Raw genomic sequence first — 144,179 nt, forward strand, 5'->3', positions numbered from 1 at the left:
AAATTATGTCCTCACATCCAAAAATACCAGTCCTGCCAATGGCAATGGTTTACTTTCTTGTTATTAGCCTTGTTACTGTGCACTAACATTTTATGATAGACTCGGCATAATTATGTGACGTTGTGTAATGGCATAATTTTGCAAATTTTGCACAATCCAAATTTACCAGTCAATGATGTCACTGTCCATGTCATGAATGATGTAATATTTGAGGTCGTAAGCAGTGCATTGCAGGGGCGCAAGTTATAGTTAGCTCAGGTCACTATGACAGTTGAATTTCACTGGTTTTGTATGAGTGAACTATTACAACCCTTAACCTTTGGTTTTGTTAGTGACTTTTAAAGTTTTTTTCATTCTATTTCCTAATTATAATGTCCCTGGAAGCTTTGTTTTTTTCAGTACATTTCTAAGTATTTTTATTGTTGTTTCCCAGTAACCTTTGTTTTTTTAAGTGAATTTCTAAGGTTTTTAAAATTGTATTTTCTAACTCTAACCTGCAACCTTTGACAATGAGTGTGTGAGTGAGGTCATAAGTATCCCAGTAGTTGTGTGAGGGAGCGTGTGAGTGTCTCAATGGGTGTCTGAATAGCTGTGTGAGTGTCTGTATGGGTCTGGAGGAATGTCTGACAAAATATCGAAAACAAAAATATCGATATACAAAAATATCAGAACAAAAATATCGAAGTCAAAAATATAGGAATCCTATCCCTAACAAGGTAAGTACAAAAATATCGAAAATAAAATATAGAATGACAAAAATATCGTATTTTTTGTCAAATATCGTTTTTTTAAAATATAATAAAAATGTAATATTAACAAAATAATACTTATAAATGTAATAAACATATTTAAAAATGTACTATAATATTTAAAATTAATACATAATGTAATACAAATTAATGTTATTAAATATATAATACATAATATATTTTTCATTAATAATAACTCTAAATTAATTATTGTCATAACTTAAAAACAAATAAAAATTTAATAAATTACTAATACATTTATTTACATAAAATATTCACATAAATAACAATTAATAACAACATAATACTAATAAAAAAACTAAATACATTTTAGATAGAGTATGAATAAAAATTACTATTCCCACTCCAGAGAGTGCGACAGTAGGGAAAGTGTTGGATAGCGTAGCAGTAACAATTACTATTCCCACTCCAGAGAGTGCAACAGTAGGGAAAGTGTTGGATAGCGTAGGGGTAACTATTACTATTTCTACTCCAGAGAGTGCAACAGTAGGGAAAGTTTTGGATAGCGTAGGGGTAAAAATTACTATTCCCACTCCAGAGAGTGCAACAGTAGGGAAAGTGTTGGATAGCGTAGGATTAAAAATTACTATTCCAACTCCAGAGACTGCAACAGTAGGGAAAGTGTTGGATAGCGTCAGGGTAACAATTACTATTCCAACTCCAGAGAGTGCAACAGTAGGGAAAGTGTTGGATAGCGTAGGATTAAAAATTACTATTCCAACTCCAGAGAGTGCAACAGTAGGGAAAGTGTTGGATAGCGTCAGGGTAACAATTACTATTCCAACTCCGGAGAGTGCAACAGTAGGGAAAGTGTTGGATAGCGTAGGATTAAAAATTACTATTCCAACTCCAGAGAGTGCAACAGTAGGGAAACTGTAGGATAGCGTCAGGGTAACAATTACTATTCCAACTCCAGAGAGTGCAACAGTAGGGACAGTGTTGGATACCGTAGGGGTAACAATTACTATTCCAACTCCAGAGAGTGCAACAGTAGGGAAAGTGTTGGATAGCGTAGGGGTAAAAATTACTATTCCAACTCCAGAGAATGCAACAGTAGGGAAAGTGTTGGATAGCGTAGGGGTAACAATTACTATTCCAACTCCAGAGAGTGCAACAGTAGGGAAAGTGTTGGATAGCGTAGGATTAAAAATTACTATTCTAACTCCAGAGAGTGCAACAGTAGGGAAAGTGTTGGATAGCGTAGGGGTAACAATTACTATAACAAACATAAAGAGTCGGAAGGTCTGTTAAACGACGTAGCTGAGTCTATGAGGTCCTAATGAAGTGACCCTTTTGGATTGCACTGAACCAGGCCAAGTGGTCACACGACACGAATATGAGTTGGATATCCTATCAGCCCACCCATATGGCGGAGCCTCGTCATGTAGGACGTCTACCCAGGGTGGTGAGTCCAAGCCCAGATGAATTGGCCAGACAACACACACTACTGGTTCATCTTGTGAAAGTGTCCGTGCCACAGAGTGGTGCTGAAAAAGTGCAGTGCAAGACAGGGAATAAAGAATAAGAGATCTAAAATGGCGGTCGTGGCAAAGAAAAATGTTTTTATTAAAGATATTCACCAGGACGCCAGATTAAAAAGAAGTGTCGAACAGTGTGAAAGAATCACTGTGATGCTTTGCTGTTTTATAAATTAGGCCAACATGTTTCTGCCGAAGGTGAAACTACACCGGCATTCTTCAGGGCCAACTACAAAAAGATGTTGCTACTGCAAAGGTACACTCAGATAATTTATACAAAGTGAAACAAAAGAAGGACAGACCAAAATGTAGTTAAAGACCTATCCAACATACTGGTGTGGTCATCTAGACCATCCTACCATATCCTCCAGATCAGAAGTTGATAGAGGAAGTAATCCTAAAAATGAAAACACAAAAAAGACAACAAATGTTGTACATTATACAGTCATGAAGGACTATTCACGATATCAGGACCAACATATGAACTCAGCTAGGCAAGTCCCTATTAGGACAGCCATATATTATAAAGGTTTCATATTAAAGTAAACCATCAGTCATTGCTAAACATTAATTTCAAACAGGATATAAAAGGACTTACCCAGCAATATGTGGGAGTCGAGCCTCACCTCACCCGGCAACGGCTCGGAGATTGAGGCCCCGCTCTGTGCACAGAACATAGAAATAGAACATGTCAACCTGAGTTGACTCAGAAATCTGTAGTCAGTGTTAGGTTGTTCAGTCTGTGCATAAAAACTGGTTGTGTATCTGTCCTACCGAACGCTTTCCCATAGAAGACAAGGAAAGGACTGGCTGATGGACAAAACTAGTGTCTAGTCGCTGGCTAGCACAGTCACCCTTGAATGAGCACCTGTATATATCTAGTGCCTATTCTGTGGTTCTACAGTCAGATGTATACTCCCAGCATGAGCCAAGGAATAGATGTGAAAAGTATGGCTCAGGGTTGACTATTTCAGAATAATGGGTCTAAGTTTAACAAACCCCTGCCCTGTGCTCATATGGGAGAGTACCTAAAGTAAGGTGAGCCTGGACCTAACCCCCTAATCTGTTGGTGTAAAAGGAGTTAAAAAGAGCTCAAGGATAAAGTTATAGCTCCAAATAGCGTCTGCCTGAAAGGAAAATAACCTACAGATGAGCTAAGCATGAAAAGGGGGGCCACAGCAGGAACACAGGCATGAGCGCTGCGCATCATGATCCAGCTACTCACCTCTCCGTCGATACCCCTAGGCAGACACCAAAGCCGAAGGGGAGGCAACGAGGAGAGGTGAGGCTCATATATTTATACCCCATATAATTGGCTGACCGGCTGCAGCTGTGTTCCTATCGCCGCTGCCGGTGTTACGACGACAATCCCTATGCGCATGCGCGGTACGGTGACACTGCACAGCGCTGTGAGCACAATACCGGGCATGCGCGATGAAGTATCTCCAGCTGCTGACTGCGAGCGCCGGAGAAGGAACAGCGCATGCGCTACAGAAAAACGGAGTAAACTCGAGAACGACTCGGAATCCCCGTGAATACGCGCATGCCCAGTTATGCTTAGCCAGTACCGGTTGTCAAGAGAAACCAATACACAAGCGGAGGGCATAGCAATACTTTGCTAAAATAACCCTGCCACTAAGCACCTATCTAACGAGGGGTTACCAGACGGCGGCCACATGGATGACACGGTGAATTCCTATGTGTTCTAGTCCCTGAAATGAAACAATGCATCCTGGGGGCCAGTGAATATCAGCATGCTATGCCTATACTGGCAATAATATAGATTGCTATAGACCATAGTTAATTAGTAAACTATGTAAATATGGAGACACTGGGTGTTAAGTGTATGAAATACCAGGATCATCATCCAAATATTGCGGAAGGGATCCAAGTCGCGGTAGATGTGATCACAGTGAGGCAAGAGGGTGCTGACATCAAACAATGATCATTGGCTATGTACTAGGGCGAATTTACCAGGGACATAAAGGATGGCGCCAACAGCGTCTGACCTAATGCCGTTGTCATGTTGGAAGTGGGGTTGTCAATTTACCGACTTGTGCTACACTATATCTAGTAAGTGTAGAGGGTCTGCATAATGAAAAGTATAAGTAAAGCCAACTAATGGTGTTTGACATACTGGAAGTGAGATTGGCCAATTTCCGACGTAGGCTACACTATATCTACTTGATGCAATGGGTCTGTATCATGTGAAGTATGGGTTAAGCCACTGGTAGTGTATTGAGTTATCAATAGGAGATGGCGTCCCGAAAGGTCACAACTGGTCAGATGGACACCCAGGGTATATTATCATTCAGACCTGAGAAGTCAGTTTTCAATTTGAAAATCCAGCGTTGTTCCTTAATGAAAAGGAACCTTGAGATGTCTGTGATATGCGGTGGGATGAATGGTTGATCCAAAACAACCCACCTAAGGTCTTCAGCTTTATGCTTTTTAATCAAGAAATGGTTTGTTAGACAGGTGGATTGTTTGTTGCACCGTATTGTGCTCTTATGCTCGCTGATACGGGACTTCACTTTCCTAGTGGTATGTCCAATATAAGCCAGACCACACGGGCATGTGATCTTATAGATCACTCTCTCCGAGTTGCAGTTGGTATGGTTCAACAACTTCCATGGTCTAGCAGTTCCGATGTCGACGGAGAGTGTCTTGCTGGTCTGGGGGCATGCCGCACAGTTACCACAGGGGTGGTGCCCTTGAACCGGAGTGGTATTCCAAATGGTGTCAAGGGTGGTGGTGGTGTCCTTCCTTTGTGTCCGTGGTCTTGTATAGACCAGTGTATCCCTGATGCTAGATCCACGTTTGAACGCAAACAGGGGCCTGGGTATCTGACCAGTTGTGACCTTTCGGGACGCCATCTCCTATTGATAACTCAATACACTACCAGTGGCTTCACCCATACTTCACATGATACAGACCCATTGCATCAAGTAGATATAGTGTAGCCTACGTCGGAAATTGGCCAATCTCACTTCCAGTATGTCAAACACCATTAGTTGGCTTTACTTATACTTTTCATTATGCAGACCCTCTACACTTACTAGATATAGTGTAGCACAAGTCGGTAAATTGACAACCCCACTTCCAACATGACAACGGCATTAGGTCAGACGCTGTTGGCGCCATCCTTTATGTCCCTGGTAAATTCACCCTAGTATATAGCCAATGATCATTGTTTGATGTCAGCACCCTCTTGCCTCACTGTGATCACATCTACCGCGCCTTGGATCCCTTCCGCAATATTTGGATGATGATCCTGGTATTTCATACACTTAACACCCAGTGTCTCCATATTTACATAGTTTACTAATTAACTATGGTCTATAGCAATCTATATTATTGCCAGTATAGGCATAGCATGCTGATGTTCACTGGCCCCCAGGATGCATTGTTTCATTTCAGGGACTAGAACACATAGGAATTCACCGTGTCATCCATGTGGCCGCCGTCTGGTAACCCCTCGTTAGATAGGTGCTTAGTGGCAGGGTTATTTTAGCAAAGTATCGCTATGCCCTCCGCTTGTGTATTGGTTTCTCTTGACAACCGGTACTGGCTAAGCATAACTGGGCATGCGCGTATTCACGGGGATTCCGAGTCGTTCTCGAGTTTACTCCGTTTTTCTTTAGCGCATGCGCTGTTCCTTCTCCGGCGCACGCAGTCAGCAGCTGGAGATACTTCATCGCGCATGCCCGGTATTGTGCTCACAGCGCTGTGCAGTGTCACCGTACCGCGCATGCGCATAGGGATTGTCGTCGTAACACCGGCAGCGGAGATAGGAACACAGCTGCAGCCGGTCAGCCAATTATATGGGGTATAAATATATGAGCCTCACCTCTCCTCGTTGCCTCCCCTTCGGCTTTGGTGTCTGCCTAGGGGTACCGACGGAGAGGTGAGTAGCTGGATCATGATGCGCAGCGCTCATGCCTGTGTTCCTGCTGTGGCCCCCCTTTTCATGCTTAGCTCATCTGTAGGTTATTTTCCTTTCAGGCAGACGCTATTTGGAGCTATAACTTTATCCTTGAGCTCTTTTTAACTCCTTTTACACCAACAGATTAGGGGGTTAGGTCCAGGCTCACCTTACTTTAGGTACTCTCCCATATGAGCACAGGACAGGGGTTTGTTAAACTTAGACCCATTATTCTGAAATAGTCAACCCTGAGCCATACTTTTCACATCTATTCCTTGGCTCATGCTGGGAGTATACATCTGACTGTAGAACCACAGAATAGGCACTAGATATATACAGGTGCTCATTCAAGGGTGACTGTGCTAGCCAGCGACTAGACACTAGTTTTGTCCATCAGCCAGTCCTTTCCTTGTCTTCTATGGGAAAGCGTTCGGTAGGACAGATACACAACCAGTTTTTATGCACAGACTGAACAACCTAACACTGACTACAGATTTCTGAGTCAACTCAGGTTGACATGTTCTATTTCTATGTTCTGTGCACAGAGCGGGGCCTCAATCTCCGAGCCGTTGCCGGGTGAGGTGAGGCTCGACTCCCACATATTGCTGGGTAAGTCCTTTTATATCCTGTTTGAAATTAATGTTTAGCAATGACTGATGGTTTACTTTAATATGAAACCTTTATAATATATGGCTGTCCTAATAGGGACTTGCCTAGCTGAGTTCATATGTTGGTCCTGATATCGTGAATAGTCCTTCATGACTGTATAATGTACAACATTTGTTGTCTTTTTTGTGTTTTCATTTTTAGGATTACTTCCTCTATCAACTTCTGATCTGGAGGATATGGTAGGATGGTCTAGATGACCACACCAGTATGTTGGATAGGTCTTTAACTACATTTTGGTCTGTCCTTCTTTTGTTTCACTTTGTATAAATTATCTGAGTGTACCTTTGCAGTAGCAACATCTTTTTGTAGTTGGCCCTGAAGAATGCCGGTGTAGTTTCACCTTCGGCAGAAACATGTTGGCCTAATTTATAAAACAGCAAAGCATCACAGTGATTCTTTCACACTGTTCGACACTTCTTTTTAATCTGGCGTCCTGGTGAATATCTTTAATAAAAACATTTTTCTTTGCCACGACCGCCATTTTAGATCACTTATTCTTTATTCCCTGTCTTGCACTGCACTTTTTCAGCACCACTCTGTGGCACGGACACTTTCACAAGATGAACCAGTAGTGTGTGTTGTCTGGCCAATTCATCTGGGCTTGGACTCACCACCCTGGGTAGACGTCCTACATGACGAGGCTCGGCGATATGGGTGGGCTGATAGGATATCCAACTCATATTCGTGTCGTGTGACCACTTGGCCTGGTTCAGTGCAATCCAAAAGGGTCACTTCATTAGGACCTCATAGACTCAGCTACGTCGTTTAACAGACCTTCCGACTCTTTATGTTTGTTGTAGTTTGACTTAGGGGTATAGAGTTTGGTAGGTCTATAAATATAGTCCCCTTGACCCTCCTTAACCTTTGTTTTCCAGTAACAATTACTATTCCAACTCCAGAGAGTGCAACAGTAGGGAAAGTGTTGGATAGCATAGGGGTTTAAATTACATACTTATAAATTACATCTATCAATTAATTAATTATTTAAAATTAATAACCAATTAATTAAATTTATTTACCAATTAATAAAAATAAATGTATGCTTCCTACTAATTAATTATTAATTCTACATAATGAAATTACTTCCCACCCTTTTCCCCTATAAACCCATAACCCGCTACAGAACATATTTATCAATTAATTAAAAATAATTACCAAAATAATTAAATATAATTACCAATTATTTTTTAATTAATGTATGATTCCTACTAATTAATAATTATTTAAACATTATTACATTACTTCCAACCCTATTCCCCTATAAACCCATAACCCGCTACAGAACATATTTATCAATTAAATAATTAAAAATTAATTCTCAATTAATTAATTAATAATTCCTACTAATTAATAATTAATTTAACATAATTAAATTACTTCCCACCCTATTCCCCTATAAACCCATAACCCGCTACAGAACATATTTATCAATTAATCAATTAATTAAAATAATTAAAAATTAATTCTCAATTAATTAATTAATAATTCCTACTAATTAATAATTAATTTAACATAATTAAATTACTTCCCACCCTATTCCCCTATAAACCCACAACCCGCTACAGTACTAAAAGACAATATTTAATTAAATTACATTAGAAATAAATAATAAAACATAATAAATACAATATAATATACACAAATTATTTTTTAAAAATCGCTATTAGTAACATCGAAATTATTTATTTCGATATTATTGACATCGATATTTAAAACTTTGATATTACTAATATCATACTAATATCGATATTAAGACTGTCGATATTACTTACCTTCTATATTATGTCCCCTCGATATTTAAACTTCGATATAATTGTACATCGAAATTTAAAACTCGATATTTTGTCTGTGTACCGCTCAGACTATTTCACAAACTCATTAGAAAAACACACTGACACTTAGACACTTCAAAAGTGGCGAATCTGAACAATTCTTCTAAAGAATTATTCTCTAGCTAAACTCACTATCTTCTCTTGAATGTGTCACCTTCCATAAACGGCTGCAATAAGATTGCATCAATTTTTCTTCAAAAGCTACAATCTATGACACCTTTCCTATGGAAGCTCGAAACTATAGGGACTTAGTAACTCCAATGGCTGAACTGACTGCAGAGAATGGCCTTTCTAAATTTACTGCTCCCTCTTTGAAAGATCTAAAAGGAATTTCTATGGTAATCAGATGAGGGTCTCTTTGAGACCCAGCATCATCAGAAATATTTTAGCAAGGGAATGATGTTATACTCCTGCACCTACAACAGCTTATCTTGATGCCATTCTAGTCAGGCGAGGTTCCGCAAAAACGGAAGCATGTAGTTGTGCTCCCCCATGAAAAAACCTACAGCTGATCCCATGCTCTGAGATAATCCCAGACCCATCTCATTCCTTCAGTTTTTTGGTGAAAATAACGAAATATATCTTGAAAAGCCAATTAATCAGCTTTATTAATGCCAACATCCTGCTACATCCATCGCAATCTAGCTTCAGGGATCCCTTTTTCACTGAGTTTGCACTTTTACTTGCCACTGAAACTCTGAAGCGGTATGCAGACGGAGGGCAGACTGCTGCCCTGATACTGCTAGATCTAAGTGCAGCCTTCGACACCATATCCCATGACCTACTTCTTCAGAGGCTCATGGGATGAGGTGTTGGAGAAACTGAGCTGCGTTGAATGACCTAACTTCTCCAATCTCATAGCTTCAAGTTGCCCAAAGACTGTTGATGTCAGACTGCATTTCTTTGACTCAAGAGATACCTCAGAGCTCAATTTTGAGACCAACATTATTTAATCTTTACATCTGCCTTGAAGCGGAGATAGTGGAAAGGCACAATGTAAAAATTGTGCCATATAAGGACGGCACGCAGCCTACTGTCACACTCTCTCAGGACGAGGATGCTGCTGCAGCCCAGTTTTCACTATACCTGGAAGAGCTAGCCTCCTGAATGAGTAACAGCTGTCCTAAACTGAACGGTAACAAAATGGAGGTACTGATAGTTTGCAAATCTCCCTCCTTTTCTACATTGGCTTGGTGGCCGGATGTCTGGGTCAAACTTCATCCAGAAATCCAAAACCAAAAACCTGGGTATATGGTTCGACCCCAAACTGACATTTGAGAATCAAATAAATAGCATACCCGGTAAAATGCTTCCAATCTTGACATTTAAGAAACAAATAAATAGTGTACCCGGTAAAATGCTTGAAATCCTGAGGAAGACCCTGGGCCTGCTTCCAATAGCGGCCAGAAAAACCAGTGTGCATGCAAATAGATTACTGCAATGTCATATACCTAGGGGCTATAAAGGGAAGCCTGAAGAGGATACAAAAGGTGGCCACCCGCTTAGTTCTGATTCTCCCCAGTAGGATGTTGATCTCGAATTCCTTAGTTTCAGTCCACTGGCTCCCAGTGGAAAAGAGAATAACTTACAAGGCTATGTATAATTGTAATTGTCAAAGGGTTCCGAATACTTAGGTTCTATGGTAAAACCTTACATACCTTCATGGAATGTAAGATCTGCCAGGGCCAACCTAGTGAAGGTACCCCGAGTGCAGAGGGTCAGGTTAGGGGCCTGTTCCTTCAGCCATCTGGCTGCTAAGACATGGAATTCCCTACCGATGCATCTGAGATTGGAACCAGTGGGAATGATCTTTTGTAAAGGACTTAAAGCTGTTAAGGTCAGCTGTAACTATCTAGCAGCGGGCTCTTTAGGTCAGCTGTATCTGTCTAGCAGCTAATCCTCCCTCCTTCCCTCTTCTTTCAATTAGGTTAGATGGCAGCACGCGGACACATCATTTGGGAGTAACCATGGGGCAGATGTATCAAGATTCCGATTTGCGAAATCTAAATATCGATTTTTTGCGAATCGCTATTTAGAATTCGCAAAATGGAATGTATGTACAAAATAGCAATTTTTTAGCGATTCCTTAATATTCTTTATTTGCGAATTCGCAAATAAGGAATAATTTCCAATGCATTCCTATGGGCCAGGAGGCCCATAGGAATGATAGTGCAATAATTCTCAAATTGCGAATTCGCAATTTGCTAATCGCAATTTGAGCATTATTGCAAGGGTGCAGGGGTGTCTCAAAGACACCCTGCTGCACCCCTGAAATTTACATGTGTGAGCATGTGGCGCACATACATGCCCTATGGGCATGTATGTGCCTCACATGCCACCCTTACAAATGCCAAATAGGGCATTTTTGAAAGAAATCGCAAGTTACCACAAACTACAAGTTAGTGGTAATTTGCGATTTCTTAACCCAAATTCGCAAATTGAAATTGCTACATACATAGCATTTAAGGAAACGCAAAAATTGCGATTTCTTAAATGCTATGGCAAAATAAGGAATTGCAACTTTTTGCGATTCCTTAAATTGAGATTTTTTCATACATTCCAAATCATGCTAAAAGGCCGTTTGCGAGTCGCAAAAGCCTTAATACATTTGGCCCCATGTGCTTTATAAAATGCTATATTGTTATTTAGTATTATGAATTCACCTTCCCCTCGGTTGGCTGTTCAGTTGATAGCTGGTGTGTTTGCACAATCCATTTTAGTGCAATTTGTTGTAAAACAATGTTTGGGCAGTTGTTAATTGGTGTCTTTCTTTTGTGGGGTTGGGGCCTCCCTCTGCTTATAGATTGCTGTTCAATTTAGAGATAGAAATGCACTTCCTCATCCTGGTTCAACCCTCTTGGGGCAACTGTGCGCAATGACAAATTGTGGCATGACCCTCTTTGTCTCAGTATTCTTTCTCTGTCACCTTCCCACTAAGATTTAGTCACCTGATTGATGGCATAGTACTTCAATTGTTCTCAGTCATTTTATTGGTCCTGTTCCACGTGCTTTGCTACTGCATTACTTCGACCTTTGTTGACCGTGGCTATTATTTGTTAAAAAATTCTTCTTTGGATTCACAAACTGTGCCCCCTATGTTGGCAATTTGGGCTCGACTGTCCCATTGAGGCACAGGGTCAAGACTGATTTGCATATGGCTGGGTTCAAACTAGAATGGCATGGTGAGAAAAAAGACGATGGATTTAGGCCCAGATCTCTGTACTGGGGTGAATGTATGGCATTGTTCTGCTTTCTGTCCATCAACTGTTGTTTTTACATTTGTCACCTCTATGTTTTTTAAGCCACATGGGCATTGAAGGACATAGATGGTGGATTTACTTTTGAAAGTAATGTGTTGTAGAATTTTGCAATGTTGCCCACTGCCGGTGATGAATTCTTATTTGTTTATCATAATTGTACATGCTTTGCAGTGTGAGCCCTTCAAGAACCTTGTTTTTGTCATTCACTGCTTAATTTTGATGCTAAAGTGACTGTGCACCAATTTGTCCCTCAAATTGCACACTCTTCGGAATGTTATTTCTGAATGATCACCAATTAAACTGTTGATGGTGGGATCCAATTTTAACAGTCCCCAATGTTTCTTCATGATTTTGCTTACTGAGTTGGATTCTGCCAAGAATGTGGGTATGAATCTGATTGGCTTTGTGTCCAAATTCTGACTTTTTTCCATAGTGTTGTGATTGTTTTATTGAGCTCATCTTGTCAAGTTATATGTTAATGATTTTCTCTGGATATTTCCTCACTTTACTTCATTTTTGTACTTTCAAGCTATGCTTTTTCAAGCTCTCTTTGCTGTCAGCAGATTCTCTTTCTATGAGAGTAGGATCTGCTTACTATGGTTACCCCCACTGGTGTTTCACTGTTTTCGACTTTAGTCTGGCTGGGGCCCTGCTATCCAGGACTCCAGCCTCGCTGCTTTCTCCCTAAAATGATTGTATGTACTTTAGGTATACTCCAGTTTGGTTACTGGGGTATCCTTGTGAGTCCCTAGTATATGGTACCTTAGGTACCAAGGGCATAGGTACCCCAGAGGCCTACCAGGGGCTGCAGCATGTATTATGCCACAACTGGAAGCCTTCCAAAATGACACCACACGACTGCTACTGCAGCCTGGGTAAGGTGGTGCATGCACCCCTTACTAAGATATAGGTTACCTATATCTACCTTTAATCACTGACACATACAAACCTATCAGTCACTCCTATGGCAGGCCTTATCAATCCTGAAGGCAGAGTGGTGGGTTTTGTGTGAGAGGGTGCCCATGCAAGAGCAGGACCCCTCTGCAGCTTTGGGAATCTATTCTCTGAGGCTGTTCTGCAGCCAGACCATATACTCTTAAGTGCATTATAACCTTGTGGTAAATGCTACCTTTGGAATGGCTGCATGTAAACATGTCGTGTTTGGTGTCATACACCAGTCCTGGCAGGGGGTAGAATTCTACCCTTCTAGAGGGAGAGACATGTACACACTGGTCTGCCCGGTAATAGTTAAATGAGCCCCAGCATCACAAAATGGATGTTGCAGCCACAGACATTCATCTGACTTCCTGCTGCTGGATGAAACTCCGGCGGAGGCCTGGACACAAGGTTTCCTGTCACAGGGAGGTGTAACCACCTCCCAGACAGGCTTTAGTGTATTGGGGCTGGGTGGAGGCACTCTAAAAGTGCCAGAAAGTCTGCACAGGGGGCACATTTGGTGTCCCTGTGCATAGTCCAGTTCAAACCTGTAGCAGGGACACTATGCCCCTGCTCTGGTGCGAAACTTGATAAACGAAATGGGTGTAACCAGCCCTCTTTACAAACCCTCCCGTAGGTGGGTCCCCAGAGTATGTCTAACCCTTTTCTTAGTATACGTAAGCTACCCGTGGCAACAGGACTTTAGATTACACCTGGACGAAACTCTGAAACTGAATCCTGGAACTTCGACGCTATACTAAAGACTAGAGGATGGAAGAATCTCCCTTGGGTTCAAGGAGTTACTTTCCTGTTCAGGCACCAACAAAGCATTTGCCGGTCTGCATCTCTGAAGCTCCCGCTGGACTCCGAAGTACTTGCAGCCCAGGAAGAGGATTTCCAGACTTTTCGAAGGCCAACCCGAGTCCCCAGCAAAGCTGAGACCCGCAGCCCTCACGAGTGATGTGGAACTGGAACACTGGACACCGTACACATTTGCTAAGTGTATTGACTTCCCGATCTTTCCTGAAGTTGTGCTTTGGGTTACTTGTAGCCCAAGCCCCTATCATCATCTGCACTGAAGATTGTGAGCCCACACTCCACGAGTGTTCCGTGAGCCCACTTCTTGCATTTTCACTCGAGGCTCCTTCGCGATTCCTGGCCCATTGACTGGTGGGTGCCCTCGAAGGCCATTCTGATTTTCCTTGAGCCTCACTGGTTGCTCCAGATGCGCCCTGACTCTCCACCGAGTGGGGAGTGCCTCAGACCTTGCTTGTCTGCACTGAAGCCTATCTCTGCTTTCTGCGTGGGTTGCTGTTGCCACAGCTTGTTGGGTCAATCCGGGCACCGACACCGCAGCACTCGACATCCTTCGTGGGACAGCTCAAATCCAGCTCCTGGTTGTCATCGACATCTCCGGGACTATGTGGCTGAAGAGTCAAGTTTCACCTTCTTCACATGAAATCACCTGACATCGGTGGGCATCCACCTATCGTCCTCCTGGTCACTGGCAAGTGGCCCAGACTCTGTCCCCTCTGCTTTCAGCTTCTTCACATCTCCGATCTAGGCCTGGATCACTCTGGACACTTTCCACTTGGACGCCAGCAGCACTCTGCAGCAGATCGCCATTGAAAACGACGACGAAACCTGACACAAATAGACACCTATGCACCCACTTCCCTGGGTGAAATAAATAGAGTACTCCGGTGCTCCCGTCGGTGTTCACTCTAGAACCTCCTAGTTCTAAAGGGGTTTTCTCCAAGTCCTCTTCTAAGTGTCCTTTATCTTTGAATTTCCAACCAAGACTTTCCCCATAGAAGTTAAGGGTGATTCGTGGCTGTGTTTAGACACTGCATGTGTCCCCCGTGGGTCCCCTGTGTCACTACCTTGGGTGGTTCCTGGAGGCCCCAGCGGTTCTAAAGGCCCTAGGCCTTGTATCTATGCAAGTCTTGGTTCCTATACCACTTTATTGATATATGGTTTGGTACGCCCCTGGGGCTCAACGTATATTGTGATAATTTTACTGTGTGCTATTAGGTTTACTGAATGTACTTTTGCCTCTAGTCTCATGAAGGGACTAGAGGTATGTGTTTAGAATAAATACATATATTTTATATGTATACCTGTTGTGGTTCTCCTTTCATTTGGTTATTCACGAGATTATAAAACAAACTGCTTTACATTCCTCCAAGACTTAGCCTGAAGGCTGCTCTCCACAGTTACCGCTAGGATAGCTTTCTATAAAGGTTGTCTTTAACCTACCATCAAAAATGGGTCATTTGGACTGGTGCAAGGTGCCCACTAGAATAGTGAACAGCATATGTCAGGCCAACTTCTCACACTCTTGATCCTCAAGAGCTTCCCATCAGGGTTACCCCATTTGAGGCAGGGTTGGTGAAAACTTTCTGTGTGTGGCAACACATTTACTGCTGTGACTTTTCAGTACAATGGTGTGTTGACTAGGTCTTCACAAATGTAGATTTCTATGTCTGGGAATGTGACTTGAGTATTAATATTTTTGTATGTGAACCTGAGAATTACAGTATTATTATTAAGTATGTTGAAGTAGTTTTCAAACCCCCTCATCGTACCATCCATATGGGGAAAAAATTATCACTAAACCGTAGCCACTTTACAACTTTGCTCACATGTGAATACTTTTCTGAAGCCCATGCAATCTTCTGCTCCCACCAGCCCATGCATATATTGCCAAAACTTGGTGAAAATGAAAAATCTACTGCAGTCCCCCTGATTTGGCAATACAGTTGTTTGTTGAAAAGAAATATATTTTTTCTGTACACATTTGTATCATTTTGAGTAGCATGATTTTTGTTCAAAATACTAGATATAACTTTTTGGGGAAAAAGTGCTCATAATCATTTATCCCCTTGTCATGTTCAATTCTTGTTTTTCAGTAAAATGGCATCCATAGTGGTTATTTTACATGAATCAAGCCAGAGGAAATCTTGAAGGTGTTGGAGAAGGTCCCCCGTGTCACACAAATGTGCACTTAATCTTTGACCAGTGGTGCCAAAAAGTGATCAACATGATTGGATATGGGCTTCAATAAGGATCACTTAGCAGAAATCCTTAAGGATTTTCAGCAAAAAGTATATTGTTGGGATAATGGGGTGCTCACCTAGTATAAATATCAACTCATCTAAATCAATTAGATTTTATTCCACCCATTTTGCCTGTTGATGTTTCAACTAGTCTTTATGTGGTTGAATAGGTTTTGAGGCTAATTTCCGAGATGTTTTTATCGAGAGTTGACGGTTGCTTCTTTGATGTAATCTTTTTTGCTTAAAATAATAATGTTTCCCCTCTTAGTTTGCAGGTTTAATTTCAATAATCTCATGTTGTAATTTTGACCATGCCTCTCTTTCATCTTTGTGAAGTTAGCCTTGTAAGTATTTTTCTGCAGTTTATAGAGATCATGGATGACAATTTCATGCCATTGACTCACTGCGTTCCCTGATGGAAGGGTAGGATAAAAGAAACATTAGGGTTGTTTTCCGGATCACTGAAATAATATCGAGGGACAAAATATCGACTTGCCAAAATATCGTGGACAAAATATCGACAGTCAAAATATCGAGTTTGTATCTACAAACAGGTAAGTACAAAAATATCGAGTACAAAATATCGTTAACAAAAATATAGATGTAAAAAATATCGACTTTATTAAAAACAGTGTTAAATTAAATTAATATTAAATTTTAATTACTAAAATATACTTAAAACGACTTAAATTAAATTATAATAATTAAATAATAAATGAAAATAATAAAAATAATTTTTTACAATCTTATTTGTTGACCCTGAACCCTAAAAATACCCCTTTACCCAAAAACCCAAAACTGACCCTGAACCCTAAAAATACCCCTTTACCCAAAAACCCAAAACTGACCCTGAACCCTAAAAATACCCCTTTACCCAAAAACTGTAAACTGACCCTGAACCCTAAAAATGCCCCTTTACCCAAAAACTGAAAACTGACCCTGAACCCTAAAAATACCCCTTTACCCAAAAACTGAAAACTGACCCTGAACCCTAAAAATACCCCTTTACCCATGAACTGAAAACTGACCCTGAACCCTAAAAATACCCCTTTACCCATGAACTGAAAACTGACCCTGAACCCTAAAAATACCCCTTTACCCATGAACTGAAAACTGACCCTGAACCCTAAAAATACCCCTTTACCCATGAACTGAAAACTGACCCTGAACCCTAAAAATGCTCCTTTACCCAAAATTTATCAATATTATTTAATTACCAATTAATTATTAATTAACAATAACAATAAAGTAAATATATTAGAACATTAGCTGTAATTATTTTAATAATTAATATTATTTTTTCCAAATTAATTACTTAAAAATAACACAAAATTATATACATTAAAAATGTACTCTAATTAATGTAATTAACTAATTACAATTAATTAATTAACAATTATTTACTAATACGAAATATGTTCAAAATTGTATTAATTAATTAACTAATTAATATTAATTAATTATCAATTAATTATTAATTAAAAATATTAACAAACATATATTAATTAATTAATTATTATTAAATTACTTCCCACCCTATTCCCCTATAAACCCACAACCCGCTACAGAATTACATTACGCAATTATTATAAAAACAAAATTCATGTAATAAAATATTTTATAACATTAATACACACTATTCACACATATTATTACATAAAAATACACTATAAAATATTATATATTATTAAAAAATCGATATTTTTGCTATCTATATTTTATACAGTCGATATTACTTCACTTACCTGAAAAACGATATTTTTGTAGTCGATATTATGTCCAGTCGATATTTTGTCCAGTCTATATTTAAAACTCGATATTATGTCCAGTCGATATTTTGGAGTCGATATTTTGTCTCTATACCTTGTTTTCCCAGTGAGTCCTGCTCCACATGGTACTATGCCATCCTCATTAGGAGTATCCTCTTCATTAGTTGTGTCACGTAAATTGATAACAGTGATCAGAGTCACTCTGTTCTCTACTGTCAAATCAGAACTTGGCTGTTCCTTGGTGATTGTTTCAGTCATTCGATTCTTTGCTTCAGTGGAGGTTTTGGCCTTATTGATTTTCTTTATGCAGGGAGGGCTACCATAGAGACAGCGGTGACCAAGGGTGAATGGGTTGACCATTTTTCTATACTATATTCTACACCCTGTCCTGAACCAAGTAGTAGCGACTTGACGGGGGACAGGGTAGGACCCCAGACTGTAAATCCCCATTCGCACCTCCAATAGGATCTAAAAGAAATTGAGGAGGCAATTGAAACAAGCAAGAGCGGTAAGGCCCCAGGGCCAGATGGCATTCCTGTGGACCTTTTTAAATATTACATAGCTTTCTGGGGACCCATTTTAACACAAGTCATTAACGCGTGCATTTAGAACAGCCTTATCCCCACTTGGAGTGAATCGATATTGGTTCCGATTTTCAAAAAGGGTGATAGGCACAATCCAGCGTGCTATAGGCCCATCTCGCTTTTAGACTCCACGGTTAAAATAAACGGAAGAGTACTCCTTTCTAGACAGCAGGACTGGGCAGAGGACCATTCTATCATCAGTAATATACAATATTGGTTCCGGAAGGGCCTGGGTACTATAGATCAGTGCCTAAATTTAGAAATAACTATTGTTAAATATACTAAGGCCAAAAGGGGCACTCTTTACTTGGCCTTTGTGGATTTGTCTGCGGCCTTCGACTGCATCATCCACAATAAACTCTGTCCGATTCTGGAGAGGAGGGGAATGGAACCATCCCTAATTTCCTTAATGAGACAGTTTTATATTGGGGCCAGGGCCAGGGTTCGATTTGGCACAGGGGGTGGGTGCACTGATTCCTTTACCGTCGGAAGCGGAGTAAGGCAGGGTTGTGTCCTGGCACCCTTTCTTTTCACCTTGTGTATTAACAACTTAGATTTAGTGCGAGCGATGACTGCCAGGACATTCTGGCGGTAGGGAAACGCTCCCTCTGCTTATGTATGCGGATGACACGGTGCTTATGGCCCGCACCCGAATAGTCTTCAGAAGGTATTATCCAGTTTTGCGAAGTTTATGTCCAACCTGGGTCTCACAGTTAATATCTCCAAAACATTTATTTTAAAATGTGGCCCGGAGAGCAAAAAGTGTCGACCGTTCTTCTTGGAGAACAATCGTCTAGATTGCAGTAACACTTTCTCATACTTGGGGGTCTGATTTGATCGCACTGGCATGTGGACACAGGCTGTTAACCTAAGAAGATTGTTATTCTCAAAGGCACCGGCAGCTCTGGCTAATTTTAGCAGGAAATTGGGCATACACCCCCCTCAGATTTACTTCAAATCTATAAAGCTAAATGCGTCGCATTAGCGACCCATGGAGAGTGTATCTGGGGACATGCAGATGTAATATCTTTGCAGAGGGCCGAAAATAGATTTCTTAGATACCCGCTTGCTGTCCCGGTTAGCATCTCTACTTTTAATTGCCACTCGGAATTAGGCATACCTTACTTAGTAGATATGATTGGCATTTAACCAATCCTCCTCTGGTATCACATTTGGACTTCAGAGTAGACCATTTTAAATCGTCAAATGATCAGTGGCTGTTGACGGTTAGACGGGGTATCACATATTGGTTGGCACAAGTGAGTCAAGGAATTTCTGTGTAAATTAGGCCATCGGGAATATTTTGATAACCCCGTTACCTTGACTAAAGTAAATTGGAATGCTTTTAAATTTAGTTGTTTGCAATACCTTGAACATATTAGATTAAATAAAGAGATCTTAAAAATCTCAGTCCTTGCCCACCAAAACACTTTGACTACTTTTAAGATGCAGCCGTATTTAACTTTTGTAGCCTTTGACTTTGAAAGACTTTTACTAACACGCTTTAGGATGGGCATTGTCCATAGGTCACTAATGGCAGCTATCCAATTGCCCATGGAATGATTTGTCAGCACAATCCACCATGCATGTTTCATTCTTTTGCAAATTTTATACAGTCCAGAGGAAAAGGTGGATACTTCCGGTGCCTAGAACACTAGTTCTGAGATAATGCAGTCCTGCAGTCTTAGCCATGGAATCCCTTGGGGAAGAACTTGTAATTGTATCTGCGAAGTTGTTTATACAGTCTGTTTTCAACTGTAGAAAGACTATCCTGATGTGAGAATTTGCATTGTATAACTTATTCCATAATCTTGTGGTCTCTCACTTATCCTTGTAACATGCAATTTTACTGTTTTTTATGTGCTTTTATGATTATTTTATAATCAAATAAAGCTTGATTGATTGATTGATTTTCTTTATGTATTTATACAGTCAGTACTAGTTTGGCTAATATCCATATGTGCTTAATTTACAGCAGAGTGAGTAGATACCCTAACACATGCCAGTTTCTATATTGCGCTTCTGTTACAATTTACTGTTTACATGATTACTCGTCTAAATTGCTTTATTGTTTTGGTTTTTAATCCAGGGTTACTTTTAAATGATTTATTTTTGTCTGATTAATGCCTGGGAAAATTTGAGGACCCACAAAATTAAAGTACATATATTCCAGACAACAATAACATGGAACACTAGAAACTGTGAGAGCAAAAATGCACATAATTTCTGGGTGATTATTGTTTTTGTTTTCTTCAAGAAACTGGATTAGCCAAACGAATATTCAAAACCCTATAGTTAAACAAGAATAATCTTTTTTTTTTAAATTATTTACCACACTAAAACTGTCTAATCTGTAGTTTTTCTGTTGTTTTTATTACACATTTCCATATTAAAAGAAAACATTTTGCAAGTTAACTGTTCCTGTGCAGGCCACAGTTAATACAAAATTGGGCATGGGGTATGTACAAACCTTATTTTGCGAGTCACAGTTTTTTGCAACTCGCAAAATAGGGTTTTGCAACTCCCTATTAGGAAGAGGCGTTCCCTTCCCTTCATTACCAACCTCTTCAAGGGGGTAATAATGGGTAAGCAAAAGATATGGTGTCCCCAGGGGACCACTTTCCCTTTGCAAACACAGGGGAAAATATTTTTAAGGGCAGGCAGTGGTCCCAGGGTAGAAGCTGTGCTGGGCCACTTTCTTTTATCTATTCCTGTATCTGAGCATAATCAACTGTAACCTCATAAGGTCCTGTTCTACTATTCAAGATTGCACCACAGATTTTATTTGTTGCCAGAAAACATCAGTATACCATGAGTGGAGGAGTTATCTTTTTTAAATAACCCGAACCTTATGTTTATTTCTAACTATAGTTAGTGGATATTACCTGTGGTGAGAAACTGAGCTACTCCTGGGAGGTTGAGTGTAGATTGGATGTTGAAAATGGGGAAAAGAAAATTACCTTGTGCCAAGTTAGATAAACAGTATAGCAATCATAAAGATGTGAAAATGACCTGTTAAATTACCTTCCGGGGGCAGTGGGTGCTATGGAAAAACAAATCTTCAAATAAGAGGAGTCATTAAGCGTAGATAATAGGGATTAACCAAGAAAAAATACAATGTATACCCAGTAAAGGTTCTTTAGAGAAACGCCAACCTGAAATCCGAAGTACAGGGGAGAGTAGAAATGGTTGCATCCAAGTTGTAATTGACGATATTGATGATGTTTCAGTCAGTCACCAAGATATTGACACTTTTCCTCCCACAAAAAGACTGTGTAACTCAAAGTTTCCAAAGAACTCTGACACCGATCAGGAAGAAACCCACCAGGCTCCTCTTTCGAATGGCCCGTCTAAAAATATTCTGATTAAACAAAAGGGGAAAAAGAGCAGCTTCCAGAAACAAAAGGGAAAAGACAGCACTGCACGCTCAAAAAATAAAAGTAGCGCACAACCCTTAACAGATAGGAAAAAAATGGAAAATTTACTTATAGAGCTAACAAGCTATGTTAAACTCCATATAGGTAGCTTGGAAGCCAGACTAGACCAAATAGATATAGGCCTAGAGAAGTTCATTGAAAACCAGAACCCTATAATACTGAACAAGAGCACTTGCAGATTGGGTATTCCCAATAGCTCAGCCACCATAACTAGTTACCAAAGTCCAAACTCAATTAACAAACCCTCAGGAATGGTCAGAAATCCATCTGACAGGGGTAGGGCACAAAAGAACACCACTGTAGGCATACCTAGCAGCACTACATGAAGCAGGAGAGGTACGCACGCTAGGGAATAGAGCATCAGAGAGACAACACAGGGGTAGTCTAGCATATGAAATGCAAACTAGACTATCCTCAATTACACCTAGCTCCCACGAAAGTTCACGACAGGTACATAACCTTGATCTTCCCCCGGCAGCAACTCCCTCTATAGTGATCCTGGCAAACGATCCAGCTCTTAAGTAAGGAGAACTTGAAACATGGATCGCACTGAGAAATAAGTCTATTCACTGCCTGGGGAACAGAGTAGGATTGACTATGGAAATGTTTAGGGCCTTTAAGATGGTAGGGCGTATACCCTGGGTAGGAAAAAGTCAAAAAACCTTTAGAGGGGATTGTGTTGTCATCTCCCTTTGTTTACCATCTCTGGTTAGGGAAGTGTTGAATAGAGTAGGGGAAAAGAACATCACTGTAACAGGCGTAAATGTCCTTCCTTTGGGTTTCTTTTACCGACCAAGTTGGACCAATAGGCAGAATGAAAGTCAACCTAGAGCTATCTTCTCAAATGAACCATAACATGGAGGTTTCAAATAGATTAGAACCCCTCCAATCATTAGATGAGAATTATTGACCACCTGCTAAGAGAGAACAGATGTTTGATCCAAGGGTAAATGATAACTTAGAGAATTATGAGGACCGCAGGATTAACATAAAAAAAGGTTCAAATTCAAGCAGGATAGAGTATACGGATATAAAGGAAGGAGATGCTGGGCCGGGGACTAGAATCAATGTTCCATTAGAGTCAAGCCAGCCCAGTGTCACTAGTCGCGATGAGCGCATGGGGCCTGAACTGGCTTGTCAGATTGAAACTGCTATAGAAACAATAACCCGAACAAACTAATTACCCAGAAGGCTATTAGTGTGCTTTTTTGGAACTTGACTGGCCTCCGAAGCAAAGAAAATACCTTAGCCTGGTTTGCTTTTATTGATAGATTAGAAATCTTGTGTTTCCAGGAGACGTGGTTGGTGGAGGAAACTCACATTGAAGGATATAAGGCATCTCACATGCCAGCATTTCACTCAAAACATGGTCGACACAAGGGTGGCTTTGCCTCTATATTTCAAACCTACTGGAGGTGCAGAAAATTTCCCAGACAAAATCTACAAATGTGGACCCTAATTGCATTTTAACTGTGATAAACTTTTATAACAATATAAAGAAGGGCCAGTTGGGGGATATCTTAAGACAGTTTAGCGACGATATTGTCAAATTAAGAATTCCAAATGATACAGACATGATTACTATTTTGGGTGGAGATTTTAATATCAATCTAACCACTTTCCACCTTCATTTTATACCATGACCCTTTACTGAGCTCTCACCAAATGGTAAGAGGCTTCAGCATCCCCCTGGGAATGGCTGCGACCCTTTATTACTGAGATTAAGGTCCAGAGATTATGCGTAATAAGTAACACGGCTCCACTGTAAGATGGCCGCCACGTTCCCTAGGGAAACGCGTGCATGCTCCGTTCCGCTTAGTCACACTACCACGTGACCGTGGGTTTTGTATATTTCAAGCAAGCCGCCGGACCGCTCACTACCACCGGGTCCGGCTGCGAGGGGTAGGTGTCCAAAGGAGCAACAGCACGATTAACTAAGTAAGTGAAACGAATGGAATAGGATACGGCCCTGCCCTAACTTACCCGAGGACTCAGCCTCCCAGCTAAATGCTAACGCGAACAAATAACATGTATCGAGGGCCGAGTTAGATAAGGCACCCCACCCTGTCACACCAAGTTGAATGTCTCTACATTGTCTGTAGTTACCGGGGACTAAGAGTGTTACCCCAGACCAACGCTGTAACACAAGCGGACATACCGCTAGGTATTTTTAACTCTGCCTCATCTATTACGACAATTCTGTACAGGCTGGATAGACCGGGCACTAAGAGGGCAACCCCAAATATAATGCTGAATAACTAGGGGACATACCGCAAGGTGCCTTCAACTCTGCCGCATCTGTTAGAGCTTCTCTACATAGTCTGTAGATACCGGGCACTTTAAGGGCTGCACGTAGCTTGAACGCTGAACTACGAGCGGATATAACACAAGGTGGCTCAAACTAAAATAACATGAGCTGAGACTGGAGCAACCACGAGCAATATCCACCATGCTCGGGCCCTGGTTACCCTGTTTTTCGAACCCACCCAGCCCGCGCATGACAACTGTGTAAAGCCACACTCTCTTGAGCCAGATACCATATTCTGCCACTTCACAATAGCAACAGAGCCAATAGCAACAGCGCCAGTAACTGTTAATTAACTCCTGGGGAGCACTGCAGCCACGGCCGGGTTAAATGTATCCACATCCCAGTTTAATGATAAATGGGCTAATGAAGCAGGGCCCCAAAACCCCTGGGCCTGAACTGATTATAGGCTCCCAATAAATTTAAAAGGGCGTTTGGATACCATGCCAGCATTGTAATTTTAACCCATTACCTATGCTTCACACCACCAGCCACATACCCTTACATTATGACTTCCTCCAGTGAACCGCCAGACACTTGAAGGTTCTACGTGCCATACAACCCATCGGACACTGTTGTGGTCTGTATACATAACCTAATAGGTGAGATCAATGCCACACCACCTCGAATTGTTTACGCTGTGCATATGTGTATTGTATTGTTTTTAACAATGTAACCAACAAGGTTTTTTACAGTTTGTTTTTGATTGCCCTCATGAGCATGCCCACGGAAATGCTCACTAAGGATTTGCACAAACATCTATTTTAGTTACAGTTTATTTCACATGCTAGCAGCACCTGATCTAGCATGGCACAAGGAATGTACATTTTTTGCCCTAAGGTTTTATCTGTTCCTGTTGTGATTTGCTCCTTTTCTCCCAATCCAGGTAGATGCAGGCCAACAGAGACAACACGCAGGAAACACTCTTTTTCCTGTGAGCTACACACTTTTGAATGTTAGTCTGAATACAAGACATACATCACACTGACGCAGACAGTATAAACATCATAGATACACTTTCTACTGATAGGTCCTAATGAATCGCTAGCAATTAGCCTTAAAGAGAGAATCATGTCGACTGACCGAAACACACACTAAGCCGCGACTTGTAATCTGGAAGCATAATATTCCAACCAGTACCGGATAGTTTTCATTTTTATTAGAGCAGGGGACCGCCAGAATAAAGTCATTCCTAGTACTCCGAGCTTTATTTTAACCCACACCATCACGTCTACGTGCCTCAGGCCCCCACACCCGCACTTCATCTAAACAGCATTGGATAGAAGATCTCTGCCAAAGAGCCCCTCTTTGAGGTGTTGCCCGTTGGGCATTGCACCCCCGACCCAACGTGGGGCAAGCCCAGATGATGAAGCATGACACCTGAAAGGGTGTGTGAGGGCACTATATCCAACATAATGGATGCCCAACTGTAGGATCTCTTGGAACCCTACAACATCCTGCACTCCATAGGGACACGTACATTTCGCTAACTATAGGAACAGCCCAGCATACTTTTGGTAAATACTGTATTGAAGTTGCTATTATAGCAACTGACAGAGAAAGGTTATGACTGACATATCTCTCTCAAACGTACCTGGACAGAATGTATGTTATGCATGTAACAAACATGATAGAGAATATGGAGCTATTTTACTCATCTGTTGAATTTTATTTGCACCATTTCTTCCGAAATAAATGCACACAAAACCCCCCACTTTTATTTTTAAGGATTTTATGAAGACAGTTTTACTGTAGAGTAGATATAGATTTTGATTTGAAAATGTATTGAGCGTGCGAATGCCCGTGGGCGTCTTGGCGCTAGGTCGATGTAAAAAGGACTGCCGGAGATGTAGTGATCTAACTAAGAGGTCAAAAGTCAAGCCAAGCAAAGCCATAGAACTATTACAGCTGATATGAAAAAATTATTAGCAAATATACATGAAAACAGTTTAAAAGCAGGCAACTTATTACAATGCAAAAATTATCTTTGTATCTACTCCTAGCTCATAAAAGTATTACAATATAACGTTTTGTATTCTCTGCAGGGTTTAGTATTTATACATTTATTGTGACATACCTAAACATCATTTCTATTTTTTGGGATCCAAACTATGTCAGCAGGACAAGACTAGATTGTGTCTCTACGACCACATATTTTTATCGGCAGAGGAGTTTGTACAAGTACATTGAGAACTACTCTTTTGTCCTTATCTTAGATTACTTCAATGCAAATTTCTGATAAAGGTATCCACTTGATGCCTGATAAAAGTTGATAAGAAAGGCTTCAGAATAATACGCTTGCAGATTCACTTTCTTCAAAATTACCCTTAATGTAAAATAAATTACATAAAATGTCAAAATAGTTAATATATTACTATATATAAATCATATTTTTATATGATCATAAACATAAATCCACATGAACTAATCAGCAATCACAAAGTAATAGTGACCTTTAATTCCTCCAAGGGTCACGATGAACAGGTAAAGAAAATGATGGGAACCTTTCCTAATAAGGCATAAATAGAAAACCACATTTCAGTAGGTTGTGCTCTGTTTGAAGAATGTTGGGATTTGGTGTGGTGCATGTGTGAATTGTTTTGATGTCATGCATTGTGTCTAGAGTGGTACTCCTGCCCTATTATCTGTCAATGCACTTATGTGTGCAATGGGATGAAGCGCAGTAAGGGGACAGAATGCTTGTGTATATATTATTGTTCAGCCAGGTTTTTAAGGTGTGAGCTGTAAGTGTGATTTAAGTGTGAAACGTTTTGGTATTGCATATGATGAATAGCGCATTCACTTTCTTGTTTCATTGTACTTATGCCTGAAATTAAAAAAGAAGTGGTGTGAAATAATAGTGCAAGTTGCACAGAATCAGTTCTGGGTCTTGGGATGGAATAATCTTGAATCATTTTATGTTCATATTCTCCTTCTTTGGAGGTCGGTTGAATCCTCCACTATTTTATGAGAACAGCCATTACTTAACCCTGCTGAATTCCAAGGGGCTGATTACAAGTTTGATGGTGCTGTGACTGATCCGCCCCACCAAGGCACCACCAAACCCGGGTGAGATCTGCCCGCCAGCCTAATAAATGTTATGGTCATTGGAAGGCGATTCCTTTGGCGTTCCCTCAGCGACACCTAAATAGGCACCGCAATGCGAACGTCAAAAACAGTTTCAGTACGGCATGGACTCAAATGTCCATGCTGTGCTAGAACGTTTGAGCATGCACACAGTGTGAATCCACGGGCAGTGAGGCACAAGGGGGCTCTGTAGGCCCCCTTTGCTCGCTCTCCAACAAGGTTATCATGGAGGAAGAACCACCATGTAAACCCTGGCAGAGAGGTACCTTGTAATATGCTTGGCAGGACTACGTCGATCCCACCAAGCATATGGATTCCTCTGGACCGCTGTGCGACCGCTAGGGAATGGTGGTTCCCTGGTGGAGTTGACAGTTCCTGGCCAGCACGACCACTGGGGTCATAATGTGGCCATCGTAAGATCGCTACTGCAGCTCCATCATGAGTCTGGTAGTTAGAGGGCCACCAGACTCGTAATTAGGCCCTAAGTATCTTGAATAATTCTTTGCCAAGAAGTAATTCCATCATTTTGTTGCTTGCCTGGTGCATGTCTCCTTGGATGAGAAAATGTACTGAGGTGTCTGTTTCTGGAAGAAGGATCTGTAAGTATATTTGGAACTTTGCATGGATGAATCATGAGCTCTTGCGGTAGGTAACTCTTTGAGAAAAAAAATGTGCCTTGAAGAGAGTGTGTAGGTAATTAGGTAACTAGTTGAGGGGGTTGAAACCCCACACAAAGAACAACCATAAATCTTGTCAGGGTGCAACACAATCAAACTCCAAATTAACCTGTGCTTAACCCTATGGGTAGCTTGGCACAAAAGCAGTCAGGCTAACTTAGAGGCAATGTGTAAAGAATGTATGCAGCAAACAAACAGTAATAAAGTGAAAAGACAAAAAACCCTAATCCAATTTAGGAAAAATAAAGTAAAAGGAACAACTTATTTGACAGCAAAACAAGAAAAATCCAATCAGTGGAACCAGAGATATGCAATTTTAAAGGTTTGGTGAAAATCAAGAACTAAAAAGCAAAAAGTGACAACCGCATCTTTCTGCCCATGGTAGACCAGGCAAAAGTCACATCTTCAGAGTGACCGCTTTCAAGCATTGAAAAAAATGGTTTTGTCAGGGTTTTCAATCACTTAGGGCAAGTAGCAACTGCTTACTCATAACACACATCAATGATTTGCAAAAGAAGAATAAATATATAACACACACCAAAATTAGAATTCAATATTGTATTCAGACAAGGTCAGATAATCATGGCTGTTGCAATTTACAATTTCAATTGAAATATTAAATGTGACTTTGGTGAAAAAATTACATGTAGTGATTGGTGATAAAGACAGTACACTATATACAGAAACAATTGTGAGCAACTAAGAGTTTTGATGATTCTATTCCATGAGCATAGACTTGCGTAGACTTGAAAGCAGCATCATGTCCTAGCAGCAAGATTTTATTGACAATCAATTTTTGTGTCATAAATAAAGTTACAGATGGTTAAGAGGTTATTGTTCATTGATTGTGTGGTGATGACAAGACTGCTCAGTAAGGTAGAGTTGGGGGTTAGTGGAAAGGAACCATTGATCTTGAAAAGTAAGATGGAGAAGACAAATAAGAGTTGTGTTAGAGATGGAAGATTTATCTCTTGGACTCAGGAAGTGACTAAGGGCCATATTATCAAGAAAGTGCGATACATTATCGCTGCTTTTATCGGCAGGAAACTGCCGCTAAAGCAGGGATAATGGGCTTGATAATATGCCCTTGTGAATTCCCATCGAAGCCTAGGTTAACATCAGAAACATGGGCTTCTATGGGAATTCACAAGGGCATATTATCAAGCCCATTATCGCCTCTTTAGCAGCAGTTTCCTACAGGTAAAAGTGGCAATAATGTATCGCCCTTTCTTGATAATATGGCCCTAAGTGCTTTGACAGTGTTGCAGTTGCTAGGAGGCAGAGTGAATGAGGTGTGAATTTGGTTATTGGGAAAATGTAGGCCAGTGTTATTAAAGGTGTAGAAGGAATACAGCTTCAGTGTTGAGACAAAGAGAAGTTAGGGAAGAAGTTCAAGCAATGTAGTGGAGTAATGGAGCAGTTAGTACAAACAGGAAGGTTCCCAGTGAGGTATGGAAAGGGAGGACATGGTAGAATCAAATGAATAGGTTCTTTGTGGCAGAGAGAGGTTGATGGAGGGAGAAGGGCCTAAGGGAGGAACGATTTTTCTAAAGGGGCCTGTTGGTCCAGTAATCAATTCCTAACAATGAGCTAGGAAAGTGTGGCCATTGCGAGTGAAAGGTGGAAGATACACTTTACAAAAGAGGGTACTTACGAGTCTGAGGGTGTGTTTAACTTATCAAAACTAGGATCATAGACTCACAATAATAACTTTGAGTCAATAAAGAGATATGAGCTTCTCTTGAGTACTAAGGTCTTTTAACCCCACACAGTCTATAGCATTTTTCACTCTGGTACGTATGATAACTTCCTTATATATGTCAATGTATTGATCATAATAAATGACATGCAATGAACAGAAAAGAAACAAACAAACCGAACAGTCTATGATGTGCATTAGAATTCCAAAAGAAGCTGCTTAAATTCCCCCATTCTCATGGAAATTAAGTGCCATGTACATAATAACAGTGATACTCATGAATCCAAAGCCATTACCACTGCTTTGCACAGGAGTATATGTGACTATCCTTCTCCAAATCAAATCCATTTTGTTATTAACATGGATAAACACCTGCAAGGCAATCAAAGGGATATCATACAACCTTAATGTTGTTTTTGGCTGCTCTCCTCCCCATTAAATGTTCCTTTGTGTTCAAATCTGGCCTTATCAGTATGATGTAGCACTTTGGAAAAAATATGCACCAAAGCATGACTAGAGTGGAGGACTGAATAGCAAAAACCTCCATGGCTACCATGTACTTCCCTTTTGTGCTCAGATAGGCTGGAATGAATGAGACCCATACGCTGAGGAAGGCAAGCATGCTGAAGGTGATGAACTGTGCCTCATTGAAGCTGTCAGGCAGTGTTCTTGCAAGAAAGGCCACAATGAAACTGATGAATGCCAATACAAAAAGGTATCCCAGCATGCTCCATAAAGCAAAAGAAGATCCCTCATTACATTCAATGATTATCTTTCCAGGCTCTGAGTGGAAGTTGTAATCTGAGAAAGGCGGGGACAGAATTAACCAGCAGACACATAGAAGAACCTGGATCAGAGTGCAAACACTGATGGCCATGTAGGACAATTTGTGTCCCGACAATTTTCTTAGGTTACTGTTGGGATTAATGGCGCTGAAGGCAACAACCACTGTGATAGTTTTGGCTAAGATGCAAGAGATGCAAAGAGCAAAAGTGATTCCAAAGTTTGCCTGGCGAAATAAGCATTTCTCTGAAGTGGGATAACCAATGAAAAACAATGAGGACAGGAAGCAAAGTGAGAGGGACAAGAGCAAAAGATAGCTGAGGAAGACATTGTTTGCTTTAATGATGGGAGTGTTTCTGTGCTGGATAAAAAGTCCAAAGACGCTTATAGGTACCACTGAGAAAAAAGTGCCGGTGAGCATCAATGTGCTCCCCAATGAGTCGTTGTGAGATAAGAACTCTACAGTCTTTGGGATGCAGTGATTTTTGTTCCAATTAGGCCAAAGATCCAATGGACACCTGATGCATTCAGTGGAATCTGAAACAATAAATAAACCAGGCTATTTAGGAAACTTATTGACAACTGTTATGCAAATGTTAAAGACTAAAGCACTTTGACATTTTTCATTTTTATTACTTAACCTGTTTGATTGGAAATTTCCCCTGCTGAACACGGGACACACTGGAAACAGCAGACAGGTTCTCCAGGCCTTGTAACTTTCCGAAAACCAGGAAAGCAGCTGGAACTGCAGATAGATTCAGGAACCTGAACACAGTAAGCAGAATATTGAATAAATATATTACTTTAGAAAGACTAGAGAGGCAAAAACATTTTTTACATCATGTTTTTTTATAAATGAGGCAACAGCTTTAATGTGGGTATTGAGGATCTCAGAGATTAATATATATATATATATATATATATATATATATATATATATATATATATATATATATATATATATATATATATATATATATATATATATATATATATATACGCTTTTTGTATAAAACCAGAATTTTATAAGTATAGTATTCCAACAAGAACTGAGAAGCCATTCAGACAATATATCATAAACCAACCTCCCTTTGCCAACTCAAGATAAACTTGGAATATTACCCTTGACCCTTTTGCACCAACTTAGCTCTACCCATTGTCTAAAGCTAAGGGGAGACAATCTAACTCAATGCTTGGTGGTCCAGCTTTTCACAATTAAAGCTCACAAAAGAGATCTTGCTGGCTTCAGGTAACTGCACCTGAATGTTTCCTCCAGCCCAAAGGATGGCACTTGTGTTGATGTTTAGGATCGTTCCGGATGGTGCCTCAGAGTCATAACTTCCCACCTTCGCATAGGAGATGGTGCCTGCAGCATTCCTTTGCCAGTTCACAACAGCGTACTGAGCATGGGGGTTGCCATTCTTGTCAAATTTCAATTTGCCACCAGCTTTTGTCCAAACCTGTACATTCTTTATGTAGTGGAAAACCTGCACCAGAGAAGGAATACAATGGAAGATCATAGTTACACATCCAAGAGTGTCTTCAGGTTTTAATGTTTTGAGATAGTGAAGAAAGTGTCACAATTCTTTTCTGTTTTGCTCATAGGATCTAGAACAACAATCCTACTAGGATGGCTTTAAACCTCCTGAAATTCCCCCAACAAATAAAGGCCAATCTTCTCAGTCAATTACCCCTCTACACATTATGGATCATGGATCACCTGTATCTTCTTATCAATCATGAATTGCAGGGAACCAATCTGTTGTCCGCTGCTTACTTACTTTGCAATAGAGTTGCATTCTTTATTTTACCATCTCACTACATATGTGCTATTGGGTATGATTTAAGTTGCAAGAAGGAGGGATCCGTCATGTATTACATTACAACCATCTTCAATGTAGCTATTTAGAGACGCTTTCCTCAAATATAAATCCGCTGCACAAGTCAAAAGTAGAATTAAAAATCTGCACACATCTACTGTGATAAAAGATATATTTCATTACTTGAAATACATTTAAAGTCAGTCCTTTGTTTTAGAAAAACAAAACAAATACTGTTCCTAATTCCATTCCCTACTCTGGCTTAGTTTTTGATGGCCAAGCAGACAAAGGTCCCACCGTCAGGGTCGAAGCTGCAATTGGTGCAGCAGATGCATTGCCACCAAAGTCCAGAGCCTTAATGGGTCCATTGAATCCAGATAATTTGTGTATCTACTACCATAACACTAGTCCAAGGGACCATTTCCCTTGCTTGCATCAGGGCCCATGGTCAGGGTTGGATTGGGAAGGTGGGCGTTCGGGAAGTGCCTAAGGCTCACTGCCCGAGACCAGGTTTGGGCCATTTTATTCATCCTGAGTCGCAGCAGCCCTTCCACATCCTAGCGCAGACTGTTTATTGGCTCATTGTCATTCGGTCTGCTTTCCCATTGCTCATACAAACCTACAATGGCCCAGCCCCAGCAAGCACAGCATGTGCCGCACATCCTCTTGCCCAGGCTTGAGGCATGACAGGGAGGCTTTGCCTCAGGAGAAGTTGCTTTTGAGCAGAAAAGTTCATGTTCACCTCACAAGGGGAAGTGGTGGTTGGCATTGAGGGCATTCTGATTTTGTCCAAGGAGGAATGCAAGGGGCAGTGCTGCAGAAGCTTATCACGTGACAGACTGGTATGAAGACATTCTCTATAAAAGGGTTTTCATGTTATTGTAAAATGAGGGTGAGCAGAAGCAAAGGGTCGTAGTGTGCCCCTTGCTGCTGCTCGCAGTCTCGATCTGCCGTTTTGCCTGCCTCCCTTGCTGGTACTGTTGCCACTGCCTCACTGTATAGTACCCCTGCCGTATCAAGTTTTTTGTTGTAAATTTGTTGTAATTTTGTTGTATTTTGTGCATTTACCGTTTTTGCCTGTCTAGCCCCACTCCCCGCTTCCCGCCTCCGTTCTCGAGGCCATGCCCCCTTTCCTCCGTGTCCTCCCCGCTCCCGCCTTCCACCTGCTCCTCCCTCCCACTTAGCCTTAAATGGCGATCGCACGAACGCGCAGCAGTCACGCGCAGCGGACGTGCCGATTGTGCGCCGAAGACGCGCCAAAGGCAAGCCCGTTCGCGCCCGTCCGCGCCTGGACCATGCCCAGCACCAGAACCTCTGGTCCCCCTAGACGCCTGCTCACACGACGGACCTACGACGCCACCACCCTCAACGCACTCAACGCCGGCCGAACCCCCGCCTGCTACCGAGCCACCCCAAAACGCACCCACGGACCCTTCACCTGCCAAGCCTGCAAATTCACCTGCCTCCGGACCTGCACCGCACCCGCCAAGCCGAGCACCCGCAGCAACCACCTGAAGTGCATCCTGCTCAACACCCGCTCCGTCCACAGACACCCCGTCCAACTCTGGAACCTGCTCGACACCATCCTGTCCAGCAGAGAGCAGCAGAGTAGCAGAGAAGCAGTTCCTGAAGCGAGCAGAACGCCAGAAACGCCAGCCGCACACTCGGCAGCAGCGAGAAGAACCCTCGCTCAGTGTACCATCAAGATCCCTCCCGGCCCCCACCGGCCCCCCCGTAACCCGGTAAAGGCTCCCGGTGCTCAGCAAGATGGGAGGTTAGGAACGAGTGCAGGATTGAACTGACGCTTCGTCCGCGTCCACGCATGCACCCCTGACCGTTCTGCCGGGCCGTTTTGCAGCCGTTTGCTACCGAGGCCGAGGCCGTAGAAAAACACTGAGAGGGGAAGTGGAAACTTGGCCCCCGAGCGCTGAAGGGGGAGCGCTGAAAGGGAGAGCCGCACCAGGAGCCGGCACCCTGCGCCCAGGCTCTCGCAGCTCACTGAGCACTGAGCAAGTGACAGGGAACCTCCACCTCGCGAACCTGGGGGCTCGGGACACCCGGAGAAACCTCAGGCAGTTGGCCTGGCCTCCGGCTCACAGCAAGCGGCAAGCGGCAAGCGCCAGGCAGTGAAGAAGCAGGCACGAGTTCGAGGCAGTCTGCGTTTAGCAGCCAGCAGCCCAGCATGGTATACCTGCCCTGCGTCGTACCACAGCTCTCCTTCTCTGGCAGAGAATCTCGAGCCACGTAAAGCAAGAGGCGTGTAAACCGAGACAGACAGCAATCCAGGCAGCAACCAGCAACAGAGCCAGCGCGAGCGTGAGTAGCAGAGCAGCAGAGAGCCAGAGAAGGGGACCGACCGGGAATTTCAACGAAGCAGAGTAGCTGAGCACCATCTGCTATCTGCCATTTAAAGCAGCAGCCAACATCAAGTGCAGAGCCGACACAACTTATCTGCCCGCGAACAAAGGCGGGTGGCTGAGAGTACAACTTGGATTTGGAGTTCCAGGGAATTTTTGGGAATCATCCGGGGGACCAACCTGACGACCACTGGCAGCGGCGAGCGAGCGCGACCACGGTGGAGAGAGTGAGTACGAAATAACTTTTTCCTTTACCTCCATCCTCACTCTCCTCCCGCACCCCACCACACTCCCCCCTTAAAAGCGCCTACCAGACAGCGAGCGCGAGAGAAGCCAGCAAAGAACAGTGAGTGCGGGCGAGGTGACAACAGCAGGAGGTTGGAAGCTGAGGCTCCCAGCGGCAGGCACCTGTAATAGTCTCCTCTGCCCCACCTCCCCTAGGCTGAATATGTGAAGCATTGCAATCGGCTGCTGGTGAAGCCAATAGACCACAGTGAACATCCCTCACAACACCACGCAAACAGCCCACCAATAACAAGCGTCTCAGACCAGCAGGAAAGAAGCCCGAGAAGCCTGTAACGCTGCAACTCACGCAAAACAGCTGCAGCGCCAACGGGCACCAGAACACCGGTCCATAGCAGCAGAAACAGAAGCACCGCAGTCTCGGCGCCAAAGACACGGAGACACAGAGAGACAGAGTGACTTCCTGCGCCCCCGGAAGGAACCCACGGGATTACCATGAGGTCGGGCAGGGAACGGAAACCTCCAACAAAGCAACCAGCCAAAAGAAAAAGAAACAACACAACTACGAGCTCAGCATCACCGGAAAAAAATAAGCGAGCTACCAACAGTAAAAAAGAAAAAGACAAAACAACAAGGAACGAATTCAATACTACCATAAACGACGGTCCGCAAACTGGCTGCCAACAATCCGATAAGGACAATAACTACAGCCCAATCCAACTTCCAGAACAACCCAGAAGTAACAAAAGGAAAAACACTCACCAACTACTCATTGTAGCGGGTCAGCAAACTGAGACAAAACACAATTTTCAGCCGAAAATCTACACAAAATTTGCCTTCCTAAAAAATCCAGGGAATGTCATCTTCTCCTCGAATGACTCCATAACAGGCCTCCAATCCCCACTACAACCCGCCAAGGCAAATAACGCCTTTCCACAATCTACGAGCTACTCAGAAGCAGATATTCACAACGCTCCAACCCAAAGGGAACGAATGAACTACGCAGGAGGTGAAGCAGGAGAAGCAGGCACAGGGGACAATGGGGTAATAGAAACCAGAAGGCAGGAGTCTCTAGAAGGCACCACCAGCCAAGCCCCCCTACCAGAGGAACCAATTAAGGGAACTAGTGATGGACGTTATGTGCAAACAATCCAAATAAGTCCCTCACTAAAGGAGGATACATCATGGAAACACCTGTCAGAGCTGCCAGGGCCCTCGGGGCCGGATAGCAACAAAAAACACCTATCTCCAAATAATTCCTCCCCTCACACACACACCAAGGGGCGGCAGAAGTACTAACAACTCAAGAATCAGTACCTCCACTAGCACCCATCACCCATACAGCACAAATAACTCAAAACCACACTGCGGCCCCCGACACACCGGGACCAAAACCTGACCCTGCAAACCCGCCTCCACACACAGTAAGAGGGGACCAAAACTCCCCAGATAGGGACATGTATTTTCTGGTATCTCAAGAATGGAGCGAGTTAGTGGCAACATACAACGTCACAGGACCCACCAATGGTAACAGCGAAGAAAACTCCCATCTCCCAACAGAGGGGACCAGAGATCCCCCCAACCTCTTCTGGGCAACCCTACTCAATACAGCACAGCTAACCTCAACGGCACTTCAGTATCAATCAGATAAACTCGATCTACAATTGTCAGTCCTGCAAAGCTTAGCAGAGGCCACTATGGGGATCGACAGAAAACTAGCTGACCTTAACGGACTAATAAAAAGAGGACAGGAGTCAGCTAACCTTATTCAAATTGAAAGAACTAACTGCATCTGCTCCCCAATCATAGACAAACTATCATCACTACCAACGATGTTGGGAAACCTTCTGGATGACATAAAAACAAATATCACAAAGCCCCCCTCAATAATCGAAAGGCATGACAAGTCAGCAACAAAACCAACTTCAGCGAAATCCCCATCACCAACGAGATGGCCCCATAACACTCACCTCAAAGGGGCAACAGCAAACAGCAAAGAACCACACAAAATAAAAACAATCATGCAGTGGTGCCTGCCCCCACCCATAACAAGCTCACCTGAAAAACCGCCCCGGAACACCTTCAAAAGAGGACAAGTTGAAGAACTGGAAATCCCACCTAACGCACGGGCCCGACGTAAGCAAAAAAGAAAGGGCCGGAACAAGAAAACAACAGAATTGAAAAGTATAGAAGAGCACAGCCAACTCACCACACCGAGGGACAAGGAGCAGCCAGGTGACAGCAAGCACCACAAGGAACCTATAAATCTCCCATTACCACCCATAATTTCATTACAAACAAAGACACCAACAAAAGTAGGAATAGGATCCTTCGCGCTTCTAAAAGAGGCCCCCAGCCCCTACTTAGAACAGAACCCTGTCGGCCAATCACTTAAACCAACAACCGGATACCCACCAGGACAGGAACAAAAAGAGCAACGGGCCTATCAAGCGGTAACAACACAAACAACCCCGGGAGCAAGCAGACTGCCCGGAGAGGACCCCAACCCTACCCAAACCAAAGCTACATCAAATAACTCCTCAGAAAAATGCACCTGTAGCAAACATGAGACCGGCACCAGTGATACAACACAGAACTGCCGATCAATAAGTGCCGACATCTCGTTAAACAGCCAGATAAAGGAGGAACCGGAGGTTGTGACATTGAATAGCAGAACAACAACAGCGTACATTCATAAACCACACGGTAACACCCAAACCGAGCAACAAAAGCACCAGCAAACATCTCCCCTGGGGGAAAACGACTCGGACACAATTTTATTCATTCCAGAATTCATCTCCAGAGGAAGAGTGGACACTCTAAACAGGGGCAATGTTTTAAAGCTCATTAATTCAATCGAGAAACTAAAAAACATAAAAACCACCGATCTGCTAACACTCGAATTTCAACCAACCCCCAACCCACAAGGAAATGAAACAACAAAGACCACATGGTCATCAAGGGAGGTAGGAAACCTAATTATGGAAGAATCTCCCATTTTTTCACAGTGGGGAATTAGACTCGAAGCAGAAAAAAAGCCACCCTACCCCACTCTGCTCCTTGAAGAAAGGAATCAAGAACTCACCCAACCGGTCAAATCAATACTAAAAGGAGCGCTTAGTCATTCACCAGGGTTTGACAAATATTCGCTGCTATCTCACAAGCCCTTCACTTAGCAAACAACATCACGCAGTCTTAAAATCACACGTACTATACCTGGAGGTGACTCCAACTGACAAAAAGTGCCACCCTTAGCACATGACCCAACGGCCACCCTCACTAAAATCAAAATATGCAGTTTGAACATAAATGGTCTCTCAACCAAACTGGATGATCCAGACACACAAAATTACTTAAACAGTTTTGACCTGATCCTACTTCAGGAAACATGGGAACCAAATGACATCCCTTTACAAGGCTATACAACCCTGACCCATCCGGCAACCAGAGGCTCCCATTATGGCCGATGCTCAGGAGGACTCGCAATACTCTCCTCAATACCTACCATCGGTGCAACGGAAACAAAAAGAGCAAACATCACCCCACCAAACGGAATACAGTGTATATCATTTGCAGTTAAAAACGAACAGGTCACTCAACAGCTACACGTCATAAACACATACATCCATCCGAAGCACAAAAAATCAGGGTCAAGGGAACTCATCAAAGAACTGACAAGGCTCATGGCCGAGGGGGACATGGAAAACGTAATTGTGGCAGGAGATTTTAACCTTAACCTCTTCAGAGAAAAAACCACGGACGATATGACAAAGGAAATGGATACCATCTGGAAAATCCCAAGCCAATCTCTCCCCCCCCAAAATAGATACACCAAAACCGCAACCCAGTTTGTACAAGATCTCGAGCAATTAAACCTGAGAGTGCTCAACGGACGACTCACTGAGGACATTCCTCCAGCACCGACTTATTTCTCATCAAGCACCTTTTCACACCTCGACTTCATGCTCGTATCTCTCCCACTGTACGAGAAGATAAGCTCGTTCAAGATAGGATACAGCACCCAAAGCGACCACCTGCCGTTAGAATCCACTCTTGAATTGACCAGCATGAATAAAGCAGTCCCAAGAAGATATTTTGCAACAGAACACACCATCAACTACAGAAGAATAAGATGTAAACCCACCGAGCCAGAGAAACTCCTAAATAGCGCTAAAATAATCTTACATCAGACATTCAGCTCAAACAATAAACCCCTCGACGCCTGGGCTCGATTCATCACGGAAATAGGAGTCAAACACGCAACAGAGATAAAAACCCAAAAAGGCAAAAACATTGCCAGGATCACATACGGCAAAATAACAACTGCAGAGACAAAAAACATAAAGAAAGAAATAAAAAAGACCCTCAAAGAACTCCGAAAACATCCTAACATCGAGGGCACCCAAAAGCACCTCCGCAACCTTAAAGCACTGCTAAAAAGAAGAATTGGGAAAGAAAAAGGCAACTAAATGAGGACCTTTGGGCAAAAATCCTCCACAACTCCAAACAGAAGAATAGCTCCGGCTTCTGGAAGATCATTCACAGTCTACAACAACCAGGCCACAAAGGCATTGACTCTAACATCTCCGAATCTGACTGGGCCACTCATCTATCAGCTCACTTTAACACAGCGGACCCAGCAGTGATCAAGCCATCAGGGGGAGAGAGGTCAGACGCAGGGTATCAGAGCCTCGACAAACCGGGCACATTCCCCCACAAAGAGAACCAAGCCGGCAGGTCTAAACCAATCGAGGACCAAAACCCAGTCGTGGCTAGAGGTCATTCACGCATACTGGGCCCTACCGCGCACCGAGAAGAAATATTACCCCAGGTCAACCAAGATAGGTTAAGGAAACTAATCCTGAAAGGCAAACTCGAGGGGGCCCCCGGTCCCAATGGGATACCGCCAATCCTATACAAGCAAGACCCAGCCTTCTGGTGCAATACTCTGACACCAGTATTTCAAGCAATAAGAGGAACGGCCAGCATACCAACATCCTGGAGAGGCTCAATAATTAGCCCAATCTACAAAAAGGGAGCCAGGAACGACCCAAGTAGTTATCGTCTTATTGCCCTCATCGATACAGAGGCCAAATACTATGCAGGCCTCATTTTGGAGGAATTAACATCTTGGGCAACAGGAAAAAACATCATCGCAGCAACTCAAACTGGATTCCGCAGCGGCCAGGGCACCTCAACCAACATCATGGCGCTAACCCTTCTGTCCGACGCTGCAAAAACCTCTAAATGGGCACTCTTCACGTGCTTCATAGACTACAGTGCCGCGTTCGACCATGTGGATCGGCAAAAACTCTGGCGGAAGTTGGACAGATAGGGAATTCCAGGCCCACTTTTACAACAGCTGATAATGCTATATACCGACACCTGGGTCAGGATCAAGTTAGGTTCTGGCACGCATCTTTCGAGACAAATCAAGACCAGTAAAGGCCTGAAACAGGGCTGCGTCCTAGCCCCCACGATGTTTAACCTTGTTCTCGCAGACCTCCCCGACGACCTAGAGACAGTCAAATCCCACGCCCCAAGACTAGACAACATCACGCTTTCAAATCTTCTATATGCTGACGACCTAGTCCTCATCAGTCGGTCCCCTATCGGTCTTCAACATCTCCTCAATAAAACCAATGCATTTTCAAAAACCAACTCATTAACTATCAACTTAAACAAAACAAAAGTAATGACAATAAACTACCATAAAAAACGGAAACCTGCATGGTTCCTGAACGGACAGAGGTTAGACCAGGTAACCTCCTACAAATACCTAGGAGTCATAATAGACGGCAATGGCTCCTTCAAACAACAACTAGATGCCATTCGCCGAAAGGGTACGACATTCCACCTATCGATAAGACCCTTGCAGAAAGTACACCCAGACCGGACCCTGGGCCCTCTCCTACAGGTAATAAAAGCTCGCTTACAGCCCATGCTCACCTACGGCAGCGAGGCCATGAGAGGGAAAGACGCAACAACATTAGACAATACCATCAGTCGAGCATACAGGGCAATACTCCATCTCCCCAACAACTCATCACCAGCACAAATTCGGCTAGAATTCGGCCTGCAGAAACAAGCGGTCGAGAGAAGAGGCGCATACCTAAAAAGCTGGCGGAAAATCAGAGATGCGGACCAAGGGTCCTTAAACGCCCATCTATGGACGGAACTATCGATTAGAGACAACTCACCTGCAAGGACCTACTTAATGGACTCACTGAAGGTCTTAGGACTCACAGACTTATGGGAGTCGGCAACTTACCCTCGTACCTTCAAAAAAGTGGTGTCAAAAGTCACCAAGATGGTTTCATTAATCGAGGACAAAGCCACCCTAGCTAAGAGAGCGCACGGCTGGGCGGTGCTGAAAGGTTACAGCGCTCTAAAACCACAAGACTACCTAATGATGGGTCTCACACAAAAGACAAAAAAGAAGTTTCTTACAATGCGCATGGGCAGAATTCCTATAGCTCCGCACCTGGCACCATGGGCAAGGGAAAACCCCGCAAATCAATGCCGTCTCTGTCTTTCTGCGAAAGAGGACCTTATACATATAATCTGCATTTGCACAAAATTCCTGGACATAAGGCGCTCACTGCTACGAACACTATGGAACCAGAAAGGCATAACGAGCTGCAGGCAGGCCGTGATGCTCTGTTTTAACCCTGATGAAACTCAGCTAAACTGCAGAATAACAAAATACTTTGAGATAGTGGCCAAAAGACTAAACGAAAAAAACAGAGGGCCTTCTCTAGCAGAAGTCAAATAACAACAAAACAAACACCCCTGGCTACCACGGTCATTGAAGTGGAAGCAGTAAGGACACGAAAACTCCACAGACTCATATACAACAATAGCTGAGACTTTTTACATCTGAACTACTGCACTTTATTAGTTTTAATGAAGACACCGACTTTTTTTAAAATTTGTACATTTTATAATTGTGAGTTTTTATTAACTGTACAATAAACAAACCTTTAAACCTGCTCGACACCACATCACCAGACGTCGCCTTCCTCACAGAAACCTGGATGAACGCCTCCTCAGCGCCCGCTATCGCCATCGCCATCCCGGACGGATACAAGATCACCCGGAGGGACCGCGTCAACCAGACTGGAGGAGGCATCGCCATCGTACACAAGAACACCATCCGCATCACGACCGACTCCAACGACACCTTCCCCGCCGCCGAGCACCTCCACTTCCAGATACACACCGACCCAAAGGCAACCCTCGGAGGCACCCTCGTCTACAGACCGCGGGCCACGCACACAATTCAGCGAAGATATCACGGACTTCATCAGCCCGCACGCCCTCCCCTCCGCGGACTACATCCTCCTAGGGGACCTCAACTTCCACCTGGAGAACAACAAGGACCGCAACACCGCCGCCCTGCTGGACAACCTCGCAAATCTCGGACTCAAGCAACTGGTCAACACCCCCACTCACTACGCAGGCCACACGCTCGATCCCGTCTTCTCATCCAGCAAGCACATTACCTTCAGCCACTCCACCGGACTTCACTGGACCACCACAGCTGTGTTCACTTCAGCTTCAGAAGAACAACGACCCACCACCACCCGCAACAGGTTCCTCACAGGAGCCAGAGCAAGATCACCGCCGAGCAGCTCACCACCTCCCCCAGCCAGAACCCACCCGCCAGCACAACGGACCCCAACGAAGCCGCCCGCAACCTCACACAGTGGCTGACCGCCTGTGCAGATAACCTCGCGCCACTGAAGAACCCTCCCAGCAGACCCAGAAGCAAGAAAGCCACCTGGTTCACCGACGAACTCAAGGACTCCAAGAAGAACTGCCGCACCCTCGAGAAAGCCTGGCTCCTCGACCAGACCACAGACAACATGACCACCCTCAAACAAGCCACCCGCAAGCACCACCAGCTCATCTGCACCACGAAGAAGAAAACACTGAAGGAACGACTGGACAACAATGCCCACGACAGCAAGGAACTCTTCAGCATCGTCAAGGAGTTCTCCAACCCCAGCACCAGCAACAACGACATCACTCCTTCACAAGACCTCTGCGACTCTCTCGCCTCTTTCTTCGACCGCAAGATCGCCGACATCCACAACAGCTTCGGCGCACCATCCACGCACCCTACCATCGAACTAATGCCCCCCACTGCCACCCTCCGCACATGGACCAAGGTGACCACCGAAGACACAGCCCGCACGATGAACACTATCCACTCCGGATCTTCAACCGACCCCTGCCCCCACCACGTCTTCAACAAGGCCGACTCCATCATAGCACCCCAACTCTGGGACATCATCAACATCTCCTTCAACACCGCCACCTTCCCGGAGAGCTGGAAGCACGCCGAGCTCAGCGCCCTACTGAAGAAACCAACAGCGGACCCCACCGACCTCAAGAACTTTCGCCCCATCTCGCTCCTCCCTTTTCCTGCCAAAGTCATCGAGAAGACCGTTAACAGACAGCTTGCCGCCTTCCTCGAGACAAATGGATCCCTTGACCCCTCGCAGTCTGGTTTCCGAGCCAACCACAGCACCGAGACCGCCCTCATCGCAGCCACCGACGACATCAGAACCCTGCTTGACAATGGGGAAACAGCGGCCCTCATATTCCTGGACCTCTCCGCAGCGTTCGACACTGTCTGCCACCGCACCCTAGTCCAACGCCTCAGCAACACAGGTGTCCAACAGAAGGCACTGGAATGGATCATCTCGTTCCTCGCCGGAAGAACACTGAGAGTCCGCCTCCCCCGTTTCGATCCGAGGCCACCGAAGTCATCTGCGGCATACCGCAAGGATCATCACTCAGCCCCACTCTCTTCAACGTCTACATGAGACCCCTTGCAGCCATCGCACGCCAACACAACCTCAACATTATCTCCTACGCCAACGACACCCTCCCTCACTAGAGACCCCGCCACCGCCAGAACTAGCCTACATGAAGGGATGAAAGACGTCGCCGAGTGGATGAAGAACAGCCGCCTGAAACTGAACTCAGACAAGATGGAAGTCCTCATCCTGGGACCATCGCCCTCCGCCTGTGATGACTCCTGGTGGCCCCCGGCCCTAGGCAGCACACCCAAGCCAACAGACCACGCACGCAACCTGGGCTTCATCCTGGACTCCTCCCTCTCGATGACCAGACAAGTCCACGCCGTCTCCTCATCATGCTTCAACACCCTACGCATGCTCCGCAAGATCTTCCGATGGATCCCGACCGAAACCAGGAAGACGGTCACCCAGGCACTAGTCACAAGCCGACTGGACTACGAAAACACCCTCTACGCCGGAACCACAGCCAAGCTACAGAAAAGACTCCAACGCATCCAGAACGCCTCCGCCCGACTCATCCTGGACATCCCCCGACGCAGCCACATCTCCGGCCACCTGAGGGACCTGCACTGGCTCCCCGTCAGCAAGAGAATCACGTTCAGACTCCTCACCCACGCACATAAGTCCCTCCACGACCTGGGCCCCAAGTACCTCAACGACCGCTTGACCTTCTACACGCCCACTCGCCAGCTACGTTCGACAAGCCTCGCCCTCACCGCCGTACTACGCATCCGAAGAGCCACCGCTGGAGGAAGATCCTTCTCCTACCTGGCGGCCAAGACATGGAACTCCTTCCCCACCCACCTTCGGCTGACCCAGAACCATCTCGCCTTCAGGAGACAACTCAAGACCTGGCTGTTCGAGCAATAGCAGACCCCCCTTCCCCCAAGCGCCTTGAGACCCTCCGGGTGAGTAGTGCGCTATACAAATGCTATGATTGATTGATTGATGGACCTAAAGATGAGCCTTAGCAGACTAGTGGATAAAATGCAGTGGAATTATAGAGTATACATTCCTATCCAATGTCACTAGCCCTGCAGGGTATAAATACTTTATTTGCCACAATGTTCTCACAAAATGTGCCCCATGATACTAACCAAGTAATTCTTAATGAAAGGCTGCAATCCACAAGGTTGGGACACTTTTTTAGGAGGTGGCCCGAGCCTATTTTTATTCCCAATCCTACTCTGCCAAAGGCATCCTTGCTAAACTACTTCCCACCATAAGAAACCGAGGCCACCTCAAATTGACATGGGGAAAAAATTAGTGTGTCAGAACAGAAGATGTACAGATTTATAGTGGATACACCACACACTGAATGGACCCATAAGTCTTAAGAAGTAAAACACATTGATTAATCAACATACAAGAAAGGTATTTTATACAGTGAGTATGCCTGGCAACAGAACGCAGTGTGGATTATATTAAAAAGTATGTAAGATTAGCACGACGATTTGACAAACAAGTGAAAATGTGAGTGAGTTGTAGTAAAACGAGCAATACCGAAACAGAACAAGCATAACCAAGGAAACACAGCAGTAAACAAGGTGCACAACTAGACGATGCTTCACGTGTCTACTGTTAGATTTTATAATATGAATGGATTAACACAATACATTTTTTCTTTCTTGTGTTTGCTTTTTTTAATTTGTAGTCTTTTTCTAATTGCATTATTCTTTATATTAAGGTATAAATAATCAGCAAGATATAAATTGAAGGGGCTCTGGAAATTAGGGAATTCAATTAAGTACAAAGATCACACCCTCTTCAAAGGAATTCATATTTCCTCAGATATAATTGCAGAAGTGGTGAGATGTTCAGTTTGATAAAGAATAAGAACAACATGCTCCTACCACTATGGCAGGCAAAATAAAATCACAAGGTTTCTAAGGGAGCTGGATGAAAAAAGAATACATATCAATGTTTGGTGGCTGTGGGACCTGGCCCTTTCTGCAGTGTCACCTCCAAACGTTTTGCCTTGAACCCTCCTAATTGTGCTGAATTTGGACTTGGACTTGGACTTGGGACTTTACTGCTGCTAACCAGTACTAAAGTGCTTGTTCCATTTTGACCTGGTGTTAGATTTGGGGGACTCTAGTTGGCAGAGGTAGGTACGTTTGACCAAATGCGTCATGTCAGGGTAAGGGGGTACACTCCTAAAATAACCCCTGCTCACCCCCTTCGTAGCTTGGCACGAGCAGGCAGACTTATCACAGAGGCAGTGTGTGAAGCATTTGTGAACACATACAGTAACCCAGCGACAACACTACAGATGGACACCAGACAAGTTGTAGTATATAAATAAGTATTTTTATATGGACAACACAAGACCACAAACAACAAAAATCCACAGTACTTTACTTTAAAAATTGTGGAAATAGCTTAGTTCTCTTTAGATGTAAAAAGCAACACTTTAAGTTCAATGTACCTTTGGAAGCGTAACGCTATATAATGAAAGTGTTGCAGGGAAGGTGATGAGTTGGTTCCTTACACGCAAGAACGGTGATGCGTCGGTTCCCTACTGCTGTGTAGGGGACGGTGATGCATTGGTTCTTCTCGGTGTGGGGAGGTGATGGGTCGGTTTCTTACTGCGCTTCCGTGGCGATGCGATGAAGATCCTGTGCAATGAAACTAAATGGCGTCTTCTGTTTACATGACTCCTTCTTTCCTTTCACAGTGTAGGTCAGGAACATCCGACGCACCAGAGTTGGAGACAGTATTGTGGAGGGAAGGCACAGCCCTTTTCAGATCCCAGGTGCAACTCCTCCCACCCATCTACATGCAGATAGCTCAATTCAGCCCTGTGCTGACTCACTCTGTCTCCTGGAATCCCCCACCCCCTGTCACTCAAACTCCAGACATTGAATACACAACCTAGCAGATGCAGGCTTGTATAGTTAGGCAAGAAAATACCTACTTTCTAAAAGTGGTATTTTCAAACACAGAATGTTAAAACAAACTTCCCTAAAAGATATATTTTATCATTCTGAGTTCAGGCATACTAAACTCGAATTTCTACCAAGTTCCCTGAGTCAGTTAGGATTATAAGATGTTATAATCAAACTGCCCATACTGGCGTATGGGCAAAAGGTAGCCTTGCAATAGTGAAAAACAAAAATGGCTGTAATTCACTATTAGGACAGGCCACACACATCAGGGCCTGTCCTACCTTTTACCTACAATGCACCCTGCCCTTGGACCTACCATAGGGGTGATTAATATGCAGAAAAGGGAAGGTGTAGGGACTGGCAAGTGTGTGCACTTGCCCAGTCGGCATGGCATTACCAGACTGCACACAGTTTCTGCAATGGCAGACCTGAGACACATTTTACAGGCTGCTTCTGTGGGTGGCACAACCAGTGCTGCAAGCCCACCAGCAACATTTGGTTTACAAGACCTGGGCACACGTAGTGCACTGTACTATGGTCTGACAAGTAAACTAAATCAGCCAATCATTGAGTCACTAATCCATACATCAATTTTACCATGGGGAGCACTTGCACTGTGGCACTAGACAGCAGTGGCACAGTGCCCAAAGTGTCTATAACCAGCAAAAACACATGAGGCAACAGCAAAAAATAGAAGGGAGACCCAGGCCAATGGTGCCAGGCCTAATACGTGAAAATAAAACTTTGCCAGGATTACACCTTCCTTTTTAACACATATCTCATCCCTAGGGTAGGCCCTGAACAGCCTAGAGGACAGGGTGCAGTGTATTTGCAAAAGTTGAACATGCACCTTTAAGTTTTATGTGGCCTGGTATTGAAAAACTGCATTTGATTTGTACTACCGCAAGGCCTACCAGTCCCATATGATAACAATGGGTTACCTTTTTACATTTAAATAGTGATAACGTTCAATCAGGAGCAGGGGAGCAGGTAGACTGGTTGATTTTGCTGTCTAAAGAATTGTAATTGAAGCCCTCTTTAATGGAAAAGTCCGATTTTTAATTACAATTCTGAAAATGCTACTTTTAGAAAGTTGCAAAAACAACAGATGATGGACAGAATGCAGAACAATATCATACATTCACCCCAGTACAGAGATCTGGGACTAAATCCATCGTTGTTTTGCTCACTATGCCATTCCAGTTTGAACCCAGCCATATGCAAATCAGTCTTGCCCCTGTGCCTCATGGGAACAGTCCAGCCTGAACTGCTTAGCTAGGTCCTCCCTGGACTGGAAACAAGCATCCTAGGACCGGTTTCGGGGTTTCACCCCTCTTCAACCAGGATAGCTTGATTCCAGTGGCTTGGAGAGCACGGACCCACGTCTGGGCATACCCGTATCACTCGGGGTGACAAATGCAAAAACAATGGTTGATGGACAGAATGCAGAACAATGTCATACATTCACCCCAGTACAGATATCTGGGCCTAAATCCATCGTTTTTTTGCTCACCATGCCATATCAGTTTGAACCCAGCCATATGCAAATCAGTCTTGACCCTGTGCCTCATGGGAAAAGTCCAGCCCGAACTGCCAAGCCAGGTCCACCCTGGACTGGAAATGGCTGGTTAGTCAGAAACCGGTCCCAGGATGCTTGTTTGCAGTCCAGGGAAAACATGGCTTGGTAATTCGAGCTGGACTGTTCCCATGAGGCACAGGGCCAGACTGATTTGCATATGGCCATGTATGAACTGGAGTGGCGGAGAGAGCTAAAGAATGATGATGGATTAAACCCAGATCAGTTGACTGGGGGTGAGTGCTTGCAATGTTTAACACTCCGTCCATCATCCCCTTAGGTATTACTTTTAGAAAGTTGGCATTTTCTTGTCCCAACTCTTCAGTGCCTGAAGCCTGTTTCTGGGCACATGACTAGATGTAGCTGGCAGATTGTATTTGTGTAGTGCTCCCAGACAGTGAGAAAAAGGGAAGCCAGGTGTTGGTAGCATGGGCCACTTTAACATAATTAGGGGGAGCAGCTGTCAACTATCACAAAGGCTCTGCCTGAGCAATCTCCGGTGAGTTTGTCAATAGTCTTTTGTGTCCCCAGTCAATCTGAGGCCAGAGCAAGGAGGATGGGAAGCCTGGCACCTCAGTTGGGTTGAATCCTCTAGAAACATTACCTACTTCAGGGTGGGCACCAAGTATATATAATACACCTTGGACCCCAACTCTTCAGTATACATCTGTACCTGTGGGTGATTCAGAAGAAGGACTGCTGTGCTGCTAGATGTCACTCTGCTGCCCTGCTGCCCTTCTTCCCTCCTGCCTGAGTGAGAGCGACTGGACCTGCATCTTGGACCCATGCCCACCATAGTGACTCCAAGGGCTCGGTGGCTGGCCTCCTGATAAGAGCCTCAATGACATAAGAGGCTCCAATAACCTTAAACCCAGCATCTGGGCTCTGCTAGCTGTGAGTTTAACCCTCCAAACGGGTGACACCCTAGTCATTGACCCTTGGATGTTGACCTGAACGTGCTCTGCCATCTCACCTGTGACCCCAGCAGAACCTACACAGAGCAACACATCGCCTCACAAGACACAGCACTGGAACAGCTGTGCAATACATCTCAGCACGGGACTTCAGAGCCCAACCTTGAAACTCATCCGAACTGCTGTTGCGTGATGCATCTCAATGCAAGGTCCTAGCATAGTCCACCATTTCACTGGAACCACTGCAGCATGATGCATCTCTATACAAGGACCTCATATCTCCTACCGCACGTCCTTCATGCAAAGACATCTCATAGCTTCCCGGATCTTCCACTGCGTGATGCATTTCCACGCAAGGACCTCACATCACCTCTGCTGTGCAACGCATCCTTGACATAGGACCCCATATCACTCCACAACAAGCCTTTAAGGTACTTTGTTCAGCGAGCCTAACTGTGTTCCTGCAGCCAGTCTGTTTTCCATCGTGGTCGGCCTGATATTCTGACTTCATCCTGATCTAGTGTGACCAAATAAGCACAATTGATGCTTTGTAGTTGTTGTGATATTTTTACTTAACTCTTTAAAATTGCATATCCCTGAGTCTACAGATTGAATTTTTGGAGTTTGGTCTTACATTATTTATTATATTTTACTCTATGTTTCTATATTGATGTGGGATTTTCCTTGTGCTGTGTTTAACGTTATTACTGTGCACATTGATGCACAAATACTTTACACATCAGCTCCAAGTCTTTGTCACGCAACAAGAGGGTTGAGGACAAGTTCATTTGTAATTTACATGTGACTTCACCCTGACAAGGAATGTGGTTGCTGCTTGAGTAGGGATCCAGTGATCAAACAGTGATATTGTCTTACTAAAAAGTAATCTGAGACCAAATTGGAGTAATTTTAATTTCTCCGTTGTTTTCCTTTTTCTAAATTTGTGTTCCCTACCTCTTTGTCCTATATACCCAAGTATACAACAAATTGATCGTGAAATGCTTGAATTTGTCTCAGCTATTGGTAATTACTCGAGCAGTATTATAATCCAATTATTATTTTACACATCAAGCAACCACAGTCTGAACCCAGCCAAATGCAACGCAGTCCTGACCCAGCTCCAATAATGACAGTCCAGACTGAACTGCAAAACGAGGTCGTACATAAACCAAACCACACATAACCCAAGACCGCTTACACCCTAATTAGGACTCTTCGGTTGGGTATAGATTGGTTCCAGTGGTGCAGTGTGCACAAGACCCATGGCTGGGCATACCCGTTCAAATTAGGGGGGTCACACTGCATTATACAAAAAAGGTGATGGATTGAATGCTTGAATTGTAAGTACTCAGGGCAAAATCCCAGTCCATCATTATTTTGTACACAGAGCTTCCCCAGTTTGGTCTCAGCCATACGCAAATCATTCTTCACCCTGTTCCAATAGGAACAGTCCAGAACAAACTGCCAGGCCAGGTCCTCCCCGAACCAGAAAACAAGCAACTCAAGACTGGTTTTGCCTTGATTAGGGCTCATCAGTTGGGAATACCAGTCACAAAAATTGCACTGGACCCACAACTGGGCATACATTTTTTTTCGCTGACCGCTTTTTAAGGCAGGCTAAGATGACGAAAACATAGGACAGATTTCTATACTATTCTGTTTAGCTTCTTTTGTGGGTTTTGACTGTAGAGTTGATGTATTTCAATATGAGTTAATTGATGCCTGAAACTAGCTTAGAAAGATACCTTTTTTCCTGCCTGAAATTCCTAAAGGCTACTTTACATGAACTTTCCAATGGTCACTCAGCCTGGAGACCCTGAATGAGATATGAAAACTGCTCACTGAACAGAGGGCTTGGCGTGGGAGGCATTTTTGTTCATTTAGCAGGACACTTGGGCTGTTCCAAGGAAATTAATTCATAGGGAGGTGTCAGATCACACCAGAATAGGCCTCTTCATTTGTCCCCCTAGTCAGGCAGCTACCAATCCCAGTGGGAGGGTAGCTGGCCAAGATCTAGTTTAGAGTGGCCACAGAGGAGGGTCTGCTCTTTATCCTGGCCACATCTCTGGTTGGGCAGACAGGTTCTGCGCATGGAGAAAAGTGTTTCATATCTTTGGATTTTAGGAGTGAGGTGAGGTGAACTGTGGGTTTGTGTGCAGTAGAGCACGCAGAAACTGCTGCCCGAGTGAAAACACTTTTCCATAAGGAACCTCTGTCCCATTGGTTAGAAAGGGTGAGGAGTCACCCTTACCCACACTCTAGTGTCAGGCATAAATGTGGCATCTCACTGGCACCCTCTTCAGAACATATTAAAGACCCTATGATGATCCGAAGATTAAATAACCTGCGGGTTACAACCTGAGTAACCCTGAAGACCTGGACTGTCACCCTCTTTTACCTGGGGCAAAAAAATAGCTTGAAGTGTCATAAATCTCACCCACTATTCAAGCTATAGAGACAGCTACAAGAGACCTTTGCCTGCAAATGCAAGTTGAGTAGTTTCCACTGGACCTACACTGGATGGTGCAGTTGGCCACTGCAGGAGTGAGTCCTGACTTCCAGGTTTCTGAGGTCCTGGAAATCTTGGCTATGTCAGCGTGGACTTCTCCTACCAATCCTGAAACCCTGGAACTTAAAAACCGTTCTAAATTCAAGACCTTTGGAGGGCTAAGAAAAACGTGCCAAGATGACCTTCCAAGGTGCCTTGTTGCTTGGCAGATTCGCCCACTCTAACCTTCTTCACAGCACCAAATCTGATTTAGCACGACTCCACAGTGAAATTATGTGCTGTTGTGGTGCCTCTTTGGCTACAGACTGCAACCAGACCCCAATAAAGGATTCTGCGTTCTGAAAAAGTTACTAAGTATGACCATAAAAATCTTGACTGGGTGAGACACCAAAAGTATGCCTGACTAGATTTATTCCTGGATAAAAAATGTAAAATTCTGCCTCTCACAGCTTTCCATCCAAAAGCCACTAGGTTCACTGGGACCATGTCCAACAGCTTTTCGCTTTGTGGTGCACCTTCAGATACAGACTGCTGCCTTGCCTCCCTGAAGATTTTGGGATTCCATTTTTAAGACGGCCAGATTCATCAAGCTTAATTGCGCTCACAAAGGGCCATATTCTGAGAATCTGGCCCTTTGCGAGTGCAATTTTTGCATTTGGGATTCATCATCCCAAATGCAAAATTCGATATTAAAACATTCGCACATTTGCGAGGAATTGCATTTAAGGAATCTCTATTTGAGATTCCTTAAATGCAATTCATGAACCATTTTAAAATTGCGAAATCGCAATTTTGGGCCGCTATTTACCGTGCGGTCAAACCTCGTGGTAAATAGCGAAAACTTAGAAAAATGCATTTAAATGCATTTTTCTAAGTTGCATGTTACACACACACATGTCCTTTGGACATGTGTGTGCGCAACACCAATGTAGATTACATTTCAGGGGTGCTACAGGGTGTTCTTTGGACACCCCTGGCACCCTTGAAATCGCTTCCTTATTTGCGATTAGCTAATTGCTAATCGCAAATAAGGAATGAATGGGGAGTTATTACTTATTTGCGATTAGCAATTAGCTAATTGCAAATAAGGAATCAGTGGGAATCGCAAATTCAATTGCGATTCCTAGATGAATCCCATTTTACGAGTCCTTAATTGCGAATCCTTAAAATTCGCTATTAAGGACTCGCAATTCTTTACCTTGATGAATCTGGCCGTAAGTTCCAAGAGAAAATTTCATCCGGGTCGAACCTTTTTCGTGTATCTGACCCGTGCTCTATCTTGGTTTCCTCAAATTCCATCTGGGTCATGGTATACCATGACCAGTTGACCGCAATTGGTGTTCAACACTTTTGCTCTATTTTCATTTAAAAATTCATATAGCTGGTTCCTCTTAATGGGTTTTTGATGTTTTCGTGTAATTTTATTTATTAAAGCGTTCTCTTTCTTTCAAATTTGGTTTGGAATGTTTATTGTTTTTTGTTTTGACTTTTTTACTGTTTTGGTACGGCATACATGCTTAACACATTCCCATATATTAAGGCTGTCTGAACTTTTTTTTGTTGAGCCCAGGTTAATTTACTGACTTTGAGCATTCACCACGACAAGAAATGTAATTGTTACTCAAAGTGGCTAGTCACTCTCCTTGAAAAATTACACAATTTCTGATGGTATAATTTCTCACACATCTCTCATTACTTGAGCTCTCCCTACTACATTCACTTTGATTTCTATCTCAAACAATTATTACAAAATACTTAATTCAAATATATACAAGGGTTTACACTTCAAATCTTCCAGTTGTACCCATTCCTTTCATCCTGTCTCAAACTGTGCTCAACCTCTCCATCCGCTCTTATGCCACTTCTTCCTCTGTGTTCCTCTGCAATTGTCAGTTGGTTCTCTTAATGCTCCTAAACCACACCACAATCTTCAAATACATTACTGATTAGTCTCACATTATTTATTACTTAATGTCTTATAGTTTACCCAGAAAGCACACATTTTTTCATGAACCATTTTCCCTTTCTACATTAGACTTCTGTGTTCCAAAGAATTCTATCCCAAACGGAAATTTGTGAATTTATGCCTTTCATTTTTTAATTATGTATAGAATGTTATTGACATAGCGGTTCAATTATACTACATTAATCCCCGGGTGGATAACTGCCCACCATAATTAGCTATGCCCATCTGCCTCGCTGAGATCTCCCTGCACTGAATACAGAGCAATGTGCTGATATATTTTTTGGACCTCTTTCTCTTTTGTTTCACTGGTACAAAATCTCTTAGCTGGAGTTTTCTTATGTAAAACAAAAAATCTGTGGCTCTGATGTTCAAAGATATTCTTCCCTGGCTATTTGACAATTGTTTATTTTCAACAACTTGCATGATAGTCCAAGGTAGGAAACGCTGGTGCTGGGTGTCCCATCCTAAACAAGGGGGAAGAGCATTCACTATGATCTAGCAGCCCACTGGTGGACAGGCTTCCAGGTCAAAGGTTTCCAATGCCTGTAGGAACCCTCCACTTCCCCATATCTAAATCCCGTGGGGTAGCCGCAGGTTGGGTGATGGACCTTTCATTATTATTTGAAAATATGTCCACCTGTTGCCAGGCTCCAAAGAAGACCCATTATTTTGCAAATGATGAATACATTAAACATTAAATTAAAATATGTTTCTAAGGAAGAATGAGATTAAAAGGCATTGATTCTAAAAATAAGGCAATTTGGCTTCCCATCTCAGGGTAGTGAGGAGGGCTCAAAGAGAGTGGGTTGCTAAATAAAGCTCACACCCCTTTCTTAGAGTGAATTCAAATATAGGGCCAGATGCATCAAGCATCCATTTTGCGATTCCTTATTAGCGAAAATTAAGGAATCGCTAATAAGGAATAGCAAAATGGAATGCATCAAGCAATCACAAAAAAAAAGTCGCGATTCCTTAATTGCTACTCGCAAATTGCGAGTCGCAATTAATGAATACCTCCCCATTCATTCCTATGGGCCTAGAGGCCCATAGGAATGAATGGGAAGACAATCTCAATTTGCGAATCGCAATTAGCGATTCGCAAATTGAGATTGCGAGTTCAAAGGTGCAGGGGTGTCCAAAGGACACCCTGTTACACCCCTGAATGTGATCTGTGCACATATGTTGCGCACACACATGCCCTTAGGGCATGTGTGTGCGCAACATGAAACTTTGAAAAATGCACAAAAGTGCATTTTTCAAAGTTTTTGCAAATTACCATGAAGTTGTACTTCATGGTAATTTGCGTGCCCTATTAGCGAATTCGCTATTTTTGATACTTTCATGCATTGCATTTAAGGAATCTCAATTAGACATTCCTTAAATACAAACAATCGCATTTTAGCGAATTCTCTATTTGCGATTTTTGCATTTGGGATTATGCATCCCAAATGCAAAAATTGCACTCGCAAAGGGCCAGATTCTGAGAATCTGGCCCTTTTGCGAGCGCATTTCGCTTGATGCATCTGGCCCATAGTATTTAACCTTGCACACACTTTGTCAGACAAGCCAAATAGCGACTTCGGGCTGATTTAGAGTTTGGTGGACCCAGAATCACAAATGAGGCAGATATCTTGCCCACCTTGTTACAAATGCATTACATCCTAATGCAGTTGTAGACAAGTGGGCAGGATATCCGTTATACAAATAATACAATACATTGTGTGCAGTAATAATGTGTAGTGTGGTGTATAACAAGTCAAAGTGTAGTGAACAATAACATCAATGTAAAATGGTACAGTAAGAGATACATTCATGAGCAAATAAATATTCTTCTATGTTCTTACTTGCCAAGGTTTCAAATTACTTAAATCTGCACAGGTCCCTCGAATGAAAGGACTGGTATCTTTTTCACAGGATATTAAATTTTGTAAAGCTGTGGCGATGGCATAAACCGCCATGTAGGTATTGTATGTAATCCCCTGGTGGGAGGCATTGTAATATTTAGGCAGGTTGCTCAGATTCTCATCCCCTGTGCATAGATTCTTGGAGCTAGCCCTGGAACCCAAGTGATCTTGCTTGTCGGGCCATTCACAGGCAAACGCGTCTTCCCAAAACTCATGAATGAAAATGTCATCTTGATACTTTGAAGGGTGGACACTTCTGAGATAAAGGTCAAATCCTGGCATTGCACCACCATGGATGGAAAACCCAATAGTGCCCGTGACTATTTCTGAGTACTTTTCTACAGACAAGAGGGCAGATGTGGACCAGGCCTCACTGGCTATCAACACCTTTCCCTTCACATTCTGTCTCACCATCTCATCCAAAATGATGGCCAGATCTGCATCAGGACAAAAGACAACAATGGCTGTTGCAGTTGAAGAAGTGATCACCTGTGTGATGTGAAAGGCATTTCTATCAGTTTGTCCCAGGATAATGTTCTCAGAGAAAGCAATACAAACACCAGCTGTCATGAGTTCTTGCTTCACGATTTGAATGCCCTGTTGACCGTAATCACTGTCATCAGCCAGGAGGCCCACCCAGGTCCACCCAAAATGCAGTACCAACTGGGCGAGCCCAAGAGACTGGAAGTCATCGCTGGGGATGGTCCGGAAAAAGGAAGGGAACTGGTTCCGGTCACTCAAGAGTGGATTTGTTGAGAAATAACTGATCTGTGGCATAAATTAAGGAAGATGTATGTCAAAAGATTGCATTTAGTCCACAAAAACAAAATCAAAAAGGCAGATTATTGGGACAAAATGTATTTTATAAATCTTAGTTCCTATTCTGTAGTGGCATGCAAACTACAATAGGTATCTACTCAACATGATTCATATTGACAATGAGTCAACATGCCTTTTCAAGAAGAAAAGTGAAATAATTGAACATTATTTTTAATTATCCATCCATCCATCTTTGTGCAGTTATAAATCACTCCAAAGGATAAAATACTTTTTTTGCATCAATTTGCAATTAAGCAATCAGCAAATAAGTGTCGGTAGTTGTTCACATAAACTTGTATTTGGTGATATTGGAACAGGGATGCATTACATTTCGAGATGTATCTGAATGTCGTTCATGTGATGTGCAATACCTATGACAAAACCTACAATTATGGACAGTATGGATATTATGCAATCATTAAATAAATCTGGAAACCTGGGTGGCTCTTGAGTGATATTACACTGAATGCTGTTACGTGAAGATTAGTCTTTTTTTTCTGTTATTATTGTTCCCTTTTACATACAAGTCACTTGAATAATTCCATGGCTAATACTGATCTGTTTGCCGGGGTGGAAAATTGCCAGTAAAGACCATGTTCCACTTGATGAAATGCTACATTTGTCACGCCACCAAGACAGTATGTTCCTCACAAAAATGGCCGCTAAGTGGCGAGAATTCTATTGCCCTATTAGCAAGCTGTCTCTAACAGCAGTAGCGACAGCTTTTAGGTGATACCGAGCGGTTTGGGGCCCGCTTTGCATGTTAGCGATATTTATCGCTAATGACATGCAAAGTGGGCGTACCCATACTGTTAGCGACTGAAAACAGCTAAGCGCGAATATCTCCAAATACTACCACCTGCCCAGACCAGTTCTTAGCCATGTTATCCAATGGGAGGTGGATAACATGGCTAAGAGCATTTTGTCGCTAATGCGTGAATATCGCTGTATTCTCAGCGATATTCACGCATTTCACCGCTATCGCTGGAATATTTATCGCTTTGGAGATAAACGTTGCTAATAGCACGTTATCTCAGCGATAAATTCCGGCGATGTTCAGCGATAAAAAAATCGGTGCTAAGCCTATTTAGCGATAAATATCGCTACTTGTTGGTAATATGCCCCCAAGAGTGCTGCAAGTTAAGCAAAAGAAAAGTCAGTTTTCTTCCTTTGCAAAGTTTATTAGGGATTCTTTGGTGAAACCGAGTCCAGGATAAACAATTATGCAGAACTGTCCCCTTATGAATTTACATCTTGTAATGTTTACGTTTTCGGTTTGCGCATCATGTGTGATAGATGGATAACATCATACTTTGTTGCCTGCACAGTAAAAGAGGACCCATTAATACAGAACAGTTTCAAATGGGCACAGTCTGGTATGCTGTGAAATAGCAGCAATCAGATAAACAAACTCTACTCCAACAGGAATTTATAAATAAATTGTCATGGGAATGATAAAGCTGGAATGTGCCCTATGCTCTCATCAGAAGTGTAAGAAAGTGGGAGAATTTTTTTGAGGGGGTGAGAACCTACCTCAAATGATAATGTCAATCCTTGTCAGGGTAAATCACAAAAGTCACTAAATAAATCTGTGCTTAACCACTTAGTAACTTGGCACACAAGCAGTGAGGTTTAACTTAGAGGCAATGTGTAAAGTACCTAGGCAGCACACAAACAGCATTAAAGTGAAAACGCAACTCAAGAAAAAAACAAAACGAGTTTAGGAAAATAGAGTAAATTCCTATAAATAATTTGATACTAAAATGACAAAAATACAATCAGTAGAATGCAAGTTATGATTTTTTAAAGTTTTTAGTACAAACAAGCACCTAAATTATCAAAGTGTCATCCCCGGATATCCAGTCGCAGAAAATGGAGCCAAAATCGAAAAATATGGCTGACCACGATAAAGTGAGTTTCAGACACAAGAAGTGGATTGGGCCAGGTCAGCTCTTCCTTCGGACTTCGGAGAAATTTAGCAAAAAGTATTATGAAATGATAAAGTTCAGTGGGGCAAGGTTGCAGTCGGTGTCTGCAGTGAAGTGTCTTAGTCGGGGAGCCTTGGGTCGAAGCCTCAGTGAAGATTTACATGTTTGGACTCTCTATTTCTATATCTCTATTTTGGAAGTCAAAAATCTCCAGCGGGGCGAGGCAGGAGGCTGTAGCCGACGACAACTCCAGGGGCTTGTATACCCCTTTGGCGAAGGAAGGCAGAAAAGGATTTGCTGCTGCAGAAAAATACATAGTTTGAGCAGCAGTGGCTGACCAGTGATGCACTTTGGGTGGATATATGAGCAGGTTGGTCCCAGTCTCCTCCTGATTCTCAGAGCGGGTTTTAGCCCTAAATTGTCAATTCTGGATTTTGGCAATGTGGGCACCTTTAGCATGATAAATAAGGGTCCAGGGCTGCTGAGACAACACTTGGGGGATAAGGACTCAGGCAGTTTGGGTCCAGGTGTGGATTTCGTATGGTGGGATTGTTTTGTATCTCTGAACAGGAAGCCAGCAAACTAGACATTGAAGTCACTTTGGTATTTCTGGGGTCAGGTAAAAATGCAGAGCTCAACAGCAGGGCTGGTCCTTGAGTTTTCAAGGCAGGACCCAGGAAGCAAAGCAGGACTTCCAGGTACTGCAAAGCAGTTGTGCAGAGTGCACAGAAAGTCATAGCAGCAGGTAGTCCTCTGAGAATTCTTCTGAAGGTCCAGGAGTGAACTGAAGAGTGGGTCTGAGGGTTTTATGTTTATACCATGTTTAGTGTCTTCCCCAGCCTGGGTACTCACCAATGACTATGTCATATATGGAGCTTAGTATAACACATCTTTATTCATCTGTGTGTAACTGCAAACTCAACACTCTAAACCTGAAGAGACTTCCCTCCACTCTAAAGCTTACATCATAGTTCTGCGGAGCCCATCAGGTTCCACAAGGGTTACGTCATTGCTAACTATAAAGACACTACAACTTCCGATCTCTAAAATATTTTTTAAATTTCGTTTACAAAGATATATACAATGATAGCTCTTTATTGAGTCTTTGTGGCTTTCTAGTCACACGTCCTGATTGTGTCATCGGAAACTGGGAACAGCTAGTAGAAGTGTCCCTGATCTGCATTGACGATGTAGGAGCAACAGCAGTCAAGGGGTTTTCAATTGTCCTCTCAGACACAGTCTCTGTATTGACATCAATGCCTGACGAGCGATGAGCCACATGTTGGAAATGTGAGAAATGTTGCAAAATGGAGTTCCCAGGACATTAGGCACTCAGCATGTGCCCTTTGCTGGTCACAACATGAAGAGTCTCAGCATCAAACGGAGCATCGGATTTTCTTTTTCTAGACTGACGGACAAGCACTGTATCAACTCTAGCAAAAATAACGTCTTTTGCATGTCAGCGCTTGTCTGCATAGGCCTTCATTTTCCTTTTACAAACCCAGTTTTTTGCAAAGAACTCTTTCTCAATACTTGATCTTCTGGTGGCCCATTGAGGTAACTTGTTCATCATAGCTCTCCTGAACATCAAAGTTTCAGTGCTTTTACCTGTGCTTGGGTGAGGGGTTGAATGGTAGCTCAAAGAGTAGAATTCAAGACAATTTTACGGTCAATTTTTCCAATGTAGCATGCTAAACAGTTTTCGTAAGAGTACTTATTAAACGTTCAACAAGGCCATTGGCCTCTGGCCAAAAAGGTGAGCTCTTCTGATGCTTCAAATTAAGATGACTGAGAAAGTCTCTGAATTCTCAACTGTTAGAAGGTGGGCCGTTGTCAGATTTTAAGATGGCATAAACACCCTATGCCTTCTAATCTCTCAATGACTGTTTCTTGAGTGATAGACAGTAGTTCTTCTATCAATGGAAAGTGAGAGTATTCATCAACAATCACCATCAGGTGATGTTCATTGTCAAGAGGACCGAAGAAGTCAAAAGCAATTATTTATCATACATGCTTTGACAACTCTGACATGCTTAGGATGTGTTGAGTCATTTTTGATGAAAGGCAGTTGCATAGATGGCAGGCCATCAATTCTCTTTCAACTTGCTCATCGAGAAGAGGAAACCAGACTTGGTCTTGGAGAGCTTGTGTTGTGGCAACGATTCCATGATGTTCTTTATGGGCCACTTCAATCATATTCTGACACAGACTTTCCAGAATAACAATTTGCAAACCTCTCACGATAATGCCTTCCAGAGTAATGGACAGTGTGTCTTTGACATTTTTAAACTCATGAGAAGTAATCAGTAGGGTTTTGATGTTTCCCTGCATAGTACACAATTGTGTAGTTGCATTGTAATCTTAGACGCCAAAGTTCAATAAGGGGAGGAATTTTTGCCTCTAGATTGCCAAAGATGGTCAACAATGCTATATGGTCTTTCACAACTGGGAAAGTCTTTCCATATCAGGATACATGGAAATGTTCACAAGCCCAAACCAGTGCTAAACTTTCTTTCTCAGGTTGCGTATTCAGTTTGGGACAAATTTCTGCATACAGATGCCACAATATGTCTTTGAGCATTTCAGAGTCCACTGTGCTGTGCAAGGATTGCGTCTACCCCGACGGGACTGGCGCCAACACCAACCTCAGTATGAATCTTTGGATCAAAATATGCCATTTCAGTTGCATTCTCCGTAGCTTGTTTGATTTTCTTGAAGCTTTGCTTTCAGTCATGTGATAAATGAATGAAACATCCTTTTTTTACAAATCTTCTAAAGGCACACTTACAGTGGCAAAGTCTTGTATATATCTTTAACAGCAGCTGGCCATGCCAAGGAATGCATGTAACACGGACAGATATTATCAATCAATCAATCAGGTGTTTGTTAAGTGGGCCTACTCACCCATAAGGGTCTCAAGGCGCTGGGGGGAGGGGGGTTGCAGGTTCCTGTCCATCAAGGAGGGGGTCTGTCGAAGAGCCAGGTTTTGAGGTTTCTTGTGAAGATGGGGAGTGATGTTGTCTGTCTGAGGTGGAGCAGCAGGGTGTTCCAGGCTCGGGCTGCGAGGAAGGAGAAGGTGCAGCCTCCCGATCTGGTGCGGGGGACCACAGAGTAGGAGAGCTGGGCAGATCGTAGGGTCCTCTGGGCTGCGTGGAAGTTGAGTTGGCTGTTCAGGTATGCTGGTCCAGTGTCATGGAGGGCCTTGTGGGCGTGGGTGAGCATCTTGAAGGTGACTTTAGCTTCAATGGGGCGTCAGTGGAGTGTGCGCAGGTGCTGGGTGATGTTGCAGTGTCTTGGTCAGCCAAGAACCAGTCTTTCGGCGGCGTTCTGGATGTTCTGTAGCTTGCGGGTGAGGTTTTTGTTTATTTCGGCGTAGAGTGCGTTGCCGTAATCGAGTCTGCTGGTGACCAGGACGTGAGTGACGGTCTTTCTGTGTTCAAGGGGGATCCATTTGAAGGTCTTATGGAGGAGGTGGAGGGTGTGGAAGAAGGAGGACGAGACAGAGTTGATCTGGCGGTCCATTTTGAGCTCGGAGTCCAGGATGATTCACAGGTTGCGTGCGTGGTCTGTGGGTGTGGGCGGGCTTCCGAGGATGGGGGACCCCCAGGTGTCGTTCCATGCAAGGGGGTTTGGGCCCATGATGAGTACTTCAGTTTTGATGGTGTTTAGTAGGCAGCTGTTTTTCATCCATTTGGCAATGGCTTCCATGCCTTCTCCAAAATTGTGTCTGGCAGTATTGGGTTCGTTGGATATGGAGAGGATGAGTTGGGTGTCGTCTGGTATGACACAATGTTGAGGTTCTGACGATGGGGGCAAGTGGAGCCATGTAGATGTTGAAGAGTGTAGGGCTGAAGGAGGACCCCTAGGGGACTCCGCGGGTGGTAGGTGCAGGGTCGGAGAGGAAAGGGGGAAGTCTAACCTGCTGCGTTCTGCCGGAGAGGAAGGAGCAGATCCAGTTGAGGGCCTTGTCTGGATCCCTGAGCCGTGAAGTCTGCGTATTAGGGTGCGGTGACATACTGTGTCGAACACCGGTGAGAGGCCAAGGAGGATGAAGACTGCTATTTCTCTTTTGTCCAGTAGGGAGAGTATGTCCTCTGTTGCAGCAAGGAGGGTGGTTTTCCTAATGTGGATTTTTCTGAAGCCGGATTGGGAGGAGTCGAGGATGTTGTGCTCTTCGATGAATGTGGCGAGTTGGCTGTAATGGCTTTCTCAATGACTTTCACTGGGAATGGGAGCAGGGAGATGGGTCTGTAGTTTTTGAGGTCGGTGGGGTCCGCCGAGGGTTTCTTCAGGACAGGGGTTGACCTTGGCATGTTTCCAGTCACCGGGGAACATGGCAGTTGCCAGGGAGTGGTTTATGGTGTGGCAAAGCATGGGTGCGATTGTGTCCGCGGCTCTGTTGAAAATGTGGTGAGGGCAGGGATCCGTGGGGGCACCGGAGTGGATTGACTTCATTGTCTTCATTGTGTCTTCGGTGGTGAGGGTTGTCCAGTTGGCGATCGCTGGCTTCAGGGTGTCGGGGTGGTTGATGAGGGTTCAGTGTGTTGGTTGTCTTCGTTGAAGTTGTCATAGATGCTCATAGGGGTCGATTAGTATGGTGGACGGACAAAGTCCGTCCACCATCCTGTCGTAGCATGGGACTGTACTCCCTAATGGCAGAGGTTCTGTGCACCGAATTAGGATGCACCTGCCACAGTGGCGGGTGCATCCCGCATTTTTAACATTGCGGCGGGCGGTGCTGAAAGCACCATCCGCCGCAATGCTGAAAATGCATGTTGTGCGTTTCAAAGCATAACATGACAGGCACCGCGCGGTGCCTGCTATGTTGTACTTTAAAACACAGGGGGGTGGTACCCCCCCCCCTTGTTCACCCCCCACTCCCCTTCACCCTGGGGGCCCGCAACGGGCCCCCAGAGCAAAGACCGTATGCCTTTCTGTGGCAGCATTGCTGCCACAGAAATGCATTCCCCAAAGCCCATCCTAATATGGCTGGCGGTGTCTGATAGACACCACCACCATATCAGACCTTTTTCGCCACGGTCGGAAAGCGACCCCCCAGCCATCCTAATGTGGCAATGGGGGGTCTTTTCAGGGAGGATGGCGGACTGATTGCCACCGCCAACTTGGCGGGGGCAATCCGTTTGCCATCATAATCGACCCCTTGATTTTGTGGTTGATAAAGGTGCTGAGTTTCTCACAGGGGTCTTGTGAGTGGGGGATGTCGGTGGATTCGCTGGTGGGTTTCGGAGAACTCCTTGTTGATGTTGAAAAAGAGTTCTTTGCTGGTCTGTGCGTGAGTGGAGATTCTGTCTTCAATAATTTTTCTGATGAGTTGGTGGTGGGCCTTGGTAGCGGCTCTGAAGTTGTTGTAGGCTTCTGTGGATTTGGTGTTCCTTCAGGCCTTTTCGAGGTGGTGGCAAGTGTGTCTGGACTCTCGAAGTTCGGTGGTAAACCATCTGACTTTCTTGGCGTTGGTGTTGTTGTTTTTCTTGAGGGGGGCTATGGTGTTGGCGCTGTCGGAGATCTATCTGTGCAGGGTTTGGGCTGCAGTGTTGGGGTCGTCATTTTCCGTGATGGTTGGGGTGGAGTTGCTGAGTGATAAGGTTACAGTGGCTGGTCGTCAGTGATTCTGGTCCAGTTTCTTCATGGGAGCCGGTGCAGGTGTCTGTGGGTGGTGGGTGTTCTGAGGGTGAAGTGGACGCATCAATTGTCAGTCCATGGAATTCGGTGGAGTGGCTGAAGGTGATGGAGTTACCTGTGTGGGTTCGGTCACGATCTTGCGGAGTCCAATGTTGTGGAGATTGTCCAGGAGGGATGTGGTGCTGGGGTCAAGTTGGTTGTCGAGGTGGAAGTTGAGGTCTCACTTTAGGGTGTAGTTGGTGGATGCAACGGCATGCGGGGAGATGATGTCTGTGATGGAGTTTGCAAAAAGTCTGTGGGATCCAGGGGGTCGGTAGATGAGGGTTCCTTGGAGGGTGGGGGTTGGGCTGGCCAGTATCTTGAAGTGAAGGTGTTCCATCAGGTCTGTGGGCTCGTCAGGGAGTGTGCTCAGGCGGGGGTTGGATTTGTGGACGATGGTGATTCCTCCTCCGGGGTAGGTGGGGTGGTCCTTCCTGGAGATCTTATATCCTTGGGGAATGGTTATGGCGATGTCCGGTCCCGAGGTGGTGTTGGTCCATGTTTCGGTGATATTATGGGGGATTGGCAGTCGACAATGCTTGTGCTTTAGCTGGATCAGGTATCCATAATTTTAATTTGGTCTCATTGAACTCACATTTCTCAGCATTAAAATTTAAACCTGCATCAGCGAACAAACTACACACTTGTGTGAGAGTGTTATTGTGTTCCTTCTGTGTAGCTCCAAAAACCAATATGTCATCAATATAATTGAATGCATTCTTGAGAGGCTGTATGGTAGTTCGAATGAGACCTTGAAATAAATCTGCGCTGATGACACAACGAAACCTAGTCCTTTAAAACGGAACAGACCAGTATGAGTAGAAAAGGTTGTAATGTACTTGACATTCAAACTGATGATATATTTTATTCAAATAAAGGCTAAACAAGACCTTCACACCATTTAATTGTGTAATCATGACAGCCGTGTGCAGAACCTGAAGGTCTTTCTCTTACAATTGCCTTGTTTGCTTGAAACATATCCACACAGATTTGTACTGCCCCTTCACTGTCCTTTTTGGGTACTACCACTATGGGAGAAACCCATGGCATTGGACCAGAGGAATACTCAATTATATCCTGCTTGAGTAAGGATTCTAGTTCTTTTTCAACAGCTTCTGTAAATTGAATACAATTTGTCTCTGTCTTTCAGCAATAGGTATGATGTCATCATTAATGTGTAATTGTACTTTCATAGTCTTGAGTTTTCCCAATCCATGAAACAACAAAGGCCACTGACTTACTGTTGGACCTGGGGTTACCAGTCCACATAGGGTAGCTTAGCACAGAGTAGGAAGGTCTATTCTCAAAGGCAAATTCGTGTTATGCTTGCATCACATTCCTCACAGTAACCCAGCGCCCATCCACAGAAAAATGACACTACACCAGTTTAGAAAAATACGGATTACTTTTATAAAATATCTTTGTTATCTTGTTCCGTGAGTCATATTTTGGTTACACACATTAGGCACCTCCCCCTTCGATTTCCTGCACCAATAAAGATTCAGCAATACATTGTTCCGTAGACTCAGTGGATTCAACAATTACACTTATTACTTCAAATTTTGTTTCTTGGTTGTTTAGGGAAGGTTCAATAGGAAAAACATTTTACATTAAATCTGGTTAGCGAAATCATGCATTAGAACAGTTTGGAAACCACTTTTTATACTTGTTTAGTTAAATTGCATTAGGAGCTTGCTCAGCAGGGGCCAGAGTCATTCCCTCCTGTTAAGATAAGAGCAGGCAGGAATTTCAGTCAGTATCATATATTGGTTTAGATGTCTCGCCATGCACTGGCCCCCTGTTTTACTTTACTGACCAGCGACAGCTCTAGGTCTGGTAGATCTCCGGTTTCAGATTAATTGTCTTGCCAGATAGGGCTCCCCTGGCCAACACAACAGTTTTAATAGGGTTCATATGGGTGACTAACCACTAGGACCTGTGGCGTCGGCTTCCGAATTCAAGTCCCTCACCAGCCCCCAGATCCCTGCTTACTTGTGGCCAAGGGCACCTATGTTCCGGTTCAGCCGTCTCTGGTGGCTGAAAAAGATCAGACCTCACCGTCAGCTCCTTCTGTTCAGCGTCGTCTCCCTCGCAGGCCAGGCCGCTCTACATCATAGCCTGCACTGAGGGGAGGACGCGATTGCTGAGCGGTGCCGCTGGAATCACCTCGTTGTGGCTCCTCACCAGAGCGCTTTCGTCGTTTCCTTGTCAGGCCGCACAACTGGGCCTGTACGGGGGAACAGTGTCTTCAGTGCGGTGCCGCCCCTTCCCTCTGGCAGCCGGCAGGCCCTCCTCTGGACCCACTTGTGAGCGGCTGATTCCCCGATGCCACTCCACCCCCTGTCATTTATGATTAACCCTCCACGGGGCCTGCGCGGGGGAACAGTGTCCCCACAGTTTCTCTCCGCCGTCTACTCCGACTTTGCCTCAGAGCAGTTAGCGGCTCCCGGGGCACCTCCGTCACCGGCTCTTCCCTTCCCCTTCCTTAGTTGAGAGCCTCAGCAACCTCCTGGGTTACCGCCAGAATCGAGGCCATGAGACAGGAGGTCCTCACCACAGCGGCCACAACATCAATCGATATGTCTCTGGGGGGGAAGACAACCTCCCGGCAGCGCTTCACGGCACAGGTGAGTGGGGTAGGTGGCACAAGAGTAGGTTGGTTATGAGATGGGGAAGGGTGTAAAGTTCCCTCAGTCCTGTCCCTACCCTTCTGTAGATTTTTAGAGTTCTTGGGCAGTTTCCTTCCACCGGATAGCGGGGCAGAACTTTCCACTCAGCTCAACCCCCCAGCAGTCTCACAGGTTCACCCCAGTGCCAGGGGTCATTTCCTCCTGACTCGTGAGGACCCTATGACCAGGGACATCAGGGGCGTAATTAAGCAGGGCCAGGTTTCCCGGTAGGGGGGCGGTGAAAGCAGTAAGGAAGCAACCCTTGAATAGCAGTCAACCCTCTGAGTGTACTAACCCCCTAGCGCCACAGCCTGCACTCCAGCTAGCTACCCTGCCACCCAAAATGGCCACCCTAGTTCTGTCCTTATATACCTCTAGGCCCAGGTCACTAGAATGGGCCAGAAGGTTCTAGATCCCTCTCACTAGTCTATGGGCCAGTCCCTGAGGTAAAAATTTGGCAGTTACAAGCCTCCATTTTGTGTCTCTCCACTCTTCCATTTTAAAGGAGCACCTGTGCCTCAGGTTGTTGTAGGGATAAGGAGGCACCTAAAACCCTAAAGACAACACCAAAAACTTTAGTGGACACAAAAATAAAAGAAGGTTAGGAGGCAAAAAAAGGACAAAATAAATAAATAAATAGGAGGGGCCACCCAAAGTGCTGACAGGTCTAGCACGCATCCCCCCCAGCTGAAAGTGGGGAGAGCTACCCAACCCCTTGGGAGTTCTCATTACTAAGGCGGAAATACCTAGAGGGACCGTCTGAATTGGCGTGGTCCACTCCAGGCCGATGTTCCACCCGGAAGTCCATTCCCTGAGGGAGATGGACCATCTCAACAACTTGGAATTCTCTCCCTTCATCTGCATCAGCCAACGAAGGGGGCGGTGGTCAGTCTGTACAAGGAAGTACGAGCCAAACAGGTATGGCCACAGCTTCTTCAGAGCCCATACCACCGCAAAGGCTTCCCGCTCAATCGCACTCCACCTCTGTTCCCGGGGAAGGAGCCTCCTGGACAAGAAGACAACAGGTTGGTCCAGACCCTCTTCATTGAGTTGCGATAGCACTGCCCCAATGCCATGCTCTGATGCATCCGTTTGGACAATGAATTCCTTAGAAAAATCAGGGGCCCTTAGGACTGGAGCTGCGCACATTGCTTGCTTCAAGGTGTCAAAGGCTCGTTGACAGGCTTCTGTCCAGACTACCCGTCGGGGTTGTTTCTTGGATGTGAGTTCAGTTAGAGGTGTCACAATTATGCCGTACCCCTTCACAAAGCGACGGTAGTATCCTGTGAGGCCCAGGAAAGCTCGGACCTCGGTTTGGGTCTTGGTGGGCTCCCAGGCCATGATAGCTTCAATCTTAGCCTGGAGGGGCTGCACCGTTCCCCTCCCCACCAAGTGGCCTTGGAACACCACTGACCCCTGCTCAATCTGGCATTTGCTGGCCTTGATTGTCAAGCCAGCCTGTTTCAGGGCTTGGAGAACAGCCTGTAAGTGATACAAGTGGTCCTCCCAGCTGCTGCTGAAGACGGCAATGTCATCTAGATAAGCAGCAGAGAAGGCCTCCATCCCGGAGAGGAGCTCGTTCATCAGCCGCTGAAAAGTGGCAGGAGAGTTCTTGAGCCCAAAGGGCATCACACAGAACTGGCAGTGGCCCTCAGGCGTGGAGAAGGCTAAACTTTCCTTTGCTCTATCTATAAGGGAGATCTGTCAGTACCCTGATGGGAGGTCAAAAGTAGTCAGATATTGGGCAGCTCCAAGCCGGTCAATGAGCTCATACGCCCTAGGGATTGGATGAGCATCTGTCTTAGTCACTGAATTCAGTTCCCAGTAATTCACACAGAACCTGAGGTCTGGACTGGTGCCCGGCGGGGCAGCTTTTGGTACACGAACCACCGGACTGGACCAGGGGCTACTTAAAGGTTCAATCACTCCTAGCTCCAGCATCTTAGTGACTTCACTGTGAATGCTGGCCTTCACCTTATCTGACAGCCGGTAGGTATTAGACTTCACAGGTGGGCTGTCTCCTGTGTCCACATCATGGGTACACAGGTGGGTCCTTCCCGGGATAAGGGAGAACAGCGAGGAATATTGCTCCAGGACTTGGCGGCAGTCCCTCCGCTGTTCAGGAGTTAGGGATGGTGAGAGAATCACTCCCTCCACAGACTCATTCTTTTCTTGAGACGAAAATAGATCAGCGAGAGGCTCACTTTCATCTTCCTCTGGTCTATCATGTTAACCTATGGGACTGGTAGGCCTCACAGTATTGAAAGGAATATAGTTTTTCACTACCAGGACATGTAAAACATAAAACTACCTGTCCACCCTTTAAGTGCAATGCACCCTGCCCCATGGGCTTCCTGAGTCCTACCTTAGTGGTTATAATATGCAATGAAAGGGTTTCGACAAACCAAAAGCAAGTTATTTATTGATTGATTCCAATAAAAAGGGAGTTTAAGCTTGGGAATGGGGTTTATATTGCCAAGTTGAATTGGCAGTTTAAAACTGTATTCAGTGCCTCAGGCCCACTAGTACCATTAATTTACAGGTCCTGGATACATGGTAATACCACACTCCTATTCAGGTTTAGGCCAATTAACCCATGTTTAAGGAGGAGGGAACAAGCACTTTAGTACTGGTTAGCAGTGATAAAGTGCACACAGTCGTGAGGCCAACAAAAACGATTTTCCCAAAAAGTGGAAGGCCAAAGGGAAAAAGATTTGGTGGCTATCCTGCAGAGAAGACCAAGTCCAATAGTATGTATCTATGTTTTGTGACTGGAATGCAATCACAAAAAAAATAATGGCTTTACTGACTTCCTAGGTGGGGGGGGGAGTTACACACTAATACAATGGAAGGAGATCCCCATTACCCCTTCCCCTTTGAGGATGAAAATGCTTTAAATTAAAAACTTTCTTTGGGCGTAGGCCGTGGTCCAGTCATCAAAAAAATTCATTAAAACTTTTTTTGTGAATGCAGCCTCGTTTCCTTTAAGGGAGAATGGGCTGCATTTAAATAAAATAAAATACTTCATATGAATGCAATCACAGACATGGTGATCTGCTGACCTTCCAATCAAAGTGAGTTGCAATTTACAACGTACCTCATGAATATTTGTTTGGTAGGTCATATTGTGACCCGCTACGATTTGGAATTTGGTGGTGACCTATTACTACATAGGTGGGTTAACAACATTTTTATCCATTTGCAAAAACTTGGTGCACAATTTGTCACCACGTTTTGTGAATGGAAATTTTGCACATCAGGTAATTAGTTGCCAGATTATTCGAGACCTGTAGTATCTATTGACATAATTAAAATAAATGAGGGAGATATGAATCAAAATGAATCAAACTCTGTCCATGTGGAAGTCAGCAGAGACCGTCTCATTAAGTCAAACTGCAGCCCAACAGTTTGAAGGCTGGGGTATAATGCTTTCAAAGCCCGTGAGGCAATGCTACCTCTTACCCTTGTTATGACAGCACAATAATAAATCTCGCAACATAGTATAACACAAGTCTATTCTGTATTATAAAATGCAAGAGGTGACTCAAGAGACTTCCTACCCTTATTTAGGCATCTTGTTTGACTATAGGATATCTTGGAGGCAGGCAATACAATCAAGAAAACTATCATTCCTGAGGACAACTACAGTTATGGTCTCTTTTGCTCAGAAACTCGGAAAGAGGGTCCCCCCAGAAATGCTAAAAATTTATCAAGCTAAATGTGTAAGTGTTGCCATATACGGGGCGGGTGTCTGAGGTAATACAAATGTTGAAGAGATACAAAAGATTGAGAACAGCTTTTTACGTTATTCGTTAGCAGTTCCCCAAAGCTCTTCAACTACTGGTTGCCACTTGGAATTAGGTATAGAGTTTATAACTGACATTATTAAAATTCAGCCAATCCTTTTGCGGCACCGTCTCTGGACTAGCGAGCATACTGACCTGTTGCGACAATTAATAAATGATTGCCTCCTTTTAACTTCAATGTGCAAAATCAGGTGGCTAACATATGTGAGGAACTTTCTAAAAGATCTGGACCTAGTGAGCCTCTTTGACCACCCAAACACCATCTCAAAAATTGGGAGGAAAGAACTAAGACAGCTATGCCTATCCCATCTAGGGCAGCTGCAACTTTTGGGTAAAGTCAGTAAAAGCTCTGTACAGCATATTCTGTCGATTCAGCTTACTTCGTCAATTCAACCTTATTTATCGTATAGTTTGAATATGCATGAGAAATTTCTTTTGACTCGCTTTAGGTTTAACATCTACCATCGTCTTCTTACCTTTCCAATTCAGAATGACTGGTCAAGAAGTCTCTCCCTATGCCCCTGTGACGACGTGTCTTCTCAATCCCCTATCCATGTACTCCTTTTCTGTAAATACTATGATTATCCTCATAGGAAGTGGATTGTACCTATTTTAAAAACAATGGGATTGCGTCGCTGTCGTCCAGCATTTTTATCCTTACAATTACTAGAAAATGAACAGTACGCAAAGTCTGTGGCTTGTTTTTTGAAGGCTTGTCTCAGGTATTGTGCCAATTTAGAATAAAATAAATTGTACCCACTTGTTTTAACCAGCTCTCCCGTAATTGTTCTAGAGAAAATTTTATCAGATCTGTAATTTTAAGTGTTGCACTTTACTCACGCAATTCTTTGTTTTATTCCATCTTCCTTGTTTCTCTTTGTAAATGATGAATTTCTCTTTTTAAATTGTATGGATCGATTGTATCGCTTAAACAGTTTTTACTATGCACTTTTATGGTTTCCTAAACACAATGGAATCCGAATAAAGGAATTTTGACTTGACTTTGACTTTACTCAAGAGGTATCGAGACAGAATTTAAAATACAAAGACATACCCAGGCTGATTATGTCGGGCCACGGTCAGCTGCACCATGGGAATGACTCGATAACAACAGAAACCAAAGGCCCCAGTTTTTACTACATTTCTTACCATGGAACATTGCAGGAGCAAAGCATGAACTCCAGCATAATACACTGCCAGACAACTGGAAAAACTATGATTTGATCATCCTTCAAGAAACATGGCTTATTACCCCAGTTCAAGTGGTAGCCTGCACCCTACACCACGTAAAAGCAATTAGATTTCAGCCACATGGGAGGCCAAAAAGTGGCCTTGCCGTTTATATCTCCACAGCATTAAAAATGACGACGGTTCAAATGCCTGCCACGACAGCTGATATGCTGCTGATTAACATCAACTGGGGGCACAGTAAAGGAGTAAATACAATCATTCTCATAAACATTTATGCACATCCAAGGAGTGAGGTGAAAAATTTCCTATTCCACAAACTGATCACTCTAATAATGGACATGAGGTTTGAGAACCCATCCTGGGACATAATAGTAACCGGGGACTTCAACTCTAACCTAATATATCTATACCAGAAGAAGCAGTCTCGGCCGGCATGGTTCACAGGTAGCGGGGGTGCTGAGGAAGTGGGGGTCACCCGGGGGATTAAATAATAATAATAAATATATATAAAACATACTTTTCCCGGGTCCCTCCTGTTAAATGCTGGGTCTGCTCTTGCTTTCCTGCCTCGCGGGAACAGGAAAATGACATATTTTCACCCCTTCCCTAAGCCAATCACAATACTGCATTGACAGTGTTGCGATTGGTAGGGATGGCGCCCAGCCAGGTGCTTATAGGGAGGCCATTTTCTCCATGTAGGCTGCATGCATCCTACATGGAGAAAAGGGAGAGTGTGCATGACTGGTTTGGCCGGCCCCAGAGGGCTGAACAAACAGTCAGGGCCCACAGCATTGGGCTAGACACTCCTCCCCTTCCCTTCAGCAGTCCTGCACACCCGCCCGCCCTCAACCAAACCCTTCTGCTTTCTCGCAGTGCAAGAAGCAGAAACATAAATTGTTCTTTCTAATAGCATGGAATGACAATCCTCCGCCAACAAGGAGGAACCGCCCCTGAGAAGATGACCAACCTAACCACCAAAAATGGGCAGTGCAATCCCAAGCACCCCCAACCCTTAAACAATATGATTCAAGAGGACAGAAACTAGTGACAGATCTAGAATATCTCGGAATGAGAGTAATAAATGGCAGAACCAAACAGGATGGACCTCTGAACTTCACATATTATGAGGTGAAGGCACTTTGCATAATAGATTATACAATACTCACCTTACCATTGCTCATCCTAGTAATGGAATTTTCCATTAAATATACCACTAAAAGTGATCATTCATATCAGCATTTTTAACTAATCACCTCTCCTCCAAGGTATGCGATATCCCCTCCAGAGGCAGGGCAAATATCAACAGCCAATTTGAAGTGAATAAGATGGTCGAGCAACACCCTCACTGGAATAGCCATCAAAGAAAAGGAACTGAGAACAAAAAACGATATCATAGTGGGTTCTCAAGTAGCTGTCCGGATAACCTTTCTAACTAACCTGCTAAATCGGGCACCTATAATAAACTATTCCACAAGATAACGGCACATGCAGCCTAAAAGCCTGGGAAAAAAAGCTTGGATTTTAAGGAAAGAACTAAGAGGCACAATCAGAATCACAAGGGTCGAAAAACCTCAAGAAGCAGTACAAAAAGGAAATCTGGGAGGGCATGAAAAAGCAAACAGAACATTTCTGGTCCAAACTCCATTTTAATTCAAACCACTCAAATGCGAGAGCCTTTTGGGAGCAGGTAAATGGCCTCACAAGATCATCAAAAATAAATAATGCTGCCTGTGTCACAGAGTCATCCTGGATACTCTACTTAACATACACCTTTATGAAAGTCAAACATAGAAGGGACAAAGACACAAGAACCCTAAAACATCCATCAAAAATGAAGGATAACACTACAACATTCTCAATTACAAGGAGGCCAAGCACCAACACTATACGTTAGTTAAGACAGCGAAAGAGCCACAATATACCCTAAAAACCACAACTAATATAACACAAATTGATCCAATACTACACACAGATGTTAATGGTCCCAAAGTAATAAGATCAGGTCGAATGGACAATGCGCAAGGTCCAAATAGAATACCCCAGGTGATATTTAAAATGGACCCGGACTTCTGGGCATCCCCGTTGTCTAGTTTATACAACAAAGTGAGCAGTATTGGCAAACTTCCAGAGAGCTGGAGAGGCTATATAATTAATACTGCATACAAAGGGGGGGGGGGACTGGACAGAACCAGCAAACTATAGAATGATTGCTTTAATAGATTCAGAAGCAAAGAACTACGCCTCATTTGTTCTTAGAGACCTTGTAGACTGGTCAGACAACTACAACATAATCCCTATTAACCAGACCAGATTTTGCGGGGGCTCTGGTACAATCCCAAACATCATAGCTTTAGGATTAAAGGCAGACAAGGCTGCCCAACAGCAGAAAAATCTATACCTAAGCTTCATAGACTTCAAGGCGGAATTTGACCGAGTCAACGGAGGACTCTTCTGGAACAAACTAAGGCAGTGGGGCCTCCCAGGACCAATCCTCCGAGCCATAATGCAGCTCTACACAAATATGTGGATGCAAGTTAAAGTAGCACACAGCACAATACTCAAGCGGAAAATACATACTGAAGCTGGTCTAAAACAAGGTTACATATTAGCTCCTCACTTATTTAACCTTTTTATGGCTGATCCCTCGCCAAAGTGTGAGAAGGTAAACTCGCATCCACCACATCTAGGTCCATTATGACTTACGGACCTATCATATGCAGATGATATAGTACTGTTAAGCCACACAAGAGTAGGTCTTCAAAGAGAGATAAATGAAATGGAACATTTCGCCGAGGATGACTTATTCAAAATTAATACAGCAAAAACAAAAGTTAGGACAACAAGCCACCGTCCCCAAATGCAACAATTGTTTAAAATAGGTAACACGAACCTGGAGGCAATAACAAATGACAAATACCTCAGCCTACACATAGACAGTCAATTTAACTTTTAAACACATAATGATAATCTAATTAAGAAAGGAAACAGGTTGATATATGCCTTTTTGCACTATAGCACAGAGTTTAAATGGTCCATTGTTGACACCAGTATTAGCTGTTATTAAAGAAAAAACTCTTGCCGACCCTGGCCTACGCGAGTACAATTCATTATGGTAAAGATGCAGTAATCCTTGAAAGACTTCAAACAAAGACATAAAAAATCAGTATTTGGTTCACCACAGAACTCCTCTCCAGCACAGGTCCACCTGGCATTTGGTCTGATGCAGTAGCATCTAGCCAGAAGGTATGCAACAATAACATTGGCTAACCCGTCAGAATCTACTCAACACCGCTTTCTGGAATGCACAGGAAGATGATCCTCGATCAGTCTACCACAAGTACTTGCAGTCATCAATAAAGCCAACAAATGTGGCAGATCTTTGGCAAGAGAATCTACTGTACTCGACATTTCGACAAACACTGAAAAAAGTGGCAAAGAGGAATTCGCTAATCGAAGATAAAATCACATTTGGCAGGCGCTCCCATGCATGAATGGTATTCCAATCATACTCAGTACTACAACCTGCAGTATAACATACTCCCGATATTGAAAAAGAAAGCTATTAGCAATTCATCTTGGACCACTACCGTCTAATGCTTATCAACCAGACTCGAAGTATAATGGACCCGTGTCTTGTGCCCTATATGGTGCAGCAAAGCAGGACTTCATTTACTTGGTCTGCATATGTCCAGTTTTAAAACTAAATCAACTTTTATTGTTAAAAATGTTTTTTAATGCAAGAAGCATTCGTACCTGCAGAGCTGCTATACTAAAATACCAAACGATCAGCAGCTTAACTTCAACTGGTAAATCTTTTACTTTTGTATGAGAAACTAAATTGAGCAACATCTTGCCCCTCGCCAATACGTTGTGAAGAGCACAACAGCACTTACGGTTAAAAAAAATTGTTAGTTGCATCTGTTCGAACATTTTCTCTTTCTCCGGCAAATGTACTGTTAGTGACAATAAGCTTTTAATATGTGTATCATAAATGACATAATATGCCCAGTTTTAATATTATATAATGTTATGGTTTTAATTAATTTAAACAATAAATGATAAAGGCAAAGGACTCACCATTGACATAATTCATTTGTTGAGCCATTGGGTTTAAACAACTCACTAAATGCCTCTTGTACCTAGGTATCAATCAGTGGTGTCCAACTTTAGTTTACGAGTATGTGATACACAGCAGATCTCTGTAATAACTTCCAATGATGTAAATTATCCCTGTTTAGTCTCACTGTTTGTAAATGTGACCTGTGTGGATATTCTGAAAATGTGGACTAGATCCATCACTTGTGGCTCAATGCTGGGCATCCTTGGAATCAATGAGTACTGAGAGGTTAAATGGCAGTCTTCTTGGTATATTTGGGACTCTTTCTGCCTAAAATTACACACCATATAGTGAGATAATGCACAGCTGGGGACTCCATTTTCAATTCAATAGTTCTTTATTCGGTATTTAAAAAATACCATAAAAGTACATATTAGACAGTTAAAATCCATAAAATACAATTCATATGCCAATAATTAAAAACAATTGACCAAAAATGCTTTCAACACCGCCCTCTTGAGATTCCTCAGCCTTACAGAGACCTTAATAAACTTCATAATGCAAAACAGACTATGAGGATCATTGGCCTGGGGACTCATTTCCACTAACTTATACCCACCTTTAGAGTAACTTGCAGACTTTTTGGGAATTCACAAAAAAAAACATGAGTAGTAAGAGAAAGCTGTGACTATCACCACGAGTAGCTCTGGGATTTGTTTGTGTAAATAAATCTGTGCACATGTGTCACCTATGCATGATTGTACGTGCTAACTCTTTTTATTTTTGGTTTTGCTGTTCACATACTGAGATGGCATTTTGCCCACAAAAATGCACAACCAGCCCCTTGAATAAATTTGCTCAGACCTGATATTGCATTCCCGGGTTGATTACTCATTGCACAAGCATGGTGTAATATTATAATTTACAAGTGCAAATTCATATGTGGCAATTTCCATTGTGTGATAGTAAAACGCATATTCCCAGATAATCTCTTTCATACCTGTATAGTTCTATCTATGCCAAAGCAGCTAAAACAAAGCTTATATCTGTCTAAGGCTCGTACACACATACCTAAAAGAAAGCAGTAAAGCTCCTGGTGAATGCAACTAAACCCGCTTACTGGCTGAAAAATGATTTATTCACTTGTTACTACGGGGTGAGATTAAATTGATACCCTACAGTTAATTCAATTTTAGAACAAAATAAGTCATATTTGAGCAACAATTGCCATTTTTGTTTGCTTTTAATAACATAGTTGGTAGCTCCCTTTTCTCAAATCTGTAGCGATAGCCAGAGTTACTATATACTATTTTAAGAACTGACCTATGTATTAAAATTCTGAACCATCATAGAGTAGAATCTGACCTACCTCATGAATGTTAATTAGGTAGGTTTCAAATAGTGACTTACTAGGGAGGCCATCAGAGGATCAGAGGGCCACTGGGGTAAGCAGACCACCTTCTCTATGATTGCTTTTTAATGAAGCATTTTTTTAATGCAGTCCGAAAAGGAAACAGGTCTCCATTTAAAAAGTAAAGTTTACCTATTTTTTGTGTAAGCATTGGCAGCAGTTCTCTGGACCTCTGCCTACTCTTCAACAAAGATTTTTTTACATTCACAAATGGCAAAAGGACCATTTTGCAAATGCATTACCACTTTCTTGAAGAAACTGGTGTGGGAGCACACTGCTTCACCTCCCAGCAGAGTCGCCCCTATGCATCATGGAAGATGCAGTTCAGTTCGCCAAGCGAGTACACTCGGAAATTCTCTTGAGTGTTTCACCAGGTGGGTGCAGATTAGTGCTGGCCATCTCTGAGATGCTTGGCGATCTGAACTGCATCTACCATGATGCCTAGGGGCGACTCTGCTGGGAGGTGAAGCAGTGTGCTTCCACACCAGTCGCTTTCTTGAAGATGTTGATAAAATATCAATGATTTCTGAGCAGATAAAAAAGTATTGATACTGAGGAAACGTACAGCATTCCCCTGTTTGATCCTGAATCAGGTTCGTTATGAGATCCGACTTAAGGAGTCAGAAAAAAAAATGTACTTCTAAAATTTGATTAGTACATATGAAAAATTGTACAAATGGTTGCAAACTCAGAATTGGAGAGTCTGTAAACATTAAAATGCTTAGTACATCTGGCCCAATGCTATTTATAAACAGTAAACAGCGGAAATTGAAGCACAGGATTTTTTTCTGCTGGTATGTACCCGTTTTGCCTTTAATCAGGTGCGCTACTTCCCTTTGCTGTTCATAACCTAGGTGTGCAAAATTAACTTTCTAGTGCTTTTAATACATGGATATTTTGCTTTTCACAAGTCTTCCATCTGATGCAAGTGTGACTTTCATTTTTAAAGAGACCAGTTTGTAAACACCCACTAACCTTATCATGTTCTGTAGCTGTCTCTCACACAGGTACAACATTGCTCAGTTGAACTCGCTCAACAATCACTTTCTCATGTGCTCCTGGCTCCTCACTCCATTGATGTACAAGACTCCCTGACACTCTTTGATCAGGAATAAACATGGGAGAATTTTGCGAATTCGCGATCTGTGAATTTGCGGATTTGCGAATTCGCGATCCGCAAAATTCGCGAATTTTGCGAATTTTTGGGGTTTTTTGTGTTCGCGGGGTTTTTTGCGTGTTCGTGGGGTTTTTTGCGTGTTCGCTGGGCTTTTTGCGTCTTCGCGAGCCGCTTGCATAGCGAAGTTACCCATGCAGTCGTTTATGGGAGAGGGAGAGAGTGATAGATAGATAGATAGATAGAGAGAGAAAGAGAGGGAAAGAGAGAGGGAGAGAGAGAACGAGAGAAAGAAAGAGAGGCCGGATCTCTGAAGGGCCAGATTCCTGAGTTGCCCCTACAGAACATACAGCTTTTTATTTTTAGCAAAATGCATATGAACATTGTGCTGTAAAGGTCTCTTTTAGTTTAACCTCTCCTGACAACTCAAAATGGGTGTATTTGCCATCCTCTCCCTTCTTCCTGTTTTTTATATCTGTAAGTGCTTCCTGAGGAGGTTTAATTCCTTGGACAGGTGCCTCGTTGCCTACTTGTAACTATTCTCTGACCCTGCTTCAAGGGTCAGAGCAGGGTCAGAGAATAGTTGCAAGTAGGCAACGAGGCGCCAGGAAGCAATTAGCAGCAGGTGTCCAAGTTGAAGTTAATTTGTTTGTAACCCTTTTGTAAAAGGTTACAAAGAAATTAGGTTCAACTTTTGCACCTGCTGCTGTAACCCTTGCTTGGCTGAAAATTCGTCCCCGCTGATTCGCGGATTTTACCGCGATTTCTCGAGATTCGCGGATCGCGAAATCGCTGAAAATCCGCAAATTCGCCCGCGAAACAGATTTTACGCCCTCCCTTATTCAGGAATAGGCATGTGTTGCAGATGCCAGAAAGAACAGATACACTTGTGAGTAAAATTGATGGAATCTCATCTTGACCAATAGGTGAGACATACCAGCAATCCATAAATCCTAAAATGGTGGATGTTCAGGCCTAAATTTACTGAGAATTTGTGTCTGGGTTGCATCACTTTTTGGTACTGCACCTATGCAAAATCTATTTTGGGATTTACAAGGGCATGCAAAGTCCAATTTGCATGGCTTTGTATGGCTTGGAAAACAAAATGTTTGCATTATCCTGCATTAGTGTAGCATTAGATGGGTGGATCATCAGGGTTCCCATACATCCTCCCATGTATTTTAATGGAAACCAATATTTACAAAGACTTGTAGATATGGGTTTGTGCCAAAATAGTGCAACTACCAATGGCTGGGGTAATAGGGAGAAATGTCTTTCTTTTTTTTCTCTACATATGTTCCAAATTCTGCAGCACACATGCAAAGAGGAATTATCTCCAACTTTTAGTTTTTGAGCAGGAAGATGTTCCTTCCTGTACAAAAACGATGCTGACCACAATGAATACACCCTTGCAACATGACACAAGGGTGTCTGCATTGGTGTTGGCAGCCAAAAGTCCACCAGCAGCAGAACTGTGCCATATCTTTGTAAATATTCAAAGTTCTGCTATCTCCTTTGCATTTAAAGCAGTGACATAACTTCCCTTGATACGGTAATTTGAGTGAAATCTTAGTAAATCCTGGCCGTTGTGTGTGTCTACACTAAGCTTTGAAATAACTGGTAGTATGATTCAGAGGTTTCTACAAGTATTTACATTTTATTGAAAGATAAGTTTTTATTAGTAACAGTGGTCAGTATTTTAGTAGACTCACCTGGGGGATCCTGTAGAGCCCCAGCATTTGTGCCATGACCATTGAGCGCGTGGACCCAGAGTCACCCACAACACCCACGAGCGTTGGTTTCTCCTTGCACCGGTAGTTTGCAACGGTCTCCTCTTGCCCTGTCAGCATCCACATTGTTCCCTCGAGCACCCTCTGCAGTGCCCTGCAGGAGTCATAAATCCAGAATCCCAGGGTGATGTTGGGCAGCAGGTTAGGATTTTTGTTGATCTCCTCGATGGCAAAGGTCATGCCTTGTAGCCACTGATAATCCAGGGATCCAAACCTAAGGAACTCAAAAGGTCAAACATTTAAAGAAGAGGATTAAATACAAAATTTGAACAAATAAGCAAAAGACATGCTATATTGGTATGGGGTATGTTGATATCAAGGTATGTTGATATGTATTCTAAGAAGGAGCTCAATAGTGAAACATATACATTGAATGTTATGTGTTGAGACAAACACATAGCTTTACCAATGTAACTAATTCCAGGCAGAGACCTCATCAAGGCTCTAACCATTGTCTTCAATTATGTCCTCACATTAGGAGCCACAAGCAGGCCAGCCAGTGCACCTCATTCCAGCTAGCAGCTTCACTCTACTCTAGATGTAAAACTTGTTGTTCAGGATTTCTTTGGGAAAAACCCAGCAATACTCTGCCAGTGCATCCCAATCTTGCCAGCAGATCCATTGATATTCCAGAACCGCAGGTTCTGATAATGAACCGCAATCATGCTGTACAGTACCTCTGCTATTGCTGTTTTTGGTACATGGTTCGTGCTAACAAAATGTAGAACTTTACTCATTAATGAATTTGACACAGATTGGTGGAAATACCTGCAGCTGAATGTCACCTCTCAATCGGTGAACAACACTTACAACGCAACTTTTACATCGCAGAGCCTTTACAACGCAACCATTACAACACAAACTATTACAACGCATTGCTCTGGGGGGCGCTCTAGGATAGGGAATAGGTTAATTTACTATCCAATAACCTCCCTAGTGTCCACGGGGACTGGAGTTGGAATAGTAAATTAAACTATTCACTATCCAGCGCTCCAAAGCACTATGCGTTGTAATGGACTGCGTTGTAATAATTGCGTTGTAAAGGCATACGATGTAAATGCATGCGTTGTAACATCATACATCCCTCTCAATCACATCTGAGTTCCTGTCAGAACCCCCACAACTTCCATTTAAACACCTAAACTCCTCTCAAACATAGCTGCAGGCCTCTCCGATGTCAATCAGAAATATAATAGCAGCCAACTCAACTGATGCTACTTCTGATTTTAATCTAATCAGACCCAGGAGACAAGTGTTCTTACTGACGTGGGCCAACCATTCAAAAGCAGAAAGTGTCTCAAAAACCAAAACTTTAAGCCTAGATGCTCGGTCAACTTTGCAGACAGCCAACATTGATAGCCTCAGCTGTCCTACCAAGAGGACTTGCTTGTGAAAGACTGCTGGGTACAATTACTGCATCTGTTACAATTCTTCTATCACCAATTGAGTGGTTAGAGTCCTTCAAAAACTCAACGTGCAAACATTTCCCTCGTCATTAACACTAGGCGACCAACCCATAGCATTAAGCAGGCTGGTAGGGCATCACTTTGCAACAAAGGCACTGCTGGTGGTATCAGCCCCTCTCAAAGAAAGCTAACATCTGCCCTCCACCAGTCTCTAAGCATGTACATCATGTTAGCGAAGAGGCTTCTAGTTCAGGGTGGGTTCCGGAGTTTGGAAGTGCGACTTCCATAGTCAACTGGGCTCAACACCATGCAGGCAACAGGCCACTGGAGGGACAGTTAACTGTATAGGGAATCTAATTGTGATTTCGCAGGCTCCAAATAGCGATGCCATTGATGTACCTCCAGCTGCTTGCTATATGTAGCAGTAATGACTGACATTCCTCCACTGTCTTGGCATGCGGTTGAATAATTTAGACAGTTTATGAATAAGGTTTTGCACTGGCTTCATCTCAAAATGGATTTTGCCTTTCCCTAAGTTGATATTTTGAAGGTTCGCCGAATAGGAAGGGTGGACCCATTACAGAAAAACCAAGTGGGAGATTGCAAGATAATTAACTTTAGGCATCTTAGGCTAGTGCACAACCTGGGGCCTTATTACACAAAAGATGCATTTTCATTGTTTGTACCGGGTGCACCTTTTAAAAGGTCCGCCTGGTGCAAACAATGAAAATGCACCACATTATGAATGATGAATGTACTGCCTCCACGGCAGCTGCGAACTCATGCTGCCATGAGGGTAGCGCCTACAGGTGAAAAATGGAGCAACTGCTTTAAAGCCGCTCAATGTTCTCACAGTGCAGGCGGCAAACCGCCTGCATTTTGAAGGGGGATTAAAGATCCACTTGCAGGCTGGTGCAGTGATTGACGGCACCTGCCTGCAAGAGGATGTCAAGGGGGTCCATAGGACCCCTTTTACCTCTGCAGAGGGCTGCAGTCACGGGGCGCATTGAAAGTGCGCCACCTTTTAGATGGTCAGTGTCAGTTGCACTCCTTAGAGATTCTTTGCCGCTGCACCCATGTCTGTAACATGGCATGGGCGCAGAGGCAAAGGGATTCCCCAATGCAAATGAAGGAATGCCCTCTGAAGATAGAGCTGGTGATTTATGTGCGCCAGCGCTATCAGTATTACAGAAGGGGCAGCACAAGCGTCTGCGCCCGTTGCGCCCCTGGGGCACTTGAATCATACAGCCCCTGTTCATGAAGCTTCATCAACTCACATGCAGCCTCCCTAACAGTATTGCCATTTTTTCAGTGAGACGTCTAAACACTTTGAACCTTTTACTTAAACAACGTCGCGGCACAGACTCTTCTTTTCAGGTTCTGGGACCTGTACATCTCTTTGTAGATGTACTCTTGCAGTTCAACAAATGCACCTCATGCACTGGGAAGCAGATACATGCTTACCCTGAGCACAGAGGTGTGTTAGTGAGAGACATACTGCGAAATAAAGCCTTCTCCCTTCTCAATCAACTATGACTTGAAACCGATCGAGTCTACCTTTTGTGCTGACATGGACTCTCCATAGTGCCTGGATTGCCACTCACTGTGCCACTTGCTAAACCTACTGCATATGCCAGCCCATCCTGACCTTGGTCCGCCCTTATTACCAATGATGTTGGTTGTTTGTACACTCCATCATCATTGTCTTAGATCACAGTTTACCAGTGGTTATCATTACACAGTTTAAGACCAAAGGGATTGCCTACAGCATCTTCAGAAGTACCAGGTTTATTAATAAAACCCTGTCCTTCAAATCCTGCAAAATCTGTAGTGGCAAGAATATTCTTGCCAGCATATATTGTCTACATATTATGTAGCCTGATTGGAGTTAAAAGAAAATCTACACCCAATGGGAGAAAGTTTTTGTGTATGACATTTAGGACACAATATTTAAGGCAGAAGATATTTCTGTAAACAATATTTCGACATAGGACCTGCAGCACTTTTGCGGTCCCAATACAGATAGCAACACCAGTCTGTTGCACTGAGAATTATATGCAATACTCCAATGAGTCAGTCGTTGCAATGGATTTTTAGTCAGTCTCACTCAGTTGCACTGTTCTTATTGGCGGCGTTTCTCCAGACCTTTACACTTCAGTATCGTTAGACTTGTCACTTTAACTAGCCTTTCATGTTTAAAGGTCAAAGATGAGTTCCAAACCCTCTTGAAATAAGACATGGTGTAAATCTATTGAAGATTACTTTGTGAAGCTGTTTGAAACCAGCTGCAATATGTGATATATATCGTGTGATGTATATCATGGCTAGAATTTGCTATCATAATAATATATCAGCTATCGTGGCTATTTTCAGAACCAAAGGAAGTTTTCAGCATGGTAGGACCCAAATATGTTGCAAGATTGGCTAATTTATATATCACAGAAAATAAATTATGCCGAAAATGCAGCTGCGTCTGGGGACATTGCCGTGGGCTGTTGCTGCTGCCCTGTACTTTTGCTGCCGTCTTTCCCGTGAGGACAACGAGGTTGGGACCCTGGCTGCAACTGACTAACATTGCCAAACGCTCACCGCCGCAAACTGTCCCACGAGGACTACAAGTCCCAGCAGCCCTGCGCCTCTCGCATCTGAGGCACATCAGGCCCCTCCCCTTACTGGTATATAACTGTCTCCTATGCCCGCTTCGCGGGACGTGCGCGGGCGCGTGCCGGGAGAAGCCTGGGACAAGGGCGGGACCGTCTTAGGCCGTCCGAGGCTGAAGGAGGCTGGGCTGGGACAACCCCTCTAAGTCCTGTTCTATAAGTGACTGTTGGACTTACTAGGACTGTTTAACATTTCTTAAGTAATACCAGGCTTTGCAGTAAGGCTGCTGGTTTGTGTCCCGTTTACCCCTCTGTGCATATATTTGTCTATCCAGTAACAGCATATAGCCTTCATAATTTGTCTATTTATCAAATGCCTAAAATGGGGAAGAAGAGGATACAGCCACTTTCTGTAGATACTCGGAATAACATAGATACTTACTCAGTTAAAGCAGTCAGCGCATTAACTGAGGAAATTGACCGAACAGAAAGGCGCCTCTCACTGGGGCCTAGTATAATACCGAGTGAGCAAGTTGAGTCAAGCCCACACTCGAGAGCAAGCTCTGTAGTCATTCCAGGTACTGACCTAGAAGAAGGTGTAACCAATTTAAACGTAGATAGCTCTCGTATTTCAGTGACCCCCTAATTTATCACCAGCTGTTACCCCCTTAACACAGTTGTGCCAGCTGTACGAAAAACCAAGGGGCCCAAAAGGGGGGCCAGAGAAGCATGAGAGTGAATAAGGATATCAGTAACCCCTCCCAAGGTAATATGGTTACAACAAGGTCAACAAGGAGGCTATTTATGATAAGTTAACTGAGCTAATGAAACCTATTCATGATAAAGTCGACAATATGGCTAGGGAGGTACACAAACTCAGAAACCACATTGAGAAATCTAGCATTGCGGTCCAATCTGATGCCCCCCAAGTTATCCCAAAATATAGGCGGCACATTAGCAAATGTATGCCAAAGTAGCACGAGTGTACCCAGATTGGCAACCATTCATCAACCAGCCCCAGAGGTCAGACCAAATATAGACCCGGCCTGCAGGGGCCCTAGAAGGACCAGCAGTTTAGGGACCACTACTATAGTTTCCACTTCTGAGAATGTATCTCTCAATGGTCTGATTGCCACTTTAGGGAAGACAGTGTCGCAAGAATATAGCAAGCTAGGTAACCTAGAATCCAATAATCCATGCAGATCAGAGTCCGTGCACAAGAATTTAAATGCAGTCCCAGTCGTTATTAATTTACCACCTGAATGCAGCACCTATGTAGCAGTCCTCGTGAATATACCGAAACTAAAACCCACCCAAATTGAAAATCACGATACCCTCAAAAACAAAACCTTGCATTGGCTTTCCAAACATTATGGCTTCCCCATGTATGGGGTTAATCAGATAATTATGACCCAAAGAGTAGGTTGGGTGGGTCCTCGTGAAAAGAAAATTGAGGGCGACTGCGTAATTATCAATTTTAAAACACCGGACTTGGCAAGGGATTCCATTATGAATGCACCCCCCCGTACAAATGGGAGTATAATACAACCTTACTCCCATTAGAATTTTTCTATGGGCACCAGACAGACAATCAAAATGATGTCCATACTAATGACTGCTTTAGCGACAATCACTATACCAATGCCCATCATTTGTTCCTTTCGTCTAAATTCTAGAATCGTTTTACCATTCCAACTTTTAATAGATACCAGGCTTTTGAATCATTGGAGGATATTGATTGACTTGCGGAACACTATGATCAGGCGCATGATGTTGATACTACAAGCCCTCAGAGGGGAGTTGAAGATCAGGCTCGTATAGCCAATCCCGGGGAGCAATCGCCTAGTATAAAAGCTTATGGCGAGGCGGTCAGACCATATAGCGTAGTAAGGAAATCCCCGGTGGTGGTTCCAAACGGTGATAAACTGAAGGCTCCAGCTACAGTACAAAATAATATTTCACTGTTAGCCGCTATTAATTTATCCAACAGTCTAATAATACACCAAACTCAACCTATCCCAAATGCGACCATTGAAGAAGGCCTAAATATCATCACTTGGAATATAGCGGGCATCAATTGCAAGCTGAATACCCCATTCTGGAAGGACTTTATCATACAAGGGCACGATATTATTTGTCTCCAAGAGACTTGGTATAGAGAGCCAATTTACGTGGAGGGTTATACATCTTATTGGGTAGAGCCAGTGAATTCTGCAGCAGGTAGGGCAAAAGGTGGCCTCCTAATTCTGATTTCGACTAGTTTAACCGAGTTTAAATTTAAGAGTCACTCTGAGATAGCCCCTTATGCTCAGCTGCTATGTTTAGAGCATCATAAAGGTAAAGACCTGGTTGTAATTAATTATTACAATAATATTTTTGATGCAAGTAGGGGATCCATAGTACAGGATATAGGGAGGGAGATAGATGAGATCCAATCTCAGTCAAATGACCAACCGGTCATTTTCTGGGCTGGAGATTTTAATATACAGGTTTGCAGATTTGCACAAAAAGGGACCTGTGGCTTCCTGGGGGAGCAAGATCCTAGAGGTAGTGCCCCACATATTCATTTTACACATAATAATTATGGAACTGCACTAAATAACTTAGTAGCTAAATTAGATTTGGAACTATTGGATTGTACCATGAAAAAGGGTAACATCAGATACCCAACCTTTAAAGGTAGGGAAGCCCACTCTAATATTGACCATATTCTTGTCTCCTGTGGCACGGCCTACTCTAACCTATGGGTATTTGAGCAGGCCGTAAGTGATCACAACAGCATTTCCCTGTCACTATTTAGCTAGGGGTATAAATACCATAATTTTAGTAGCCCAATTAGGGATATCGCCGCGGCAAGACCTAATGGTATGAGAATCAAGTGGGTTAACTTTAATCCCGACAAACTTTTAGAGGATGTCAAAGATAAATGCAGTGCAGAGATAAGTTACTGTCTAAGTAATGAGGTAACCCCTGCTACATTGCTCTCCAAGTTTTATAAGATTAATATGGTCACAGAGGGCATATTGACTGGCAGGAGTCAGAAACCAAGGACTACACAGGCTGGATGGTTTGATAAAAATTGCATCCAAGCTCTATCCAAATTGAAATCGGTTTTAGCTGCCAAACCAAGAGATCCTGCACAAATTAGGGACAAACGTCACAATTACAAGATCTCTTTGGTGGCGCGGAAAAAAGAACTACAAAATGAGACCTGGTCCAACCTTAATCTGGCAGCGGATACAAAAAATAACAAATTATTTTGGGAGATTATTAATTGTCCATATTTAAAGAATGATAATATTCCTGAATTAACTTTCCATGTAAACTGCAACGCCTGGATAGACCATTTTACAAAGATTTTTAACCCAGATAGGTTGATTTTAGATTTTTCCTCGAATAATAAATTTATATGGCCCATTACATCGTTACTTATTAGTTTGGATGAGGTATATGAGGGGCTAGTAAAGTGTAGCGGAGGTAAAGCCCCGGGCCCCGATGGTGTGATGGTGGATTTATATAAGCATGAGATGAATTTATGGGCACCAATTTTAACACGGTTTTTTAACGCTGCTATCGAAGGCAACCTTCCATTGACTTGGGGCCAATCTATAATTGTCCCCCTTTTTAAAAAAGGTTCTAGGTCTAAGGCATGTAATTATCGCCCTATCTCCCTTCTGGATTCGTCCATTAAAGTCCTGAGCAGAATCCTCTTAAACAGTCTAGAAACATGGGCAGAGGAAAACACCATCTTATCGCCAGTACACTATGGGTTCAGAAGGGGAATAGGCACAATGCAGCAGTGTATAAACCTCAACCTTATTATTAATAAATATACTACGGTCAAAGAAGGGAACTTATTTTTATGTTTCGCCGAGTTAAATAGTGCCTTCGATTTAGTTGAACACTCTCTTTTATGGCCTATTTTATTGGAAATGGGAGCGCCAAAAGAGATTATACATTTCCTGTCAAGACTATACGAAAGATTATATAGCAAAGTGCATTTCGGGCCCGCCGGTGAATGTACTCCCTTTTTTAAGGTCAATAGAGGCATCAGGCAAGGCTGCGTTTTAGCACCCCTTTTATTTTCCCTATTTATTAATCAAATTGACACAATCCTTTGAAAGACTCCAGCGGATGCCCCCTTAATAGACGGTAACCCAATCCCAATACTGCTCTACGCAGATCATGCGGTCCTCCTATCACGCACTCAAAATGGTCTCCAACGACTTATTGACAAATTCCTGCTGTTTGTGGACAGTAGGAAATTGCTAATTAATAAAGTTAAAACCTTTGTAATGCCATGCGGGAAGAAGGCCAAGCAAAATAGGACCTTTTATTTAGACGATGCCAACATTGAAACCGTCAAAATGTTTTGCTATCTTGGCATAACATTTTCTGGAGATGGGAGGTGGGTTAATGAACAGGAGAATGTGCACCTTAAAATGGTTAGGAACGCCAATAGCGTTTTTAGATTTGCTGCCAAACTGGGGAACCGCAGAATCAAGGATATGGAGTCAATTTATAGCGCAAGGTGCCTAGCATCTGCTCTATATGGGGTGGCAGTATGGGGCCACCACACCCATAGCGGCAAGCTGATCCAACACGAGGAAAATGTATTCCTGAAACACTTGTTGTGTGTCCCAGCATCAGCCTCTATTGAGATAATCCACAGGGAAGTGGGCCTAAATTACATTAAGGACCTAGTAGCCTTACGTCCGTTGGTACTATGGCGGTCCATTTGGTCCAAAACTGTAACAAAATTTACACAGAGTGTAATTAGTGACTGTTTAAAGCTAGACCATTGCTCACGCATTCCATGGCTTAGACATATTCAATATTGGTATAAGTTACTCTTTGATCTAGATCCTTTTTTGGAGACGGACCAGGTTGCATCTATATCAAAAAAAGAGCTTAAGGAATCCTTTTTAGAATACTCAAGGAATGCCAGGGCTACTGACCGCGAGAAACAATGTACCCTGATCTTTTATCTTGGGCATAATGCAAGCAAAGGTTTTCAGCCCTACTTAATAGAAGTCACAAGAAACTCCCACCGCTTCGCATTAACACGTTTAAGACTAGGCAGTGTCCACCATCTTGTGGCATTCCCTCATATTAGATGGAATAGTATTTCCCCATGCCCTTGTGATGATATTTCATAACAAAGCTGTTGCCATTTTATGCTGTTTTGTAAATTCTACATTTTTATAAGGAAATTTTATTTAAAACCTATTTTTTTTAAATATAAGGTACAATCTACCAAGGCTGCGATGCAGATAATGTTTACTCTGGGAAGTTTTGATATATGTTTTTATGTAGCTACATACATTTTAAGATGTATGACTGCCAGGAAATCAATTATTATTTGAGCATTAAGCATTTAGGAACTAACACATGTCACTTTAAGGAGTAGAGCGGAGCCTTTATTATTAGCCCTCATAAGGGCATAAGCACAATTGTCAGGGATACTGTATTTATGTGATTTCTGGTTACTAGCACGCATCACTTTACCTGTGGAGTTTTACACATGCGCTGTAAAGGAAATTGTACTTTAGTAGGCGTGCTTTGCACATAAAGAGTTTGAAGTTCCTAGACATATTTACTGCATTGCCTTTCTGTATGACTGCACATTAGAGCTTCTTTTAATTGTTCTCAGATTGTGGATTACGCCTAATTATTCGGAAAATTGCATGGATATTGCAAGGTCTTAAGCACAAATATTGTATTATAATCACAGTGCGTTGTCTTATGTTTTACGCTTTATGTCTGCTATATGGTTATGTATATATACCGAATAAAGCATTTTGAACTGAACTGAACTGAAGACATGGTGTAAATCCATTGAAGCTTACTTTGTGAAGCTGTTTGAAACCAGCTGCAATATGTGATATATATTGTGTGATGTATATCATGGCTAGAATTTGCCATCATAATAATATATCAGCTATCGTGGCTATAATCAGGACCAATGGAAGTTTTCAGCATGGTAGTACCCAATTATGTGGCAAGATTGACTAAATTATATAGCACAGAAAATAAATTGTGCCGAAAATGCAGCACATTTTGCGATAGTACTTATTAATTTGTCATTCATACACAGGTTACCTCTAACATCATTAGTACCAGTTTAACAAATCAACATAGAAATAAGCAACAGAAAGGGAATCTGACAACCTTTATGAAGAGCCTTTAACTGCAGGGCATCATTTCTGCCATGCTTATTAATTTTGTGTCTGTGTCAGTTAGAAACAACATGTTTATTTGTTAAAATCGGCATATTGTGCAGCAGATGAAGAGTTATGTGGTAAATGCAGCACATCCATAATTATGCAGAGAAGGCCAGGGCCTCAAAATAGCAATATTCCAGTGCCCCTATACTAGAAGAGGGCAAGCTAACAAATTAACAAGGAGAGCCAAGCCAGATCCAATTCAAGGGTCTCACCTGAAACTTAGAGCCTGGTCGTGAGCTGAGTCCTGAAAATATTTGCTATGTCAATTACACAAACTTTGCATAAAACATGGCAAAGTCTCTTCAAAATTCCCAAAAGTTTTATTTTTTAACATGTGAAAGCTTTAACATTAATAAGGCACATTATGGCACTGCAATTTAAAGTGAAAATGTTGTACAACTGGTAGCGGGAACTTAATTAAATGACAATGCAACAAAGAGGAAAAGACGGAGGACTAATACTTCTGCACCTCACGCTAGTTTCAAATTATTTACAGGTCCTGCGCAACAAGCCCTGGCATCCGCCGTCAGGTGACGCCTCTGTGATCCTGATCCTATACGAAGCAAAGGGTGGGCGTGTGCCGGATAATGAAGTCCAAAGAACGATAGTGGATTTTCAAAAAAAGTCTTTATTTTCAATTCTTAATTTCCTTACGATATAGAAACATTGAACTCAGCCAACACGTTTCGTTCTCTCAAGGAGAACTTCATCAGGGCTGAAAGTGACATAAACTTACATTTAGTGTATGAAGTTAATACAAGAAAAAAGGAAGAAAACTAAAGAATGATAAACATGGAAGCAAGCCAAACACATTCAAAAAAACTATTTGCAAAGGAGCAGGGAAATCGTGTGAAAAGTATATTACCAAAAATCATATTAGTGAGAATGAGGACAATTAGTGCCGGAGGATTTAAAACCAAGAAAGACAAAGACATATATATAAAACATAATTACAAACAATAGCAGCACATAGTAGTATTAGAAAGATTATAAAACAGGAGAAGAAGAACTCTCACTGGAGAGTGGAGAGCAAGCAAGTAGACAAATATGTATCAGGCATTGATAGGAGCTTGATTTTAAAACAACCTTACACAAGGGAGCCATGTTATCACTCGGTACCCGGAGCCTGTCACTGTTTAATTGTCCACCATGTCACTCTCACAAACAGTGTAAAACTGCTTTCTGGTTCTCACATGCGTCACAATTGAGTGCTTCTGGGGTGGCATGAGTGGTATTGGATTATCAAGGATTTGTTTTGCACTGCAGCAGTTAAGCTGGGGCAGTTCCATTATATTTATTGGAATGCTTGAGTGTGAAAGTGTGAACTGGGAGTCTGAAAGGGCAGTTCAGCTGTGGTAGTTCCAAAAGAAAGACACCTTCACAAATGATTTATTAACCTTCTTTAATTCTCAAATATGCTTAAAAATGCGCCATTTGCCCACTCTTTATCAAAAGAATTTGGGGGGGGAACCCCCAAGGCTCCCCTTATGATGGTAGTGCTTGCACGCTACTCTCGCTTGCCAGCAGGCACTCAATCCACACTTTTACACTGCCCCACTATCAAATTCACCAGCCGCCACTGAGGTTTAATATTGATAGATGTCTCCAGGCATAGCAACAAATATCTCTAGTGTATTTAAACAATGCAATGTTTACTGTGAAGTGTGCAAGTCACATGTACTCAACAAATGCAGGAAATGGAATGCAAGGTGAGATCACGCTGATTCCTTCAGAATCAAGTCTTTGTGTGGTATGTGGTATGTCCTCTCAGCGCCTCAATTCAAGATGCATTTATGCTTTTATTGCAGGGGAGCTGCTATCTCTTGTGCCAGAAGACATTGTTAATGGTGTCTTCGGTTTGGTACCATGCAAATCTTTTCCACACTCTCTTGCCTTTCTCATTCCCAAAAGATCAATAGCACTTTTAAGAATACCCTTTTGGGCATGTTGTGAATCACATCTCTACCTTATATGTTAGAAAAGTGCACCAAATTTGATTTACCCTACTTAAAGTTGCCCTGATACATCTATTTCATGGCAATGACAGCGTTATGGTACTTACACCGCAATCTTTCAATAAAGATGTTAAAGATTTTTCCTCATTGGGGGGAAACATCCTTTACCACGCAGTCTTAACAATGACCTGCCTTTACAATGCAGTTACTACCCCGACTTTGACATTTACACGTGTTCCTTTACCAAGCAAGTCATTACAACAACTTGCTTTTGGGGCAGCATTGTTGGACTGGTGTTGCGTTTTAAGTCCAACAACTTCTCTACTGATACACTGACTGGAGTTGGATTAGTAATTTATAATATTCCAAACTCCAGGCCCCTCCCAAGGCAAGTGGTTGTAATGACTTGTGTGGTAAAGGAACGCGTGATAAATGATACAGTTCTGGCTTGCGAAGCCAATGTGACTCCTCAATACAGGTCTTGCTTGATTGTTTTCCCTTGACTACACATTCGGTATACCCTGGTTTAAATATATGAAAACAACATTGCAGAGTCTATGAAGAGGCGAGTTGTTTGCTAACACAAGGGGAGGGTTGTCAAGGCAGATCACACCTGGGTTAAAACTTACTTTTTGTAACATAGATTAATATTCAGAGAGCATGTGGCTCTCCAGAAGAAGTCAGGTTGGGTATATGTGCTGTTGAAATCCACCCAATTTAAAGAGCCTTGCCTTCACAACCTTGAATTCCGATCGGTATCTGCAGAATAGGTTTAGGTTCAATCTGCTACCCCAGCAGTTTGCTTCCTCAGGGCTGGCAGGAAATACCCTCACTAGCAACCTGTGGCTGCAGCCAGGTGTCTCTGCAGGATACCATTCATGTTGCATTGTTTTGCAGTTACTATGAGATTCCTAGGGAAGCTTACATTGTTCCTGTTTTAAAGCTCGCCATTTTAACCAAGCTTGACCTGCCCTGTTGTTTTTACAACTGCTCTCTAATGATATTATTTTTAATGTTGCTAGTTTTTAAAAGCTGCTTTGAGATCATGGAACTCAATGGGCAATTTAATGCAATCTGTAGGGTTGGATGGTTTCATGGTCCTATATACATCTGCTGTTTTTATTTATCATTTGTTCTTATGTATTCACTTATTTAGTTAACGTATTGTATATATTGTGACGCTTTTATGATTTTTATGCTAACCGCATAAAGCTACCTTTAAATAAATGATTGACTTCATAATACGGACTAGAAATCTCCAAATGTAGTTAAATGGATTTATTTTAGGATATTAAACAATCATTATAAAAACAGAACAAACATAAGTTCAAGAGACACTTTAATATGGCAGATAGGCTCAAATATCTCAGTAGATAGAGCCATAATAAGATAAGATACAAAATAGTGGCAGGCAGAACAATAATGAAACAAACTAAAGTGAACAGGTGTGTTGGAACTTTCCGTTTCTCTTTTAAGCATAGATCGACTACAAGTCCATCTACCCAGTATTTCTATTGAGGGAGCTTAGAAGGAGTCAGCATGATATTGATTTCAGTTGAAGTCTTAGAAAAGGAATAAGTGTTTATCCTAAAGCTTCACCATTGCAAGAAAAGGGAAATCCAAGAGGTCTGTCTCTCTCCAAGTCTAAAAGAAATCTGAATCTCTCTAACTCTGGGAACAGCAATCGAAATAACTGGAGATTCAGAAATATCCTTATCTCCTTTCATACCACCAGGAACCAATCAAATTATTACTTGAGAGGAGCAACTGCAACTTGCCTTAAGTTTATCATCACATTGAAACTTGAACTGTAATCCGCTACCTTGAACATCCCTCTGTCCTGGTACATGACAAACAGAAGGTCTCTTTTGACCATTAAGTCTCCACGTTCACTGTCAAGTTCTTCCCCTCAGGCCTCACTATTGATAGTCTGATACAAACAATACAGCTTTCTCTAACTAACGAAAATCATTATAATGTACATGCAAAGGAAGATACAATATACTGACGTGGCTAAATACATTTCACTTGATGCCTGTAGTCAAACTAAGCTAACTCGTAGTTAGCTTGGTTATTCGACAAGTAATTCCCCTCCTTTCTTCAAGCGCCTTGAGACCCTATGGGTATGTAGCGCGCTATATAAATCATTTGACTTGACTTGACATTATGAACTTTGAATACATTATTACACATACACAAATATAAATTTAAGAATAGGTGTAAAACATTGATAAAAATAACATCATTACTTTTTATTAATGCATGTAAACGCTTCACACATTTTAAAGAAGTTAAGACACTGAATACAAAATGCCATTTGTGAGTATCTTATGGTATAATTGTGACATATAAAGGGTGGAACCTAAATTAAGCTGCTCCAGCAATAGCATATCCCAGGTGTTACACAGTGAGCTGTTTTCATTTTAATGTCAGTAACACTGTATGCTGTTTGTTGGGGACAAGCACAGACTTTCCCAGCTTGAGGAGACATTACTAGTGAGAGGGCTATGAAAGGTTAATGTGCTGAATATGAGCCATGATGAGGATTTATGAGTTGCAGCTGATGAAAAGGCTGACAAACAATAATGTGTTATGCAGGTTTGCCCTGGTATTGTGGCTTCTATCCTGCTGCCCTCACACAGACTCAGCAGGAAACTCATTTTCCTACATTTTGGTTACCCCTGACTTTTAACTCTCTCAAACGATAAGTAACTCTCACTCTATCAGCATTTTATGACTTTCAGGAATTGCCCATCTTTGGCTAGAAAGGAGGCGCTTCAGCACAGGAGTAAGGGTGGGCGGAGCTCGCAGAGTTGTACTCCGCAGAATTCTGTGGAGTTGCCCAAAAAACTCCACAGAATTCCACAGAGTTCCTTGCCATTGCGGAAAGCCCTGACAACCATTTCACCAATGATGATGTCCGTCTCAGGCTGCCTGACAGGGAGTTGGCAGCAACCAAACCATCAGGGGCAGAGCCGGCAACTCACCGTCCAGGTCACCACTGACCAGCAGAGTAAAAGGAGGTCAGCTGGCCGAGGTGGCCCCCCAACTCAGGCAACTGGCATGGGTGCAAATTCAGAACAGGCAGTGTGAAAATTCAGGACAAAGGGTCAAAATTCAGGACGAAAATTAAGGACAGTGTGTCAAAATTCAGGACAAAAATTAAGGACAGTGTGTCAAAATTCAGGACAAAAATTTGGGACAAAACATGAGTTTTACAGACATATCAGAGGAGGCTGCACAATAGTATATAAGTAAATAGACAGCCAAAAGAAGTACAAGTCAAAATACGATTATATAAGGTTGAGACAAGCGTGCACTTCACAGTTTTTCAGTATGTGCACAGCTGTGAAAAGCGACATCAGGCCCTTTCTGCAATCAAGATTTGTGCAGGAGAAGGCATACTACATGCTGACACTATAATAGGGCCCATTGTCATTATATCTGTGATAATTGTCTGCAATCTTCGAATAACAATGGGCGAGGCAACATTCTTTGCGAGGTCTGGGAGGTGCTGCTGCAGGTAGCCTCAGTCTACAGATTAAAAGATAAGTGTGAGAGGCCCCATTGGAAACTTTTAAACTCATGTGGCCTCTCGCAGGGGGGAACAGCATACCGTCCTGTAAGTCCCCAATTTGATTTTATTATGATGTCTGTAAGGCGTCCATAATTTGGGGACTCCTAATTATGGAAGCCTTGCAGACATCATACTAAAATAACTGATGGTCCGTGAAATGCATGGACGGTTGGTCACCCTACTGAACTCCATTAACTGACCAGCCAGCTCTGGCCTTGAGGAAGTTCCTTCTGGAATGGACGATACCAGACTCTCTCCTCTCTACAACTTCAACTTGTCTCTGCATGGGTGAGAAGTAAATGATTCATGGTGACGACCATCTTAGGGTCAGGCAACCCTCTAGGAACTATTAGTTACTAATAGGGTTGCCTGACCCTAAGTTGGTCGGCACCATGACGTATTCACTTCTGAGGATCCTTGCCTATAACTTGAATAAAAACAGTATGTGTTGTGCAACTAATCTGGAATTATTTACCGTAACATAGGCAATCTATGGTAAATTATTCCAGATTGGTTGCACGACACATACTGTTTTTTAACCTTATCCTGAGCCGCCATTATTAAAGTTATAGGCCAGGATCCTCAGAGATATATTTAACTGTAAATAATTCACCTCACATCACATTTATGCACAACATCAGATCCGCTGTAATCAGGCATCGTAGCACACCTGGTTGGGACCCCAATGATGAAGCATGACACCAACCAGGTTGGTGTGTGAGGGGTCTTTTAAGAACACCTAATGGGTCCATGTTCTTACTACTCACAGTGATTTAATTGCATATTCACTTCTCATCCATGTGCAGACAAGCTTTTCTGGTTGAAGACAGACCAGACCAGTTTTTGGCAACGCTGGAGACAGAGCTGTGGCACTCAAAGTATCCATCAGCTCACCCGGCACTGTCACGGCGATTAACTGGTGGGTACACAGGGTGATTCTGCGCAATATGAGTGTTGCACCCAAAGAAGTAGCCATGCCAGGTCCCAGTGAAATGAGATACTGCCTCCCTCATTATGAAGTCCCCGCCACCATCTAGGAACAGCACTTGGTGATGCTGTGTGATCTTGGGCGAATGCCCCTCAGTCTTTGCACATATTCCAGCCCGCAGGTGGCAGCTTGCATGGTGTGGGAGACAGGTGTCTGGAATTCTGCAGGCAACGTACCCACGTGGTTGTCAGGAGTACGAATGTCTGCCTTATGGATGATTAGATTTAAAATCAGATTTAATAATAGTTATTTTAATAATTGTGTTGTGGTGGATAGGAAACGTTAAAGGGAACGATCTGTCTTATAGATCTGTTTGTCTGATAGCAGTAGTGGGCAGAAGTGCTTCTTGCCGGCAACTCTTCCGTTCCCTGCAGGTGCCCTGTTGGGATGGGAGGTTTCCAGCATAGGAAACCCTCACACTAGGGTTGAGCAGTGACCGGCAACTCAAGCACGCCAATGTACTCCGCTTTGCCGGCGATAGGCGTAGTTTTTGCCCTGAACTCTCACTCCAAACGGAGTGTGGACTGGTAAAACTTAACAAACTCCATGGGCGGAGCGGAGTTTGCCGCCCACCCTTACACAGGAGGGGTCATGAACACTGCAGCATCAGGAGTGGGGTCAGTTACTGCTTGCAAATCCAGCCACCTACTAATAAACAGCCCTGACAGTGTTACTGAAAACCACACCAGAGACCTATCATGGGAGTGTGGCCTTGGTGTTTGTTTCTTCCATTAAGCATGTTTCATATTGTCAGATTAGTAGACAGAGGAAGAGAGAGTTTATGTATTGCCCAGGATCAAACTGTTAATTTAAAGTAGTAAGCCCAAGACTGCAGGTAACTGCTACTCTCTGCATATTCTATACATTTACCGCCATATTGCACTTTGGTGACTATACTGTGAGCCTGCGCACTTCTCCACTCCCACAGGAAATAACCAGTCCATATGTTTTACCAGATAGCAGCTTTTACATTGTTTGCAAATACTCTCAGTCCTGACAAAAAACATTCCCATCAGCACCCAAATCCTGAAGTGGAAAGTCAGGAATGATGCCTCTTGGTTTCACATTTCTAACTAGGCCCAACTGCGGTGACAGTGATTCTGACTGCAATGGCAAGGAACTGCCATTCCCAGGGAAATGTCACTGTTTTGTTTGCCCTGCCCAGCTTTACAATACAATGCTTATTTCCAGGCCATTTAGATTACCTTTTAATGTTGAGATTAGAAATCAGGCATACTAGTTCCATGGCCAAAGCATATCCACTGGATCAGGTCCAGTGCCAGGAGGTAGTTACTAGGCTGTATGAATGGTAGAGAATGATATTTAACATTCATGTTTCAAAGTTTGACTATGTCAGTGGGAAACACCCTTTACAACGAGGTTTTTACCTTGCTGTGCCTTTACCACACATTTTTAGCACGCATATTTTTACCATGTGCATGCCTTTACAACTCATGGCTTTACCATGCATTTAGGGTAAGTTAGGGGTATCCCCCCACAAATACATTGTTGTTATAAATAAAAACAACGCTCGGTAGTGACATAGTTTGGAATAGCATATTCATGGTAAAAACATTTGTGGTAAAACATACGATGTATTTCCCTGCGTTGTACTGTCGCACAACCCTTTCTGTCCACTTAAATATCAGAGTTGCTCTGTTTCTAAACTTGTCTTTCAAAAATTGCAATAACCAGCAGTCTAGGCTTACTCCACGAGGTGGTAAAAGGATTAGTACTCAAATACAGTATGAATAGGATTCACACTTGATAGGTTGAGTTCCAGGAGAGTTGTATCTTTTACGATGGCTTGACTTAGAGGAGATGGATTTAGAAAAAAAACCAAAAATGTACTTTGCAGCTCATATCCCCTCTTGATCAACATGTGCAAAGTGTCTCTGCATGCACAACATGCCTCTGCCTGCACAAAGTGTCCTGTAAAGAGATAATGGAAAGTTTACAACGCTGCTGGTGTGTACAAAAAGGCAAACAGAGAGGAAAAGACCTGAAAAAAGCGTGACTTGCTGTGTTGTTGTTGTCAGTACTGTTAACAAACCACTGCTTATCTTCACACACTGTTTGATAGTAGTTGTCAGTGTCTTCACACATGCAACAACAACAATCGCAGAGGAGTTACCTCGATCTTCACAGATGCAACAACAGCGACCAAAGAGGACATACCCTGATCACCACAGGTGCAACAACAACAACTGCAGGAGACATACCCGGATCTTCACAGTTAAAACAACTGTGATCGCAGAGGAGATATCTGTATCTTCACAGGTGCAACAACAGTGATCACAGAGAAGATATCTGGATCTTCACAGGTGCAGCAGGGGAAACATCCTTTACGACGCAACTTTTACCACGCAGTGCCTTTACAACGCAGGTTTTTCAACACAAGTTATTACAACGAATTGCGCTGGGGGCGCTGTAGGATAGGTAATAGTTTAATTTACTATCCAACACCTTCCTACTATCCACGGGGACTGGAGTTGGAATAGTAAATAAAACTATTCACTATCCAGCATCCCCCAACGCAAGTCGTTGTAACGACTTGCGTTGAAAAACCTGCGTTGTAAAGGCATGCGTGGTAAAAGCATGCATTGTAACACCGTACATCCGTGCAACAGTGATCGTACAGGAGTTACCTGGATCTTCACAGGAGCGACAACAGTGACCATTGAGGAGATATCTGGATCCTCACAGGTGCAACAGCAATGATTGCAGGGGACATGCCTGGATCTTCAGAGGTAAATCACGAGCAGTGTAGAAGAGGAGGTATATGGATCTTCACAGATAAAACAACAGGGATCGCAGAGGAAACACCTGTATCTTTACAAGTGCAACAACAGAGATAGCAAAGCAGATATATGAATCTTCACTGTTAAAACAACTGTGATTGCAGGAGAGACATGTGGATCTTCACAGGTTCAAGAAAAGTGATCGCAGAGGAGAGAAAGGGGTGAATCTTAGCATAGAGGCGAAAAAGTCGCCCGTCAAAAGCCTACATTTTGAATGCAGCGACAATAACACAGGAATCGCACTTGATTGTGAGTGCACTGGCACCCGTGTCCGGTAACCACCTGCTCTGATCCTACCATGTACTACCACACAATGCATTGTCTCCAGGAGTGTACAAGCTGCTACATTTCGTTTTCCTTGTGATCTTACATTTCTAGCAACAACAACTTAGAAAAATACGCACAAGGAGCTGCTCTGGAAAAGCCTAAAAATCTGCATTTCCAAGATCCTTTTACATTCCTTCTCCCATCCCCCCCCCCCCCCCCCTCAACATGTTACAAGAGGATGGATTTTTGTATCTTTCCCTCGCGTGCTCTGGATCAGGCCTGAGGAATGCCAACCAGTCGCATGTTTATTGCATCTACTGATGTTTCTAACTTTTTAGTCCCTCTTTGCAGTGAACCATATAAACATAAGAGTAGATGTGCTTTCAACCGTTAAAACAATAATCTGCAAATATGAACATAATTCGTGTGTATCAGTTCTTTAACTTCTCAGAATGAATCACTATCAATAATGTTCAATATAAATCACTACCACGTTAATCTGAAAATGAAATTAGATGTGGGTGAAAAAGGACAGATTTTCTCATTGTTCACCAATTTCAAATCCGGGTAGTTATTCAAATCTAAGTAGCATATTTCTCTTCTAGTGTTACTATTATTTGATGCTATCAAATCCTGCTGGTTTGGAGCATTATCCAATCATTGACAATATCTCCAGGGCACTTTCTTTTCAGAAGAAACTCGAAATGTGCATTGGGTGATGTGATGTTTCTACTCCTCAACAGTCATTTAAATAAGCATTTAGATTAAAATCTGAAATTTACTTCTTTCATTTCCACGTAGACTGGCCTATCTACTCATCCTTTGGCTACGTTTTCTTTATCTTTTGTGAGGTTTACCCTCATACCTAAGATCTCATAATAAACCCAGTGAATGTTCCAGTTTATACCACCTTTTAAACTGAATGGCATATCCCTCTTCTAGATTTGCAATGATTCGATGTTATCAGATTCAGTTGGCCTTGGAGCATTTATCCAATGATTGACAATATCTTCAGTGCACTACTTTCCAGTTTATACCACCAGTATACATCCGCCTCTAAAACATAGAGCTAGGAATTTACCGGTAAGTAGGAGAACTTAATAACTTTACGTTTTGACCAATTTTCCTAAACTATGTATCAGCAAGTGGCAAGACTCTAGAGGGTATGGTATGCACAAGTTATGTAAGGGTGCTAATTTTGCAACAAGTTAGTCTTTAAAATATTAAAATATGTCATATGCAGATTCTCACGTGTGGCAGGCGATGGGCGCTGGTTTGTCCTGGAAGGTCGCCTCGGGATACACCTTCTCTCCGTGAACAGGGAAGGTGCCCCCAATCATGAGATCCCCTGCCCTTGAGAACCCTGCTGCTTTCGGGGTGTGTAGGTGGCAGCCAGAGGGCATCATTTGGGTACCAGACACCGGGAGCAGGCAGGGAGTCATGAGGTAAAGCAGCCACATCTGTCGGAAGCACAGTCGGGTGAGATATGGGGGGCTCATGGTTGGAGGAGCCTGGAGCTTGTATCTGGAATATGTATTTTTATTTGTCTAAAAGTAAAGATTTAGGCAGAATAACACTGTTTAGGGAACTCTAAATCTTGTCAAGCACCCTTAGACTCAGGAAGAGAGAAACGTGATTTGTAAAGATCACACGGCGGCTACTCTTCAGCAAGACCAGAGATTAGTCCATTTAAAAACAGACCTGGCTTTGTTCCACACTCATGCAAGGCAGTACAATTGCAGCCTGGCACAAACTTTGTTGAGCTCCATGAAATGTCAGCTCTTCCCATCTTCTTTTATTCGTAATTTTGGACAAACGAGGAATTTGGTGGGATGAAAGTCAGTCCCTCTTCTGGCATTCAAAGATCAGACAGAAAAGACCTGCAGAGAGCACAGGCGCTTTATAGCCAGAGTGCCTGGATGCACTTTATAGCCAGAGTGCCTGGATGCTGCGACCCCTCGGGGGAGATATCACAGTTAAAGTAATTGTTCCTTCTGGAATATGGCAATCTGACAGGCACAGAGCAAGGAAGGCCACCAGAGAGTGAGTCTGATTGGAAAGAGGACGCAGTTGCTTCAAGGTCACCAGTTCCCAATGTAGTTGAGGGAGGGGTTGGAGCAGTTGAATTGGCCGCCTCAATATGCCATTTATATGCAATCACAACAGCGAAATAAACACAATAACTGCATTGAATTGGTAGGTAAATAAAATTAGAACATGCATTAAAAAACTAATTTAAAACAGTAAGTAAAGTGGTACAAACTTGTTGCAAATCTGAATGGGTGAGTTCACATTAAAACTGCATCTTCGAAAGGATTTAGGGACACATGCATCAAAGTATGGAATTGTGATTACTTAATTGCGTTTCCTACAACTTTCTTAATAGCAATTCGCACATTGCGACTCGCTATTAAGGAATGCCTTTCCGTTCATTCCTATGGGCCTAGAGGCCCATAAGAACGACCGATACGTCAGTCTTAATTTTCGAGTACCAAATAGGTATTTGCAAATTGCAAATGCAATTTGAAGGGTGCTAGGGGGCCAAAAGGCCACTCTGCTGCACCCCCAAAATTGGCATGCGTGCACAAGTGGCGCATATGTGCACATGTGGCACACACATATGCCTTAAGGGTACATATGTATATATGCCCGACCGGTAAAATGCTTGATGCATGTGCCCTAAAGTGCCAGATGTACGACCATTCCATTTTGTGAGTCACAAATTGCAACCCCTTACGAATCTCACAGGGATAGTGGCCTGCTGGGGACAGCAGACCACAATGTCTGTGTTTGCTTTTTAAAATGAAACACTGTTTTTTGTTTTGAAATGTAGCATGTTTTCCTTAAAGGATAATGAGATGCGTTTAACCCCTTAAGTGCTGATGATGGAACCGCTCCATCATCAGCTACGGGTGTGCTGTGCTGATGACGGAGCGGTTCCGTCATGGCTCGCTCGGCACGCCTGCGCGGCGCGAATTTCGCGCCTGCGATGAGCGTTCTATTGAGCGGGGCGGGCCATGACGGAACCGCTCCGTCACAAGCACAGCTCAACCGACGCTGGTGACGGAGCGGTTCCGTCACCAGCATGCGGCCGCCGCGCGGCCGCCCCGCCCCCTTAGCACTGCGGCGGAATAGCCGCCGCAGTGAAGGGGTTAATAGAAAAAATGAAAAGTTTTATTTTCATTTTTAAGGGTAGGCAGGGGTCTGTGGGACCACTGCCTGCTCTCAAAAAATATTTTTGGATACATTCACAAAGGGGAAGGGGTCTCCTGGGGACCCCTTCCTGTTTGCGGCTGGCTTACCACCTACTTGAAGTAGGTGATAATTGTGATTGTTTTGTGACCGCATTTGCAGTTGCAAAACAACCGTACATACCAGTGTGACTCACTATTAGGAAAAGCTGCCCTTTGGCATACTCCTTCCGAATAGTGACTCGCAAACCTTATTTTGCGAAATCTATAATAGGGCACTGACTAGCAAAATAGGGTTTGTATATACCACAACCCTTTTTAGTGGCCGCACACAGGTTTGATTTCCAGTTCCAGTAACTACTAAAAGGGCCAGATGTACATAGACTTCCGTTAACGATTTCATAATACCAAATTTTTGTAATTCGCTATTAGGAAATCGCAAACAGCTATGTACAACAGTGTGTTTTACTATGTTTGCGATTCCCAATGGGTCGCACGGGACCTGCTTCACAGGGGCGTCTGGTGGAATTTTAAACTGGTGAGGCGTAAGCAGAACGAATCAATGTATGTGAGCGAGCACAGCGAGTGAGGCCGACGACAATAAGGGGGGTTTAGGTCTCATGCTTTTATATCACACCTTTCATTAGGAGGTATATTTACTCAGTAAGTGCTACAATATGTAAATGGTATCCAAGTGATGTTAAAGTAATTTCATGCTATTCAAAATGTGCAAATGACAACTTATACACAGGAATCTGACTTTCCATGAGCAAAAAGATCAAAATAGAATCCACAAATGTAACAACATAGAACGTCCTGTATACACACTGGAGCTATTGAAAATTAGTCTGTGGAGTCACATTTGCATTTCACCAAAACTGAATCATAATTCAGGCAAGGTCATTTCGAGAGAATGGCAATGAAATAAGTACCTTTTAGCATAATCTATAGCCAGTCTGCAATTGCTTCAATCACTGCAGCCATTCCTTTCTTTTAATTTTTGACAGATTTGTAGATAAAGACAAACTATTATAGCAAATTCCACGATTCAACAATTCAGCATCAGTCACTCATCATAGAAGGGAATCTGCTCTTTAGTCTTTACATATTAAATACATTTCCGCGTTATTTTCGTAAACTCAGCCATCTATGTGGAAACCGAGGGCCGCATTTATGAAAAGTGACGCATCGCTGCGTGAAAACAGCGATGAGTCACTTTTCACTGCGCACTCCTTGCGACACCAATGATGCGTCATATTTAATGTATGACGCATCATGTCGCAAGGAGTTACAGATACGTCAGTATTTCTGACGTATCTGTAAGCGCAAAAGTGACGCATTGCTGGAGTGTGTCATAAAAGTGACGTAACTCCAGCAATGCGTCCTTTCACATGGGGAAAGCCCCATGTGAAAGGGCTTGCGTCAGTTTTACGTCTGCTGTGAGGCAGGTGCAAGATTTTGACGCAACGGCGTCCTAAAAGTGACGCAGTGAAATCTGATAGATTTCACTGCGTCACTATTACGAGGCTTTTTGCGGGGGAACGCCCCCTCTGCATACATTATACCTGACGCAGGTATAATGTGGCGCAGGTGTTTAAAAAGTGCCGCATCTACCTAGATGCGTCACTTTTTAAATATTTACAACATTGGGTGGTGAGGGACAGAGTCTCTGAATTAAGCAGAAAGCTCTCACCCAGTCAAGAGATCAGGGCTAGATCCAACACCGTTTTTTAGCTCACTGCACCATCCCAGTTTCAGAACCTGGCTGTATGCAAATTAGTCTGTTCCTGTCCCAGTGCATGATGGGAACAGGGCAAACCAAACTACAAAAGCCAATTCTTACACTGGGAAGGAAACAAGCTCCCGGGGACCGGTTTCTGGCATTACAGCCGTCTTCGGCCCGGTTTGCTTGAATCCTGATGGTGCAATGAGCAAGGGTCTCACATCTGAGAATACCCTTCCACGCTTAGGGTGGACAAAAATATTTACAACATTGGGTGGTGAGGGACAGAGTCTCTGAATTAAGCAGAAAGCTCTCACCCAGTCAAGAGATCAGGGCTAGATCCAACACCGTTTTTTAGCTCACTGCACCATCCCAGTTTCAGAACCTGGCTGTATGCAAATTAGTCTGTTCCTGTCCCAGTGCATGATGGGAACAGGGCAAACCAAACTACAAAAGCCAATTCTTACACTGGGAAGGAAACAAGCTCCCGGGGACCGGTTTCTGGCATTACAGCCGTCTTCGGCCCGGTTTGCTTGAATCCTGATGGTGCAATTTTTAAATATGGCGCAACAAGGCGCATGTTTTACGCCGCCGATGCGTCACAAAAAGTGACGCACCGGCGGCGCAAAACTGACGCAAGGCCTCATAAATGAGGCCCCGGGTTTATTTCAAAGGGAAAATACTACAAGGAACATTGTGCTTTCTTGACACTGTGCAGATGTAAACAAAAAGGTATTTGATATCAATGTTGCCAATAACATTTTAGATGTACTTTACGCCTTAAAATGTATGTCGATTTTGTATAATTTAAACAAACATTTTTACCGATATTCGAACCAACTCACCTGCGCAAAACAGAAGTCAGTGCAAAAGAGATGTTAAATGTAGAAAAAGAATTGATTTGACACTAAAGCGATTTACGTAATCTAGAAAAGCATACACTATGGCAAATAATGTCGTTGCAAATAAACCAGCAGATTCATGGATATGTGGAGTTATTTCAGAAAAATGCGTGGCATTAGTATTCATGCCAAGAGCAACGGGAGCCAGCCTTGCCCCTTTTAGGTAGATCTACGTTTCATGAGCTCTGGGGTCACTTGTGACCGTTTCAGGAATAAATGCGGCCTGTGGGTCCACTTACAAGGATGTTGAATACTATGGAGGCATTATAGGGCATGTGGTTTGTGTATTATTTAGCATCATGGATCTTTTCAGCCAATCAGGGGCTGTCCTGTGAGCTGGGCTTACTGGAGTTTATGGGTAGTAAGAAACAGCAGAGGGGAGGGAGGGATGTGGCATCACTAGAGCGTGGAGGTATTTGGGTCAATCTTCGGTGTTTTTTTGGAAACTTTTCTGCAGTGAATCACTCCAGTTTTTCAGAATTAACCTAATCTGGTTTGCGGCATATGGCCCAGTCAGATATATCTGCATATCTGCAGAGGCGGACCCCCGTAGGGGCTAGGGAGCCGTCGCCATAACCACGCGGCGAGCCCCCGAAGAAACAACAAAGGGGGAGGAAGACGGCCCGAGAAGGAGAAGAAGTGCGGGAAAACGGGGTCTCCCGAGTAAGCAGGGGACCCCGGAAGGGCCGGGCTAGCCTCCCCCCCCGCACCCCCCAGTTCCTGGCTTCCGCCACCGCGCGCCGGCCAATGGGGGGGGGGGTAGCGAGATTCAAACCCCCCAATGGGGGTATTCCCCAGGTGAGGAAATACATGGCAGGGGGGGGCAAAAAAGCGCGCTCCCCCCAGTGATACTCCTATGCACAGGAGCGGGGGGAGCAGCAAGCATGCGAGGACGGGACAAAGCCACACTGAGGGAGGTGCAGCAACTGATTGGGAAACTGAATTTCGCCACCAGGGTCATCCCAGCAGGCAAGGTGTTCGCAAGGAGGCTAACGAAACTCACGCGCGGCATCACACACAAACACTACCATGTGCGCCTAGGGGCTGAGGTAAAAAGGGAACTTGAGGTGTGGGATGCCTTCCTAGCGGACTTCAATGGAGTGCTGATCTGGAGGGAGGGGTGGCTGACCTGCAAACAGGTTGAGCTGTACACGGACGCGTCAGGGAGCACAGGGTTTGGGGCACTCTTGAAGGACAAGTGGTGCGCGGGTCAGTGGCCCGACAGCTGGCGCAGACAGGGTGTCACAACGAACATAACATTTTTAGAGCTGTTTCCCATTGTGGTAGCACTAGTGATTTGGAGAAAGGAACTCAAGAACATGAAACTGACCCTGTGGTCTGACAACAAGGGCGTAGTGCAGGCCATCAACAGGGGTCGGCCAGGTGCCCGGACACGCTGAGACTAATGCGCCGTTTGGTTACATTACAGTTGGAGGGCAACATAGACCTACGAGCAAGGCACGTACCAGGGGTGGAGAACGAGCTAGCAGACTCCCTGTCCAGAGGCATGATGAGCAAATTCAGGGAGCTGGCCCCCGGGGCAGACGTGGATATAACCCCTTTCCCACCCCAGCTGTGGAAACTGGCAGGGTAGACCTCTCGGAACTGATCACTCAGGCCCTGGCCCCTGGGGCTGCAAGGAGATACGCAAAATACGTAGCCACAGTACTCACAGTAGGGGGCATACACTCACTAGCCATACCTAGCGCCACGCACAGGGCGGCAGAGCAGTTCATCAGCTGGGCATACAAGAGCGGCAAATCCAGGTCGTGGACACAAGCCCACCTTACAGCCGTGTCACACCATGCAAAACTGGAAACAGGGCACAACCCACTGGCATCGCACTACATAAAGATGGCAATGAAGGGGTGGAGAAGGAATGAAGGAAAGAAAGAGGACACAAGGCGCCCAATAGACTTCACCAGATTGGGGGCGCTGCTGCAGGCACTAGACAGAGTGACAGCAGGGGAGTACGAGCGAGTACTATTCAGAGCAGCATTCACCATGGCCTTCTTTGGGGCATTCCGCATCAGTGAACTGGTGGCCCCCGCCAGGGAGGGCCAAGCAGAGCGCTGCCTCTGGGCTAGCGATGTGACACCAGGTGCCGGGCGAGTAGATCTGGCGCTGCGGCGGTCAAAGACGGACCAGGAGGGACGGGGGGCCACGGTGACCATACACTGCATCCAGAACAAAGAGAACTGCGCAGTGTGCTGCCTCTTTGCCTTTATGGCAATACGCCCAGCGGGGCATGGCCCCCTGCTTATCCACAGGGATGGGTCATACTTCAGTAAATTCCAGTTTATAGCAGTGATGCGCCAGGCCCTCAGCAGTGCAGGCCTGCCGCCTGGGGCCTTTGGATCACACTCATTCCGAATAGGGGCGGCCACGACCGCGGCACAACAGGGAATGCCCGAGGCACAAATTCAGGCAGTGGGGAGGTGGCGCTCGCGAACGTATAAATCTTACGTGAGGCCCCAGCTACTGTGACTAAGAGACAAACAGGGTAGGCGTGAGAGTGACCAGTCGCTTTACATTTGCATCAACAGGGAGCAGACCACGCCTCGTGTGGGTGGTGGGCCACTCTTTTATCAAGCGGATGGGCGCGTGGTGGGAGCGCAAGGGGCGACAGCTCAAGGACAGACCGCAACACACGTGCATCCGCTGGTTTGGCCAATCGGGCATGCACTGGTCTCAACTCGCAACGGCCCTCAAGAAAATAAGGGAGGGGGCCGGGCGCCACCCAGACGTTCTGATCATCCACCTCGGGGGGAACGACCTGGCCACAATGGGTCGGAGGGCCCTCCTATTCGGAATACAGAGCGACCAGGTGGAAACAGCCAGGAGGTGCGGGAAAACGGCGATCATTTGGTCTGAAGTGATCAGCAGGCAGGAATGGCGAGGCGCCGAGTCATATAAAGGCGTTGAAAACTCGCGGAAAATGCTGAACCTCACTGTAAGCAAATTTTGCAGAGCTAACGGCCTGGGCTTCGTCAGGCACGGGTTGATTCACACCGGGCGCCCGGAATACTACGCAACCGACGGGGTGCACCTGTCCGAGCAGGGGATGGAGATCTTCTGGAGCAATCTGTGGGGCGCCATGGTGTTAGCAGGTTGCCAATGAATAACAGGACGCAAGGGGGGAGCCGCAGGAAGACGGCAGCCTCCCTGACGGCGTGGCGAAGGGCAGCGCAGAGAACGGTTGGTACGGAGGCACACCGGAGAGCGGTGCGCCAGAATAGGTACACTCACCTTCAGATGCCGCACGGCTGGGTGAGATGGCCTAAGGACAGCGGCTCTGGGATGCCTCACGGCTGGGTGACATGCGACGAAGGGAAGGGGAAGAGGCAGAGACGGCGCTCGCAGCCCAGCCCCCGCCAGATGGCAGGGCACAACAAGGTCCGAAAGGTAGCGAGGCAGCCTAACTCTGGGACAACGAATATCCCCTTCCCACGCTGAGGAAGCGCAAGGAAACCCAACCTACAAAAAGAACCGCCCCAAAAGGGGTAAGAGACATTGGCAAGGAAATGTATATGACATAACATGCAAATGCAAGTAATACCTGTTTCCTTGTAACCCTTAATAAACTGCGGCCAACAAATGACCACCACAAAGAAAGGTGTAGTGGCTTTCTTGGCGGGAAGGGAGGTAGGAAATGTATGGGTATTTCACTGCGGGAGTTGTGCAGAGTTCGCAGGTTATGACTCGTTCGTTCACCCCAAAACCCAGATTAACAACAGCCTGAGGCTGCTCACTTAGGCAGAACAACAAGCAGAGAGATGAAAGAAGAGAAATCACCGACAATGCGCTCTCTACATTTGAGACCTAGGAAAACTCTACAATTGAGCCACGCAACACCCTACAATTGAGCACTTTTCAGCACTGTGAAGGGTTTGGGAATCAAAAGGGAAATATGCCGAGGCGTGAAGAAACGTTAACCCAATTCAATTCAATTCAAAATGCTTTATTTGGTATATATAAATATATAACCATATAGCAACAGTTTGTGCAAAATTAGCATTCGGAAGGTGCAATAGTCAGCTTTTAGTTTATATGCAAAGACTAACAATGATAAGGTACATAAGAATTAAACACAGGTTAAAAAGGATTAAAATGCAAAATCGCCCAGAATGAGTGTCACTAGTGTAGGTACATAATAAAGTGCAGTTTTTATAAAGCATGTGCAAAATTTGCAACAAAGTGGTACACGCTACCAATAAAATAGAAAATATGTGCAAAGTTAGCATTCAGAAGGTGCAATGGCAATCTTTTAGTTTATGTGCAAAAAAACTGGCAATGATAAAATGCATAGGGATTGAGACTCAAGTTTAAAAAAGATTAAAATACAGAATCAATATTACAATAATACGCCCAGAATAAGTAAACTTAAAACACGGATCTAAAATTCATAATATCACTAAGGCACTAGCCACATAATGTGGCAGGGAAGGTTGTTGTCTTTCACGGTTTATAATATTATAAGACATTTAATTTAGTTTGTTCAGAAAAATCATCGATTTCCGTACAGATATACATTTTAAAATATATGTTGCTGTGCAGAAACATATATATGGACTCTGCAGTTTAAACAATACCTGCATAGCTGTCTCAGTGCATCGTAATTCATTGGATAAAAAGATGGGTTTTAAATAATATTTCCTCATGAAGGTTTAAAATTTGCAGAACAACATAAAATGACAGCTACTCTGTATAGATACCCCATCACAAGGGCAAGGAGAGGTGCTATGCTGGTTAATCAGGGGGAATGCCACTAAATGGTGTACAATGCCCAGGCGAAAGCGAGTTAATACAAAACGGCGTGAGCATTTTGTAACTGATGTTAGGTATGGTTGAAAGCCTTCGCTGACGCTATACTCCTGGTAAAGGGTAAAAGTTATTTGTCTCACGCATTCAATAGATCTAATATTGTCCATATGTTTTACAAAGGATACTGCAAGCTCTTTTTTTTGATACACAGGCCACCAACTCAGGTTTATGAAAGGCATCGATTTCATACAATGTTTTAAACCAGTATTTGATATAGCCAAGCCATGGTATGCGTGAGCAGTGGTCGAGCCATAAACAGTCAGTTATCACGTCCTGAGTAAATTTGGTTTCGGTCTTTGACCAAATTGATCGCCATAGGGCCAATGGGCGCAAGGCTGTTAGATCCTTGACGTGTCTTAAGCCCACTTCCCCATGGATTATCACAGTAGAGGCCGAGGCCGGGGCACATAGCAAGCGTTTCAAGAATGAGTTCTCCTCATTCTGAATTAGCTTCCCACTTTGAGTATTATAGCCCCAGACTCCAGCCCCATATAAGGCTGATGACAGACACCTTTAATTATAGATCAACACCATCTCCTTTATTCTCCGACCCCCTAATTTAGCAGCAAATCTAAAAACACTACTGGTATTCCTAACCATTTTAAAACGTACACTTTCTTGTGTGCTGGCCCACCTTCCATCCCCAGAAAATGTAATGCCGAGGTAACAGAACTTTTTAACAGTTTCTAACTTATCCCCATCTAAATAAAAAGTCCTGTTTTTCCTGGTTTTCTCCCACTTGACATTTCAAATGTTTTTTACTTTTATTTATTATCAATTTCCTGTTGTTTATGAAAGTCTGAAATTTATTGATAAGACATTGCAGGCCATTTTGGGTACGGGACAGGAGGACCGCGTCATCCGCGTACAGCAATATTGGGATGGGGTTGCCATTAATATTAGGGGCATCGGCTGGAATTAATCTACGTGTTTGGTCAATTTTGGTTTATAAATAAGGAAAATAAAAGGGGTGCCAAAACACATCCTTGCCGAATACCTCTATTAATCTTAAAAAGTGGGGTACATTCACCAGCTGGACCAAATCTGACTTTACTAGACACATTTTTGTAAAGTCTCGCCAGGAAGTGGATGATCTCAGATGGTACTCCCATTTCTAGTAAAACTGGCCATAAAATAGAGTGTTCAACTAAATCAAAAGCAGAACTCAAATCTGCAAAACATAAAAATAGGTTTCCTGCTTTAGCTTTGGTATATTTGCTAACAATAAGCTCGAGGTTTACGCACTGCTCCATCATTCCCAAACCCCTTCTGAATCCATACTGCACTGGGGATAAGATAGCATTTTCTTCAACCCAAGTTTCTAATCTCTCTAAGAGAACTCTACTGAGAACCTTAATTGACGAGTCCAGAAGGGAGATGGGACGGTAATTACATGCCTATGACCTTGAGCCTTTCTTAAATAGGGGAACAATGATCGACGGACCCCATGTCTGTGGTAACCCATTTTCAGCAGCAGCATTGAACAAACGTGTCAGTATGGGTGCCCATAGGTCATAGGTCCATTTCGTACTTATAGAGGTCCACAGGTACCTCATCGGGCCCCAGGGCTTTACTGCCCTTACTTCTTCTAAGTCCCTCGGATACCTCATTCAAGCTAATATTTAACTGCATTTTCTGCCAATTCGATTTATTTTCTTTGGTTGTATCTAAAATTAACCCATCTGATTTAAAAATCCTGGAAAAATAAGCTACCCAGGCACTACAACTTACATGGGAGGTTATTTCGGGAATATTTTCATTTTTTTTAAAATGACAATTAATTGTTTCCCAAAATAACTTGTGATTTTTGCTAGATGCCGCCATATCCAGATTGGACCATGCCTCGTTTTGCAGCTCTTTTTTACGCCTAGCTAAGGAGGTCTTATAGTTTTGGTGCTCTTCCCTAATTTTTCCTATATCTCTGGGCTTAACATCTAGGGCAGTTTTTAGTTTAGTTAATGCTAAGGCACAGTTTTTGTCAAACCAGACCTCCTTGTTTTTTCTTGGCCTCCGGCTCCTAGCAGTCAATAGGCCATCAATTACCGCATTTATTTTTACAAAGTTAGCAACGAGACTAGCCGGAATACCCTCAATGCCTAAACTTATTTCTACAGCACATTTATGATGAACGTTCAGCATAAGTTGGTCTGGATTAGTATTGGCCCATTTAATTCTCATGCCATTTGGTCTTTCGGCTGAGATCCCTTGAATATGTCTCCCATCGGTATAGGTTTTACGCCCCCAACCATGTAATGTGAGTGAGATGCTGTTATGGTCACTCACAGTTTGCTCAATCGCCCATAAATTAGAGTAGACCGAGCCACAGGTCACAAGGACATGATCAATATTAGGGTGGGCATCCCTTTCTTTAAATGATGGACATTCCCTGTTATCACTATTTTTTGTGCAATCCAGCAACTCCAAATCCATTTTCGCAATTAAATTGTTTAATGCATTTCCAAAAACGGTATGCGGAAAATGGTTGTAAGGAGTGCCGTCTCTACTATCCTGCTCGCCTAAATGACCGCAAATCCCCTTTAGTGCATGTTTACAGGCTTGTATGTTGAAATCACCTGCCCAGACGATAACTGGTGGGTCTCTGGATTGTAATAAAATTATTTCTATTTCCCTCCCTATGTCTTGTATTATCGATTCCTGGTTAACTCCCAAAATGTTATTATAAAAATTTGTTATAACCAGGTCCCTACCTTTTCCATGTTCTAGACGTAATATCTGTGCGTATGGACCAACCTCGGAGCGACTGCCGAATTTAAACTCAATGAGCTTGGTTGATACCAAGGTTAAAAGCCCACCCTTTGCCCTACCAGCTACGGATGTTACTGCGGCTACATGATATGATGTATACCCCTCCACATGAATTTGTTCTCTAGTCCATGTCTCCTGGAGACAAATTATATCGTACCCTTGATTAATAAAGCTCTTCCAGAACGGGGTGGTAAGTTTTCCAGTAATTCCCGCAATATTCCATGTGGTGATGTTAAGGCCTTCATAGTTAACATTATATGAGGTAATGTGGGGTTGGACCGTTGCTTGGCTATCTATTGAACTGACATCTGTAACTGGAATTATGCCACGTTGGACTATCATTGCAGATGGATGCATGCCACCTCTCACTACTCCTTCAATATCCACATCCTCTTTATTTAATCCTGCCACCTCAAGATCAGCTTCAGATCTAGACAAAAACTCGTTGGAGGGGGCTGTGTGTCCCTGGAGGGCCTTTCCCATACCATCAGTTTTTTTTCGATATCTGTAAGCAAGAGTTCAGGTTGATCACTAAGTCAATCTATCTCGTCTGTAGGATCGAATACCTGAAATCTGTTATAGGTGGGAATTAAAAAGTTGTCTCTGAACTTAGGTGTGGTAGTACAATTATAGGCTACATTGTGGTAGTTAACTCTGGGATGGTCAATTATTTGTGCCTTGTGATGCTTACCTTTCTGGCCCCTATAAAAATAATCTAGCGGGAGTAGAGTAGTATTATTTTCCCAGTTAGAGGGTAATGGCGCATTCAAAAATGAGTCCCTGGCCCATTTTGGTGTTCTGAAATTGATAATGATACAATCGCCATCAATTTCCTTTTTGCTGGGGTCCAACCATCCCACTCTCTGAACCATTCTTATCTGATTCGCCCCTTACATAGGGAAACCACAATTTCTGGAGAGCCAGTGTAATGCCTTGTTTTTGAGCGTTGCTTGGTTTTCAAATTGGGTGGACCTTAATTTTTGGAACATTGGCAAGGATCGCTATGTATGCACTACTCTCAGGGGGTAGATTTATAACCACGGGAATTATGTTATATGTTTTTTGCGTAGGGACTGCCTTGCTTAAATTGGTAAGTTCCGAGCTAACTTTCTTAGGCTTTTCTACAGTGATTATTTGCCCTGTATTTACAATACGGGCATTAGGTACAGCATTTTCCGGGGTATTGATTGCTCCACTGGTGTGGTACGATTATTTACTCTCGGTCCACCATTAGCCAGTTTATTCAGGGGTTTTTCTTTAGGGACAATTTCCTGAGCTGGTTTAGCAGGTATATTTATGTTTTCAAGCATGTCTGAGTGGGCTATGTCTAGCCGTTCTAGATTTCCTTCCTTGTCCACTAGAACCTTTAATCTTTCCACTATCGGTAAAGTAAGTGACTTTACTAACTGCTCAATTTGGGTCATAAGGTCTGCTACAATTAGGGATGGTGTTTCCTGTTGGGTGTTGCACCTATCTTCATTGGGCTGCAAATCAGAACAATTTTGTGTCTTCCTCCTATCACCCTGTTGTTTCAGAAAAGGGGGTACTATTTTCCTCTGCCTACCCTTTGGTTTTCACCGAAATTTATGTGCAATCAGCAATTTTCTACTGGGTGCTAGTTTACCTTTAGAACTACTGCCACCTGCGTTTTGAGGGATATTCACATTATCTAACTTATCTGTTGAGCTAGTGTTGACATTGCTACATTCATTCAACCTCTCCAGATCATCAGATACACTAATTAAGATAAGAGACTCCTCATCTGTTCGCATATTGGGAGTTACTGACAATCTGCTTTCTCGATATGGAAGGTCAGTGGGGGGTGATTTTTGCGGGATGCTAACACAGTTGTAATCTTTCTCAGGAAAATCAGCGAATGATTCCATAAGAATGGAATCCTGAGAATACAATGTATTTACAGATGTATTTACTTGGATATTACTATTTAGGGTGGGTAGATTTGATAGACACAAACTTGGCAGTAATGACAATCGTCTCTCAGTATTTTCTATTGCAGTGGCAACAACCCCAATAGTTTTTTGTAGCATTCTGTCTATCGCCGTCAGGCTAGGTAATGGGGTGATAGCTAGTTCTTTTTTCCTCGACGTTGAGCGTGTTGACATAGGAGTGTTTAAGCCCTTTTCAGACTTTGCCACCATTGATATACGTATTGTGCTGTCAACTAGGTACAAGTGGTGTATTGGTGTCTTTTCCTGCACAGTTTAACTGATTTAGAAGGTCCCGAAAGATGGAGCCAAGAGTGGTGGCCCAGCCTAGCCTCCTCCTGCCCCAGGTGGCCACAGACGGCCCGCCCTTTGCCCGGCGCGTCCCGTGTGCGTCCTCGCGGGACGAGGTAACAAACAGTGTTTTATGCGCCTCCTAGCTCTGGCTGATGATGGGGGGGCGGCGTCCTAGGTTCAAGGCTGCTGAGTGATGTAGTCCTGACCGGCGGAGCCAAGCCTGGCCAGTCAGGAAGCAGTAGGTGCAGGTTGCTTGGCGCAACAAAGCCCGGCCGCCACACAGGAGTAAGAAGCTGTTGAAACGCCTCAGCGGAGCTAGGTGAGCTCGGCCGGCATAGATTCCCCCTTAACGCTGCCACAGAGACCTCGGCAGCAAACGGTGCTTTATGCGCCTCCTAGCGCTGGGTGATGACGGGGGGGCGGCGTCCTAGGTTCAAGGCTGCTGGGTGATGTAGTCCTGACCGGCGGAGCCAAGCCCGGCCAGTCAGGAAGCAGTAGATGCAGGACGCTCAGCGGTGCGAAGCCCGGCCGCCACACAGGAGTAAGAAGCTGTTGAAATGCCTCAGCGTAGCTAGGTGAGCTCGGCCAGCGTAGATTCCCCCTTAACGCTGCCACAGAGACCTCGGCAGCAAACGGTGCTTTATGCGCCTCCTAGCGCTGGCTGATGACGGGGGCGGCGTCCTAGGTTCAAGGCTGCTGGGTGATCTAGTCCTGACCGGCCGAGCCAAGCCCGGCCAGTCAGGAAGCAGTAGATGCAGGACGCTCGGCGGAGCAAAGCCTGGCCGCCACACAGGAGTAAGAAGCTGTTGAAACGCCTCAGCAGAGCTAGGTGAGCTCGGCCGGCGTAGATTCCCCCTTAACGCTGCCAACGTTAACCCATTGAAAAGACTCACAATAAAGTACACACACACAGACACACAGGTCACTTAAAATACAGGAGGCAGTGCTGCTTGATCCAGACATCGTAGGTACAGAGACACACTGTTATGATAACGTCCTCTGTATCGGTTTGTTGATTGGTATGCCCACCTCTAGATCGAACCAACGCCTGAGTTGCCGTAATGGCACAGAGCATTGGGAAGATCAAGTGAGGGGAAAAAAGAAAATGATCAGGGAAGGAAAGGAAGGGGACAGTGGGGAGGGAGACCTGAAAGACACAAACAGAGCACACGCATAAGACTACGTTTTCACTAAGCAGAACTGACATTTACATAGAAAACATCCTTCTATTAGTTATACCTGTAAAGGAAAAATAAACCTCGTAGATGTGCAGAGGTATCTGGTAGCGTTGGAGTTGTTGCGGTGTAACTACAACAATACAAAAAGGCCTGTAACAGTAACATGATAAATGTCAGTACCCTACAGGATATCACTTGACTCATATTTATCACCCATATAAGAACCTACCTAAGTATACTTCTACAATGCTTCACAGGGTTAAAGTGTAAACCATACACCTCCTAAAGACCCCTGTTAATTAGAAGAGGTATAAACAATAGTTAACACCCATACACAATTCAATACACGCTGCCACCTTAGGATGTGAAATCGAGTTCAATGAAAACAAACATTTGAAGACCCCTGGAACTCTTAGTTCATCCAACGACCCATATAATGCCTCTTAGATGGGTATAGGGTAGAAACCGTAGAATTTGCAAAGCACAACAACTAGCGTTAATGTTGCACCCTAAAACACCACAAGACAGTAGCAGTGTTTTCCTCCGTCGGCCGAAAATGCCGACCGAGCCAAATCCAACTGTCCAAATAGTCAAGAAACCAAAACCAAGGTAACAGCCATTACAGAGTAGCCAAAACACACAGTCTTCATGTACCAGCGATCCTGCTGAAAAGCACACTGGTGGGAAGCACCCTTACCGCACCGTCGTAGATCCAAAACCCAAACACAGCAATCCAGTACTCTGGAGGAATTCCCGACACCAGTCCCCTGCCGCCGACTTCCTTAAGTGATCTCTCGTGAGTTCGCGCTCCGTCGCGAAGGATCATGGGAACTGTAGTTCTGGCCCATGGAATGCCGGGAATTGTAGTCCCGTACGACCGTGATCATGACACACACAGGACCGTACACCTGTTTTGGTTCTCAGTCCCGCCCTGACGATGACACGCTCTGCTGTGGCTGTGACACAAGGTGTTGTAACTGCATGCACTTGAAATACAATCAGGCATCTGCAAATATCATTTTCAACGGCCAGACCTTTAAAATGCACCAGAGCATGTCAGTTTTTTCATTCATTTTTGGAATTTTCGTCAGTAATTCCCGAAAAACACAGCACATAAAGTCATGCCCGAGGTGCTTGGAGCTCCAGAAAGGGCCAGCGTGCTATTCTCGCAGGTAGACTGATATTACAGCTTCCATCTTCTGGCTCGAATGGAAATCTCTCCTCCAGCAGTCCGTGCAAATTCAGTGCCAGCAGAAAACTGCTCAGCTCCTGTGAAACTTTCAACAGCTTTTTCACATTATGGCTGAGTTATGCATTTACTCGCATGCGCACTTTATTTGCTTAGGTCTGCGTCCAGACTAAATATTGTACATTGGTCTGTAATTGAAACTGCCATTAACAGAGAAACATGAATGAATTCATAAAATGAGGAAGAACAGATGGTGTCACCTGATGACTGGACATTCATGGCTATTGTACTACGAATTAAAGTACAATCTATTTTACGGCCTGCATAGGGCTTAATTTTTACTATATCTTTGTTTAGGCAACTGTGTAGCTACCACACATGAGGTCACAGGAGACACATTGACAGTACCCCATTAGGAAAGAAAATTGCAACACCATAAGTTACTTAGAGAAAGCAATGTAAGGGGTTAAACAGCTCGGGCGCGCGGTGAGGGGGGATCGCGGGGGATCGCTGGGGGAGGTTGCGTGGGGAGCGGGGAATTAAATAATAAACAGCAAACTTACCTCTAAGCCGGTCCCTGCCACATGTGCTCCCCTTGGCGCCTTCACGTCGGCACTGACTGGAATGGACTGGCAGCCCCTCTCGTCCATCCTGGCGCTGCCAGTGATGGAGCGAGGTGGTAAATGCAAAATTTTGTATACCTCTCTCGAAATCAATGTTCCATAACATTAACGTTCACTAATGGTGTGATGTGTTTAAATAACCAACCTTAGAGTAATATGCATACATGAACATATGGGAACCCTAATCTTGCTTGTATGATGCCATAAAATGAATTAATATGTGTTGTTATTGTGATGTGAATTAATGCACAGCTTAATTATAAACAAACGCAATTTAAATGTGCTTATTGTAAACGTTTCGTGCTAAAAAGTCGCTGGATATGTAAGTATAAAACGCATTTATGTAGCTTATTTGCTAGGTAATAACTAATTGGGAAATATTAGAATGGTGGGTGGTAAACAGAAGGGTCTCATTACCATAGTTAACATGAATTTGTTTTTCTTTCTATGATATTTCCAAAATGTGGCTTGCGAGGCCTAGTCTGAAAATGGCTGTTTTGCGTCACTGCGAGCGAGTATTGGTCTGCGCATGTACATCTAAAATTCTGCCAGCGCGAGTAATCTGGATGGGAGGTTCAAGGACACCTTACCCCGGAACCTAGGATGGGTGCAAAGCATGGATGATGTAATGCTCAGAGCCTGAGAACTTTCTCCTATGTTTCGATTGAAGGAAGCGCCTAGGTCACAAACTGTCTTAAACAAAGCCCCTTTATTTTTCTGCTGATTCATTGTGAAAAACATACTGTAATGATAAGGAAGTACTCATCTACCCCAAATTTGTCCAATCAGAGCTCGAATTAGTGATGCTAGCTACTTTTTAGATAGATTAAGCTAGAAAATAGTGTATAAAAACCCCTGATTTTGCTTAGAAGGGATCACTCTTTCGATTTCCTCTGGAGATGCTGCCGAACTGAAGATCGATTTCTTGGATGTAAGAACTTTGTTTTCTGATTGATTAATTTTCTTTGCAGGTCTGTTAGGATAAGATGAGGGTATTAGCTAGGGATGTTAAGAGAGAATGAATTTGGAACTCTCTGTTCTTTGCTAAACTTTACTGAACTTTAAAATAAATGTCTATTTCTGAGCTTTAAAATAAATGATCATTTTTGAAAATAAAGTTAAAGATTCTTATTGAATAAAGAAATAAATAAATGCCTAAATGTTGGACATACTGAATGTTTGCTGTGAATAAAAATTAGATAAATGGAGAAGTAAAAGCTGGTCTTTGGTTTTTCCTACGCTTAGTTTTCGTTCTAGCAGATCCATTGCCATTATGGTGGTGTGTCTGAATAAAATGATGTTTAAAATGAAGCCATGGTAATTTGCTTTACATTGCAGGTATAAATAATAAATCGTTAAATAGGTTTAGACACTCCGCCAATGTTATAGTAGGACTCCTGGGTTGCTGGCCAAATCTCTGAGCTGAATTAAATGAACAAAGTAAGTATGCAGTATAATGGGCCCCACTGTTGAATGTATGTGTGTTTCTGAGAATTTAGGGAAATGGCCATTGTGATTTACAATAGGTTTTGGAGTCCCGCTGTGGCACCAGCAGCGCCAGGATTGGCTTAGGGCATGGCTACTCTTCGCCTGCCGCACACCCATTAGGGGACCGAGGCCCCTCTCGTCTAATCCTGGCGCTGCCAGTGATAGAGCGCGCAGGTCACCTGACTAGTCTTTTATCAATATTCGCCTGGGCCCATAATCAATAAATCTAACAAAATATGTAGGTAGCCTTCGCTCTACTACCAGTGTATTTTAAACATTTAGGACTTTGACCTAACTATACCTTGACTTACCAATCCACATCACCGGTACCTAAAGTCCTAAGGGATCAAGGGTGTTAGCATAATAGGAATAATAACATTTGCACTCATATAATAATTACAAACTCGGGAAGTTTTAAATTCTTTATCTAAGTTTCTTAAATGGTCATGATCCAAAGATTAAACACCAAAAGACTTTCAATTATGAAGATCAGAATCACAATGTAACTATGCAAAAGATGTATCAAACTAATTTTGATCATTTAGCAATAGGGAAGGTAAAGAAAGGGAATATAAAATACGATCAAAACGTTTAAGCATTTACAAAAGGGTGGGGAAAAAGGGAACATAAATCAAACTTTATCAATAGGATGGGTAAAGAGAAAAGGAACATCGACATGCAAGCGCTATTATCAAATATGTAACATTAGGAACGGAAAGAGAAGGAAACAAGTTAATGACGAACCCACATAAATTTATATTTACCTAGAAATGGTGTGAAGAACTAATCCTGGCTACAAATCAGTTTGAAGGACAGAACCCCGAAAGTTGCAGTCGCCAGTAGGCTAGCAGGTGCAGATCAGAATCAGGACAGGTAAAGCCAAATTGGATCAGGACAGGACCACCAAAGGTAAAGACTGGCACCCGCAGTTAAGTTGCAGCGCCTGCGCTACTCCCTCTCTGCAGCTAACAGCCGGAACCCTGATTGGGTTATCGATTTCCCCGACAAAGTGCTTTGCCAGCACTTCAGCTTCCCAGAACCCCGATTGGGTTATCGATTCTTCTGACAGAGTGCTCCGCAGCCCTCTGCTCTTGGTCACCTATTGAGTGTGTTGGGTATGACAGGTAAGCTATTAGGACAAGTTGGACAAATGAACTAGCTAAACCTACCCTAACTATACTGCTTTCCAGGTCAATGTACTACCCCCCAATGTTGCAAGTGTAGGGATTCCCAAATTTGATTGGACAGAAAGATGAGGAGAGGTCATCACACCATACCAAAATGACACTTTTCTTTTGAATATTCTATTAACGTTCCCGCCCATCATTTTTATTTTCTGACGTATTTTTTATTCAACCCGGTAGTGAATGTATCAATAATGTAGTCCATATTTTAGTTCAGCTTCCTTCACAGGGGTCAGGAGTCAAATCACATAGCTCCTTCTGGAGTTGACATGCACAGTGTGACTTTTCAAGATGGAGTAATACAACCTCCCAAGCCCAAAGATTACGATACATAAAAAATAGAAAAGAAAACAGTTTTAGAACACAGAATAATTGAGTGCACTGTATACCACTTATCTCTATTCCCATTACTTTATTTTCAACTATTGTGTTAAGATTAAGCAGAACGAACAGCTTAGCAAAAGCAGCAGTTCAACCTCCATGCATGCTGTAACACATAGCAGCCATTTTAAGTCTAGTGCACAGAAGAAAAAATTCCCTCCAAAGCAAAGAGTACGTCATGTCACACGTGAGTATGACAGACGCATGCGCAGTAGAAAATCCTGCGTAGCAGCGGCCAAAATAATGCAAGCAGATTACGGTTAGTAAAAGCACATGTGCAAGCTTCCCTCGTATGATATGTATTGCAATGTTAGTAATACAAACATGTTGATTAATCTATTAACGTTATGCCGAGAGGGTTGAGTACAAGCAAGTCGCGTTACATGTGAATGCTTGCTCCATGGTTGGCAGCCCCAGGATTGGCTTTGGGCACGGCTACTCTTCGCCTGCCGCACACCCATTAGGAGTCCCTCGGTTCCCTAATTGACATGTGCAAAAAAGTGAAAACACAAGTGCTCATGAGTGGGCATGGGCTAAAAATTCACCCTCCGTCCCCACTCATGAGCACTTGTGCTGCGGCCTGTTGTCCCTGTCTGACAATCATGTCAGTCAACATGACGCCAGACCGCCCACCCCCTTCAGTCTCTAAGGGGGGTGGGCGGTCCAATGTTATGCTGACTGACATGATTGTCAGTTCTCCCTTGGCGTCTTTGAACTTGTTTAGCACTTTTGCATTTACATAATGAAAGCGGCTGGCACCGCGCGGTGCCTGCCGCTTTGATTATGCAAATGCAGAGGGGTACCACAGGTACCCCCCCGTGTGCACCCCCCTACTCTCCTTCACTCTGGGGGCCCCTAGAGTGAAGTCTGCATGCCTTTCCGTGGCGGAAAGGCATTGAAAAATGCCTATCATAATATGGCTGGCGGTGTCTGATAGACACCGCCACCATATTATTCCTTTTCTGCCCCGGCCTCAAGGCGACCGGGGCGGAAAAGCGGCGGGCGGTCTTTCCATCTGCCGAGGTCCCCCCAGCCATACTAATATGGCGGGGGAAAATCAAGAGTGGATGTCGGGGGGATTGCCCCCGCCAGGCTGGCGGTGGCCACCGCCAGCCTTGTGGGGGCAATCCGCCCGACATCATAATGGGCCACTTAGTGTTCATACAAGAAACTCTTTTAAATGCATCTGAGGCTGGAAAACTCAGGAAAAAATGGAGAGGACAATTGTACAATACAACATAATCAGCGTTCGCAAGAGGTGCAGCAGTGTGGATTAGAGCAGGGGCCCCTTTCAAGCTGCATGATCAGCGCATAGATGGGGAAGGCATATATGTGTTGTTAAGAGGTGAACTAGATGGAGTTTGAATCGTAATGAGTAGTATATACGCCCCCAACTCAGATCAAGAAGCCTTCTTAAATAAAGTAAGCGCAGCGCTAGTGGAATAGGTTGCCCGCCGATTAGCAATAGCGAAAATGGTTATGCTACCACGGGTGCTATATTATTTTACTATGCTCCCAATAATAGTCCCGCTGAGGGTCATCAGATTACTGGACTCAATCCTGATAGAAATATTATGGGGTACAGGGAGGCGCAGGGTCGGTCTAAAGAAACTCCAACTGCCAACTTGTTCCAGGGAAATGGTGGCCCCAGACTTTAAGGCTTACTGTATAGCAAGCCAATTGCAATAGCTTTCATACTAGTTGGTGAGCCACAATCTCTTCGAGATCACCTACACGCCCAGATTGATTGCCCACAGGGTGCTGCACTCCTTACTACATATTAAACACCCGACTGAGCATGTCCGGTCACCATTATTGAAGGTGGCACTACAGTATTGGAAACAAGCATTGAAATACACTGCGCCACTGCTACCGTATGCAACCAATATCCCACTGTTGGGACTCCCTGTCCCCACAGGAATCACAACAACACCAACTGGCCATCTGGGTGGAGAAGGGGGTGACCATGGTGGGAGCATTTTTTGAGGACCACATCCTACTGTCACATACAGACTTCATACATGCCCAAGGCCTGCCCAAAACACTATTTCTACTACATGCTGGCATGACCCATTACGTCAAGAAAACCTAGGCCCTGGACGGGCAGGAACCTCCAAAGCACGATCTAGACACCGAACAAAGTGGCTCAACATAAGAGCAAAAATGCCCCCACCCCTCAATACATTGCACCAAATGGGATGCAGACCTAGTGGAAGCATTAACTGAAAAGGAGGGGGAATCCCTTCTCGCATACCCAAAAGAAGTCTCACACACTGCATGCATTAAAATTTTCCAAAATATGGTTATGCAACGAAGCGTACCTTACACCACACCATAAGATGTTTCCCCCGGTGGCAGCAATTTGTTCCCATTGTGTGGAGTTGGATACCCACTTTGTCCATAGGATATGGGCTTGCCCTGCATTGTCCTCTTATTGGGTGCAAATAGCGCAGATATTGAAAGAGTGGTGGGTGGATAAACATGGAACATGGCAAAAAGCTGCCTGCTATGCTTTACCCACAACCCAATGGATATAACGTCCAGGTGCGCTTTGCAGATTTAGCACTTATAATTGCAAAAAGGCTGATAAGCAGATGGTGGAAAGCAGCAAGGCCACCAATAATCGCTACATGGAGGGAAGAAGTAGAACAATGGGGCTTGGTAGAAAGTAGGGCAATCGGAGAGAAGAAAAACGAGGGCTTCGAAAGATACCCATCGCTATTTCATGGGATATACTACTAGAGAGCTTCAAAGCCCGGGAATGGAATGAATAAACTAACCATTGCACCTGAAATGCTAACAGATAGCTAATCATGCTCTGTCAATTGTAGGTGCTTGGATAACTGACAAGGGGTGCTGTGACACTTGTATAGAAGGGGCTTGTATGGAGCTGATTGCCTCCTATACTACAAATGTGCACTATACACTACACAGTCACCTTCAATGCATTTACTAGATTGGACTAACCACCCGACTCTCCGGATCATTAAAATCTCTTTTGCATATAAAGGGTGGAACCCTTTGTGCTTGCTCAACGGTCTTATTACGCAGGTCACTCCACGTCTCTCTTTGTTCCTCCTTTAGGACAGGAACGCCAGCCAAGATTAATACGTTGGGGCATGAGGCAGGTTCAGAACATCCTCGTTACATTTAGGACAGTTATTACTGAAATCAGCTCCCACGTTCTTGTGTATGGTACTCAATGTGGCTCCTACATCTAGATTTCTTTTTTGCGCATCTTGGGTATCTGCTATCTTTATTCTGTTGCATAGATCATGTGTTACTCTTTCTTATCTTTTGCTGTGATACTACTAGTGCTTTCACCTCTGCCATGGCTTGGCAGTTCGGGCTGGACTGTTCCCATGAGGCACAGGGTCAGACTGATTTGCATATAGCCATGTCTGAACTGGGGTGGCAGAGTGGGCTAAAGAACGGTGATGGATTAAACCCAGATCTTTTGACTGGGTGTGAGTGTTTGATTGATTCAGATGCTCCGTCCATCACCACCCCCTTTTGTTCGCTTTTGGCCGCCATAAGTGTGGCAGGGTATGCTCAGACGTGAGTCCTTTGCTCACTTTGCCACTGGATTCAAGCAAGCCGGGCTGAAGACGGCTGGAATGCCAGAAACCGGTACTCTGAAGCTTGTTTCCAGGCCAGGGAAGACATGGCTTGGCAGTTCGGGCTGGACTGTTCCCATGAGACACAGGGTCAGACTGACTTGCATATAGCCATGTCTGAACTGGGGTGGCAGAGTGGGCTAAAGAACGGTGATGGATTAAACCCAGATCTTTTGACTGGGTGTTAGTGTTTGATTGATTCAGATGCTCCGTCCATCACCACCCCCTTTTGTACCGCTTTTGGCCGCCATAAGTGTGGCAGGGTATGCTCAGACATGAGTCCCTTGCTCACTTTGCCACTGGATTCAAGCAAGCCGGGCTGAAGACGGCTGGAATGCCAGAAACCGATCCTCGGAAGCTTGTTTCCGGTCCAGGGAAGACATGGCTTGGCAGTTCGGGCTGGACTGTTCCCATGAGGCACAGGGTCAGACTGATTTGCATATAGCCATGTCTGAACTGGGGTGGCAGAGTGGGCTAAAGAACGGTGATGGATTAAACCCAGATCTTTTGACTGGGTGTGAGTGTTTGATTGATTCAGATGCTCCGTCCATCACCACCCCCTTTTGTACGGCTCTTTGGGTGATGCCTGTATGGAGTGCAAAAAAACGATGGATTTAGGCCCAGATCTCTGTACTGGGGTGAATGTATGACATTGTTCTGCATTCTGTCCATCACCTGTGGTTTTTGCATTTGTCACCCCGAGTGGGCTGGGCATGCTCAGACGTGAGTCCCATGCACTCCACACCACTGGATTCAAGCAAGCCGGGCTGAAGACGGCTGGAATGCTAGAAACCGGTCCTCGGAAGCTTGTTTCCAGTCCAGGGAAGGCATGGCTTGGCAGTTCGGGCTGGGCTGTTCCCATGACGCACAGGGTCAGACTGATTTGCATATGGCCATATCTAAACTGGGGTGGCAGAGTGGGCTAAAGAACTGTGACGGATTAAACCTAGATCTTTTGACTGGGTGTGAGTGTTTGATTAGTTCAGATGCTTTGTCCATCACCACCCCCTTTTGTACCGCTTTGTTTGCCATAAGTTGGCAGGGTATGCTCAGACGTGAGCCCTAGCTCACTTTGCCACTGGATTCAAGCAAGCCTGGCTGAAGACGGCTGAAATGCCAGAAACCAGTCCTAGGAAGCTTGTTTCCGGTCCAGGGAAGGCATGGCTTGGCAGTTCGGGCTGGACTGTTCCCATGAGGCACAGGGTCAGACTGATTTGCATATGGCCATGTCTGAACTGGGGTGGCAGAGTGGGCTAAAGAACAGTGATGGATTAAACCCAGATCTGTTGACTGAGTGTGAGTGTTTGATTGGTTCAGATGCTCCGTCCGTTACCACCCCCTCTTGTCCCATATTCACATATGGGTCAGAGAGTTTAAGGAGTAAGGCCTTTTTCATTTTTCTCTGTGGCTTACTTCAGATATTCAAAGGTGGGCAGGGTCTCCGGAGAACTCCTTTATTTGTTCCTGTTTTCTTTAATTGCTTCTGATTTCCTATGGAGGGGCTTTAAAATATATCTTCTTCTGGGTTTCTATTTCTTTTTTCTTAACCTTTTTCATTACAACATTTGTTACAGCCAAAGGTTTGGTGGTCCAGATTGTTTCCACTTTGCTTTACCCAGAGTAATTGAATAATTGCCTGCTACTCCTTGGAGTTTCATGCACCCTGGTTAACTGCATTTCATAGGTTCACTCTAAGTTGACAGTTAATCTTTGAGACACTCACACAATCACTGGTCCTGTGGGACACACTGTGAATGGTTATAAATGCTGCACAACCTCTGCTGTGACCCTAAAGTGCCTTGTAGTTGATGGAAGAAAGCGTACCCTCCAAAAGCCGCTCACGCACAACCAACTGCGAACAAATCTAAGCTATCTGTGGGGCAGCCGCAACAGTCCCACAACTTGATTGGAGTCTCACAACTCAGAACTGTTTATTTTATTATGAAAAACAGATTTTGTCTGAAAACAATAATATGTGAGTGTGTTCAAATTCTATCTAAGAACATTCTCATCCTTCATATCCTCGGTGCATCTGGTCGGTGGTGTGGCTATCCCAGAGATATAGAACAGTCTCTGCATGAAACATTGTTCCTTTTTTGTAACTGCCTCTTCTTTTTTGTGTCGCACGGGGATTTTGCAATCGATTTAAGGCCAGGCAGCATCCAGATCATGGGAGTTGTGTTACACTACATGATCCAAGCCTTCTTTCTTTATGAAAACCTGGACTTTCATGGCTATCAGTATGGGCTCTTCTGTGCAGTGGTCTCGAGCCTCTTGCCTGCTTCGTCCAATCAGCAGCCTGCCCCTGGGTGCCAACTCAAGAGAGCCAATGTGGCAGGAGTCTCGCAAGCAGGAGACATCCTGATTGGAGGGATCTTCCCAATTCATGATGACCAGATATTCCCTGATCCAACATTCACAGCAGAGCCGGAGCAGCACGTCTGTCAAATGTAGGTTGTCTTTTGTTTACCACAAATGTATCTTCGTGTAAACTGTAATGTGGGTGGGGGACAGCAGTGGGGTCCAGATTTACAAAGTGTTTGCGTCCGGTTTGCATTCCCTTTTTATTGCAAAGTGATGCAAAGTCATCATGATGTGCGTTGGTTCGATAGCCAAAATAAACCAGATTAGCACCTTTGTGCTTCTCTGGTTTATTATGGCTAACAAATCAATGCACACCATGATGACTTTGCATCACGTTGCAATAAAAAGGTAATGCAAACAGGACCCAAACATCCGGTTACTTTGCATCAAGGGAGCATTGCCAGGGTGGTGCACCAAGAAGTTTTGATGCAAATCTCTATCTACAAAGAACTGTAGATGGGATATGTGCCCAAATCCTGCTCCTCCCTGAGGCAGTTGTACCAAGGAGAAATGTTTGTTCTCCTCATTGTGTCCTCCTTGAATGTGTGCTGCTTTTTGCAGCACACATACAAATAGAAAATGCATTAAAGCATAGTCTTTATGCTGGCAGGCACTCCTTCCTTCACAAAATCTATGTTGAGAACAAAACACACACCATGGTTCAGGGATACCCACCTTTGTCACATTGCAATCTCTGGTGAGAGAGCTGAACGGCCCCACTTCCTAGTAGATATGGCTCAGGTCTGCCCTCTTTCGTTCACGCAGCTCAATAACTTGCTGCACTGCACAGGCTCCCTGTAAATTTGCACCCAGGTATTTAAGGGCATGTAAAAGACATAATATATATGAAGTATAAAGATAAATTGCCAAGAGCAGCTCATATAATAATAAAACGAAATGTTATAACTGTACGTTCCTGGAGATACCATCTGTACTGTGCAAGTAGGGCATATTTAGGTAAAGTGCCCTAAAGAAAAGGGGTGATAGGCAAATAATTAGAAACAGTAGTTGGGACAAAGTTTCCCCATAAACTACAGTGTGAGGCTATTCAAAGTCACTGAAGAGATGTGTGACAATGCACAGGGGTGAAAAGGTATCCTGTGGAAATGACAATTTCAAATGAACCTATGTTGTCATTGCTTTTCAGGGGGTTAAACGTTACCATCCTTTTATAAATCAGACCCTTGGACTCTTGATCCATCTCATGAAAGGTCTCTAGCAACTTCATTGAAAAGGAATACATGCTGAATCTGCACAGTGGAAACCCTCACAGGAGTGCAGTTAGTTCTTTTCGCAAACAATATTTAAATTCCATTAAAATAAATATTATTGGCACCAGCTGGCGTGCTCTGTTTCTGAATGGATGTTCTTTACACCAACCTCACATTCCCATGTTAAGTTTGTTCCATTCCACTCTCGAAATGCCCGACAGAACAATCAAAGGACATAGGACAGATTTCCCCTATTTTAAATGTTACTCATCCAAACTATACAAGGTAGCCAAAAATAATTTTGCTTTTTTAGTAAGACTCTGTCTACAGTACAATACAGAATTTATTGTTGAATTAATAAAAATCCTTACAATTAGAAAAAGTACAATTTGCGAATATCCGCAATACAATTTGCATTAAAAATCAAAGCAACGATTGATATCAAAGTTAAAAACAATAAAACTTAAACTCTGCGTCGGACCCCCCCACTGACTACGTAGAGATTTATGGAATGAGCATGGGGGATAATACATAAATGTAAGCCTCAGGCAATGTTTTAAAGGATCATGCACAGATCTGCAGCTGCTTTCTAGTCTCTATCATAAATTTGAGACCCCTGCAAGTCAGAATTGGCGATGAACCTCTGTCTAGTTTCATTGTATATTTAATAGAAATTAACCAATCTGCTAACAACGGATATGTGTTTTTGACCCAAAATTTAAATATTTCTCTCTGTGCTAATAAAATTTGATAAAAACATAACTTATTCTCATCTGGAGACATTAACTCATAAGATGGTGACAAACCCAAAAATACCAAAGCTATACTCAACTGAATGCTAGGCCCAAACATGTCTTCCATACCTCTAATTATGGATGTCCAGAAGAGGTGTAACACAGGACAGCTTAAAAACATATGAACATCATCTACCTTAAGCTGGAGGCCTTTCGGGCATTTTGAAGTTAGACCCTTTGCGAATTTAGTGGAATGCATAATGTTATAAAATACTTAACATGAATCTTCTACTTGAACGACAGTCAAGCGCTCTCCCCACAGCTCCGTTGGAAGTTGAAATTCTCCGTCAGCCAGGTCGACTAGTATCGAATATAGGACTGCCACCTCTTTCTTTTTCATGATGTTCTTACTCAGGTTCATTTCTTGGACATGCCAACAGACATGCTAAGGGATTTATGCCAGCTCTTAATTTGCATATACTTAAATCTGGATAGCTCATTGTCCATAGGTGACTTCAGGGATCCCCAAGAAAGGAGAAAGCCCTCCAGTACAAGTTGTTCCCCTCTTAGTAATTCATCTTATTTTAACGGGCTTGCTAGAACATCGTTAGTCCACTCAGGTGAGCCCGGGGCATCCCAGATGGGCGCCAAGGCACTGTAGTAGCTAATCTTTAAAAGTTTCCTAACTTTTAACCATGCAGATGCTAGACTCATTACGATTTTTAAACGGACCTTTAAAAAAAATATTGTGTCCTCAAACTTGTATAAATATCCTTGATTTCCTCCCTCTGACTCTGATAGCATCTCTTTAAACATTGTACCAATATCAAAGTTGTATGGTTTATTCATAAGCATTTTGCTGGTCCTAATAGAAAATATCCACGTGTAGAAAACTAAATCTGCCAGAGATAACCCTCCCTTATTCTTCTTCCTCCGCAACTTCTTCCATGAGATCCTGATACAGTTAGAAGCCCAAATAAAACTGTTTATTTTAGCCTGGCGTTTTTTTCAATCCATCTTCTTTAAATGTTAGTGGGATATTTTGGTAGTTAAGATGCTTTCATAATAATTTAGCAATATTAAAAATCAGACATCATTTTGTAAAGGGATACTTTACAATACCCAATTTAGCCAAAGTGATTTTTTGGCACTTTGATATGTCAAATTTAAGGGCATCATCGTGGTTCACAATGTGTTTTAGCAGAAGGGTAGTTCCTGTCCCTGTGTACTGATGTCAAACACTCCAAAACACAGACTACCATACATGCTGCAATATCAATAGAAAGCTAGATTTTCAAGCAAATAAAGTTCAGGAGAAATGGATCTAAAAGGATGGTCTGTCTTTAATTCTTCAGGTGACTGTGTTTTGCTTGGGGTACTGTTTTTTATACTCTATAAAAACAGTTAAACATTATTAAGTTATCTTCACATTCGCCTGATGGTGCTTTATTGAACTACAGGTGAGTAGTGAAAAAATGTGTGATACAGAAAGAACAGATATTGAAGCCTTCCTTGAATTATCTTCAGAAAATAGTGCTCAATATTGTATTTTGTAAGGATATTGACAGTCACCCGAAGCTTGGCATTTAATGCATTTTTGAGTTATTTTAAAACATGGCCATTGTACCCTTTTGAAGACATGGGTTCCAAGGTGCCAGTAACAAAAGTCTCTGACACCATCAGACAATTAGGAGATTTGCAAGAGCACTGTTGATCTGTTTGCTCTTATCTGTCGAATTGGGCTCTTAAGAACAGCTAAAATCTGTGTAAATGTTCAAAGCAGAATAATGAATAAATGGATAAACGGACAGAGAATTACCAATTTCCATGGCAATTATTCATTTTCCCGGGTATCCTCTCTTAGAGATGCTGGTACCCCTGAAATCTTTACCTTGAATGGGCAGACCCAATGGGCTCCAATGTTGAGGCTCCTAATGAAGTCCTTGGTGTTTAGCTAATACAGACAAAAAAATCCTTTTAAGAGAAAACTGTGTACAATCAACATACTTTTTTTCCTTGCAAATAACATTAATCAAGCCATGTCAGTTATGGTGGCACGACAATTCCGAAAGGAATTTAACCCCTTCCATGCTCCCGTCGGCCGTTGGCCAACAGGAGCACTCCTTGCCCAGTGCTGTGCACGACCAACGGCCGATGCAGCCCCGCCCACCCTTTTAGAACACCCGCACTGCGGCGGAAAAAACGCCGCGGTTAAGACGTTAACAGAGGCATGTTTCAATGCAGGATACTGTTTTGAATTAGGGAGCCAACACACAGAGTTTTGCTTCATCTGTATCCTTAAATATTGCAGGTCCATTTGGGCAGAGTACATGGATATGTATTTCATATTGTCTCTCCAGATAGTGTGTGTGAACAGTCACTGGCAGGTCATGTGAAAGGTACCAGAAATGAGACCGTTTTTCATTGAAGTTTTAGGAGCTGGTGGCTGAGTGGACTATTGTATCAGTTGCAGGGATCTGTGTATGACCTCATGTTTACAGGTCTTCATCCCAGCAGGACCGCTCAGAATGTAATTTTTCTGAATTTATGAAATGAGTATCATTGAGTTGGGCAACAATAACAATCAGTTCATTCAGCTCAAGGCACACTTCAGGCTGAACATGCCCTTTACACATTTATATTTCAACATAATTTCAGGTCTGGCATTAGCTAATACCATTTCTATTTTATGAAAGGATACATAGTTTACATATCATAGGGACTTTAATCCATTGGTCTGTTGTTGTGTCTTTTGTATTTTTCTTCCACACACTGCAGCATATTGCATGGGGCAATGTGTCAGCCCACTTCAGCCATTGGCTAACTTCACGCTGAGTGATGGCATTGCGCCCTTTCACACAAACACTTCCACACACACAATTGTCCCTTTCAGTGCCAGGCCCGGAGGACAATTTCTTCTTTCATTCTGTAACCTAATTTATTGGCAGCCTACCTGTGTCACGTGCGTGCCTCGCACCTTTCTCCTTCATCTCTTTTTCCACATTGCCACAACACATCCTCAAGTGTGATGTCTTGGCCCACAGGCAACTTTTTTACTGTGTCTTGGGCCGTGCTTCACATTCTGGCCTTCACAACATCAGAGAAGGGTGAAAACTGCAAATAGTGATATTTTTTAAATACGCCAGATGCATTGACTGTGCTCAGCAACCAAAAGTGACACCGGAAGTACTTGTGACAGTAGAGAACCGCCCCAGTTGTGCTTCTTTCAGTTCTTTCATGAGGAAGTGACCCAGGAAGCTGCAAACTCTGGCTCCAAACAGTTATATCCATTCCTGCTGTGGTGATGTTATCTGGGCTCTTACATAAATGCCGACAGTTCTGAATTTTTTAGGCACAGTTGGAGCAACTGATTCGGAAAGGCTGTCCAAATCCAACATTGGAATCCGTCGATCAGAAACACGGTCCATAGACTTATATGAGTCGGCTCCAACTGAGTCAGTTTCTCTGAATGTCGTTAGGAACAGTCGGAACCGAGTCGGACAGTCCGAACGGTTTCCGAGCATGGTAATCGGTCGGTCAGAAGGCTTTCCGAGTTGGTCGGGAATCTCTTCTAGACCTTCGCCTACTGGAAGGAATGCTGCAAGACACCCTGAACATGTACATCATGGAGGGCAGATGCCTGCTCCAAATATACCCCTCTTTAACAGTTGTGCACCATTGGGTTCTGTGGACAACTACAGCCCGTAACATCCACTAACCAGAGTGATCGTGTCTTGAGAGGCTGTGGCCCTTCACAAAAGTACCTTGTTTATAAAAAATGTTGATGAGATCTGTTTACAGGAAACGTGGGCGATCAAGAATAGTTTTTTCTGAAGGGATATAATTCCTTTTATGTGACTGCCATCCCTTCGAGGTCATGAAAGTCAAAGGGGGGTTTAGTTGTTTATATCTCCTTAGCAGTACAATGCAGAGCTGTTGTGTTGCCCATAGCTAATTCTTGCCTGAAAGCTCTGTTATTTTTTAGCAGGCCACTTGAATTGGTGCTTTTGTATTTTTATAATGCTACTTCCTCTCTTCCAGATGTTTGTAATATATCTATGTTGGGCTCCTTTCTAAGAAAACATAACATTTTAAAGTATAATACCATAATGCATGCAAGAGATACTAATATTCATTTGTCTGGGGACCCAAAGGAGATGGGTTTGTCCATGCCTGTCAGGAATTCATTTTGAGCTTTCTAAGCAGGGAGATACTCCCAATGACTTAGTGAATTCATTTTATCTAACCTTGGCAATGTGTTAATTAGAGCCTGATAGGAAGGTCATTTACCCCTCTTTCTCAGTAAGGGGATGTGACTAGTTTATTGATTTTATTCTTATTCCAACCCCTCTTTCTATCTGATCTCAGATTTCTCTATGGAGGCAAGTCTATTTAGTGATCATAATCCTCTGTTCGCTACAATAAGCTGCCCCTAAAAGCGCCGATTAAGGAGGAAGGAGATAGGTGTTACTGAAAGCTCCAGAAGGGGCTAAACGGCTTAAATGGCCACAGATAACCCCAGATTCCTTTTATGAATCTTTATCTGCTAGGTGTCATAAGGAGTTAGATTTCTGCATAGTCCACCAGGTGGAATCAAGCAATATAATATAGGCCTTTAAGGTAATTTCTTGTACCATAGTAGACCTCCTTAAGGCCCCTGTTTAGTGATTTTCTGCTTTGGCCCCTAGATGGTTTGGCCCTGCTTGCTCTCGTGCATTCAGGCACTAGGTCACAGTCAGAGGGATCCCATCTTAATAAAGACCTGACAAAGTCATTACGAAGCCAAACTAGCCTGACGTAAGGCTGCGCTGAAGGAGGAAGCATGGAGCGAGCTTATCGAGGCTAGCACCTTAAAGAGTAGTTCCAAGTTGTGGAGCATCAAAAATATCCCCTTCTTGGCAGTGGATGCTGTTAAAGTCCTTGGGGCCCATATCACAGAGGATGAATGGGGACACCATTTTGAGGATATGTTTCTGTGCCCTCCTAACGAGAGAGGTTGAAGGGAAATCTGCCCTGGTATCCTCAATTGATGAAGTTGAACCCATACATGAACTCATGAACCCATACATAAACTCATGAACCCATACACCCAGGAATTCACATACTCATGCATCTATGCAGGGAGTCAAACACCCCCTCAACCTCCCACACAGACACTCATGTATCAGTTAAGTAATAGGATAAGTAGATAGTGCTGGATGGGTGATTGGAGAAATGCATGGGGCAGACAGGAGGATTCCTACACTGCATAGGTGCTAACTGAGTATTAAAAGACTGTATCAATGCTATGTAGCTGATTAGAGGTCTGCATGCATAGTGCACAGAATAGGATTGGTGTCACTACAACGCAGGCTATTACAACGCCTGCTGTTACAACGCGGTTTTTACATCGCATACCACTACAACGCATAGTGCTTTTAAGCGCTGGATAGTGATTTATTTAATTTACTATTCCAACTCCAGTCCCCGTGGATAGTAGGGAAGGTGTTGGATAGTAAATTAAATATATTCCCTATCCTAGAGCGCCCCCCAGCGCAATGCGTTGTAATGGTTTGCGTTGTAATGGTTGCGTTGTAATGGTAGTGCGTTGTAATAAATGCGTTGTAAGTGATGTTCCCCACAGAATATTGTAGCTGTACTAGTTTTTCTGGCTAGGCCATTCCTTAGGTACATGACTAGTAACTAGAATAATTTCAGTGCTGCAAAGAGAATACATGTTGAATTTATAAGTGCTTAGGTATTGGCGAAGTGATAGGATACGTAGATAGTGATGAATGGGTGATCGGAGAAATACATGGCACAGACAGAAGGATTCCAACACTGCATAGGTGCTAACTGGTTATTTAGAAGAGCTTATCAATAGTATGTAGCTGGTTAGAGGTCTTCATGCATAGTGTACAAAATATTGTACCTGCACTGGTGTTAGTGGCTAGGCCATTCCTTAACACCTTGGGTGCTCATGACGAGCTCAGCTCGTCATGAGGCACAGTGGCGAGGTGCTCATGACGAGCTGAGCTCATCATGACCGCGCGGCGTTCCCACGCGGGGATAATTCCCCTGCTGTGCTGAGTGTTTCATGGAAACGGGCTTGGTCATAACGAGCTCAGCTCATCATGAGCACAGCGCCACCGTGCAGCGTGACGAGCCGAGCTCGTCACAAGCAGCGCGGTGCCGCACGCGGCCCCTTTCCCCCGCGCCGCGGGGGAATTAGCCCCGCTGTGAAGGGGTTAAGTATATGACTAATAACTGAAGTAATTTGAGTGCTGCAAAGAGAGTGCATGCTAAATGTATTAGTGCACAGTTTCAGAAAACTCCTTAAGACATGGGTGTACCAACAACCTGACACCTCTGTACTGGCTGCCATCTAGCCTCAATTCTCTCTCCACATGCCACTTTTCAGTTATTCACTGTAGCTCGCTCAGCGCCATGATGCTCCCCCGGGAGCGAACGTCTGCGCTTTACAAATACCCATAAATATCAAAATATCAAAATATTGGCAGAGTGATAGGATACGTAGATAGTGCTGGATGGTTGAATGGAGAAGTGCATGAGACAGACAGAAGGATTTCTAGACTGCATATGTACTAACTGAGTATTTAAAATACTGTGGGGCAGATGTATCAAAGCAATTTTTAGTCACAAATGCTGTGATTCGCAAAAAGCAGCGTTTGCGACAAAAAATTCGCGAAACGGTATGTATTAAGGAAATTGCATAGCAAAATTAAGGAATCACAAAATTTGTGATTCCTTAATTTTGCGTTATCATTTAAAGAATCACAAATTGCGATTCCTTAAATGCTATGCATCAAGCATTCAATTATTGCGATTTCTCCTTAAGAAATCGCAAATTACCACCAACTTCAAGTTGGTGGTAATTTGCGATTTCTTTCACAAATGCACCTTTTTGGCATTTGTGAAGGTGCCATATGGAGCACATGCATGCCCATAGGGCATGTATATGCGCCATATGCGCACACATGTAAATTTTAGGGGTGCATCAGGGTGTCCTTATGACACCCTTGCACCCTTGAAATTATTCTCAATTTGCGATTCTCAAATTGCGAATTGCAAATTGAGAATAACTTAACATTGTGACTAGCAATTTGCTAATCACAATTAAGGAAGTTTTCTGAAATCACTAAAAAATTGCAATTTTTCAGATACATACCCATTTGCAATTTTCAAATAGCGATTCTCAAAAAATCGCTATTTGAGAATCGCAAATAGGTATTTTGATACATCTGCCCCTGTATTAATGCAATGTAGCTGATTAGAGGTCTGCATGCTGCTGCAGGGATTCTGCTCCTACACAGAACTGTGCATAGAGACTTAGAACCTCAGTGAAGTAGGGTGTACCAAAACTCACCTCAGTATCCAAAATCCCCTACCAGACTAGCAATCAGTGTCTCATTGGTTCTTCCATACCCCCAATGATTAGACAACCCAGAACATGGACTTAGAACACCTCAGGTAACGTGGAACACATGAACACTCTTTCGTTATACTATCATACCAATCCAGAACGAGGAGTAAATGAAGACACGTGCAAGTTTGAAATATTTGTTTCTAATGCTGTGTTCTCAGGCGCAGTATCTTAGCTAATACAAGCACACATATTATAAGCAACAAGGTTATCAGCATAGTTACTAGTCCATAAAATACAAAGGGAGAAAGAATGTTAAAATGCTAAAGGGAAGAAAACTCCTCCCTTGCTAGTATATTATATTATATCTAAAGAAGGTCTCTTTGTGTTTTAGAAGGGCGGCCCCATACCTCTGGTCTTATTAATAAGGTATCACATCATCTTCTACCCCAGCTCTCTGGATGCGAATATTCATCAAATGTGTGTGCATGCTATGCGCAGTGCATTATTAAAATGCGCCAAAAAAACAGAGTTGGCCAGAGCTGCATATGTGTTATGTCTAGGACGTGCACTGATCCGACCTAACAACAACCACTGTGTTGAAATAACCTTGAAGGGCTCGGCACTCACTGTTCAGACATAGCTTACCAAACAAAGCTGATACAATAGGAAAACATATTATTCTCGTGTGAAGCAAAATATTGTACTAGGCTCAAAGCATTAATAACAATATGTGCCATGTGCAGAAGCAGCAGAAAGGAAAAATGGCGTTTAAACTTCTAATAAGCTCATGCTAACTTAACACAGTGTGAAGGCAAAGCCTATCTACATGACAATGCATAGTGCACGAAATATTGTAGCTGTACTAGTATTGGTGTGTCTATGGTTTCGAGAATGGTAGCCTGTATTTTAGGGTGTGAGGAGGTGCATCAGATGATCACGTGGATGATGTCATCAGTGATGCCATCAGTGATGTCACTGACCATGTCCTGAGTGATGTAATATGTGACGTCATCAGCAGTGCATTGCGGGGGCGTGAGTTATAGTTAGAACAACTAATTATAACGGCCGAATTTCTCTTGTTTTGCATGAGTGAAATGTCCAACTAACTATGACGTCCATGAAACCTGTGTTTTTTTTTTGTGAATTTCTGAGGTTCTTTAAATGCTAAATGTCCCTGAAACTTGTGGCTTTTTCAGTGAATTTTATATATATGTATTTAATCTTCTCTCATTCTTACAAGGAAGGAATCAGCACTCTGGTTGTAGTTTGGAAGTATTTAATCTGCAAAGGACGTGATCCACATGTTTCGGCTCGTCCGAACCTTGATAATGATAAAAGACGTCATTGTAGCATCCCTATTTAAATGTGCAAATGTCTCCAGTTGCCAACATTAACAAAGGACTACATATATATCTTTAATTCAAAAAGCTGGTGGCCATATTGGCCTGGTCACGATGCGAAAATTCAGGAATTGATACAATAAAGTAAAGAAAACAAGTTTTAAATTTCACACAATGTCATTTCAGTATATCTTGCTGCCATACCTGTTTGTTCGTCAACGTGACTTATTCATAATAAACATACTTAGGATTGCAAACATCAACATAAACAATGGAGTACACATTACTTTAAAATGAAAGGCTATCAGCCATATTAATCTGGGCACCTTGCGTATTATGATGGTTCGAAAGAAAATAAAAAAAAAGGGGTGTTAATATACACACACACTAGCCCTAAATAAAATTCTAGCGATTATAGTTCCATTCCATTCATAGCTCATTTGAGATGTTATGAGTGATATCATGAGTGAGGTAACTGAACATGTCATGAATGATGTAATGTCTGAGGTCATTAGCAGTACATTGTGGGGGCATAAATTATAGTTAGCTCAGGTAACTATAAGTGCTGAATTTCACTGTTCGTGTATGGGTGAAATATGAGTCCCTGTAATCTTTGTTTTTTTCAGCAAATTTCTACTTTTTTTAAACAATGGATGGTGGGGGGTTGGAAGCAGGGCCTGGCAATGAGCTTCCCCCACCCATGCTTCCTGCTCCTGTAAACCTGAGCCTCTTCAAGGCTTGCTGTGTGAAAGGCAAACACATGTGGCTAGTCTTGACTTACTTTATCAGCTCAACTGCAAGTACCATTGATGGTACTGGCCAGCCCTGACGACTACCCATGCCACGGTCCAGGTCGGGCACTCAGAAGAACTCATGCGGCAGCAGCATTGGCTGCACTGGACTGAGCACCACTCTCCAGCAGTGGTCCGGTCCAAATCATTATGACGTCGGGGCAACTTTGAAAAATGCTGTGTGCACCTGCTCGCCCTGGCCCGCCTACCCTGATTGGCCAATGATACTGAGGCCTTACGACGTGACGTCAGGTATTGCCACACTATATTGTGAAACATTGCAGCACTGCCAGCCGCGAACTGAGCCGAAGCCTGAAACTAATCGCTTTGGCAGTCAGAAGAGGTGCTAACTTGGAGTGCTCCACAAGGCGCTTGGCAGGGCTGACTCATACTCTAGAACATGGATGCTTACAAAAAAAAACTGCGAACATGAGGTTGAACACAGGCCCCTGCAGCGGACAAATTTGTCCTCTGAGCCACCAGACCCGGCATGTACACATCTATCTCTCTATTCATCTATCACATTGAGTCCCCTGCTTTTTAATATTTATCTTACCCCTCTTATTGTGCTGGCCGAACAAATGGGAGCAAAAATCATAGCGTATGCAGATGATACGCAGCTTTTATTTACCTAGCAGGATGCAGCAACTAACACAGAGGTTGTCCGTTCGTGCCTTTCCGCTGTGTTTAACTGGTTAGCAGCTGCACAGCTGAAGTGCAACGAAGACAAGACAGAAATTTTGCTGTATGGCCAATTCCCATCCAATTTCAGAGAACTCTTGTGGCCGTCTGATTTTCCCCAGCCAGGCTCAGTTACTATCGCTGCCAAGAATTTGGGAGTCTGGTTTGGAGAGGATCTGAGATTCGAGACACACATAAAAAAACGTACTGCTGTGTGCTTCGGTTCTCTCAAAGCCATGAGAAAGTTCTTCCCGTATCTGCCATCATCAGCTAGAGAGTCGGTTGCGAGAGCTTTAATTTTATCTAGGGTCGACTACGCCAACTCTCTTTTTAGTGGCACTCCAGCTTTCTTAGTCGCCCGACTGCAGATTATCCAAAATGCGACAGCACGGTTGTTGTGTAATATTCCAAGCAGAGAAAGCGTGCGAGCACACCTAAAGGAACTTCATTGGCTGCCGATTGCTCAAAGGATAACTTTTAAAATCCTCAATTTAGCATTTAAGGCAGTCCATGATATGAGACCATCCTATCTGAGAAAAAGATTCAGCCGCTATGTCCCCACTCGGCCGCTACGTTCAGCTGGCTGTAATTTCCTGAGTGTGCCCCGCTTTCAGCGAGTACGACTGGGAGGCTACTCGCTTGCTGTTGTCGCAGCTCGGACTTGGAACTCCCTTCCCCTTTCCCTGAGATCGACTGAAAATGTTGTCTCTTTTAAGAAAGCACTAAAAACTCATCTTTTTAGAACAGCCTATTAGTGTTATTATTCCTTTAGCTGGCCACTTGCTTGTTTTTCTTTTTCGCGCCAGGATACTCTGGTAGTAATGGAGCGCACTATAAAACAGCAAATAATAATAATAATAATATCTATCTATCTATCTATCTATCTATCTATCTATCTATCTATCTATCTATCTATCTATCTATCTATCTATCTATCTATCTATCTATCTATCTATCTATCTATCTATCTATCTATCTATCTATCTCTCTAACTATCTATCTCTCTATCTATCTCTCTCTATCTCTATATCTCTCGCTCTGTCTCTCTCTCTATCTATCCCTCTCTAACTCTTTCTATCTAACTCTCTCTCTTTCTCACTCTCCATCTCTCTCTCTCTCTCTCTCTCTCGCTCTATCTCCCTCTCCAGCTGTCTGTCTTAGTCCATCGGTCTGTCTGTCTCCATCTGTCCCTATCTGTCTCTATCTGACTCTGTCTGTCTCTGTCTGTCTCTGTCTCTATCTGTCTCTATCTTTGTCTCTCTCTGTCTCTATATCTGTCTGTCTCTATCTGTCTCTCTCTATCTCTATCTCTGTCTCTATCTCCGTCTATCTCTCTCTCTCTATATATATATATATATCTCTATCTGTCTATCTCTCCCTCACTCTCTCCCTATCTCTCTATCTCTCTCTCTCTCTATCTAACTCTCTCTCTATCTAACTCCCTCTAACTTTTTCTCTCTATCTAACACTCTCTCTAGCTCTCTCTCTGTTTCCATTTGTCACTGTCTGTCTTCATATGTGTCTGTCTCCATGTGTCTCTGTCTCCATGTGTCTCTATCTCTAGCTTTCTCTCTATCTATATCTATCTATCTATTATCTATTTATCTATCTTGCTCTCTCTTTCTCTATCGCTCTATCTCTATCTCCATCTGTCTCTGTTTTTTTCTGTCTCCGTCTCGATCTGTCTGTGTCTATCTGTCTTATATGTCACTATCTGTCTCTGTCTCTATCTCTCTGTCTCTATCTGTCTGTCTCTGTCTCTAACTTTATGTGTCTCTATTTGTCCCTGTCCATTTCTGTCTCTTTACCTATCTGTATTTGTCTCTATCTGTCTCTGTCTCTAGCTCTGTCTCTATCTCTCTCTCTATCTATCTCTGTCTGTCTCTGTCTCACTGTCTCTGTCTCTATCTATCTATCTCTCTCACTCTATCTAACTCTCTATCTAAAGCTTACTCGCTATCTAACACTCTCTCTCTAGCTCGCGCTCTCTCTCTCTGTCTTCATCTGTCTCTGTTTGTCTCCATCTGTCTCTGTCTCCATCTTTCTCTGTCTCCAACTGTCGTTCTCCATCTAATTCTGTCTCTATCTCTCTCTCTATCTTTATTTTTCTATCTCGCTCTCTCTTTCTCTATATCTCTCTCTCCATCTGTTTCTGTCTGTCTCTGTCTCTATCTCCATCTGTCTCCACCTCTATCTATCTCTTATCTGTCTCTGTCTCGATCTGTCTGTCTCCATCTGTCTCTATTTGTCTCTGTCTCTATCTGGCTCCGTCTCCGTCTCTGTCTGTCTCTGTCTGTCTCTGTCTCTATCTGTCTCTATCTGTCTCTCTCTGTATGTGTCTGTCTCTCTCTGTCTGTGTCTGTCTCTGTCTCTCTGTGTTTCTATCTGTATCGCTCTCTCTCTCTGTCACTGTCTGTAGCTGTCTATTTCCCTATTAGAACATTGCAACATAAATATTTCTGCAGAGCCTAAACCTGATAGAATATTTGAAAAAGCAGCATATTTGTGAACAATAAAGTAATAATAGTAATCCACATTTGTAAAGCGCAAACCATCACCCGTTAGGGTCTCTAGGCGCTGGGGGCCATCGGAAAGATTAAACAAGCTATTGCCCAGAGTCACATGGTGCTGGGCTAATCTGCCACCGGTCCCGAGGATCGAACCGTGATCCCCAGATTCCGGAGTCAGTCACCCTGGCTGCGGCACCACACCTTTCCCTCATAGCAAATTTATTATTATGAACAACATTGGTCCCCAGAAAGGGAAATGCGTAAGCAAATAATCAAATATAGACACAATCATTGCTAGATTTTTCAGAACGTGTCCAGCGGACAGGGGTACATTTTTACTTGATTAGTGATGGTTAGGATGATACACAATGATACATAAAGTGGGACACGTGCCTGTGCCCAACTTAACCAATAGATTACAGAACAAGGTGTAGTGTAGTTCCTATTTTCCCTATAGGCCCTGCGAATTGGAATAACATAAACAGCAGTATAGATGTGGAAGTGCAGTCTTCTAGGTCTCTACTGACTGTGTTAAACTTAATTGGGTTTGTACCAGCTGCTCAGAGGTCACTGGAAACTTTCTTGACTGAATAGGAAGTGATCAGCTTCCCTGGCTCAGACAAGAAGGGAATCAGTTTTCCAACAACCGCATAAACATGACAACTTTGCTCCTCAGAATAGGAGTCAATCTCTAGAGTCGTGTGAAACAATAGACAGCTATTTCACTCAGTCAGTTGTGCAGATTACTTTCACCAGTATGCAGAGAATAGAGAGACGGGCGTTTTCAATAAAAGGTATTATTTATTGAACAGTCTTTCTTCTCATGCAAGAGAAATGAATTGCCACAATTGCAAGACTTGTTATTATAAAAAGTGTGTACAGTAAAAGGAGTATTGCGAAATAATACTGTAAAAGCATTGATTTGGTTTCTTAGCCATACGATAGTTAAAATGAATAAAATATATACATTCATATATACATTTGACTAACGTACTCAACTGGTGTTTCTAACTACGCCTACCCCAGTGTACCTGACCTAAGCCTAATACATGGAAGGGAGTAAGTAAGTAGCAGTTTAAGTTAAGTTGGTTTTGCCAAGGGTTTGCTTCAAGAATTCTCTCTAAGGGTTTAGTCAGCATCGTACCTCTGGATTAGAATGTTGGAGGTCTAGTATCTCCTCTCAGGACTCAATATTCCAGTCACCCGCAAGGGTAGGCTGGAAACGCCGGAGCTGGATTTTCTCGGCAAGAGAAAAGACAGCGTCTCTCTCAGCGCGTCAAGGAGGAGGAGGGGCAGCGTCCGTGGGCTTCTCGCATCTGCTGGGCTCTGCAAGGGACAGCTGTTCTGCTCCTGTATTCACCACCACCATCGCATTTGCTTAAGGCAACGTTGGTATTATTTATACCTGAAAGGTGCCTTGTTTGACGTAAGTTTTTGGACATAAGACGTCAATAAAGATGTCACTAAGAACTGGTCGTTCTTACAGTGCTCGTTAGAGTTCTATTACTAATCAAAACAAAGCAAGCGGGGCTTTCCCAGGTTGCTGGTGGTTTTATCTGTTGAAAGAACTTGGAGTGTTATCTAGGAATCTAAGGAAGTGGCTTCTGCTGTGTCATATACTTTAATGAGCTGCAGAGACGAGTTACTGAAATATGGCTCTGATCGTTTATGCCATTATAGGGATATCTATTGATTATAGCCGTATAGGGGCACAAGGTCACAATATTGATCGGGGTCCTAGATAGAACACGGCACCCACTCCACGAATTTATTTCGATCAAATTACTAAAACTAAAGCAATAAGATGCGCGTATATTCCTACCCACCCCAAAATACATATTGCATTTGAAATGGCATATTTGAAATACATGAAAACATAGGTACTGTACGTTTTTAAGCATAGTAATCATTCAAAAATTATTGCATATGTAATCAGCTGAACGATTTTGCGAAAAATTACACATGAAAATGTCTCTTAATACAGAAAAGAAAGGCGAGACTATTTCATCACATATTAATACAATTGCTGTGAATTGTGCTAGAGGCCTTGTAATATATTGTCTCTAGATCTACTAAAAATAGAAGTTCTGTTCTTTATGAATAGTTCTACTTTAAGCAAAAGTATTTGTGCCAGAAAAAGGTAAATATTTTGAAAAATGTTCAATCCCAAAAAAAAATTATCACGTGGTGAACGGGGGAATAGAGTTCCAAACGCTTTTCAGTAGTTTTTGTTGATCAAAACTGAAGGCCAAATTCAGAGTTCATAGGAACGCTGTGTGCCGGAATGTTTTTTCCAAAAACTCATTGTTGATG

General features: G+C 43.5%; 1 protein-coding gene across 1 annotated transcript; it reads right to left on the reverse strand.

Annotated features, from left to right (window-relative positions):
* Positions 1-29,881: 29,881 nt before the first annotated feature.
* On the reverse strand, positions 29,882-114,741 carry LOC147678525 (extracellular calcium-sensing receptor-like). Its single transcript, XM_086945670.1, has 7 exons — positions 114,594-114,741; positions 82,871-82,973; positions 79,665-79,956; positions 55,219-56,046; positions 31,497-31,757; positions 30,912-31,035; positions 29,882-30,807 (listed from the first exon to the last, which is right to left on the reverse strand). Exons 1-7 carry the CDS (start codon positions 114,739-114,741, stop codon positions 29,882-29,884), a joined length of 2,682 nt encoding a protein of 893 aa, XP_086801796.1.
* Between the last annotated feature and the right edge of the window lie 29,438 nt (positions 114,742-144,179).

This window comes from Lissotriton vulgaris, chromosome 12 (assembly GCF_964263255.1).
Source record: "Lissotriton vulgaris chromosome 12, aLisVul1.2, whole genome shotgun sequence".
In the NCBI taxonomy this organism is placed as follows: domain Eukaryota; kingdom Metazoa; phylum Chordata; class Amphibia; order Caudata; family Salamandridae; genus Lissotriton; species Lissotriton vulgaris.

Bases quoted from the DNA above. Each gene is read 5' to 3' on its own strand.
- LOC147678525 (XM_086945670.1), bottom strand. From the start codon at position 114,741: ATGCGAACAGATGAGGAGTCTCTTATCTTAATTAGTGTATCTGATGAT. The intron at 79,957-82,870 runs GTAAACTGTGAT...TGAGTTCCTTAG, and splicing joins CTGTGTAATGATAACCACTG to GTTTGGATCCCTGGATTATC. The intron at 30,808-30,911 runs GTTAAGTAATAA...TTATTGTTTCAG, and splicing joins GGAAATTTCCAATCAAACAG to ATTCCACTGAATGCATCAGG.